The sequence below is a fragment of the Mustela putorius genome, unplaced genomic scaffold, assembly GCF_011764305.1.
Source record: "Mustela putorius furo isolate JIRA1106 unplaced genomic scaffold, ASM1176430v1.1 tig00000275_pilon_pilon_pilon, whole genome shotgun sequence".
In the NCBI taxonomy this organism is placed as follows: Eukaryota; Metazoa; Chordata; class Mammalia; order Carnivora; family Mustelidae; genus Mustela; species Mustela putorius.
The window spans coordinates 8,349,490-8,493,668 of NW_025421341.1; the positions used below are offsets into that span (position 1 = coordinate 8,349,490).

At 38.3% G+C, this 144,179-nt stretch overlaps 3 protein-coding genes across 7 annotated transcripts in view; 2 read left to right on the forward strand and 1 right to left on the reverse strand.

Annotated features, from left to right (window-relative positions):
- The first annotated feature begins 827 nt into the window (after positions 1-827).
- On the forward strand, positions 828-72,200 carry FAM117B (family with sequence similarity 117 member B). Its single transcript, XM_045078581.1, has 8 exons — positions 828-1,773; positions 38,546-38,697; positions 46,072-46,164; positions 47,638-47,751; positions 58,059-58,202; positions 59,692-59,917; positions 62,203-62,323; positions 68,266-72,200. Exons 1-8 carry the CDS (start codon positions 1,176-1,178, stop codon positions 68,582-68,584), a joined length of 1,767 nt encoding a protein of 588 aa, XP_044934516.1. The 5' UTR covers positions 828-1,175; the 3' UTR covers positions 68,585-72,200.
- Positions 72,201-84,386: 12,186 nt separating this feature from the next.
- ICA1L (islet cell autoantigen 1 like) overlaps positions 84,387-144,179 on the reverse strand; it is a 64,309-nt gene continuing 4,516 nt past the window's right edge. For 4 of the 5 annotated variants that reach the window (XM_045078582.1, XM_004764181.3, XM_004764182.3 and 1 more), the window contains exons 2-14: positions 140,623-140,773; positions 124,603-124,771; positions 121,422-121,494; positions 120,041-120,164; positions 118,671-118,869; positions 116,793-116,918; positions 114,903-115,001; positions 113,434-113,516; positions 111,142-111,185; positions 101,213-101,287; positions 95,374-95,628; positions 92,437-92,526; positions 84,387-87,466 (exon numbers count right to left, since the gene is read on the reverse strand). In XM_045078582.1, coding sequence (XP_044934517.1) covers positions 87,351-87,466; positions 92,437-92,526; positions 95,374-95,628; positions 101,213-101,287; positions 111,142-111,185; positions 113,434-113,516; positions 114,903-115,001; positions 116,793-116,918; positions 118,671-118,869; positions 120,041-120,164; positions 121,422-121,494; positions 124,603-124,771; positions 140,623-140,648 — 1,479 coding nt within the window. In that variant the 5' untranslated portion in view covers positions 140,649-140,773 and the 3' untranslated portion in view covers positions 84,387-87,350. The remainder of the gene's footprint in view (positions 87,467-92,436; positions 92,527-95,373; positions 95,629-101,212; positions 101,288-111,141; positions 111,186-113,433; positions 113,517-114,902; positions 115,002-116,792; positions 116,919-118,670; positions 118,870-120,040; positions 120,165-121,421; positions 121,495-124,602; positions 124,772-140,622; positions 140,774-144,179) is intronic. The other variant, XM_045078583.1, reaches the window with a different exon arrangement.
- LOC123391674 (translation initiation factor IF-2-like) overlaps positions 143,786-144,179 on the forward strand; it is an 8,392-nt gene continuing 7,998 nt past the window's right edge. Inside the window, exon 1 of the mRNA XM_045078932.1 lies at positions 143,786-143,795. Within this exon, the coding sequence (XP_044934867.1) occupies positions 143,786-143,795 (10 nt within the window). The remainder of the gene's footprint in view (positions 143,796-144,179) is intronic.

Below are 144,179 nucleotides of genomic sequence, written 5' to 3' on the forward strand. Positions count from 1 at the left end.
CTGACTTTCCTTTTTTGGGGGCGTGGGGGTCTTGATAAGGAGCTCCTAAGATTATTTTAGATTAGTGTTATTGCGTGTCTCCCTAAGTTTCTGCCCATACTACAAACACGTTTCCTTCATCATACAAAAATATGAATTTATAGGAGCGCCGTTCTGTCCGAAATAACAATGTAGCAAATAAATCCCTTTGCAAACTATGGCACTTCACAAACTGGTAAGGTAGCACACATCTTTCCAAAGTCTCGCGGAACTGGGAAGTAGCTGATGAAAATAAATTCTTGATGGCTGGAGATACAGGAAGGGAGCGACAGGGCTTGGTAACTGGACTTCGTAGCCACCATCTAAAACCACATTCTAACCAGCAGTTCTCATCTTTCTGAGATCTGCCTCTTTTAAACAAACAAACAAAAAGGGGTCGAGGTGTAAAATGCCAATAAAATCAATGAAATCTCTCCTCTGGGCTCTGTCCAAACGTTGACGGAATTAGGACAGAACAAAAAGGGATGCACTTCCACACCCTCTGAGCTCTAAAACCGAGGTAGGAAATTAGTTATGGGGAAAAGACAGCCTTGGGACCGCTCCGCGTCGGGACATTCCCTTTGGCAATATTCCAGAGTCCGAGTCCCCAGGGCTCCCCCCAGTGGGAAGGGAAAGGCGCGCGTGGCCAGGCGCGCGTACGCGTACCTTCACGTGTACACACACATACACACGCGCGCGCGCGCGCACACATTACACATACACACGGCCTGCTTCCTCCGCTCCCCTTACCCCGGGGGGCGGGGTCTCTTTCTCTTTAAAGAGCAGACGGTCTCGGCGCAAACCCAGGCTCTCTAAGGCCCCGGGGGCCCGAGACCCGAGCTGCTAGCAGCCAATGGGCGCGGTGCAGCGGCTCGAGCGCGGCTGACGCTCCACCAATGGGCGTTCGCGGGGGGCGGGGGCAGCGGAGGAGACACTATTGTTGATGAGCAGGAGCGGCGGCGGCGGCGTTGGCGGCGGCTGCACCACCTCGTTGCTGCCGGCCGCGGCCCGGGCGCCCCCTGCTCCCCGGATTCCGGCTTCGTCACCCCGTCGCGGGGACCTTCCCTCCGGCCTCGAGAATCCAACCCCTGCAACCCAACAACAACAATCGTCCCCCCCTCCCCCGTCTCGCCCAGTCACCGGGAAGGGGGGGGACCATGTCCCAGCGGGTGAGGCGCAATGGGTCCCCCACGCCGGCCGGCTCCCTCGGGGGCGGTGCGGTCGCCACGGCCGGGGGAGCCGGGAGCCGCCTGCAACCCATGAGGGCGACGGTTCCGTTCCAGCTGAAGCAGCAGCAGCAACATGGCAGCCCCACGCGGAGCAACGGCGGCGGCGGCGGCAACAACGGCGGCTGCTGCGGTGGCGCCTCAGGCCCCTCGGGCGGCGGCAGCGGCGGCGGCGGGGGCCCGCGCACCGCCTCGCGCAGCACGAGCCCCACGCGCGGCGGCGGGAATGCGGCCGCGCGCACTAGCCCCACAGTGGCCACGCAGACGGGCGCGTCCGCGACGTCCACGCGAGGCACCAGCCCCACGCGCGGCACCGCGCCCGGGGCTCGCGGGAGCCCCCCACGGCCACCGCCCCCGCCGCCGCTGCTGGGCACCGTGTCGTCGCCTTGCTCGTCGCCCACCCACCTGTGGACTGGCGAGGTGAGCGCGGCCCCACCCCCAGCCCGCGTCCGGCACCGCAGAAGGTCCCCGGAGCAGAGCCGTAGTTCCCCGGAGAGGAGGAGCCCAAGCGCCCCGGTTTGCAAAGCAGGTACGTGCTGGGGACCGCGCGGCGAGGGGAAGGCGGCGGGAAGGGGTCCTGGGCGCGCGCTGCTTTCGCGCGGGGACTGCGGCGCTACCGCGGAGCGGGGCGGCCGGGGGCGGGGCTGGGGGCGGGGCCCGGGTGGTGCGGGGCCGCCTTCCCGGGGCGAGCCCGGCGCGGTCTGCACCGCTCCCGGTCCGTCTGGTTCCCGGCTCTGCCGACCTTGCGCGGGTCCGGGATGGTGCAGGTGGGGCCGCTAACCCTGTGGCTGCGCTGAGACGCGTTAATGATAAACCTGGGCTTCTGGCCGCCGACGGGTTACTGCTCGCCCTCCCGTGGGGGTGAGGCTGGGAGTGGTTTGTCACTTGGTTTAGGTGATAATGGTTCCTGTTAGTATAGCACATGTCTGTGCGAAGTATTTCTCTTTCGCAAAACAGTTTCAGATTGTAAAGCTCGAATTCATTAGCATAGCAGATTTGGATCCCTGAAGACGGGAGGCTGGGAGCGTTGTGGGCATTTCCTAAGACCTGATAAGTGGGTAGCAAGGAACAAGTTAAGGAATATTCCTTTGGAAGGATTATGGGCTTTATCGTAGAGTCCGGGTGTATCTCTGAAACACTGATACTGTTTAGATGTAAAACCATTTATTTGTTTTATTTAAAAAATAAAAAAGCCACCGTTTGTCTTCCTTGTTATTATTTTAGGGACCAAAAAACCCTGTTGTCTTTCTGTGTACTTGGGAGCTTTCTTGGAAAAGGTTCAGAATGGAGCTGTTTGGTTCCGCTGGCGTCATTCATGAAGAGTAACTAAAAAAGAAATTCAAATTGTGAAAGTGGAGAAATACTTGTCATCTGATTACCTCCGTTATAGAATCTGCTGGAAAAAAAAAAAAAAGAAATGGGTGGTTTTTAGCTTATGCAGTTATATTATAGACATGTAGCTTTGTTTTTCCCATGCCAAGAGAATGTCTTAAGTATCTTTGAGGCAAAATTACTGGAAATTTCAGGAATTTTAGTAGTACAGTACTTCCCAACCAAATAAAAGAGATTATGAAGTGGTTTCAAGGCTCCCTTCAAAAATGCAGGGAGCAGGGTAAATCTTTCTTATTGTTATTTTATCAAAGAGTTTAGACAGTGGATACGTTTTTCAGAGAGAGTGCCCGGGAAAGTGATCAGTAGTGTTTCCTAATTAGAAAAAGACTGTTTTAAACTTTTTGAAAATGCAGGTTTTTTCAACGTCAATTGTTAGAAGTACTAGAATCTTCCTCCCCCTCAAATAATAGTTATCACTTTACTGAGCTCCTGCTGTATGGTGATTTACCTCATTTTAACTCTCAGGGTAGGTTTCAGAGATGAAGTAACAAGTGGTAAAGTTGATACTTGAGTTCTGCTGGGTGATACTCCAAAACCATGTCTTTTACATCAAGAGGGTAGCTTCATGTTGTGTAAGATAGAACCTGGGTATATATAACACAACAAAATTACACGTGCCTAGGTTTTGAAGCATCTCTTAGGTGTACCTGGTGAACACGATTACTTCAGTTTGCCTTCAGCCCGCATAGTATGGAAAGTGGAAGGGAGAAGGAGGTGGTGACCCCAGTCTGATAACAAAATGTGGCTACCTGCTCAGCTGTGTGCCCCTTGAAGCAGAGCAGCAACCTGAGGAGAGCCTGGTTAAATTAAGTATTAGCAAAGAGTGGAGGAAGGTGTTCTTTTTTTCTGCTCTTTAGGACTCTTCTGGAATCTCAGTCTCCTCATGTACTCCCTCTTCATGTTTCCCAAAGCTCCCTTGTCCCAGATCTGTCATTCCATTCATGCTGTAAAATTAACCCTTCTCAGAAGCTTCCCGTCTCCCCACCAAAACCAAAAAACACAAGCCAGAAAATAAAAACTTCCTCTTCTAGCGCAGCACGCTGAACTAACTAGATGTGAAAGGAGTAGTGTCTGTCATTAAGTTACACTGAAGTGAATGTCTGATAGCTTCCTTCCCAGGAATGCCTTGTTTCACTCTAGTGGGTTTTTAATGCAGAGTACAACTTTCAGATTTCAAGTCTGCATAACACAAACTAGATAATTTGCTGTTTTCTTCAGACTCCATCTGAAAGGAGAGAAGAGGGAAAAAGAATCTTTTTAATCGCCGAGACTTCCTTTTTTATTAAAGGAGACTTATGGGGCGCCTAGGTGGCTCAGTGGGTTAAAGCCTCTGCCTTCGGCTCAGGTCATGATCTCAGAGTCCTGGGATTGAGCCCCGCATCGCATCGGGCTCTCTGCTCAGCAGGGAGCCTGCCCCCCCCCCCCCCGCCTGCCTCTCTGCCTACTTGTAATCTCTGCCTGTCAAATAAATAAATAAGTAAAATCTTAAAAAAAAGAAAAAAAGTAAAGGAGAATTATCACCAGTTTCCAGCCTCAGTGAAATGTACAAATCCTTACAGGTAGTGGGAAAGGGACTATAGTTTTATAAACCTCATATGACTCAAATTCCAGGGACCTTCTAGTTAAGGCTCCAACTTCAAGGTGTCTCTGATGCCCTGACCTTTTAGGGAATCCAGTATCTGAAAACCTCTGAGTTGAAGGTGTCAGAGTCTTTAGAGGGGCATCCCCATTCTTCCACATTCCTGCCCGGCTGCTTTATTCTTCTCCCAGCGTTAAAGATAATCATTTATTAATCCAGAACTTTCTTCTCTTGACTACTATAAAGTAATCCAAGTACCTATTCCTGACATATTTTAAACTTCTCACCTTCAGTGCCTGCCATCTCCATGGCAAACTGGTTTGCCATTAGGAACTGAGAAATGCTTAGAGAGGGTAACTAGGCAACAGTGTTAACTACAGATAAAATGAGGAAGAAAAAAAAAATGAGGAAGAAGGTGAGGTTTGTTTTTGTGCTTTCCTTCCTTTTATCTTAATAAAATGTCAAATAGGCACATTACAAGTGGAGAGGTGGCATATTAGAATAGGCTTTGGATAGACAGTCTGGGTTTAATATCAATTTTCCACAACTTAGAAGCCATATGATATGGGGAAGTGAATAACATTCTAACCCTTGACTTTCTTATCTGTAAAATAGGTGATGATGGAGGATATCTACTTCATATGGTGGTAAGGATTAAATGAAAGGAAATTGAAAAATACTCAGCACAGTACCTAGGTATAAAAGTTAGATATTGTGTATCCTATTAGTTTTGCTTCTAGTTTTAGCGGATGTAGCATAAAGTTGCCAGTGTAGGCTTAGTTTTCATGGTCGTGTGCAATTTCAGATTGGAGAGAATATTGCCTGTGAGCCTCCAGAACTGTAGTTCAAGTGTGGTCTGTGCTTCATCTGTATCAGAATTACTTAGGGTCCTTGCTACAAATGCAGACTTTGAAAGTCCCCCACCGCAGGCTCCTGTGATTTTTGTTATGGGCCAAATTAGAAAAGCAGGCCCTAGAAGCCCAAAGGAAAATAGTTTGAAAACTCATTGCAGAAAAGAACACTAGTGCAGTGTGTAAAAATTATTTTTTCAGTGTGGCTGATATGTACATAGCAATATGTGTTTTTACTAATTTTCTGCTTACTTGTATACATTATGTATGAATTTGGTAGTTTATTGGGGTAAGGGTAGTTTACTGGGGCAAGAGCAGCAACAAGAGATGGACTTCTCTGGACTAATAATCAGGAGATCGGTTGGCAGGATTTCATATCTGTGGCATCTTAGACTTCTGCTTTCTAGTACTTTGTGAAATATGCAGCTTTAGGAATTCAGTGTTTCTCTAACTTTTGGAGGATCGATGCTAACTTCATACTGTCACAGGAATCCTTTTGGTTTGTTATGTCTGTATTTTACAGTTTGAAGATGAGGCAAAGTGGAACCTTACTATTCAACATCTTGGCTAGCAGAATTTACATTTGATTCAGTTCTGTAAGGGCGCCTGGGTCACTCAGTCGGTTAAATGTCTGCCTTCAGCTCAGGTCACGATCGCAGGGTTGAGATTGAGCCCTATGTTGGGCTCCGCTCTGGGCGTGGAGCCTGCTTAAGATTCTTTCTCTCCCTTTCCCTCTGCTCCTCCCAACCCTCCTGTCTCTTAAAAAAAGGGGAGGGGGGAGGATACTAGTAGAGTTTAGAGTAGAGGATTGTTAGAAGGATAAAATCCTTTTAAAATCTGTGTGGTTCTAGAAATCTCTCAATATTGGCTGTTTTCATTTCATCTTTATCATCCTCATCATCCAGAGGTTTAGACATTTGGGGTAATTTGTTAGTGGTAGTAGTATTTACTTTTTTTTTTTTTTTTTAGTGTTTACCTTCTTAAGGTGTGTAGCATTTATAATTACTTAGGATGAGTCGAACATGAATTTGAGACGGGAAAGACTATAGGATAGTAACTAAGGCATCGAGCACGTGAATTTAAGTGCTAAAGAAGTGGGAATGGCAGGGATAAAAGAGGGTGAGGAGACTTTGATTTGGTAACCTGTTGGACAGAGGGATTGAGAAAGAGGCAGTTGAGGATAATTGGTTGGTTGATGGTACTAATTGTGATAATACAGGAGGGAGTCCACGCTTGTGAAAAGAAAATGAACAAAGTGTAGTTTAAATGTTTAGTTTTTCTTCTCAGGAAATCCAGGCAAATGCCTAGATTGTGGCAAATACGGTTTTAGAACTCAGGAGTGCAGTTTGAATTGGGGCAAAAAGTTGGGACTCATTGATTTCTGTTTAGTAAACAGTCATTTAACATGTACTTCGGGCAAGGCATTTGCATGTGGGCAGTGCTTGAAATGATGAGAATGGGTCCGATGATGGGAGAAGGCTCAGGATAGAACTCTGGGAGAAAACAAGCATTTTAAGGGTAGAAAGAAAAGCCAGTGAGAAGCATGAGATGAGAATGGGAGGAGAAATGGTAGAATAGTGTTGAGAAAGCCAAAAGAAAGATTGGATTTCAAGGAGGGGATGATAAAGATTTTTCAAATTCTGTGAAGGGAACAAGTAGGGTGGCCCTGGAGAATAGGCTTTTGAATTTGATGATTCAGATGATCATCAGTGGATGGCTGAGAGAAAGTAGTTTGTGGGGGACAGAAATTGGATTAAAGTGGTAGGTGAGGGTTATTAAGTAAGGGTAATGAGGGGAGCCTGGGTGGCTCAGTGGGTTAGAGACTCAGGTCATGATCCCAGGATTCTCTGCTTGGTGGGGGTCCTGCTTCCCCCTCTCTTTGCCTGCCTCTCTGCCTACTTGTGATCTCTGTCTGTCAAATAAATGAATAAAATATTTAAAAGAAAAGAAGTAAGGGTAATGATTAAAAATTACTCTTAAGGAGTACAAATTTCTCTTATGTCACTGAAAGGAAGGAAAGTGACAAAACAGGATGAAGAGTTGAGCTAAGGTTCATTTGTTTGTTTATAGAGTGGGGAAATTTTATGCATGTTTTTTAGGTGTGGGGAAAGGATTCAGGGGAGAATGAGACTGCTAGTGTAAGAGAAAATGAAAATAGTAGATGGACCAGGGTCATGGATAATGTGAGCGGCAGTGGGATCTAGCCCACCCAGTTTGAAAATCTCAGACATGACTAAGGACACTTCTTTCTCTGAGAATAAGAAGGTGGTGAGGGTGGGTTAAAATGACCACTTGAGCAAGAGAAGGGAAGGAAGCAGTAGAAGGGAAGGAAGTTGAGAAAGTCAGCTACTTGCGTGTCCAAACTCCTTGAAGAAATGAAATTGGCATAATTGTCGAATACTATATTTTTAAATGTAAATTTTGTTTTTATCAAAGTACATTTATATAATTAAAAATATCAAATAGCACTGGGGTCCCTGGCTGGCTCAGTCGGTAGAGCATGTGATTTTTGATCTTGGGGTTGTGAGTTCAAGCCCCATATTGGGTGTAGAGATTACTTAAGCCTTAAAAAAAAAATCAAATAACACTGAACTTACAATCAAATAAGATGTTTTCTGGTCACATCTCTCTCTACTCCTCCCTCCTGCCCTTAGAGACCGTCCATTTCAACTCTTAGTACTCTTTGTTTCTGGGGAAACTTTTTAAATCACTTCTCCTTTCTGTTGTCTGTTGTATCTTTTTGGAACTCCTGCTATGTGGGACCCCTTGGATTGAACTACTACTACTTTTCTTATTTCTGTCCTAGTTTATCTTTTTCTTCTTTTTTTCTAGCGGCTTTATTTTATCTTCTGTCCTTTAAATTGATTTTTAAATCTTGGTCATCATATTTTCGTTTTTCAAGAGAATTTACCTTGATGTGTGATTGTCAGGGTCTACTAAAAATGTTTATACAAGGTGTAAATACCCTCACAGTTGCCCTCTGCATTATCTTCAGAGTTCTTTTTGTCTTGAACTTTTCTTCTGTCATGTTGAAAAGTAGTTTTCTATTAATATTTAAATAAGACCCGAAAACGCTGATTAGGTGTTCTGTCTGGCTAGGTCAGGATGGTGGGCTTGGGGATCTTACAAGAGAATGAAGACAAAAGAACTCTCTAGTGTAACTTTTTTTCCTGCCAGGTTTCCCAGGGAAGGGTTCTACAGTATCGTGCCTGAGGTTAAGTCCAGGGTTTGCCTAGTTAATCTCACTAAAGCAGTTTTTCCCAGTCTTTTTGCTTGGGGGATAATTTCTGTTGCTCAAGGAACTCCTGCTTTGATGGTCACTAAGCTGAGATATAATGGTATGGTGGTAATTAATACACTGAGTACAGACTGATCTCTCTGTGGATCTATTTGACCAACGTATTATAAGTTTATTCATTTTGTATAATTTTCCCCGCTACCTTTTCTTGGGGAAAAACAGTTTAGCTCACCTTTCTTGAGATCAGTCTTCCTTCTTTTCTCTTTCTCACCCCTCTTTCTTCACTCCTTCCTTTCTTTCCTTCCATTCTTTCCTCTCTTTTCTCCTCTCTCCCCTCATCTTTTCCTCCCCTCTCCCCCTCTCTTTCAAGCTCCATGCCCGCCATGGGGGCATGACCCAAAAATCGAGAGTTGTGTGCTCCACTGACTGAGCCAGCCAGGCACCCCAATCTCTTTCCCTTTCATAGATTTTTTAAAATCCCTAATACATTTTGCTTAAATGGCTTAAACCAAATGGGATTCAATTTTTCTAAAGATAAATTTAGTAGTGAAGTTAGTAAAGTTGGTTTTTACAATATGAAAATTTATTGACAAAGGTATATAATAAAGCTATGGAAACCATAACCCAAGATAATATGAAAAAAACAGCCTGAGACACAATTTATATAATAGTTTGAAATAATTCTTTCCAAGTAATGCGATCTGTCTCAAATATAAGTTATGCAGAATTGTACACATCTTTTTGTTCCTTGATCTCCTTTTTATACACTAAAAGTGATGTTTCAGAAATAAAAACAAAATTTATCTCTTTAAGGCAATACATGTACAGTTTTGCTGTACAAATCCTCAATTCTGGGTTGAACTTGAAGTGAGCACACCCACATTTCATTTTCAAATGAAATGAAACATTTCTGTCCTTGCTCTTGATGCTTGTTAAGCAAGATAAAGTTTGTTTATTCATATAAGAAGTTGAAAATGCAGCAAATTATTCATTGCTTTACTGTGAGTGGCAAGGCACTTTTCTTTGCACTGAAATCTAGAATTTCTGTTGGACAGTTCAGGAAGTTTTGGGTTGAGTTAAAATCAGATTGCAGCTAATTTATCACTTAATATGTCTGCTTTCAAAACTTGGTTGAAACATCTTTGCTGATGTCTTTTTTCCTGTCTGTTGTCCTTGGGGGCTATACCTTTCTATTCCTTCTGTATTATAGGAGTATAATAGAAGAGTTTTCTGTTAAAGGCTTGCATATAGTTTAGGTGAAATTACCTATAGTTTATTCCCAGAAAACCTACATGAAATTTTTAGTTGACCATTCTTCTTTATGAGCTAGTGTAAAATTCTTCTGGGAGTAAACTTAAGTATTTTGGGGGGATTCTTGCTCTTAAAGAGCTGATTTTGTAGTTTTATGTTACAGTCTACCTACCAGCATATTTTCCTTCCCCCGCTTTCCTTTCTTTCTCTGCAGATAATATGTGCACGTGGTGAAAAAAATTGTAAATGGTAAAAGAAAATAGTCTTCTCCAGACTTGTCTTTAAGTTCATTATTTTCAGAGAAATTCAGTTAGCTGTTTCTTGTATTATTCCAGAGTTATTCTGTGGCATATACAGGTATGAATATGTGTGCCTGTGTTTACAGGGTTATTTACCATTCATTATTTCATCAGGCTTTTAAAAAAATGTATTTATTTTTAAAGATTTTATTTATTTGAGAGAGAAAGATCACAAGTAGGCAGAGAGGCAGGCAGGGGTAGGGGGGAAGCAGGCCCCCGCTGAGCAGAGAGCCCCATGTGGGGCTCGATCCCAGGACCCTGGGATCATGACCTGAGCCGAAGGCAGAGGCTTTAACCCACTGAGCCACCCAGGTGCCCCAGATGCACTTTTTTTGAACATTTAGATCATTTCCAGTTCTTCTGCTGTTCAGTGGCACATTATGTTAAATATTCTTATTTATACTTCTTTGTGTACTTAAGAGTTTATCTGTAGGATGAATGCTTAGAAATGAAATATCTTGGCCGGAGATACACATTTTTCTTTCTTTTGTCAAGGATATGTCAGGACTTGGTATCAGTTCATACTTCACTTCCAGGAGCCTGTTTTTTCCCCCCTGTCTCCCTTTGTATTACTATTTTTTTTTAGATTGCATTTTATCTCCACTATTAGTTATTAGTTATATCTCATCTTACTGGTTTTTTTTTAAGATTTTTAAAAAAAATTTATTTATTTAACAGACAGAGATCACAAGTAGGCAGAGAAGCAGGCAGAGAGAGAGGAGGAAGCAGACTCCCAGCTGAGCAGAGAGCCCAATGCGGGCCTCGATCCCAGGACCCTGGGATCATGACCTGAGCCGAAGGCAGAGGCTTTATTTAACCCACTGAACCACGCAGGCACCCTCATCTTACTGTTTTGTTAGTGGTTGTGCTCGAGCAGGACTGTCCAAGAGAACTTCTACAGTGATGGCTATGTTCTGTATCTGTGTTGTCTAATATTTCATGTTATAATTTTCTGTTAATACACTTCCATTTCCTGCCTCCTATATATTCTGCTTCTCTGTTATAAATCCTATAATACATTGTTACTGTTTTTACTTTAGATGAATATCTTTTTTTTTTTTTTTAAAGATTTTATTTATTTATTTGACAGAGAGAAATCACAAGTAGACAGAGAGGCAGGCGGAGAGAGAGAGAGGGAAGCAGGCTCCCTGCTGAGCAGAGAGCCCGATGCGGGACTCGATCCCAGCACTCTGAGATCATGACCTGAGCCGAAGGCAGTGGCTTAACCCACTGAGCCACCCAGGCGCCCCAAGATGAATATCTTTTATAAGCAATTAAAAATAAGAAAAAATCTTTTATATTTACTCATTTTTATGTCTTCAGTACTCTCAAATTGTGTGAAAAAGTGGTTGTGGTGTGAATGAAAAAGGGCTTATTTGAAAAGCAAATAATTGATAGGACTTGTTAACTGATTACATTTGAGGGATGAGGGAAATGAGAGAGCATAATGAAGGCTGAGATTTTTGTCCTAATTGGGTGATTAAGTTAATAATGTTAATGACAACTGGTTTCATAAATGCTGCTATATTCTACAGGCGTACAGAGTAGATCGTACACTTTTGGAGCATGGTGCATTGACACTTTTAATAATAACATGGATATTTTGGAAGATAAAAAATTTTTTTACACTTCTAATTTAGCACTCTTTTTTTTTTTTTAAGATTTTATTTATTTACTTGAGAGACAGAGATCAGAATTAGGCAGAGAGGTAGGCAGAGAGAGAGAGAGAGAGAGAGAGAGAGAGGAGGAAGCCGGCTCCCTGCTGAGCGGAGAGCCCGATGTGGGGCTTGATTCCAGGATTTTTTAACCCACTGAGCTACCCAGGTGCCCCTAATTTAGCATTTTTGAAAATTATATTACTTGGTGTTTTACTGTGATTTTCTAAGTTCTGGTAGTTTCTGGAAAACCATTTCACATCATTTATGTTTTCCTATTGTGCATGTACTGGTATGTCTAAAGATAAGGATGAGTAATGTCTCTTTATATTATTTTAGGACTTAAGCTCACTCTGTGCAGAGTAGCTTAAAAGATATTAAGAAGACATCCCTGGCCTTACTGACTTTAGAATTAGAGAGGCAGTATAGAATTTTGCAATAGTCAAGGGCTAATATTGACTTGTTCCATATAAACAAGAAAATACATAACATTACTAAGAAGAGTAACATTGAATGTTAATCAGGCAAAAGCCTGATAATGGCCATATGGGACACTGTGATGAGTCAGAGTGCTTTATGTAGAGATACGGATTGCTGAGTGATTTGCAGGTAGATGTTCTTCACTTTCCTAGAAAGGAGTTTCATTAATGATATCGCTAAGATTTCTTGAAATGTCTGCTCCTGGAAATTGATTTAATGCCATACGAATGCACCTGATCTACTTCAGAAATGTTATGTTTCATGTATAAGAAAGGCTTGGAACCCGTATCTTTGGACAGTCTCCCTACCAATGAATTTTTTTTTTAAATATCGTGTGGCCCACCCATTACTTCTGTTAGAATTAATCTGTTCTTTTCTCCCTTCTGTTGGGGGAATCGAGGCAGGGAGAGCTTTTAAGATTTAAATGAGACCCAGTAATATTTTGTTTGAATGAATGGATGGATTCCTGTCTTTAAAAAATACTTGTTAAGACCCATGCCCCATCCTTGATTTTTTGGTCTGTTTTTTCCCTATTTGTTTGGAAGCCTTGGGTACAGTGGATTTCGCCTGAATACTTGAGTACTTGCTTGAGTACTATTTTTTTGCCTTATAAATGAACTTTGTGTATGAAAATTATACCGCTAGCTCACTATTGAGTATATTATCTCCAAAAATCCTTGGCGTCCTCCTTTGGAGATTCCTTTAATACTGGAAGGTTGTATGTTTCTAGTAACAGTTTATTAGATGATTCTGGTCCATCTACACACTCTTGACTAATACTGTATATTTATTTATTTTTTACAGTTTTATTTATTTGACAGAAAGAGAGCGAGACAGGGAACATAAGGCTTCCTGCTGCACAGGGAGCCTGATGTGGGGCTCAGTCCCAGGACCCTGGGATCTTGATCTGAGTTGAAGGCAGATGCTTAACGACTGAGCCACCCAGGCACCCCTTGACTGATGCTTTTTAAGTTAATAGTATACTTTTAATTGCTAACTGGTTTTAAAGCTAAGTATGGTAAGAGATTATAGAACAGTTTCCCCCTTTTAAAGCTTTGAAAAATGTAATGATAAGCTTTTTTTTTTTTTCTTCTTAGAGTGTGTTGGGGTGTAAAGGGCAGAGCGAGAGGGAAAGAGAGAGTCCTAAGCAGGCTCTATGTCCAGCGCAGAGCCTGATGCAGGGCTTGGTCTCATGACCCTGAGTTCATGACCCGACCTGAAGTCAAAAGAGTTCTACACTTAGCTGACTGAGCCACCCAGGCACCCTATGTAGTGTTAAGTTTTTAAAGTAAAGCCAAAAAAACCCCACAACACTCTATGGGTGTCAGACTTGTGTGTGTGGGGGCACCTGGGTGGCTTAGTGGGTTAAGCCTCTGCCTTTGGCTCAGGTCATGATCTCAGGGTCCTGGGATCGAGCCCCGAATAGGACTCTCTGCTCAGCAGGGAGCCTGCTTCCTCCTCTCTCTCTCTCTGCCTACTTGTGATCTCTCTCTGTCAAATAAATAAATAAAATCTTTTAAAAAAAATGTATGAAGTGACGTAAATTTTTTAATGAGTCTGAACCTTCAAATAAGAGGTAAGAAAGTGTGCTATGCTATTTGTATTATAAGGTTGAAATCTCTACCAAGTTTATAAATTTTGGCTTAAGCATTCTGTTTAGTGGACTTTTGTTTCTATTTTCCTCCTTATAAATTACTTCAATAAAAATCTTTGTAATGTATTTCGGGGGCAGTATGAATATACATTTATATATGTCCTCTTTAGAAAAAGGTTCCAGGATTGAAATTATTGAGTGAAGTTTTAAATAATGTGATTTTTTTTTTCGTAGCATTGCTTTCCGAAAAAGGATTGAATCACTTTACCCTGTCAACAGAAAGCAGTATATCTACCTGTTGCTGTGAAGTCTTGCCAGAATTAGACTTGATGCCGTTTCTTTAGTTTTTACCACTTCAGTGTGTACAATAGTCTACATCATGGTTTTCATTTGTATTTCCTTACATATTTCCATAGTGAGTATTTGAGACAATATTTTAATCATTCTCAGGTAGTAGCTACTTAATACCATTTAGTAAGAAATAATGCTGTTACTAATAACAGGGCTGAATATTCTTTTAGAATGTTTATTCACTGTTCATGTGGAGTCTTAACTTTGTATTTATTGAATGATGCTTTATTCACTGAGGATGTTTCATTTTTAGCTATTCCTATTTTTATTTTTTTTAAAGTTTTTACTTATTTATTTGAGAGAGAGAGTGAGAGAGATTGAGAGAACAAGTTGGGGGAGAGGCAGAGAGAGAAACAGACTCCCCATGGTGCAGGGAGCTCGATGGGCTGCTCGATTTCAGGACCCCAGGATCGTGACCTGAACTGAAGACAGATGTAACCGACTGAGCCATCCAGGCATCCGCTATTTCTGTTTGGCAGGTGTGTGGTGTATAAGCTTTATTGAGGTATAATTTACATACACCAAAATTCATCCTTTTTTAATACACTGCTGTGTGGATTTTGATAAATAACACAGTCCTGTAGCCACAAACATGATCAATGTATAGAATATTTCTGTTACCCGTAAATGTTTCTCACACCTGTTTAAGCCAAAAGCCACTCCTTTTACCTCTAGGCCAGGTGCAGCAACCACTGATACATTTTTTTAACATCATATAAATGAGTTATATAGTACTTTGTTTCTTGAGTCTGGCTCCATTTTCTTAGCATAATGCATTTGAGATTCTTTAATGTGGGGCTCCTGAGTGACTCAGTTAGTTGAGAGTCTGACTCTTGATTTCGGCTCAGGTCATGATCCTCAGGGTTGGAGATCTGATACTGTGTTGGGCCCCGCATTGGGCTCTGCACTTAACAGTCTGCTTTCTCTCTCTCTCTCTCTCTGTCCCTCACTGCTTTCTCTCTCTCAAATACATTAAAAGAAAAAAAAATTCATTAATGTTATTGCACATATCAGTAGTTCATTCCTTTTTATATCTAATATTCCGTTATATAAATGTACCCCAGTTTGTTTATTCATTCACCAGTTGAAGGATATTTGGGGGTTCTCATTCCTGATACTAGAAATGTGTGCCTTCTCTCTCTCTTTTTTATAGACAGTCTTAGGTTTATCATTTTTTTAGATCTTGTCAAAGAACCAGTTTTTGGTTTCATTTACATTGTTATTTTTCTGTTTCATTGATTTCTGTTCCTGTCTTTATTATTTTTCTCTGTTCTACTTGATTTAGGTTGAATTTTCTTTTTCTGGTTGCTTCTCTGATGGAAGCTTAAATTACTGATTTGAGACTTTCTTTTCTAATACAAGCATTTGATGTTGTACATTTTTCTCTGAGCAGTTTACCTGCATCCCACAAAATTTGATTTTAAAAAAAATTTGATTTTAATTTTTTTAGTACTTAATGCTGTGAAACAACACTGTATAGAAATTATCTTCTTTCATGAAGATAGAAGTGTTTTCAAATGTATGTGTGGAAGCATTAGGCAAGTGCCATTTTCTTCACTTTGTGTACCAACACTGCGTAGAGAGCATTTTTAAAAAAAATTTTAAATTTAATTTTACTTAATTTTTTCAATTAGATTTTAAATTTTAACATACTGTGCAAGTTTGGTATTTTGCATTTTCATTTTAATTCAGTTCAAAATATTTTCTAGTTTCCCTGAGACTTCTTTTTTGGCTCATGAGTTATTTATAAACATTTTGTTTGAGGGTTTTTCTAGATTGCTTTCTTTTATTGATTTTTAAAGAGAACATACTTTTTTTTTTTTTTTTAAGATTTTATTTATTTATTTGACAGAGACATAGCGAGAGGGAACACAAGCAGGGGTTGTGGGAAAGGGAGAAAAAGGCTTCCTGCTGAGCAAGGAGCCCAGTGAGGGGCTCTATCCCAGGACCGTGGGATCATGACCTGAGCCAAAGGCAGATGCTTAATAACTGAGCTACCCAGGCGCTCTGAGAATATACTTTCTATAATTTTATTTCTTCTAAATATTTTAGGGTTTGTTTTATGTCCCTGGATATGATCTGCCTTGCCAAATGATTCATCTGCCTTGACAAATGTGCCCTTATGCATTGTGCTATTGTTGAATGGAGTGTTCTGTAAATTTAAATTAGGTAAAATTGACAGTTTTCAGGTCTTCTATATTCTTGCAGATTTTCAGGCTACTTATTTTATCAGTTCCTGAGAGAGAAGTTGAATTCTCCAAATATAATAGTGGATTTTTCTTTTATTTCTGTTTGCTTTGGCTTTGTGTATTTTGACACTTATTTTTTAATCTGCAGAAACGTCTAGAATCATTATGTCTTTTTGGGATTGACCTTTTTAATCATTATGCATTTTTTTCTTTATCTCTCTGGTAATTTTCTTTGTTCTGAAACCTACTTTGATTAATGTTTGTGTGTGGTCTGTTTTTTCTGTCCTTTCTATATTATTCTATATTTCCATTTTATCTGCATTGTATTTGGTGTGTTTGTCTTATAGACTGCATATAGTTGGGTTGTGGGGATTTTTTCTTTTTATTTGTTTGTTTGTTTTTTTTAAGTAGGCTTTATGCCCCGTGTGGGACTTGAATTCATGACCCTGAAATAAAGGGTTGCATGCTTTACTGACTGAGCCAGACAGATGAGGTCTGTTTTTTGTTTGTTTGTTTTTGTTTTAATTTAACCTGATGATCTCTGTTTTTAATGTGTTTACATCATTTACATTTAGAGCAATTATTATATTTTGCTATAGACCTGCTTTTTTATTGTTGTTTTCCCTTCTGTTTTTTTGTGTTATCCTCTTACCTGTCTTTGGATTACTTGACAATTTTTTAATAATCCATTTTAAGGTAAATACTGGCTTTTTTGCTTTCTCTTTGTATAGATTTTTTGTTGTTGATAGCTATGGGAATTACAATAGAGATAACTAACTTTTTACATCCTTCTAGTAAAAGGTAGAAATTCTTTAATTGGTTGTGTCTCTTTAGACTCTTTCTTTTATGTTATAGTCTATATATTACATCTTTATATGTTGAAAGCCTTATGCAGATCATATATGATTGTATGTATGGACCTGTACACTTTGCCCTTATAAAATTTGACATAATAATTGTTTTAGAAGAAAACTCAATGATAAAGGTTCTAGCTGATTAAAATTTGATATAGTCAAAGGTAGATTGGGTCTTTATTGTAAGCTTTTTATTGAAAACAATTGAAATGGAAGAAAATCATTTTAGCAAAATAAGCGTGAAGTTGGAAAAAATAATTTATGCTTCTCAATAAATTAACCAAACACTAAGCTGGCTCAGTAGAGTTTGCACTGGAGAGTACTTTGTAAAAAACTTGTTACAAACACACATATACGTACTCATAGCTTTGGGTGAAGATGTAGGGACTAAAGACTTGAAGAGTTAGAGAAGCTCTAACTGGGGCATCTGGGTTTTTTGTTTGTTTGTTTTTTCCTGAGTGTGTACATAAGTACATTTATGTTCTAAAAAGTGTCAGGTATTTTTATGTGCTCCCTGGGTTTCCACTGATCGGATGGGGAAATACAGTACAGATAACTTTTTCTTTCTTTCTTTCTTTCTTTTTTAACTTTTACTTTCTACTTGAACAGTTCTGTTTTTTGAATACTTTTAAATAGAATGTTTTGGGGCTCCTGGGTGGCTCAGTGGGTTAAGCCTCTGTCTTTGGCTCAGGTCATGCTCTCAGGGTCCTGGGATCGAGCTCTGTATCAGGCTCTCTGCTCAGCTGGTAGCCTGCTTCCCTCCCTCTCTCTCTGCCTGCCTCTTTGCCTACTTGTGATATCTGTCAAATAAATAAGTAAAATCTTTAAAAAAAAATAGAATGTTTCATTTCTGTAATAAAATGGCTAATAAAATATCTGTTTGGTGGGTGCCTGGGTGACTCAATTGGTTAAGCATATGACTCTTGATTTTGGCTCAGCTCGTGATCGAGCCCCGTGAGGGGCTCTGTGCTGTGTGTAGAACATCCTTAAGATTCTTTCTTTCCCTCTCCCCCCAATCCCTGTGCATAAACCTGCTTGCTCTTACTTTTAAAACAAAACCAAAAAAACCGAAACTATTTGTATCAAAGCAGTGATTTATAATGGAGTTAAACGTTAAAAAAAGAAAGATTAAAAATACAGCATTAGTGTTAGTTCCACTTTTTCCAGGCCTCTGTTTAGACTGTTGGTAAATTTTTCTCTTTGAGCTGGCTTCTTCTATATATGCATTCTCTGTTTTCGTAGAAATGATGTTCTGTTCTTAAATCCACTGAAGAAAATAATTACATCTAGAGGAACAGCTTTGTCATGGTGCCCTTGGTTGGTACTTTTACTATGTTTTAGACCAATCTCAAGATGAACCTTAGCCATTGGGCCCCACTATGACATTTAGGGGTCTAAGTTAAAGTAAATAACTTACACTGGATTATTCTAGTTGAAGAGGTGTGCTGACTGTGTTTATTTCTGCTAGGTTTCCATCTTTTGAAGCCCTTTGGATAGTGGCAGTTTAGGATAGGGAAGTGATCATCTGGCATGGCTGAACCACCAAAAAGAGTAGTGGATGAGGTCATGGAATAGTACAGAGGATAGCGGTAGAGTTAGAAGTAAAATCTCTATCAAATCAGTGTACATACGACTGGTCAAAATAACTAGGTCGTAAAGATTTTACTGAGAGATACCTGTCAGATCAATGGGCAGAACTACCCTACATACATTAAACTTAGTTTATCTAGAATATCTAAACATTTAGGAAATATAATTTTTAAAATATTCTGTTTTATAGTTTTAAAGAGATATCAGTACTAATCCTCAGCTGACATAAGGATTTATTTAAAAGCGGCATTATTCAGAGTGTAGAACAGAACATTGGATTTAGAGTGCAGTTTTCTTTATTTTCTGTATGACCAAAGAGGAAAGGAAGCATGTTTGAATTTATGCCTCTTTGCATGCCTCCAGATTAGGCTATACTTAGTCCCATTTCATAGATGAGAATTCTTGGGACCCAAAGAGTTAAGTCTTGTAGTATTTCTGAGAGTTAATAAATGTGGGATTTTGACTCCTACTTCATTTCGAGACCTGTTTTGTTTTTTTCCCCCTGAAGATTTTATTTATTTATTAGAGAGAGTGAGCATGAGCCAGGAGTTGGGGGCGGGGCGGGGGGGGTGGCGGGAATGACAGCGGGAAAGGGAGAAGCGGGACCCTGGGATCATCACCTGAGTTGAAGGCAGATACTTAACTGACTGAACCACCCAGGCACCCCATGGCCTATATTTTTAAATTTTGACACAATATAATTTGACATAATTGAGCCAGCATTGGATAATTTTTACAAATAGATATCATACTAGGCTGGGTGGTTTGAAAGAAGACAAAAATAAAGCGTTGCGCATACCAGAAGTTACTTCCCTCTTCCTTCTAGTTGGAGGAGTATCTAGTAGTGAGTGCCTCTAAGATTGTCTAATATAGGAGTAGTCTTAGGGGAAGCAGAGAATAAATACACTGATAAATCAGTGGATAGAATGATCTGGAAAAATTGGTTGAACAGGTTGTAAAATAGGGCATTTCAAGTAGAAATGTTTTTGAGTGTTTTAAAATTACATCAGTATTTGGTAAACACAAATATTATAGTGTAATGTTAGAAATTTCGTAACCGACATGATTTCAAAAATAAAGCAGCAGTGATTCAAGGAGAGAAAATTTTAATTGAAAAAGAAAAGTATGTTTTTGTTTTTTTTAACAGTAGTTCTGATGTAACGTCAGTGTGTTTACTTGCCAACAGGTTTGTCAGTCACACATAGTGTAGAAATCAGTGAGGTTTTTTTTACTTATGGAAATCTTTGTTTTTATTGCCGGAAGTGCAATAAAAAATACCAACTTTGCAAAATTAATAATCAGGAGAGGAAAAAGTTTGCTTATTTTGGAAAGCAGGGGGAGGGGAGATGAGCCGGAAGATATTTTCTGCTGAAATTATTCAGATCGTTGTTGTTGTTGTTGTTGTATTTTAAATCTGTGAACTGAGTCAAGCTTAAATTATAACAATGATTCTTGGAGATATTTTGGCCAAGAGGGAACATAACTAAGAGATGTTCCTCACACTGTTTCAGCTGGAACTTTCAGGCATGTCATTGTAAAAGTATTTCCTTAAGTCATCCTTCAGAAGAAACAGTAGCCGACTGTTGCTTTTTTTTTCCTTTGGAATCCTATCTTTCAGTGTTTTATTAGGTCAGAGATGAAGAAATGTTAAAAGCACCAATTTGCTTTATCCATCTTTCTTTCTTTTTTTTTTTTTATTTTTCCTTTGCTTCATGTAGTATTTTTCTAGACTCTTGGTTGTAAATAACAACCCAACTTCTGAGTAGAATGGCAATAGAATACATAAAATTCTGAATAACCAAGAACTTGGATAGATGGGTCCATAAGGATAAAATGTTTTCAGGATACTTTGTAATAATCCCTTAATCTTTCACCTGTGTCTGTTAACTTCACTCTGTTCTGCTGTCTCAAATGAACATTTATTGAGTATCTACTATGTGCAAGACACAATTTTAGTTGCTGGAGAAACAATCGAAATAAACAAATGAAATAAAACAGTAAGTTTGTCTCCTCAAGGATCATACTTTCTAGTGTAGGAACTTTCTCTCCATAGCTGCGAACAAGGCCACAAACTATTCCAGACTCATATTTCTTCTGTAAAACCCATGAGGCAAGTGGGCTTCCTCTCTACCAACTCCAGCTAAAAAAAATTCCAGGGAAGGACTTAGGTTTTGTGCCCATTCCAGAACCAGTAACTACACCCAATAGGATGAGGTTCTATTTCTAACCAAGTCTGGGTCATTGGTTAAATGACCATGACTCTGGGTCATGCTGTTCAAAGACCAGAGTCTGTTACCAAAAGAAGGAGAGAGGTCAGAAAAGAGTATATACTACACAGGCAGATGGTAGCTCTTCCCTGATGTTTACATTTTGAAGTTTGAGTTCTTGTACTCAGAGTTTCAAATGAACTTACTAAATATGCCAACACTTTTCTAGCTTTGAAAGCTTGAAGGTGTTGGTCTCTCTCCTATTTTCTAAATCAAGGGTAATTGTAGTCTTCAGTTTGATACCCAAAGAGCCAGACAGATAATTTAAATGATTCAGTATATTGTTTCCCATATTATTTGCCACATTGACAGGAGTGTTGTCTTGTATAAAGACCTAGTTTTAGATGTTCATGTTACATGGTGTTTTGAGGTTTCTAGGTGCCTCAACATTTCTTTAATTTTAATGGTGATCTCTAAGACCTGTAAATTGTATTTTTCCACCTTAATTGTATATTGAGCATGTATAGCTAACCAGTATTTCCTTTATTGATGGATACATCAGAAACAGTAAAAGTAAGGGCAGTTAGTTTTCACAAAACTTAAGATTCATTAGTTTATCTTCTAGCAAAGAAATGCAGTGGAATATCTTTCTCTTTGAATAAAGTTTTGGCACTGTTTAGTGTAAAAGTTTTCGAAAAGGTTTTTCCAGGGGCACCTGGGTGGCTCAGTTGGTTAAGCAACTCTTGATTTTGGCTTAGGTCATGATCTCAGGGTCATGAGATCCTGCCCCGTGTAGGCTCCCTACACCCCTTAGCTGAGGGAGTCTGCTTCTCTTCCTTGGCCCCTCCCCTTGCTTTTGCTCTCTCTCCCACTCTATAAATAAATAAAATCTTAAAAAAAAAATAAAGGTTTTTTCCAGTGGCTAATTTATCTACATAATAAAAAGTACAGTTTCATACAAAAACTTTAATAATTTTCATGGGTTCCAGTATGTTCTCCAATCTAAAAAATTTCTTAATAAAGTTTATTTTAGTTTATTATAGGGGGTTTAGATAAAAGGCCTATGCTTAACATTTTCAGGCACACAATGCTGAGGAAGTGAACACCTCACCTGTGCCAGTATACACGAAAATCCTCCTCAGTTTAAGTTGAAAAATGATTGCAGGAAAATATCTGGTAGAGGAGAACATTTGAATATGAGGCCTCAGCTCAGTTTCTTTCTGATGACTTCAACATTAGATCTTATTTTTAAATGAAACATGTTCTCTTCAAAATAGAAAGTATCTATAATTATGTTAAGAAAATATAAACTGCGAGGGCGCCTGGGTTGTTGGTTGGTTAAGTACTGACACTTGATTCCACCTAAGGTCTTGATCTCAGGGCTGTGAGTTCGAGCCCAACTTTGGTCTCCTTGCTGGGGGTGGGGCTTACTTTAAAAAAAAGTACGAATTGTCAGAATTTTAGTAGAATTTTGGTTTCTGTAGGAGGCTATAGTTAAGAAAACAATAGGTATTTGCTTTATATTCCAAATAAATTATCATATCAAGTGTACATTATTGCTCTGGAAATTGATATTCCTTAGCCTACTCAATTTTCAATTGAGAAGACTATGAAGAAAGCTCAGGGTCCTTATGCCAGATATTAGGCTAACCAGGAGTAGGTAAAACTTTTCTGGAAAGGGCCAGACACTACGTATTTTGAACTTGTATGCCATATACTTTCTGTCACAACAGTCATCTCTGACATTGTAGCAAGAAATCAGCCATAGATAACATGTAAATAAACGAGTATGGTTGTGTTTTAATACAGTTTTATTTACAGACACTGATATTTGCATTTCACGTAATTTTTACACGACACAAAATACTCTTGGTGTTTTTTCCAACCTTCTAGAAAGTAAATACCCATTCTTAGCTACGTGGCCCATGGTCATAGTTTGCTGATCCCTGCTGTATTCTATAATTGATCAAAGTGACAAGGAATACCTTCAGGGATCTTATAGCCTAGTGTGAGAGACAGACTGTTGAGTTCAGTAGACTGTGTGGCAAGCACTCAAATATATATTTAGTGCTGATAGGAACACAGAAGAAATGTATTTGGCCTAGAAAGTTAGGGAAAGTTTCTTGGATATGATTCTTTTTTATTTTATTATTATTATTTTTTTAATCTACTTGACAGAGAAATCACAAGTAGGCAGAAGTAGACAGAGAGGCAGGCAGAGAGAGAGGGAGAAGCAGGCTCCCTGCTGAGCAGAGAGCCCGATGTGGGGCTCAGTCCCAGGACCCTGAGATCATGACCTGAGACAAAGGCAGAGGCTTAACCCACTGAGCCACCCAGGCGCCCCTGGATATAATTCTTGAACTGGGTCTTAAGTAAGAGTGGGTGGGCTTTCATCAGGTTAAGAAGAAAGGAAGTTAGCCAGCCATACTCTGTCTCTGTGGCCTTGCCATGTTGACTGTATTTTGATTTCTTGAGCAAAATACTCTCTTCTGCCTTATGTCCATTGCACTTTCTTTATTCTTCGCTTGAAGAATTCTTCCTGTCTATCTAACTCATGCTAATTCTTCAGGTCTCAGCGTGATGATACCTCTGTTTCACAAGCTTCCAGAGCAGTCTGTTCTTCTCCCTTCTTAAGAGTCATTAGGTTTGGGGCCCCTGGGTGGCTCAGTGGGTTAAGTCTCTGCCTTCGGTTCAGGTCATGATCCCAGGGTCCTGAGATCGAGCCCCGCATTGGGCTCTCTGCTCAGCAGGGAGCCTGCTTCCCCCTCTCTCTCTGCCTGCCTCTCTGCCTACTTGTGCTCTGTCAAACAGATAAATAGAATCTTAAAAAAAAAGAGAGAGCTTTATTTAAAAAAGGGGGGGTCATTAGGTTTCTGATTGCCTGTTTAGAACTTGCCTATCCCAACAGATGTAAATGAGCATAATGCTTGGCAATATGTTGGTTTCAAATATTTTTAATTTTTAAAAAAATAATATGTGTACATGACTGAAAGAAACTTATGCCTCATGGAAGGATTTAAAATGGAAAGTAAATATTCTTCTCGATGGCCCCTTATTAACAGTTTTTTTGGATATTCTTAAAGAATTTTTGTATATGATATACTCCTGCACACATACCCCTATGCATCCTATATTTTATTTTTTATTCATTTATATTTAAGATTTGATTTATTTATTTGTTAGAGAAGGAGAGAGAGAGAACACATGTGTACAGCCAGAGGGAGTGGCAGGCAGAGGCAGAAGCAGACTCCCTGTGGAGTAAGGAGCCGGATGTGGGACTCGATCTCAGGACCCTGGGATAGTGACCTGAGTCCAAGGCAGAAGCTTAATTGACTGAGCCACCCAGGTGTTCCTTCATACATATGTTCTATAAATTTTAGGCAAATTTAGTAGAATGGTATCATACTGTATACAGAGTTACCTGTTTTTATTGTTGAACTTGGAGTGTTTTCTATACATAGAGCCATTTCTCTTTTATTTTTAGGTATAAATAATTTATATAGAGTAGAACTCACTCATTTTATTGAGGTTGTATTTTATATGTAGATATACATGATCTAATAAATTTAATTGAATACATAAACTAGGAGGTCATAGGTATATCTAGATTAATACTTGAAATTTTTTATTTTTTATAAAATCTGTATGATGTACCAGGGATGGTTCTAAATGCTCTGCATAGATTTTTTTTTTTTAAACAGTCTTCATAGGAGATCTTAAGCAGAGTATTATAATTATCCCCTTTTTACAGATGGGGAAACTGAAAGTACAGAGATGTAAATAATGTGCAAAATAATATATTTGGTAAATGATAGACCAGGGTTTTTAATCCACACAGTGTGGTGGACAGAGCCTCTGTTTTAACCACTGTATTTTATTGACTCTTTCTTGGAGCAATAGAAAAATTTGGAAATACAGGCTGGGCACATTTTGAGAAGTATTTAAATGCAGGTTAAGATTATAGATTTTATTCAGTGTGTACTGTGGAATCATTGGAAACTTCTGAGGGGATGAGTAACCTGACCAGAGGGTAGCGGAGCGTAGGACGGAGGGAGTGGGGAGAAACCGGAGGCGGACGAGTGTGGTGTAGTAGTTCAAGAAGTGATGGAAAGCCGAAATTAGGACCATAGTAATTGGTGTGGGAAGGAAGGAATGGCTGGAAATATATTGTCTTGGTAAATCTTAGTTTTTGTTGGGAGGGTGGAGAGGAGAGGGTCGTGTTTTCGGGAGGCTAAGAGTGCTTCTGCCTCCGGGCATTTTCACATTGTTCTCTCCAGCATCGCTCCTCAGATGCCCTTGTCTCTCTCCTGTGTCTGTTCCTAAGGTCTTTATTCACATGTCACCTTACCAGAAAGGCTTTCCCTAACTTCTGTATAAAATGGCAACCCCCCAGGGGTGCTTGGGTGGTGCAGTCTGTTAAGCATCTGACTCTTGGTTTCACCTGAGGGCCCTGACCTCAAGGTCCTGATCTCAGGATCGAGAGACCCAGCTCACTTGGGGCTCTGCATAGAGTGTGCTTAAGACTCTGCCTCTCCTTCTGGCCCCTGCACACTGTTGTTTCTCTCTCTAAAACAAATAAGTCTTTAAAAAAAAAAATGGCGACCCCTTGCAGCATGTTCCCTAACTCCTTCACCCCACTTTGTTTTTCTCTGTCGTTAGTATCTAACATATTTGTTGACTTAATGGTCTACTTCCCCTGTTAGAGTATGTTTTCCAAAAGCAGGGACCTTTCTCTTTTCTTCATTCCTGTATCTGTAATAGATGCTTAGTAAATGTTTATGGAATGAATGCTGTTGAAGGTAGGCAAAATAGTATGACTAGAGAAGGCAATAGAAATGATAGGTTCAGAATTGCTTGTGTGTTGCTCTAAACATATATGGTAGGCAGTTCTAAATTTATGTCTCATGCAAAGGAGAGAGAGAACTAATGGTATGGATGTTAATAAGTACAACATATGTTTACTGATTGATATTAAAATTCTAAAGTACAGGGGCACCTGGATGGCTCAGTGGGTTAAAGCCTCTGCCTTTGGCTCAGGTCATGATCCTGGGGTCCTGGGATTGAGCCCCGCATCGGGCTCTCTGCTCAGCGGGGAGCCTGCTTCGTCCTCTCTCTCTGCCTGCCTCTCTGCCTACTCGTGATCTCTGTCTGTCAAATAAATAAATAAAGTCTTTTTTTAAAAAAAATTCTAAAGTAACTTTTGAAATAGGAAGCTTAAGTTCTTTTTACTTTTTGTATTTTGTTCCTTTATTGTCACTCTTTGAAGACTGCTGTTAGCAAGTGTTTATTAGTTGCAGATGGATTTGTTTATTTCAGTTTGTTTTTTTTGTTTGTTTTCAAGAAAAGTGAAAGACTACAATGGGAGCCCAGAAAGGAGCTATGGCATATTTATGAACTGAAGTAGCATAAAATTTGTTTACAGTTGGCTGGTGTTGTATATGCAATAGGGCTAAGTGCTTGTTTCACCACAAAGCATTTCCTCTTACTGCTTGTTTTGGACTTGATTTTGGTATTAAAAAAAGTTGCTAGTGCCAGCTTCAGAGTGATGAATTAAAGGCCAGTCATTCCTTCGTAAAGTTTTTACTTTATTTCTTTCCCTTCTTAAGAACTTTTATTAAAGGATCATGTCTAACTTTTTGCTTTCTATTCATGCCTCAGACTATCCAGTGTGATTTCTGCCTGTTGGCTTTATTGAAATGGCTTTTGACTTTTGAAGGGAATGCAGTATCCTTACATGCTAGGAATTTTATGCATTTTTTTCTTCTTAATCCTCACAGCGATCCAGAGGCAGTATCTTTCTCAAACTTCTCTTTCTTTGCAGGACCCTGGAATATTCCTGTTTCTAGGGTTTCAGTCAGTCCTCGTTTTTCTTATGCGTCATCAGCTGTTTGTTTACCAATAGCTTTTTACACAGATTACTTCCAAATTTGTCCTTCTGGCATAGAATTCCAGACACACTCTGTAGACCCATTAATGTGTAAAACATTCTATACCTATATGAAACTTAGTGGGGGTGAAATTGAACTAATTAAATTCTGGTTGCCCAAACCTGAAACTTTTGGAAGTCATAATAATGGTAGATGCTGTTCACTGTGCATAAGCTTTGTCATTTAGTCCTCACAACAACCCTGTTTCTTTTACAGATCCATTAAGAGAGGTTCAGAACAGTTAAGTAACTTAACCAGGTGACAATATAGCTGATGGAGTTGGATTTGAATAAGGTCTGGATAGTTTCAGATGACATATTTTTTCGAATCCACTGCACTTCTGTTCCGCTCCTTTCATCATGAACATAGTGCACATAGACTCCCCTATGAGGACTCAGTACTATGGTCTCTTGAATTGCTCAGGAATATTTCATGTCTTGATTCTACTTGCCTTGCTCACTTGGATCATTTTAATAGCCACTTGATATATTTTCCTGACTTAGTTTATTCTCCATCCATACTGCTGCATAAAAATTTCTTCTAAAATACAAATCTGATTATGTCATTTACCTCACAAAATTCAAAATCTGGGGTGCCTAGGTGGCTCAGTTGGTTAAGCTCCCAACTCTTGATTTTGGCTCAGGTCATGGTCTCAGGGTTGTGAGCCCAGGCCCTGGGTTGGGCCCTGCCCTGGGTGTGGAGCTGTTTAAGATTCTTTCTCTGGGATGCCTGTTAAGCATCTACCTTTGGCTCAGGTCATAATCCCAGGGTCCTGGAATCGAGTCATACATCGGGTTCCTTGCTCAGCCAGGAGCCTGCCTTTCCCTCTGCCTCCTGTTCTCTCTGCTTGTGCTGTCTCTCTCTGACAAATAAATAAATAAAATCTTAAAAAAAAAAAAAAAGATTCTTTCTCTCTCTCTCCCTTTGTGACCCCTCCCTTCCCCCCACCCCTGTGTGCATCTCTCTTAAAAAAAAAAAAAATTCAAGGTCAAGTGGCTTTCGCAATAATCCAAGTGAGAAAGGCAAGACCTTTTCTAGCCAATTCATGGTCATATTGCATCATTCTTTTGTTTCAGCCATTATAAAGTACATGTAGTTCTTAGAGCTATATTTCACTTTTTTTTTTCTTTTGTCATGTCCTTTTCTATTGGCATGACTTTGGAACCAGGCAGTGAATGCAGGTTGTAAAACTTTTGTTGATCATGATAGAGAAGTTTCTTTGAGCAGACTATAAATTTGGGCTTTGAAGAATGTCCAAGTGAGGGCTCAAAAGGAAATGAAAAATGTATTGTTGAAGGAAGAGGGTTTCTTGTTCTGCTGAGGCAGAAATCTTAGCAACACTCTTGCCTTCAGTAGGATGGAGAGTAGGAAGTGTGCCTAATGAACTGGGTGATTTATGGATCTGTGGAGATTTCTAAGCAAAATGTTGAAGGACTTTTAAGCAAAAATGTGGAAAAGATTTCTTCTTGCTGCTTTTAGTAAAATGTGAGGTCTCTTTGAGTCTTCCTCTTAACACTGTGGACATAACCACTCTTCTAGTATTTGTCATACTATGTCATATGTCCTTAATTACCTGTATTTCTTAAGTAGGCTGTGAGTCCTGTGACAGATCTTTTAATATAGTCATTTAGATCTTGCTCAGAGTCCAGTTTTAAAGAGATTTACACTCAAATCTTGGCTCTATATATTACTTTGTAACGGTGACAAGTTATTTAATTTTTCTAAACCTCTATTTCCTCATCTGGAGAATGGGATTAATGGTAATAAACTCTTAAAGATTATGCATTTTGACTTTCATACTCACCACTATGTCACCAGTACCTAGAAGAGTCTAGTAATAGGTGTTTAATAAAGATTTATTGAATTAATGAACTGAGTAATCTCTGCCTCAGAGTGTTAAAATGAGGTAATGCATAGAATGCAATTAGCACAATGCCTGATATGTATTAATTGCTCAATCAGTGTTAGCTGTATTTAGGTATTTTTTTCTCATTATTTTTATTTTCATCTTTATCCTCATTATATATATAGTTCCATGTGCATCAAAACTATTCTGTGAATAAAATAACTCACTAAGCAAAAGATTTGTTTATAGTTCTGGATAATAGCTCAGGAATAACTTGATTATTTGCACATGAAGAGATTTCTGCTTCTGGCCCTGAGAAGAAATCATCTCTGAACTTAACTTCCTATGGTAAACAGTGAGAAAATTGGGCAAAAGACATCATACAGCTGTTTTTAGATATTGGACAACAAGCAGTGTGGGAATGTGATTCGTGAGAAAAGGGGAACAAGTAAGATGAGTGCTATTAATTTCCCTGGATTTCTGCTAGAAGACACATTTCAGAGCGTAGTACAGGCAGGGGAAGTCTTGTCAGTCCATTATGTCTGGTTGAATTGATGAGATAGAGATTGTAGTTCAGAGAGTTTGAAGTGGCTGAAAATTGCTAGACACAACTTCGGAGAGAAGAGGGAATCATGTAGCAAAAGAGTTCTAGAGATCTGCAGAGGGGCTTCCTTTAGCTGTTGTTAAAGGACTATATAGAATGTGTGTATGTACAGTAAAACTCCATGAGCCTGGACAAGGATTGACTGGGGAGCTGTAAGTTGAATAATTCCCAGAGCTGAGGAACTGCTCATGCCCTTAGCAGATAGATTTGTGAGACCTTCCCCCGCGACCCCCTTCCCCTACCGCCTTTTATCACCCAGGATGTTCAGTAGAGATCCCAAAAGGACCATGCCTTAGTAGTAAGGCTAACCTAGATGAGAATAAAATCTACCCTCAGTCTGTTCTAAAACTTAAAAGCAATCTTCAAAGATGAAGCTGATCCACAGGTAACTTAATTGACTTTCGGAACAAAGCCTAACGACTTTAAAGGAAGATAACAAAATCCAGACACTTAAAAGTAGGTCATTGTGTATAGCATTCAATAAAAAAAATTACTCGAATCAGGAAAACATGAACTCCTGGAGAAGACTTAAAGACTAAGATAACAAAAACAATAGAATTAGCAGACAAAAACTGTAGAGCTTTCACATGAAACACATGGGCTTTCAGCTAGTCATCTTTTGCTGGTGGAGAGTTTTGCTGTGATGTTAATAGCTGCTGACTACCAGGGTGGTGGTTGCTGAAAGTTGGGGTGGCTATGGAAATTTCTTAAAGTAAGGCAACAATGAAATTTGCCACATAAATTTGCCTTATAAATATGCTCAAAGATTTAAAGGAAAACAGTGTAATGAGAAGGAAAAGTAAATTTAAAAAAGAATGAATAGAATTTGTACAGATGAGAAATATTAAGTGAAATGAAAAAAATCACTGATTGGGATTAACAGCAGTTTTTTATCTGATGAAGGAAAGATTAGTGAACCTGAGGACAGCAGTAGAAACTATCCAAAAATTAAACAGAGAAAAGAAAGATATAAATAAATAAACAGAATTTTTGTGATCTGTGGTATATTATAGGTATAATTTTACTCCAGAAGTAACAGGGAGAGGGGAAATAGTTTAAAGAAATAGTGACTGAAATTTTCCCAACTTTATAGAGATTATAAACCTTCTGATCTGGGGGTTCAATTCCCAAGCAGAATAAACACAAAGACCATACTGAGGCACATCTAAATCAAATGGCTGAAAACTAGTGTTAGAGAAAAAGTTTAAAGCAGCTAGAGAAAAATGACATTTTGTGTACAGAGGGATAAAACATGACAAATTTATCCTTAGAAGTAATACATGACAACATAATGTAAGGACTTTTTTTTTTTTTTTTTAACTTGAACTTGAATTTGACATACCATGTTATGTTAGTTTCAGGTCTACAACATAGTGATTCAAGAATTCTAAAGAGTGCTCACCATGACTCCTATTCTCATTTTAAAATTTATTAACAATACATAACATTTAAGTTTTTACTATTACATTTAAAAATATATGAAACTACAAAGACCTGAAATTTATATTGAAATGCAAGTAGACAATATTAAAAATTGCCTCAAAAACATCATTAAGAAAATAAAAAGGCACACCTCAGACTAGGCAAAAATCTTCACCTACATATATGTGACAAAGGACTTGTGTCCAGAATGCAGGCATACCTCGGAGATACTGCAGGTTTGGTTCCAGACTGCCACCATAAAGTGAATGTTGCAATAAAATGAGTCAAATTAGTTTTTAAATTTCCCAGTGCATATAAAAGTTAACGCTCTACTACACTGTAGCATGTTAAGTGTGCAATAGCATTATGTCAAAAACAAAAACAAGGTATATACCTTAATTGGAACATGCTAACCATCACATGGGCTTTCAGCTAGTCATCTTTTGCTGGTGGAGGGTTTTGCTGTGATGTTAATAGCTGCTGACTACCAGGGTGGTGGTTGCTGACAGTTGGGGTGGCTATGGAAATTTCTTAAAGTAAGGCAACAGTGAAATTTGCCACATTGATTGACTTTTCCTTTCATGAATGATTTCTCTATAGCATGTGATGCTTTTTGATAGCAATTTTACCCAGAATAGAACTTTTTTCCAGAATTCAGGTTAAACCCTGCTGCTGCTTTACCAAGTTAATGTAAGATTCTAAATCTTTTGTCATCATTTCAGCAGTCTTCATACATAGCATCTTCACCAGAAATAGATTTCAAGAAACTACTTTCTTTGCTCATCTGTAAGAATCAACTCCTCATCTGTTCAAGTTTTATCATAAAACTGTAGCACCAATCTTCAGACTCCACTTCTAAGTTTTGCTGTTTCTGCCATATCTGTAGTTACTTCTGCCACTCAAGTCTTGAATCCCTCAGTCATCCATAAGGCTGGGGTCCATGTCTTCCAAACGCCCCTTTATGTTGATATTTGGACCTCTTCCCCCAAATCATAAATGTTCTTAGTGGTATCTAGAATGGTGAATCCTTACCAAAGGTTTTCAATTTTACTTTGCCCACATCCATCCAAGGAATCACCATCTAAGCATGTATGTTTTTAAAAGATTTTTATTTATTTGACAGAGATCACAAGTAAGCAGAGAGGCAGGCAGAGAGAGAGAGAAGCAGGCTCCCTGCTGAGCAGAGAGCCTGATGCAGGCCCCGATCCCAGGACCCTGAGATTGTGAGCTGAGCTGAAGGCAGAGGCTTCACCCACTGAGCCATCCAGGCGCCCATGAAATGTATTTCTTAAATAAGACAAGTCAAAATGACTCCTTGATCCATGGGCTGTGGAATGGATCTTGTGTTAGCAGGCACAAAAACATTGATCTGGCTGTATGTATACCTCCCATCAGAACTCTTGGGTTACCAGGTGCATTATCAGCGAGCAGTAATATTTGGAAAGGAATCTTTTTTTCCTGATCAGTAGGTTTCAACAGTGGGTTTAAAATATTCAGTAAACCATGTTGTAAACGGATATGCTGTCATCCAGGTTCTGTTCTTCCATTTATAAAGCGCAGGCAGAGTAGCTTTAGCATAATTCCTAAGGGCCCAAGAATTTTCAGAATGCTCGATGAGCAGTGGCTTTACCCTGGTTACCAGCTGTATTAATCCCTAACAGAACAGTTAGTCTCTCATTTGAAGACTTGAAGCCAGGCGTTGACTTCTCTCTAGCCATGAAAGTCCTAGGTGACATTTTTTTCCTATATCAGGCTGTTTCATCTACATCAAGAATCTGTTGTTTGGTATGGCAATCCTCTTTTAATTATTTTAGCTGGGTCTTCTGAATAACTTGGTATAGCTTCTACATCAGTACTTGCTGCTTCATCTTGTACTTATGTTATAGAGATGGTTTTTTCTTTTTTTTTCCTAAACATTATTTTTATTTATTTTTTAAAAGCAGGCTCCGGGGCGCCTGGGTGGCTCAGTGGGTTAAAGCTGCTGCCTTTGGCTCGGGTCATCATCCCAGGGTCCTGGATCGAGCCCCACATTGGGCTCTCTGCTCGGCAGGCAGCCTGCTTTCTTCTCTCTCTCTCTCTCTCTGCCTGCCTCTCTGCCTACTTGTGATCTCTGTCTGTCAAATAAATAAATAAAATCTTTAAAAAAATAAAAATAAAAGCAGGCTCCGTGCCCAACATGGGGCTCAAACTCACAACCCTGAGTTCAAGAGTCACATGCTCTACTGACTGAGCCAGCCAGGGACCCCAAGGTGGCTTATTTTCTTAAACCTCATGAACCAACCTCTCCTACTTTCCAACTTTTCTTCTGCAGCTTCCTCACCTCTCTCAGTCTTCGTAGAATTGAAGAGAGTTAGGGCCTTGCTCTGGATTAGGCTTTGACTTAAGGGAATGTTGTGCCTGGTTCGATCTTCTATCCAGACCACTAAAACTTTGTCCATATCAGTATTAAGGCTGTTTGGCTTTCTTCCCATTCATATGTTCACTGGAGTGAAATTTTCTTTTTTTAGTATTTTATTTATTTATTTGACACAGAGAAAGAGATACTGAGGGGGAGAGAGAGAAAGTATGTGTGTGCAAGAAAGTGTACAAACAGGGGGAGCAGCCGGGAGAGGGAGAAACAGGCTCCCTTCCAGCTGGGGCTCAGTCAGGATCCTGGGATCAAGACCCCAGCCAAAGGAAGATACTTGACCAACTGAACCACCCAGGCACCCCTGGAGTAAACTTTTAATTTTCTTCAAGAACTTTTCCTTTGCATTCACAACTTGGATAACTGTTTAGTACAAGAGGGCTGGCTTTTGGCCTTTCATGGTTTTGGACACACCATCCTCACTAAGCTTAGTCATTTCTAGCTTTTGATTGAAAGTGAGGGATGTGTGATTCTTTTTTTCACTTGATCACACTGTAGGGTTATTAATTGGTCTAAGTGCAATATTGTTGTGTCCCAGGGAATAGGGAGGCTCAAGGAGAGGGAGAGAAAAGGGGGGACCTGCTGGTTAGTGGAGTGATCAGAACACACAGCATTTATCGGCTAAGTTTACCATCTTATATAGGTGTGGTTTGTGGTACCCCAAAGTGATTACAGTAATAATATCAAGAATCACTGATCACAGATACCATAACAAATATAATGATGAAAATTTGAAATACTGCAAGAATTATCAAAATGTGACGCAAAGACATGAAGTGAGCAAATGCTGTTCAAAAAATGGTACAGATAGATTTATTCAATTCAGGGTTGCCACAAACCCTTAATTTGTAGAAAATGCAGTATCTGTCAAGTGCATTAAAGTGAAGCACAAGAAAATTAGATATGCTGATATTTCTTTCCATAGACATTTTGAGGGATGTGGAGTATGCGTGTGTGTGTGTGTGTGTAGGAGGAAGTTTAGACAGTGGATGAAAAGGCATATACTTCATAGGAATTTAATCAGATTATGCATATTTAATATAAAGTTGACTATATTTTACTTGAAATTAATGAGAAAAGGAAGCTAAAATGAAACTGAAGCAACTCCTTTAATTTAAATATTTCTTCTGCAGAAGAAAAGATCTCTATAAAACTAAGAAAAGAGAGATCAGGAGTAATGCTTTTAAAGTACTGATAATGTATAAAAATATAAATTGCCAGTAAAATACAAATATTTTCTAACTCGATAATAATTGAAATGCAAATCAAATGGTATTTTTCATCTTTGATTGGCAGAAATTGATGAAGTACACTGCAGAATATGGGCAAATAAGTATTCTTAGGAGGGCAAAATACTTTCTGGTGGAAAGCATTTTGGCAGTACTTAACATTTTAACCTATGTATGTCCTTGGATATACAATTTGATGTCTAGAAATTTTTTTCACCGAGATAATTAAATGTAAAAAGATACATATTTGCCTCTAGAAATGTCCATCATTTATGGATTAAGTCAAAGTGTATCTATTCCGTAGGACCATGTACAGTTATTAAAAATGGTAATGTAGGGACGCCTGGGTGGCTCAGTTGGTTAAGTGGCTGCCTTTGGCTCAGGTCATGATCCCAGCATCTTGGAATCGAGTCCCACATCGGGCTCCTTGCTTGGCGGGGAGCCTGTTTCTCCCTCTGCCTCTGCTGCCACTCTGCCTGCCTGTGACCGCATGCGCACGTGCTCTCGCTCTCTCTCTCCCCCTCTCCCTCTCTGGCAAATAAATGAATAAATAAATAAATAATCATATTTAAAAAATGGTAACGTATTGTAGATTTATATTTATTGCAATGGAAATAGGTCCTCAACAAGCCCATTTTATTTCTCAGCAGTAAGTAATATCACACCTAATGGGGCCTCATTTACATAAAATTGTGTGAGTGAGTGGTAGACAAACTTCTGCAAGAAATACTCATTAAAATGGTTATCTCTGAGTGGTGGCCTTTTGGGATTACTTTTATTTGTACTGTTAGGTTTCTTTATGAGGCGTATTTATCATTTTTATACTTGAAAAAGGAGAGATTCTCCCCCACCCTTTCTGAGCAAATATGAATACACAGCCTTTTAAGCCAGTACCTGATTAAGTTCTACAAATACCTAAATTTAACAAGGGCTGTGGAATGTGTTAATTTAATACCTAGGGGCTGTGGTTTGGGACACTCTACTGTTGTCCTTTTGAAGTCACTCAGGAACCTGTAGAACTGGTCACAGATAGTTGGGGAGTTCTGAACTCCAGAGCCCAAGGCACTGCTGTTTTTCACCCTGCTGTGGTTAACTTCTTTAAAGACTTGATTGTTAAAAAAACAAAGTCAAGTTTGAAGCTTTGTTTTGTTTTGATTTACTCCCCCCCCCCCCAGCTTTATTGACATAAAATTGACAACGTGGTAAGATATTTAAAGTGTATACCTGATGATTTGATAAACCTGTACAGTGTGAAGGCTTCCTTCCTTCCTGGCTTCTGTTCAACTCATGTGTCCATCACCTCACATATGCCTCTTTCCATTCTGCCTCCGCAAAGTTTAATTGTGCAATGCAGTTTATCAGCCCCAACACCATGTTACCTGTGAGGTCTTCAGACCTTGTTTATGGTATGGCTGAAAGTTCGTACCCTTTCCTCAACCTCTCCCCATTTTCCAATGACCCGGCAATCGCTTTTCTAGGAGTTCCACTTTTTTTTCTTTTCTTTTCTTTTTGAAGCTTTGCATGTAATTAGTACCAGGCAGTATTTGATTCTGTTGCTTTACTTTGGATTAATATAAGAGTATTGTAGTTTATTTGGCACACTTGCCCTTGTTGATGAAGAACAGTAACATTAGAAGCCATTCTGTTCTCTGCATTTTCTCAGGTACTGTCTTAATCCTTGGTGTGGAGGGGAAGGGAGAGTTCCTGTCTGCAAAATCTCATTCTCTGTTGGAACATTCACGGGACTACTTCTGTGAACCATGCTGTGGCAACACACAGTAGGTCTTCTGACTTAGAAGTTGGTGTGTTTCTTGGGCTTGGGTAGATGTTCAAGGAAGATTTTCCAGAGGAGATCCCTGAACTGAGTTTTGAATTGCAGTTTAGACAGCCGAGCTGAAGTTGGAAAGGTTAAACATTGAATTAGCCAAACCAAAGAAAGGGATATCTAGGGAAATTTAAGTAGAGACAGAGGCGAGGAGGCGCGCAAGGACATGGCACTTGCTGGGAACTGCAGGTCATTCAGCACGTAGGGATTGAGTCGGTGCAGGCAGTGGAAGGAGGCTGGAGAGGCCTGATCCAGAAGGGTCTTGTCAGCTGTCAGAGAGGCTCTTTCGCAGAACTTCCCCGTAAATACAGCCTTTGTTCAGGTAGGATGGGGATCTTTGAGTCGTTTTGACTCTTGAGGTCCTTCCCCTCCCTTAAACTGCCATCATTAAGCACCAAAGTCTGTCGATTTCAGAAACTTAGATTGAAATGTAATAATGACAAGCTAAATGTAGACTGTGCTCTTTACAGCAGACTGTAACTTAGTCTTTTTAATTTCTAGGGCTTTGCACTGGCTCACAGACCTTTAGTAAATGTTCAAATGAATGGGTTACAGAAAGGGAGTTCCAAAGAGAAAATGTTTAGTATATTCACATGTGACCATGTATAATTTTTCTGATCTCCCATTTCATTATGGAAAATTTAATAATCTTGGGAGGCCTATTTGAAAAGTCAACCCTTGGATAATTAAAAATCTTCAAAATGGAATCAGACCCATGAGTAAGGACTGTTTGAGTAGGTGGGGAACTGAAGCAGCGTCGCAGGAGGGAAATAAGTACCAGACAGTCTGGCAATTTCATCTTGATGAATATACCCCAGTTTACAGAGTACATGTGTCTTTTTTTTCCCTCCCCCAGCTGAGAACAATCTTCTTGTGACCGTCCCAGTACAGACTAATTTTTTAGTTTAAGGAAAATTGTGAGCATGTACATTTATTGCTTTTTACTTGTCATAATGTAAGAACGTGCTTTCTTGAACTTATGGATCTGTACTCTATTTTCTGTTTATTATAAAAGAAGGACTACAGAGAGATGGTTAGCATTTGCAACAATTAGGCATTGTTTTAGTGAAATAATTGTGCCATTTGGAAGCAAATTATGTATCTGAGGCATATCTGTGAAGCAGCTTTATGATTATCAACAACACAGCTGCTGTAACTATTATGTTAGTGGAATTGAATCTTTTGTTATATGGGTCAGGGAACCAGCAGCTGAACTTTCATAGTTGTAACTATGCAAGATTCTTATTAAGACATAATGTATTACAAAGGGGGGTGGTCTCAAAGTGTTTTCATATATGGGCTCGAGAAGAGTAAGGTATTTGTTATATAGAACTAGAATGATAGCATTGTAATACAATCCTACTTATGCATATATTTATATGTAATATTTTTAAAGTCTTTTCTTTCTGTAATTAATATTTTGAACCTTTTCTTTTTCTTCCTTGCCTGCTTGCTGGCTTTTTCTTTTTCCTTCCTTTCTTCCTTCCTCTCTCTTTTTCTGTCTTTCGTAACGTTTAAAGCATAAATTAGCTAAGCCCATTTCCTTCCCCCATTTAAAAAAAAAGGAGATATACTTCCCATTACCTCTAATTTTTTTAGTTTTTATTTTTTGCTTACATCTAAATACATACCCTGTGTAGCTTGAAATGGAAAGACTTTTGCATATGGCTTCATGATAGCTCCTGTAGCCTGGTTGATATAGCTTCATTGTAACAAAATCTTCCTGAGATATGTGTCATATAGAGCTGATTAAAATGGAATTTTCCCACAACTTTATCTTAACTGCCTTGTATCATTTTGAGTATAGGTGGTGTAATGGTTAAGTATTTTGTGTGTTATACCTATTTAGTCTTAAAACCAAGATGAACATTTTTAAAATGGTTAGATATACATTTGTCTTATTTTCTGTTTTTCTGTAGAGATGATTACAGTTGTAACAAATAATACAACTTTTGTATACTTTGCCCTGTCTCCCTCAATGATAACATTTTGTAGAACTGTAGTACAGTATTATAGCCAGGATATGGATGTGTTGTACGATCTGTTCCTCTTAATTTGGATTTTTCGTTTGACTTGAACTCACTTGTGCATGTATATAATTCTTGCAGTGTTTAATCTTCTCTGTATGTTTGTCCATCTATCACTGCAGTCAAGCTGAAGAGCTCCTTATCACAAGGGTCTCTCTCGTTGACCTGTTACAAGGCCTGCTTCTCTTCTGCCGCTTCATTTTCCCTCTCTTATCTCTAACTTTGGCTGCTACTAATCTTTAGTCCATGTCTAAAACTTTTTTCATTTCAGTATTGGTATATAAATGAAATCATAGAGTATGTAACCATTAGAGAGTAACTGTTTTCACTCCATGTAATTCCTTGGAGATTCACCCAAGTTTGTGTGAATCAGTAGCTTATTCACTTGTTTTTTATATTTATTTCCACATTGTTTAAAACCTAGTTTGCACTTTGTTTCCTTCATAATCCATTTTTAAAATACATATATTTGTTTTAAATCTAGGTGACAAAACACGACCACCATCCTCAAGTCCCTCTAGTATTATCCGCCGGACTTCCTCTCTGGATACTCTGGCTGCGCCATACCTTGCAGGGCACTGGCCTCGTGATAGCCATGGGCAAGCTGCTCCTTGCATGAGGGACAAGGCTACACAGGTAGGTTTATTCAGATTCTTATCCTGAAATGTTTTAGCCTGAAACTGTTTCCCATAACATTATTTGTTTAATGCTGTGCTCAAATTCTTGAAACATTAGTGTGTATTAGAATAACCTGAGAAACTTATCAAAAGTGCAGATTCCCAGGCCTGATCTTTAGATACTTTGTAGTAGGCTTTGGTTGAGGCTTGGAAATGTGCATTTTGAAGAGTTCCCAAAGTAATTCCAATACATAAGGATAATTTATGGACACGCTTTTCACCCCATTTCCTCTTTATTGTTAGTTTAGAACATCAGAATATATTTAATATGTTGAATTTATAACAGTAAGAATTAATTTACTTTCCATCTAACCCTATATTTTGGTGCCAAAATTCGTTATGTGTTGGGAGATGGGGTTATATTATGTTGCAGATAGATTCTGTAAATGTAAACATCCTGACAAAAGAGAACCTGGGAGCAAAGTTTTATACTTTGAGATTTATGAGGTTTTTTTATAAGATTTTTTTTTTTTTTTTTAACTTGACAGACAGAGATCACAAGTAGGCAGAAAGGCAGGCAGGTAGAGAGGGCAGATCACAAGTAGGCAGAGAAGCAGGCTCCCTGCCAAGCAGAGAGCCCAAGGTGGGGCTCGATCCCAGGACTCTGAGATCAGGACCTGAGCCGAAGGCAGAAGCTTTAACCCATTGAGCCACCCAGGTGCCCTTTATGAGGTTTTTTAATTAAAAGAATCTTAGAGTATGTAACCCCTGGCTGGCTTAGTTGGCAGAGCATGCAACTCTTGATCTTTGGGGTTGTGAGTTCAGATCCCACATTGGGTATAGAGATTACTAAAAATAAATAAAGAAAAGGTTCTTATGAAATCATTTAGATCTACTTCCTGATTTTACAAATGAGGAAGCTGAGGTCCAAGATCCTAAAGCCAGGTGATGACTGCGTCTGTAGTTTCTTTCATAGCACTTACTATAATTAAAGTTAATTGGGCGGTTGTCTATTCATTTATTTAATGTTTCTTACACTCATTAGATGTTGAGCCCGTGGCCTGGCTCATCCATTTCTGTGTTTTCATCTCCAGGATTTAGTACTGTCCCTGAGAGAATAAGCCCTCCAGGGTCATTTGCAAAGGAATGAATGAGCAGAATGATTAAAGCTGTATTGCTAGTAAAGAATGAAAATCAGTTAAAGAGTTAAAAGTTTCTTTATATTGACTGTTGAAAATCAGCTAAGGTATATCTTGACTTAGACTTCAAATTTACATCACTTATGGTAGCTTGATCCCAGCACTTTGTGAAGACAATGTCCTTTTATAGAACCAAGTAAACATACTTTGTGGTGGTTTTGGATTTGCATTTTGGTTTCCACAATTCCACATGTTCTTGTTGGCCTTATTTTGTTTTCTGTTCTGATATTCTTGAAACTGAGTCCCACTGTTAGAGTAGATGGTTGGGATATGAGATTACCTTGAGGTTTATATTCCAGTGGCAAATACAGAAATGAAAACAGAGTCTGTGCTCCTCAAAATTAACAAATATTTTGAGAAACTGACTTTAACCAGAGTTGTAGAAGATTCTCCCTTTACTCAGAATCCCTAAGTTTGCTGAGATTAGGGCATATAGTATGGAAAATGAGCACTTCCTTCTTGCTTTCTACTTAATCCACGTGCCATGTTTAAATTACTCTGGGTATCAGAGTAGTTCAGTACTCGGTCATCCTTGAACATTTCTGCAACCCTTGATATCTCCTCTGCAGTTTCAGGTTCAGTGGGTTCAGATATTTTGTCTTATCAGTAAGAATAAACAATCCTAGAAGCCAGTGGGAGCCCACCTAGCTCTGACTACATTGAATTAAAATATAAAGCTCATACTTGCTTCACCTTTTTCTAAATGTCCCCCAAATTGGGAATGTTAAGGGTACAAATCTAAAGAAAACTTAGAATTATCATACTGTTTATCTTGCTTGTAAAGCTCACATTAGAATCTCCTAAGGTATAATGCAGCAGTAGCTGGGTGCTCTACTCTTCCATGTGCGTTAGTTCTCTGATTCCCTCTTGGTAGGTGTTGGATTCCCTAATGTATGTTTGCTAGTTTATTAAGTCAGTTTTTTTTTTTTTTAAAGATTTTATTTATTTGAGAGAGAGAGCACAAGCAAGGGGAGCAGCAGAGGAAGAGGGAGAAGCAGGCTCCCCACTGATCAGGGAGCCCAGTGCGGGACTTGATGGCAGGATCCTTAGATTATGACTGAGCCAAAGGCAGACGCTTAACTGACTGAGCCACCCAGGTGTCCCTTAAATCAGCTTTTTAAAATTTGGTAAAATATATATAACATAAAATTTGCAATTTTTAGGTAAAACAATTAAGTAACATTAATTACATTCATAACATTGTGCAACCATTGCCATTATGTTTCCAAAACTTTTCATCACCCTAAACAAGACTCTCTAACTCCTCTTTCTTTCTCCAGCCCCTGTAACCACTATTCAACTTTCTGTTTCTGTGATTTTGCTTGTTCTAGGTACTTATTATTTGTGGAAGCATACAATATTTGTAATTCTATATCTGGTTCATTTTGCTAAGCATTATGTTTTCAGGGTTTATCCATGTTGAACCATTTCTTTATCCTGGCTGAATAATATTCCATTGTATTGGTAAACATGTTTATCCATTTATCTGTGGACATTTGGGCTTTTTACAAATTTTGGCTATTCTGAACAATGCTGAAATGAACATTGCTTTATAGGTATCTGTTTGAATCTCCACTTTCAATTCCTTTTGGTACATATATAGGAGTGAAATTGCTGAGTCATATATTTAGCTTTTAGAGGAACTGCCATACTGTTTTCACAGCAGCTGCACCAGTTTGTGTTCCCTCCAGTAACGTATAAGGGCTCCCATTTCTCCATATCCTCACCAAGCCTTATTTTCCTGTTCTTTTTCAGTATAGCTATCCTAATAGGTATGAAATTGTATCTTACGGGTTTTATCTATATTTTCCTAATGATGAATGATGTTGAGCATCTTTTCATGTGCTTTTTGTGTATCTTCTTTGGAGTCAGTAACTTCTATGCCTTTGTTTCCTCTTTGTAAAATGGGAGAAGAATAGTACCTACCTTTTAAGATTATTATAAGGATTAAACAAAGACATAGTGTAAACCCTTAGAACAATGTGTGGCACATAGTAAGCATTTTGTAAATGCTTGCCATTAAAACTACTACCTTTGATTATTGTCAGAACAAGGATGGCATGTTGGTTTCCTGTCTTATGTGTTTTGTTGATTGCTATTAGCTTCCTGGAGCATTATGCTGAAAAGATTTGGGCTAACCGTTATTGGGCCTGACTGGCTATTTTTGCCCTTGATGAGAGGGCCCGGGCTCTTTTATCAGCCCTGGTCCATATAGTGCTAGAGTAGTAAGTATAATGGAAGTAATTTATTTTATATTATAGATGGGTACTTCCAGGGAGTTCCTCTAAGACTTTTGACAAAACATATCATGTCACCACTTTGAGCCCTGGTTCTTCATTTAAAAAAAAAATTACGTGTGAGTCTAAGGGATGAGTGGGAATGGAAAGAGGAGGTTCTGGAAAATACAGAGAAAGGCAGGGTTAAAATTTAGGAATATGGAGCAAGTTTTTAAGATGTTGATTGCCTATCCTCTGCTCCCCGCTCACCCCGTTATTTGTTTTGGGTCATGAGCATGCGTGTGTGATTAAAATTCTATTGTACATGATTATTTGTGTCCTTACTTGACACAAAGATAGCAAAAATATGGCATCATTCCTTTTTTTCTATATCTTTGGCACACTTTGGTCATTCCCTATGAACTCAAAGAGTCTGAGAGTCTCTCTAGCAGTACTGTAGCTCGCCGTTGCCAGTGGAGCAGGGCTGGTCTGCCACTTCTGCTTTAGAGTTTGATACACTGCTTAATACTACATTGTCCCCAACCTCTGCCTCCTGTCCCCCCACCTCCCGTGTTCTTTTAAAGATTCTTTTAAAAACTGACCATTTGGGAAGCCTGGGTTGAGCGTCTGCCTTCAGCTCAGGTCATGATCCCAGTGTCCTGGGATCAAGTCCTGCATTGGGCTCCATGCTTGGTGGGGAGCCGGTCTTTCCCTCTTTCTGCCCTTCTCCTTGCCTGTGCTCTGACTTTCCCTCTCTCTGTCAAATGCATAAATAAAATATTTTTTAAAAACCTAATAAAATTAAATACTTTGTAAATTAGAGACTAAAATGCGGAATTACTGAAGGTAGCAGTTCATAGAAATACTACACTATGTCTTAGTGTTATGAAATGAGAGTACTGAAGAGGTGGATCAGCTTTTTAAAAAAATTACTTTTTGACTAACTCATGCATTTTGTATAAAACCTTGGTCCACTGGTTAAAATTGGTAATATTAAGAAGGAAGGAACATGTTAAAATCTTTTTTTTCTTTTCGAGACCTAAATCTAATGACCTCTGTATAAACTCTTTGGTTGGCTTCTCAGTAGCTTTGCCTTTCTTATTGGTTAAGCCGAGGATTCTGAAATAATCTACATTTCTAGATGCTTTACCACTTCACTGGTGTTCCTGTCCTTTTTTCACATTTTTAGATCAGAAATTAGCAAAGCTTTCTATTGCTTTTCATGCTTACTTTTATTTTTCTTGCTTAATTCTCTTGCTCTCATTATCTTCAATTTGTTTTTAACAAATCTAGAGGAAACTTTTATATTCTTTTGCTTTTCCTTGAGTTAAATTTTATACTTAATATATTTAGATTGCCCTAATTTAAAAAATCTTTTTATTTTTTTTTTAATTTTTTTAATTTTTTTTTTTAAGATTTTATTTATTTATTTGAGAGAGATCACAAGCAGGCAGAGAGGCAGGCAGAGAGAGAGGAGGAAGCAGGCTCCCTGCTGAGCAGAGAGCCCGATGTGGGGCTCGATCCCAGGACTCCGAGTTCATGACCCGAGCCGAAGGCAGCGGCTTAACCTGCTGAGCCACCCAGGCGCCCCGTAAAAAATCTTTTTATTTTGAAAAAGTCTCACTTATAGAAAAATGTAAGAACAGTAGATTAAATACCAGTAGACTCTTCACCTTATTCACCAACAAACATTTTTTGGTTTTTTCTTTTTTAGTATAGGTAATAATTTCTGTTGTTACTATTTACTAATTATTAGTAAGTCACAGACACTCTGACTCTTTTCAAATACTTAAACATATATATGAAAAAGGACTTAAATAAAAATTACCAAAGTGATTACCAAATCCAGGAGATTTAACATTGATACGGTGCTTTTAAGTTTCCTCAGTTATATTCTCTGTAGTATTTTCTCCTGTAAGCCAGGATCCGGTCAAGAAGCAACACAGCATTTAGATGTTATGTTTTTTTAATATCTTTTAATCTGAAACAGTTCCTTAGCTTTTCTTTGTCTTTTCTGACCTGGTTTTTTTTTTAAGAGAATAAGCCAGTATTTTTGTTGAGTATTGTCAACTTGAGTGGTTTTGGTTTTTGTTTTTTTCCACAATTAATTCAAGTTACTACATTTTTGGCAGGAATACTATATATGTGATGTGTATATATTCTTTTACAACCTTGTTTTTTATTTAAGGACATTACTCTATCCATATAGAAAGATTCTCTCCTAAAAGGCCTGCCCTCCACTCCTATCCGCATATAGAGAGGTATTGTTTTGAACAGGCCATATATTCATCCTTACACTACAAAACAAAATTTAAGAGGTACAGAAGTATATACAGTGAAGGAAGGATCTTCCTCCCATGAGGCGGCCACTGTTAATGTTACTTATGTTACCATGTATATCCTTGCAGAGATATTTTACATAGTGTATATTCCTTCTAGTGGCACTGGTTAACGGAAGTTGCTATGCACACTGTGAGGAGCCTTGAGTTTTTCACTTAACAATCTCACAGAGATTATTGTGAATTTCCTTATTCATTTTTTATACCTGAATAAGTATTCTTTTGTTAAGACACACCATTATTTATTTAACAAATCCTTTGTTTACATTCTAATCTTTTACTTGTAAAAATAGTGGTACTGGGAATAATAGGCTATATCATTTTGTTCACAAAGATATATATTTTGTACATCTGCATGATAAATTACAAAAGAAGGTGAGTCAACAGTATATGCATTTGTAACATTGACAGCAGTTGCTTAGTCCTCCTTCTGTAAAGGCTGTACTAATTTGCAATTCACCAGCAATACAGGAAAATACTTATCAGATTGCCCAGTCTCAGCGGTTTTAACTTGGTTCTTACTGGTGAGACTGAGCATATTTTCACATAGTAAGAACTCATTTGTATTTTTTTTCTCCTAATACAATGTGTTTGAATTCTGGATTTTGTAGAACCACTAAGGATTTACCATTTGTGAGGCTATACTTTTGCAGATACCTAAATCAAGTCCAGACATTGTATAGATGTTAAGATTATGAACTCCAGAGTCTTAGATTTTTATCTTGGCTTTGCCACTTCTCAGCTGTGAGACATTAGGCAACTTACCAGACCTCCTTATCTGCAGAACCTGTAGAGCTTCTTATATATATTCAATCAGATAATAGGGGGAAGACCTTTCACTATACTTCTACGAAGCAAAGTGCCTAGCACATAATAAGATCACAGGAATGTTAGCTATTATTAGTATGCTCAACAAATGCTATACTTATGTAAAAATAATAACTAAGCATTTATTAATAATAGAAATGAAGGAAATAGGCAAAAATATTATAATTAAAATAAGTGCTGCTAGAAGAATTTTGGGTTATTGTGCTATTTTAAATAACCTAGTCCTTAATTTTCTTTAATGGGAATGCATTGTATAATAGAAAAGTGTATACTTTTTAAAGAAATGAAACGTTTTCAGGTTTATTGAGATAAAATTGACATACACAGCACTGTTTAAGTTTTTGTACAGTATGACTTGGAATACACATATTATGAAATGATTGTCACAGTGAGTTTAGTTAACATCCATTACCTCATATAGGTTGAAAAAAATTTTTTTTTTCTTCTGATGAGAACTTTTAGGATCTACTCTTCTGGCAGTTTTCAAGTATACCATATAGTGGTATGAAGTATATTCATCTTACTATACATTACATCTCCAGTACTTATTTATCTTATAACTGGAGGTTTGTACCTTGAGATCACCTTCATCCACCTCCCCCTTGTGCCTCTGATAAGCACAAATCTGATTCCTTTTTCTCTGAGTTTGTTTTTTAGATTCCACATGTAAGATCAAATGGTATTTGTCTTTCTCTGCCTGACTTATTTGATGGAACATAATGCCCTTCAGGTCCATCCATCCTGTTGCAAATATGGTATACATTTATTGTTAAATGGTTAACTTACCCCTTCCCTCTTTTTCCCATTATAGACAGAGAGTGCATGGGCCGAAGAATACTCTGAAAAGAAGAAAGGGTCTCACAAGCGATCAGCGTCGTGGGGCAGTACAGATCAACTTAAAGAGGTCAGGAAAATGGGTCCAAGAACTGGATGTGGAAGTTTGATCCCTTCCTTGGCTAGTTCCTTGAAGTTGTAGGCAATAAGGATTTGTCACTTTCCATTGTTTTGTTTTGTGTTGTTTTTGTTTTTATTTTTTTGGTTGTTTTGTTTACTTGAAAAATAATGAAAATAGTTATTACATTGATTGGATGAAGATTTGAATGAGGGAAGTGTACACATTACTTATCAGCTTATCTTTTTCTTTCTCCTTTTGTTTTATTAAACCAGAGTCCATACCTGTTTTGTTTTTGTTTTTAAGATTTTTAAAATTTATTTATTTGAGAGAGAGCATAAGTGGGGTGAGGGGCAGAGAGAGAAGCAGACTCCCCACCAAGCAGAGAGTCCAATGCAGGACTCGATCCCAGGAGCCTGGGATCATGAACTGAGCAGAAGACAGATGCTTAACCGACTGAGCCACCCAGGCACTCCCAGAGTCCGTACCTGTTAACATAACCTAAGCATCAGAGATGTAAAATTGTAATGATACAACAGATTCACATTTATTATTTCTGTATATAATGGTAGTATTTTCGAAATTCAGTAACCCAATACAACCAAGTTGATTGTGGCCCTATGCTGATTACCATTTTCTGTGCTTAAAATTATGATGTTTCTACTTTACATAATAGAGAACTAAAGATTTACTCAAGGAGTAATATAGAATATTGATTGAAATTATATTTGTTATGTAAAGATTGTGTCTGTGAATGCATTTCATGGCTTGAATTGATTTTTAAATACTGTTAAATTTTTGGAGCTATTGAAGACTAGGTGTTTAAAGAAATCTAAATAAAATCACTCATTTTTAGGACAGTGAGAATAATTTTCATTATTTTTAAATTCTTTCTGAAAGTTACAATGTTATTCTAAATGCTGAAAACTTCATTGGTTTAGTACTGGGAGGCTCGAAGGCTCTGAACAGTGTTGGAACATAATTTTTATTTCTCTTCAAAAGAAAGATACACATATATGCACACATAATGGGTGTGTATATGTATATATATAAATTTCATGCAGTAAATCAGATTTTGTGACAGGGTTTTATTTTTTCTATTTTGTGTGTGTGTGTGTGTGTGTGAGAGAGAGAGAGAGAGAGAGAGACAGGGTTTTATTTTTTTATTATTATTATTTTTAATGATTTTATTTATTTATTTGAGAGAGAGAGAGCATGAGAGGAGAGAGGTAAACGGGAGAAGGAGACTTCCTGGGAATTTCCCCTGAGCAAGGAGTCTGATGTGGGACTCGATCCCAGGACTCCAGGATCATGACCTGAGCCGAAGGCAGTCGCCACGCAGGCGCCCCGAGAGACAGGGTTTTAAAAGAAAAGATTTAATAAGGGATAATTTTACTGATTCTTATTAAGGAAGGATATGTTTTATGTAGCTTGGAAAACTCTGATGCACTTTTTAAATTTACTTTTTATTCTTCTCCTTTTCAGATTGCAAAATTACGCCAGCAGTTGCAGAGAAGTAAACACAGCAGTCGACATCATCGAGATAAAGAAAGACAGTCTCCATTCCATGGCAACCATGCAGCTATTAACCAGTGTCAGGTAAGAGCACAAATACTGCAAAATCCAAACAAGGGATTTGTTGTTTTCCTGCAGATATGTTATTTTATAGGTAACTCTTCTGGACAGAAATTTGAAACAGTGATTAAATACTGAATCAGCCTTAATAAAAAAAAAAAAACCTAGAATACTAAGTTGATAAGTGATACTTTCCTTTAGTGATCTGTGATTTGACTTTTAGAGGGCATAGCTAATCACATATTTTGATTACGTATTTGTGTCTTTATCAGTTCAGTATACTGAGGCAGACTAATAGAGAAAGAGAAGCATTGGCTATAGAATTGGACCCGGGATGAACAACCTGTTCTAAGTCTCAATTTCCTCATCTGAAGATTGAGGATAATAATGATACATCTCATAGAATCTTTTAGTAGGGGAAAACCTTTAACTGCTTTGATTCCTGTAGAGAACCTGATGAACGGCTTTTTTTTTTTTTTTAAAGATTTTATTTATTTGTCAGGGACAGAGGGAGAGAGAGAGAGCGAGCGAGCACAGGCAGACAGAGAGGCAGGCAGAGGCAGAGGGAGAAGCAGGCTCCCTGCTGAGCAAGGAGCCCGATGTGGGACTCGATCCCAGGACCCTGGGATCATGACCTGAGCCGAAGACAGCTGCTTAACCAACTGAGCCACCCAGGCATCCCTGAACGGCTCTTGATGGCTCATCCAGGGAGCATTTCTCTTTAACCGGATTGAAATCATATGGCATCCTTGTCAAAAAGAGCAAGAAAAAGTTTGCCCACCCTTTTTATAGGGTGATAGCTTCTGATAGCCAAGTATATGTGGTTTTTTTTTCAAGAGAAAGTAGAAGTGTATGTTTTTTTGAATTAATTTCGCCCCTAAATGTTGATACATGGGTCAAATTCAACTTCATAAATTTATAGTTTGGTTGTAGTTTCTAACAGCTTTTTTCCATTTATAAGGTATTTTAATTATTAAATGTGAGTACACAGTAATACATTTAAATACCTTAAAAAAACTGCATTTATGTTTGGAGAAGTAGAAAATACAAAATTGAAAAAATTAAAAAATGAAAAATTTGAATAGATTAATAACTGTCAAAATTGGAATACTAACTCAAAACCAAACTCTTACTTTCAAAAGGCTATAGACTCAGGTGGCTTTATAGGTGAATTTGCCAACCTTCTACTCCCTCTAATTTATCCATTAATAATTTGTATGTATTTCTGAGAGATAAGGCCACCTTTTATCTCCAAACTCATATTTTTATCCTCAGGTAGAATAAGAGTTACGATTGAACTTTATTGAATTACGTGATATGTTTTAGGAGTTAGTAAGTTTCTAAAGTGATTTTTTTTAAGTTGCATTAAAATTAGCAATTAAAGTAGTAAAATTAACCAAAATTTGTCTCTTCCCTCTTAAAAGTTGAATAACATTATTGGCATTTGCACAGATTTCATGTTTAACTCTGAAACATCTCTTCCCAGAGAAGGTAAGGACTAGAAAATAGAGTAACTTGAAAAGTAAATTTATGTAACTTGAGTTTTGTACACTTGACGCGGCAAACATCTTGAGTTTTTTGAGCACTCATCGCCAACCAGAGATGAGTACATGAGCTGTGCCGTGGTGGTTGTGTGTCATTGAAACTTTCAGACTGTGGAACATGATTCTGTGAAGTGAACAGCTTTGGTTTTTAGTTGGTTCTCTCTCTAGTGGAGAAAAGTACCACTTGGAGATTGTATACTTTTTGAGGTCATTCCTCCATCCGTGCAACATTTATTAAATATCTACGATATAGCTCATACTAGTACTCATTGGGGATGCAGTGATAAATTGCCACCCCCCACCAAAGTCTCAGATAGCTGAAAGTAAAAAATTACTACCCCGTGTCATGAATGTGTTGGTAGTGTTTGGGAGAGTTGACACTGTTACAGAAGGGGTATTAATTATCCTTGGACTGGCTCTGGAGCCATCTATAAAGGCTTTTCGGAGCAATTTGTGTCTAAGCAGATTCCTGCAAGCTGACTGAGCTAGTCTTCTAGAGGTGGAAGAAATCATGGCTCCAGGTAGGAGTACTAGTAAGAGATTAGGCTAGAGAGTTAAATAGCAGCCACACCTGAAAGCCTTAATGTCTCATTTATTAAGAAGTTTGGACTTCATCTTAGAGGCATCAAAAAACTACTTTTTTAAATGCGGCAGATTGATTTTAATAGTGGTTATTGTCAGTTCAGAGTAGAGAATAAATTTGGAGGAGGACAAGATTAGAGGCAGGAAAACCATTTATAGGTTTATAGGGGCACCTGGGTGGCTCAGTCAGTTAAGGGGTCTGCCTTCGGCTCAGGTCATGATCTTAGGGTCCTGGGATCGAGCCCCACATTGGGGCTCAGCAGGGAGCCCGATTCTTCTTCTCCCTCTACAGGTCCCCCTTGCTTGTGCTCGCTCTCTCTCTCTTTCTGACACACAAACATAAATAAATAAAATATTTTTTTTAAAAGAGAATAGGGTTTATAATCCAAGTACGAAATGACAGTGGCCTAAAATAAGCTAGGAGCTATGGTGCTAGAGAGAATGGCCAAATCTGAGTGGTATTTAGAAAGCAGTAATTAATAGTTGAAGTCTGTTAAGTGCTTACAATATGGCAAACACTACTCCGCTTTTGTATGTATTATTAGCGTTTAATCCTCATTTTTGGGGTGGGGCTTGTTACTGTCCTTGTCTTACAGACAAGGTAATTAAGGCCCAGAGAATTAAGGAATCTTGCTTTAGGTCATATGAGACAAAGCTCATATTCTAACCCAGGCATTTTGACTTCAGAATCTGAGTTTTTTAAATGTGTGTGAGGTGATGATCAGAGGAGAGTGGTGGAGAGATAGGAGTAAAAGGGTAATGCCAATTCTAGCCTTTAAACTACGAGTTAAGGGGCGCCTGGGTGGCTCAGTGGGTTAAGCCTCTGCCTTCTGCTCGAATCATGATCTCAGGGTCCTGGGATCGAGTCCCACATCAGGCTCTCTGCTCGGCAGAGAGAGCTTCCCCCTCTCTCTCTGCCTGCCTCTCTACCTATTTGTGATCTCTCTCTCTCTCTCTGTCAAATAAATAAAATCTTAAAAAAAAAAATACGAGTTAAGGGGTGCCTGGGTGGCTGGGTTGGTTAAGCAACTGCCTTCATCTCAGGTCATGATCCTGGAGTCCCAGGATCGAGTCCCGCATCGGGCTGCCTGCTCAGTGGGGAGTCTGCTTCTCCCTTTGACCCTCTCCCCTCTCATGCTCTCTCTCACTCTCATTCTCTCTCAAATAAATAAAATCTTTAAAAAATAAAATATGAGTTAAAAAAAAATACATCCATCTACCTCACACCGTGTACAAAAGTAACTTAAAATGGACCAAAGACCTAAATGTAAGAGCTGATACTAAAAGCTCTTGGATGAAAACATAGGCTCAAATGTGGGGTTGGATTAGGCTGTGGTTTGTTAGGCGTGACATCAAAAGTGCAAAACAAAGGAGATATATTGGATTTTATCAAAATTAAAAACTTTTGTGCTTCAAAAGACACTTTACCAAAAAAGTAAAAATATAACTGACAAAAGATATTTGCAGATCATGTTATTTGATAAAGCACTTGTATTTAGAATATATACAGAATTCTTGTGGCTAGTAATAAAAAGATAACCCAATTTTAAGATGAGCAAAGGATCTAAATAGGGAGTTCTCCAAAGAAGATACACAACTAGCCACTAAGCACCTGAAAAAGTGCCATCATTCCTTGTTCGGTAGTGAAATGCAATTAAGAATTCCAGTGGGGGGGATTGCCTGGGGGGCTCAGTCATTAAGCCTCTGCCTTGGGCTCAGGTCTTGATCCAAAAGGCCCAGGATCAAGTCCTGTATGAGGCTCCCCCTCAGCGGGGGGTCTGCTTCTCCCTCTTCCCCTCCTCCCAGCTTGTGTTCTCTCTCATTATCTCTCTCTCAAATAAATAAATAAAATCTTTAAAATAAACAGGGGCGCCTGGGTGGCTCAGTTGTTAAGTGTCTGTCTGGCTCTCTACTCGATGGGAGGCCTGCTTCTCCCTCTCTCACTCCCGCTGCTTGTGTTCCCTCTCTTGCTGTCTATCAAATGAATAAAATCTTGAAAAAAAAATAAATCTTAAAAAAAAAGACTTGTACACAAATGTTCATAACAGCAAGGCTCATAAAATTTGGAAACAACCCAGATATTTATCAACCAGTGAATGGATAAATAAAATATAGTGTATCCATCAATGGAATATTATCCAGTCATAAAAAGGGAGTACTGAGGCATGCAACAGCATGGGGGAACCTTGAGAACATTACACTAATTGAAAGAACTAGACACTAAAGAACACATATGATTCACCTTAAATGTCCAGAATAGGCAGATCTAAAGAGACACATTATAGATTGGTGATTGCCTGTTGCTGGGAGGCTCGGGTGGAAATGGAGTGACTGCTGATGGGTAAGGGATTTTTTTTTAGTGTGCTTCTAAAATTAATTATAATGGTTGCAAAATTCTTCAATAATCATTAAAACAGTTTTACACTTTAAATGGGTGAATGATATGGTATTGTGAGTTATATTTCAGTAAGCTCTTACCAAAAATATCTGCCAACCAGCATTAAAAACAAATACATAAAATGCAATATATTTGTCTAGAAATAATAGATGAGATGGTAGAAACCAAAAAATAAACTGGAGGGGCGCCTGGGTGGCTCAGTGGCTTAAAGCCTCTGCCTTCGGCTCAGGTCATGATCTCAGGGTCCTGAGATCAAGCCCCACATTGGGGCTCTTTGAGGTAGGACCTAATATAAAAGAAATAATGAACCAGTTGGGTTCTCACTAGGCTTTTCTACAAATTTCATATTGAACTTATTTTTTTTAAGCTTTTTTTTTTTTTAATTTTTGGGCCTTTTTTTTTGAAGTAATCTCTGAACCCAACATGGGGCTCGAACTCATAACCGCAAGAGTGGTATGTTCTACTCATGGGGTGCCTGGGTGGCTCAGTGGGTTAAAACCTCTGCCTTCGGCTCTGGTCATGATCCCAGGGTCCTAGGATTGAGCCCCGCATCAGGCTCTCTGCTCAGCGGTAAGCCTGTTTCTCTTCCTCTCTCTCTCTCTCTGCCTGCATCTCTGCCTACTTGTGATCTCTGTCTGTCAAATAAATAAGTAAAATCTTAAAAAAAAAAAAAAAAAGAGTTGTATGTTCTACTGATGGAACCAGCTGGACACCCCCAGCTTTTATTACTAAAAGTATTTATATGCTTATCACAGAAATTTTAGAAACAAAATATACCAAATAGAAAAATTTTATCTCAATAAAGTTATTTTTTAAAAAATCAAATAGAAAAAAACCATCCAGAGTCTCATCCTCTAAAGACATCATCTTTTTTCTTTGCATTTTTGTTGCGATCATACCATATTTTATTCTTTATATATTTTTTAACATTCTGTGGAGCATCTCCCAAATTTCGGCCATTTAGTTGGGGTCCAGTATCTCTGTGCTTAAAGCTTTTTCTGTATTTTACTTTTCTAGGGATAGATTTTCTATTATTTGGTTAAGAAATTTGAATATTTGGGGGAAGGGATCTTTGATTTTTCTCTTGATGGACTTTCCAGGTTATTAAAATGTTTTGTTTGTATTTCATGTTATGTGGATTACTTTTACTGAGGAAATTCCTTTAGTGTTCCTTAGTGTTTTGCAACAATCAAGGGTCAATATTGCTGTTCTCATAGTAGTATACTCTACAACCACTAGTTAACAAAACGTCTTTTTCTTGGGCTCATGATGGTTTTATTACAGTTAGAAAAGAATTCTCACATACTTTTTTGAGTGGTTCTTTCCTTGGAAATTCAGGGGGAAAATCATTTGTATGAGGAATAAATGCTGCCAGCTTCTTCGAAGAGAATCTTTCATATTTCATTGGTTTCCAAAATTGATGAAGCCTTCAGATGCTTAAAATGTCATATTTTTAGGGAGTATTTCAAGAAATACTCTCATTTAGAAAATACAGCCAACACATTTCAAAATTGTTTAGGGATTAGAATCAGATGTTAGTAACAGAGGAGTGTAGGCGCAAGCATCTTCACACCCCATAAACTAATGTAGAGGTGAGAATTAAATATCATGGAGGTGTTTTCTAGCCGTTTGTTAGAGCGTCAAGCAAGAAAGCCCTCCCATTGGATTTTCTTACTTCATACGGGCTGGGGACACTGTAGTTTTGCAGCAGCCTAGGTGGGTTTGAGGGCAAAGGGATAGTGAGGTAGAAAAGGAAAAAAAACGTATTGACACCTGAGGAATGAAGGGCATTGTACCTTCAATATGAAAATTGCTGCTCTGCACTGCTATTCTTCAATTCTTAAAGATTTTACCACTTAGAAATCAAAAGAGTAGGTACTTGGGATATGTCCTTTATTAAACAGTATAGCTGCAGCGTAGAAGAACAAAGCGGGGTGCCGGATGAGAACAGTGATTGCTGGAGGCCAGGACCAGAGTAAGGGGGACAGGGCAGGAGGGATCAGGGCCACACAGAAGACCCGGTTCAAAACCCATAAGATACGAAGGCTTTTTTTTTCCGATGTGTTCTGATTTTTTTTCTTCTTCTTTTACCACTCCAGACAGTTTTTCCCTCCCTTTTGTTATGTTGGGCTCAGATTTGGTACATTCTGGCACACATTTCTCTCCTAGATCTCTGCTGAATTGCTGACTAGATCTTTTTCTATACTACTTTCCTCTTAAAGCACATTTTTCTTCCTTCGAAAATTTAACTGTATTTCTTTTCCCTATTCAGCTACTGCTTCAGTGGATTTTCTTCCTATCTTTCTCTCTGTTATACACAGTCTTACCTCCACACTTTGAAACAGGTATTTAAGTTGTAGATTGATCTTAGAAGATTTGGGATTGGCCAAACCTTTTGGTGGTCTTTTCTTTCTTTGTTGGCTCTCAGCTTTTAGACAGAATTTGATCTTGTTCTGTTTTTCAAGATTTTATTTATTTATTAGAGCGAGAAAGAGAGAAAATGAGTTGGGGGGAGCAGAGGGAGAGGGACAAGCAGACTCCCCGCGGAGCAGGGATCCTGACATGGGGCCCCATCCCAGGACCCTGAAATCATGACCTGAGCCAAAGCAGATGCTTAAAACCCACTAAGCCAGCCAGCTGCCCCAGGCAGAATTTGATCTTTAAACTGTAATATATATAGACATATGGAGAACATAAGTAGAAAAATAAAACTTTAAATGGTGATTCATCTAATTTAAACCTTTAATTGATTGGAAGATACTCTGATTTGAAGAGAAAGAAACAAAAGTTGAGAAAATAGGAGATCCTTATTCTTGATGTTTCCAAAGGATAGATCTTAGGAAAGGAGAGATTTTACCTCAGTACAATGAAGAGCTTTTAATCTTTCAGTGCTGTCTGAAGATGATTTCTCAGTTAAAGATAACTCACTTATATTTGCATATACTGACTTATATTTAGAAATACAAATTTTATTACAGAAACCTATATAGATATGGGAAAAATAAATTACACACACATGCACATAAAATTCCCTAGGCATCCTTGAAATGAAGTGTGAAAGTTTAATAATTTTTTTTTAAGATAATTTAGAGTATGGTTTATGTGAGGAATGAAATCAGAGGCCTATTACCTTCTACTTCTGGAACAGTCATAGTGTGTTTAATGAAGAAAGTCTCTCCCAGGCAGCTTGAGTGGATTACTTGTCTTCAAATCATATAAGTAGTTAGAGTAATTACAGTTGAACCTTTGCTTCATTTACCTAAAATGCTGTGTTGACCTTAAGGAGGTGGCAGTTGTCTTTCTTTTCCTTCTTTTTTTTTTGCTTTGCTTTAAACAAACTAAACTGTTGATAAATACTTGCTGCTCTTTGGATTCTATTTGAGAAGAACTTCTTACCGGCTGTGTAGGGCGTGACTTCTCAGCTACCTTGACAAGCAGTAACCATGTGTACAGTCGGTTACGATACTGGCAATTTCTGTGTAGGTGCATTTCCCAACATAACAGCCAGAAAACTTGGGCTTCCTGTTACTAAGGTATTTATGATTCTAAAATCCAAGAAGGTCAGCATTTTGCAAAAGACCTTGTCAGAGCATCCTTCCCTTCTAGTCTCCTTTTTCATTTCTGTAACTTAGCAGTTATAAACCAAATGCATATCTGAAAATGCCATCCAGTGCAAGCTATTATTTTTGTGACATTGAGAAAAGAAAATTAAGCTTAGAGTTGAGTATCTTTCAGTTAAAAGGAAAAAAACCCCGTATTTATTAAATATGTACTAACTCCTGAGATCTTTGTCTCTGCCGGTGTTCTGCTCTGCCATTATTTCCGGACACAGGAAGAGCCCAGGCAGAGGGAGGATGAGTGCGTGACAGAAATGTTCGAATACGCGCTCCACTCCAGACGAGTGAGCTGTAGATTGCTTCTGACTGCTTTTTTAGTCTGACTCTGTTTCCTGTCACCTCAGTACTTCCTTTCTTATATTGGATCAAGTCCCCATTCTTCTGTAACCTTAATTGCTTCCGTACAGCCCCCACCTCCACTTTGAGGTTAGAGTATTTTTTTTTACTTTTAATTTTTTATTATTTATTTTTTATAAACATATATTTTTATCCCCAGGGGTACAGGTCTGTGAATCACCAGGTTTACACACTTCACAGCACTCACCAAAGCACATACCCTCCCCAATGTCCATAATCCCACCCCCTTCTCCCAAACCCCCTCCCCCCAGCAACCCTATGCTTAGCGAAATAAGTCAAGCAGAGGTTAGAGCATTTTAAAAGGGACGCAGACTTTCAGTTGATAGCACCAGCCTCGTTGAGTCAGCTCCGTGTCTGATCTAGACTCCTTTAGGCAGTGGCAACAAGGAGAGGCCTAAGAGGCAACACTGCTTAGTTTTCTTGGGCCCCTGGTCTGTCTCCCTTTCTCTGCATGTATCCTGGGGAACATTGCACGTCCTCCGAGACGGGGCTGCGAACGGAGGGAGAGGACCCGTGCTTCCGGCCCGGGGCGGATGGATGCTCTGTAAACAGTAGCTGCAACTCGGATTTTGTCTTTTCCCTCTTACGTATTTTATGTTTCCAATAATTTCTTGCCTTCTCACAATCTTTCTCTGGTACCATTTTCTCCTAGTAGCATCTTCTCGTTTTCCCCCTTTTTTAGTCTCTCTGTTCCCCAGTCTCCTCTACATACCCTCAAGCTTCTCCTGTTACCTGTTCTCTTATCACTTCCGTCTCTCCTTTCTGTCCGCTCCAGACAGAAGCTTCCTCTTGGCTTTTTTCTCGTAAATTTGCCAAGGATGGAAATTTGCCTTTCCTAAGGATTGTTGTTGTGTTAGGCTTATTTTTAAACATTCTTATTTATAAAGGTGAGCAGAAAAGAAGAGGAGAAATATAGGTTCAACAGGAAGTTCTGTATCAGGTAAAGGTTAGATCCGTTGAATGGAAACAAGTGATGATCAGAGGCCCTGTTGCCTTTGTCTCCTTGACCACCTTGCCCTAGAAGAGGTTTTTCAAAGAAACCACCCTGCAGGAAGAATGGGTTAATCCATTTCTTTACTAGGTAGCTGGACAGTAGGCGGGATGATCTTCTGGCTTGCTGTTGCTAGCCGCTTGAGCAGATACCTCTGTAATTCTAGTGTCATAGTCTACTTTGAGTATCTTGTGAGGAAAGAGTAATATCCTTTAATTATGTAATCAGTTATTTCTTTTCAAAAGTAATATGCCAGTGGAAAAAGGAGGAAAATGAATTATATCATTTTCTTTCCTTAGCAAAACATATTAAAATCATCACAGTGGAAGTATAAATAATTAAATTTCACAGGGAAGGTATTCTCGTGTCTCCAGTCCTGCTGCTATATGTGGACTTTGGGACCGATTTTGTTTTTTCCAACCAAAATATTTTTTTCTGATAAATCACCTTTTAAAAAATTTTTTCCCTGGAGGATAGATAGTTGTGGCACTAGAAGACAATTTTAAGTTATGTTCTAAAACCTGAACTCTGTTGCAGTCATAAAAGAAGTTTGAGATTGACTTTCTTTTAATATTTTCCTTTAATCCCCTTCTCCTTACAGTCCTCATAGAGCTGAGTAAACTTCTGAGATTCTACTTTGATTATCTGGAGTTCTGGCTTTAAATTCTATTTTGTGTATACCAGGGAACATGTTTGGTTACTCACGCTTTTGTGAGGCCTGTAAACTTGATTTTGATTTATTTTAGAGTTATGCATGTCAATGGGAAGTATGCTTCAAACTACAGAATTTAAATGAAACCTATTAAAGCTCTCTTCTCCCCCCTCCCCCGCTCTTTCTTCAGGCTCCTGTTCCAAAGAGTGCACTTATTCCCGTGATTCCCATCACCAAATCAACAGGCTCCCGGTTCCGGAATAGTGTGGAAGGATTGAATCAGGAGATTGAAATAATCATTAAAGAGACTGGGGAAAAGGAAGAACAACTTATAGTACGTAATCTTGTTTCTTAAAATTGTCCTTCCACATTAACTCTTCTAATTCTTTAAAAAGTTACGGTTTCAGTTTCCATATTTACTTACGTTTCTTCCTTTTCATTGAGAAAGAATGAAAATTTGTCTCTTTCGAGAAACTTCAACCTTAGAAAGTGAATGAAAAGTTTTAATTTGTTTGCATCTCATAGAGATAACTGATACGACTTAAATTTAGGTCCCTGAACAGAAACGACTTTTTGTTTATCTGTATTTAAAAATCACTAGACAGGTGTTACACTTCTCATCTGCTATAACTCCATGTAACAAAAGTTTAGATTACAAATTTGTTGGGGACGGAGGTATATGACTTCAAATACTTTCTAAGAAGGAATCTACCTGTTCCTTACTGTTTGGTTGACTTTATGATCATGAAGTGCAGTTCTTCTTACCTATAATATGATAAGACATGGAGAGCCTAGGTGGCTCAGTTGTTGAAGGATCTGCTTTTGGCTCAGGTCATGATCCCAGGGTGCAGCGATCGAGCCCCACCTCAGGCTCCGTGCTTAGCCGTGAGCCTGCGTCTCCCTTTCCCTCTACCCCTCTCTCTCTTCCTCTCTCTCAAATAAATAAAATCTTTTTAAAAATACATGTTAAGACATAAGAATGATTCCTCTGTAAGACACAGTTAGAAAATTCCTGTATATATTTAAGAGCGTGTCACAGTATAGTTAAGCTTACATTCTTCAGTGAAAGAGGAATTGGGGAGTTTGAAGTAGTATTTTATTGAAGCTTAAGATATCTGCTCTATGAAGATGAAAGGTTGGTTTAGCTTAGAAAGACATAGCTCCTCACACGCTGTTGCCCATACTGCATGATGAGTAACCCCCCCGATAGAAGAGAGGTACATGAACCAAAGGGCGCTGGTTTTCCTCCCAAGTGAGCCGCACAGGATTTCCTCTGAATGTTCTTGATCCCCCCCCTATAATTACTATTGCTACCATTAACCTTTCCCTTATTAAGGAAAGTTTCTTTGGAAAAACAGGGGGATGTATGTGGGCAGAGGATGAAAGTAACAGGACCTGTCATCAAATATCACTAGTTCACACAATGGCTAACCACCTCTTCTGATACGGAGCCTGGGGTTATACCTAGGTTTCTTTTCTCTTCTCTCTTTTACCATGGCAGTTCTTCACAAGTTTAAAAATACTTAGCCGTAACTGAATCACTGCATTTATCATTCAGCAAGCTTTGACCACCTGTTGTGGACCTACCCCTGGAGTACAGAGTCATCGCATATGCTGCGCATTGCTTAGTAGGGCAGCCTTACGAGACAGGGAGGTCACTTGGGGAGCAACACAAAGCCTTTTTTCTCGATAGGCCTTACAAAGGGGGCACTTCTGATCTCTGAGCCATCTGGAACAATAGGGGAGGGTTGATAAGGGGGTGCATTTCTGGTGAATTTTGAAATCAATGATAAAACACTTATGTTTTTGAAATTTTGTAACAGCCGCAAGATATTCCAGATGGGCATCGGGCACCGCCCCCCCTCGTGCAGAGAAGTAGCAGCACACGCAGCATCGACACGCAGACCCCCGGGGGGGCAGACAAGGGGAGCAACAACAGCAGCCGTTCTCAGTCCGTGTCCCCCACATCGTTCCTCACCATCTCCAACGAAGGTAGCGAAGAGAGCCCTTGTTCGGCGGATGACCTGCTTGTCGATCCCAGGGAGAAAGGTACAGTGCGGGAGGAGTTTGCCAGATCAGTGAGCTGCCCTGTCGTATCATTCGTTCCGTTCATTTTGTAGAACACACACATTTAAGGCTACTAAGGTAATTACTTTGACATACGTTCTTAACATAGATTTTAAAAACTTGGAAGTACAAACCAGTCAGGTTTTACTGTGGTGCCAAGTGATGGTCTCCCTGGGTGGGTTTATGGACTTTGGTTTGTATCTTTTTTTTTTCTTTTTCTTGTTAATACTAGTTCCGTATTAGTGGGAAACATCCTTTTTGGTATAAATGGACATTTTGTCTTGAAAGATTTTGTTTTCTTTCACCTTAGTTTTCTTGTTTTTACTACCTTACTATTTTCAGTTGAACTTGAAACTTCAAATTAATGTTTTTCAGAATATCTTTCTGTGACATTTCTAACATGAATTAAGCTGACTTATGTCAATGCAAGATGAGTATTGAAGGCCAGCCCGTAGTGAAAGGTTGGAAGGCTACTTACAGTCCAAAGTCTCTGTGCAACTCAGAAGATAACTTGGAGACTTAAGCTGTTTGCATATTACTTACTAATGTTCTTGCCTTTTAAAACAAACATGGCCTGTCATCTGTATCAGGGCGGTATTTTGTTAGCCTAACCCAAGTTACTCTGTGTACTTGAGAGCAATGATATGTTTGTAAATTCTGCAGCCCAGTTTAGAGCCTACTACTCCAAAGTTACAATTGGCCATCATTTGGTTGCCTAAATGACTGAGGCTGTAACAAGTGCAAAGAACATAAGATTTCCTGAGGAAGTCCGTTAAAGCTATGGGCAGTTGTAAATGTTATTATTTCGAGCCCCCCCCCTTTTTAAACCAGCTTAAGTTAAGTAAAATAGGGCTATTCCAGGCCAACACCCTCCACCAGTTAAATCACAAGCCCGGGGCGGGGGAGGGGGGGAGGTCCAATACAAGTACCAGTAGTTTCTTTTTCTTTTTTTTTTTTTTTAAAGATTTTATTTATTTATCTGTCAGAGAGAGAGAGTGAGCGAGAGCGAGCATAGGCAGACAGAATGGCAGGCAGAGTCAGAGGGAGAAGCAGGCTCCCTGCGGAGGGCAAGGAGCCCGATGTGGGACTCGATCCCAGGACCCTGGGATCATGACCTGAGCCGAAGGCAGCTGCTTAACCAACTGAGCCACCCAGGCGTCCCAGTACCAGTAGTTTCTAATGCTCCCAGGTGATTCCACTCTGTAGGAGGTCTGACACCTTTTACAGAATTCAGTCTTTTGCTTGGAATCTGCATAATTAACTACTACTTATACGTATTGTTAGGATTGAAAGGAACGGTAAATATAAACCATTTAGCACAGCTCCTGGTACTTAGTGCTCAATCAAATGTAACACTGCCCCCCACCCTTAAAAAAACGTGGCCATTAAACTCTGCCCCTTTTTTCCCCATACTTTCTACTTTCACTTCAGTAGCAAGTTGGACCTCCATGAATTATATGTAATGCTTTATTTGACCTTAGGAGAACTGGTGACTGGTTAGCTTCTCTGAGTTTCTTTTATAAGTAAACAAGGCCACAGTGCTACTGCCTGCAAAAAATTTATGGCTTAGTCGACACAGTCAGACTGAAAATTTAGGACACCTAGGTAATGTATTAGGAATTTTAAGTTAATGTAGTGGAAGCTGAGGATGTCAGCCCTGAACAGGAATGCCAGAGTTGAAGTTTTTGCTTCGATAGGGTTAATTTGGAAAGATTTCAAAACTTCGAGCTAGACTTTGAAGGAAGTTTTGGCAAATGACTAGAGATGAACCTGTTAGGTATGGGGAAGTTCACAGGCAGAACGGAAGCCTTTGGTGTACATTGCTTCTCACTGCCCGGAGCAGAGATCGTACTTACAGGAGCAGAGAAATTAAGAAATGCTGCAGGGCAGGCGGGGAGTGAATGACAAGCCACAGGGAAGAGCCGGCTCAGCTACCTGTGCTGGAAGAAAGGAACCGGCATTTGAGTCCTACTGCTGGTCCTGTAACAGAAGTAAGGGAGCAGGGTGTCGGGGTCAAGTGAGATAGGCCTAAGCTGTAGTAACTGTAAGTGGAAAAGAAATAAGCATGTTTTGTTTATGAGTTTATTTAACCAACATGAGTTATCCCCTCTTTAGCAGGTATTGTGTCTTACGAGGGGCGTGTCGATGAATAAAACACTGTTCTTAGCCTCAAGTAGTGTGGGGGGAGGCCATGTACACGTGAGTGTATTATGACTGCATTTATGTGGTAATAATGCCTTAGTAATCCAGCATGCCGTGTTTTGCAGAGAATGGGAACAACTCTCCTTTGCCCAAATATGCAACGTCACCAAAACCTAACAACAGTTACATGTTCAAAAGGGAACCTCCCGAGGGCTGTGAAAGGGTCAAAGTCTTTGAAGAATGCTCGTAAGTATCCCAATAACTTCTATTATGAGAATTTTCGAGTAAGTTGAAGAACAGCACAGTGATTGCCCGTATATCCGCAGCCCAGACTCCGTAGTTGACATTCTGTTGATGCGTGCTTCGTCTGCACATGGTGCTGGTAGTTTCTGCTAAAGTATGTGGAAATAAGTTACAGATAACATGACACTTCACTGTAACTACAATTTAATATTTGTCTCCTAAAAGTAACCATAGTACTCCCACATAACCAAAATATTATTATCACACCAAACAAAATTAACAACAGTGCTTAATATCAGCAAATACCCAGTTTCTTTCAAGGATTGAATTCCCTTCAGATTTTATGTACTTTTGGTCTCTAATTCTTTAAACGGTATTAGAAATATTTTGTCTATCTGTATAGGAAATAGAGTTCTACTACTTTGTAGAATCGGGTTACTGTGATGATGATATTGTAAGCAGCAGGATTTTTTTTTTTTAAGATTTTATTTATTTATTTGACAGAGATCACAAAGAGGCAGAGAGGCAGGCAGAGAGAGAGGAGGAAGCAGGATCCCCGCTGAGCAGAGAGCCCGATGTGGGGCTCGATCCCAGGACCCTGGGATCATGACCTGAGCCGAAGGCAGAGGCTTTAACCCACTGAGCCACCCAGGTGCCCCAAGCAGCAGGATTTTAAATCGTGTCCAGGACCGTTAATACATGATTTCCTGTGCTTATATTTCTGCTGACTGGTACTCCAGGGGAAGCACTATAATTTTAGACTCAAAATTTGCTCAGAATTAGCCTTAGTAATTTCAGTAGCCATGGCTCCTCGCTTTGTAAGTGATGGCTACAGCATTGTAAGTATGCGCGAGACCACAGATGCACGACTGGACGTTACTCGGGGGTGTGATGGTAGTACTGAGCTCTCGCTACCTATACCTAGTCTTGGTGTGGCTGCACGTCTTAGAGTCACCCTTCTGGGTTTTTCTCGCTTGTGAAACCTGAAGCACAATGTGAAGATTGTCTAGCCTTGTCTGACTCATGTCATCGATCTTTTCCCTCCTTTATGAACATCTTGGAATCCTTTTGAAATATGGCATCCTTTTGTTCATCTGTGTGCTCCGGTCAGTGCTTCCTTTCACCTAAATGCTGAATAATTTCGCCAAGCAAAGAGCATTGTTTTTGAATTCCCTCAGTTTCTTTCTTTTTTTTTTTTTAATTCCCTCAATTTCTATACTAGGAAATCCCAGCTGTCAGTGTCCTGTCTGCCTTTGTGACAGTAATTGAAAACTCCGTTTTAGCAGCTGCTCCCTGCCCCCACCCCCCTTGCCTGCTATGTTAGACTAAAAGCTTGACTGGTGCCAGCGAAAATTGAAGCAGAATTTCTCCAGACCTGCTCCATGGACTCCCTGAATCATCATCTTCTGGGGTATGAGTTGGAGCTGCAGATTCCCAAGCCTCATTCCAGGCCTAATGCATAAATATGGAGGCAGGACCAGGACTGTGCTTCTCTGACAAACACCCTATTTTTTTTTAAAGATTTTATTTATTTATTTGACAGAGAGAGATCACAAGTAGGCAGAGTGGCAGGCAGAGAGAGAGAGAGGAGGAAGCAGGCTCTCTGATTGCAGGGGACTCGATGGGGGACTCGATCGAGGGACCACAAGATCCTGACCTGAGCCGAAGACAGAGGCTTAACCCACTGAGGCACCCAGGCACCCAACACCTCATAATTTTTTATGCCCAAGTTGCAGATGCTAGCTTAGACTTTTCCAGAAGAGTTTTTAAGATGTAGAATCATTTTACTAAGTAAAAGTCACATGGGCCAAATGGACCTTTTTAGAGTTGAGCTCATTGATTTACTCATTGGTAGTTAAAATTGCCCAAATGCGGCGGTGCCTGGGTGGCTCAGTCACTTAAGCGCCCAACTCTTGATTTCGGCTTAGGTCATGATCTCTGGATCTTGGGGTTGAGCCCGCATGGGGCTTACACTCAGCATAGAGTCTGCTTGGAATTCTCTCCCTCCACTTCCCCCCGCTGTCATGCTCACATGCTCATTCTCTCTTTCTCTGAATAAATAAATAAAATCTTAAAAAAAAAAAAAGATTGTCTGAATGTAGAGAAATCGTTGATTGGTTCAAAAACAGTTTCAATTCCTTTTATAAATCACTGACTGAATAGTTCTTATTTAGGTTGGTGTCATGTGGTATCTGGCTTTAACCTTGAATTTGGAAAATTTCTCAGGACTTAGTATCTGAACTATGTATATGCTGTTACATTATTTGTATCTAAAGGGAGGGAAGAATGGATAGGGCTGTGTGTGTGTGGATGGATAGCTAGATCAGAGAAATAGAAGGTAAACTCTAACATCGTACATGTTCTATGGCACATCCATCTGTTATTGGTAGGTAAACTTGCTCTTTTTAAAATGTACAGAGTTTGTTATACATTATACTGATAGGAAGGATGTGTGGCATACAGAAACTTATTCTTTCTTAAACATTTTCATTACATTTCAAAAATAAATGAACAACAGTATCGTAACAATACTGTTATGATGATGATACGTTACAGATACGAACAACAGTATCGTAAGAATGGATTCCTTAGAGGTAATTTTTAAGTTTCTGTCAATAAAACAAATGACTCAAGGTCTAAAAAATTAGTCTCTTCCTACCTACCTCTGGCAAAATGAGAGCAAACCCACTGGACACACTAGCAACAAACAAACATAGATTATTGGTCCCAGTTAAACATTTTAGGGTTATTTAATCATTCCTTGAAGAATATTTTTAACTCTTAACTAATGTTTGAAAGGCAGTAACTCGGGGAGCCTGGGTGGCTCAGTTGTTAAGCGACTGCTTTTGGCTTGGGTTGTGATCCCAGGGTCCAGGATCGAGCCCCGCATCGGGCTCCCTGCTCCTTGTGGGAAGCCTGCTTCTCCCTCTTCCAGTCGCCCTGCTTGTGTTCCTTCTCTCACTGAGTCTCTCTCTGTCAAATAAATAGATAAAATTAAAAAAAAAAAAAGGGGGGCAGTAACTTTGACATGAACTGGGGATCGGAGTGGGGTGAGGGTTGTTTCTAGAACTGTATGTTGATTTACCTGAAAGAAAATGGGTGGTTGAATTTAGACCCAGAATTTAAACCACAGCTTGTACTTTCAGTCTTTCTGTTCTTTGTGATACAGCACATACCATAGCCGTATCGTCTGTACTTAGTCCTTTTTTAAAGAAAGTCACATGTGCTATTTCTTCCTCCAAACTAAAGAATTCCTTGGCCTTAGTTACCTTACATTCCTAGGTATTACGGCCTCTTTGCAGTATAGCGGTGTTATTAAAAATATAACATGACCCTCCTCTCTCTCTCCCTCCTTTCGATTATAAGTAACTTGGATCCACCATTTTCTTTGCTGCTAATTTATGCCTGCATTTAAAGATACATATACAAGCCTTTTAAAAAAGATAAGCAAGAATTCCTTGCATCAGAATAAGAATACCTAGAATTACTCTGCAGCCCATCCATCAGGTTTTCAGAAAGATAGCTCCAACAGTTATATCCACTTTGAGACACAATCCTTTTGGAATAATTTCTTAAGGAAAAATAAAAATGTAAAGTTCTGAGATTTTTTTTTCCCCCTCTATTTATGCTTACTGAGTTGAAGAAAGCTTTGAAGTAGTATTGGTACTTGGGGCTTCTGCTAGCGTAGGTATACACCGGTTTTCCACCCCGGTGTTGGATGAGTGGTTTGCTTCTAGACAGATGTTAGAGGTCAGGAGTGATTCCTCTGCGAGGTTGGGGTGGCCACTGGAAGAGGGGACAAAGGAAGGTTTTGGTGGGGGAATTTTGGTGCTATTTACTGTTAATGTTTTGTTTGATCTTGGCACTAGTTCTTACTGTTTATATTATTTTCTGTGAGCTCTGTTTTAATGAAAGCAGTAAGGAAATTAATTTTTAACAAGATAACCTCAAAAAAATTAATTAAGTAAAAACCTAGGCCTCACCTCATTTGGAGGATTGGCCTTTTTCCCTAAGAATGAAAGTTATTTCTAATAATTCCACCTTCAGAAGAAAATTTAAGCATTTTTAAATTATGGAAACCTAACCTCAACCTCCTGTTTTCTTTAAGGAATTGAAAACCACACTCTCATATATTAGAGGAGTGTGTTCCCTTCTTATCACTGATCTATCCAAATACACTTGTGGCCCTATAAGTACTTGACGTTTCCACTGTATATTGGAACAGTGCATAAGTAAATCACCAGTTAAATGATTTCTTTGTTCTTAAATTACTGTATTTGTCAAAGCTGTCCTTGGGTAGGATTCACTATTAATAAAATCTGCCCACCAAAAGCATTGTCTACTTGGAGCTTTTGGAGGGGTGGCACCATTCCCCAGGTCTATTGTTTATTAATCTTTAAAAAGATTTTAATTAATTAATTTATTTATGTTATAGAGAGAGCAGAAGCAGGAAGAGTGGCAGGCAGAGGGAGAACGCTCCCCACTGAGCAAGGAGCTTGATGCGGGACTCTATCTTAGGACCCTGGGATCATGACCCTGGGATCATATTAATCAATTAATAATTGATTAATCTATTTAATCGATTAATCAATCAATCAATTAGTCAATTGATTAATTGATAATAATCAATATTAATAATTGATTAATAACCAAGTGTCCCTGATTATTAATTTCTTACAACTCAGCTCAGATGTTACTTCCCTTGTCAGCCTTTTTTTTTTTTTTTTTTTAACCAAATTCTCCCTCTTCCTCTGTGCCACAGGTTATCCAGTCTCCCGTGCTACCTGTAAACCTTTTATAAGATATTTTTATCACATCTCTTGGACCCTTTACAGGAGTTCTTAACCTTTTTTGTTCTGTGGATACCATTGGCACTGTGGCAAAGATTAGGGATGCTTGAAGTAATTCATAACTTCCTGAATAATGTTTTAAATGCAGAAAACATGGAAGATTACAAATGGGATTAATTATGTTGAAATACAGTTCTATTCCCAGTACTTCCCCCCACACACACACACACAAAACTACATATTTAATCAGTCTCCTGTGGATTGTTTCATTTTGGGGGTCCCCAGAATCTAATGCAGAGTTGGCACACTTGAATTTAAATTTTTAAAATTTCATTAGGAGAGGTAAGAACCAATCATACTTTTATCGTATGATCATATTACCTTTTCCCACCTGAATTTTTATTTACTTAGGTTCTCCTACCTTAATTTCTTTTTAATTTTGTGGCACTTCATATTCAACAATTTAATTTTTTAGTCTCTTTTTTTTCATAGGACACCACTAATACTACCCGTTCCCAACCATCTGGTTCGTTTCGGGAGTACCTGGAGACAGGAAGGGACCGTGGTTAGTTTATTTCGAGTTCACATTTCCCTTCTGTTTCTCAGACAACCATCTGGGTTAACTCAGAAAGTTTGTTTGAGTCAAAGGGATTCTTAAGCACACTCGAAGAGAAAACTCCCACCTACCACAGTTTAGGCGCACAGTGGTGGGATTTAGCAAGAGAGGGATATGCTGTGTCATTAATTGACTTGCCTTCTCCCTTCAGAATAGAACAGGCTTTGGAAGAACCATAGTAGTGGAACATATTTTTGTCTTTAAACATCTAGAATTTCTTTTGCCTTAGGAAATTGTTTATTCCTAATGGCTGTCTTAGATCTTCATTGAGATGCAGAGGTCGTCGGCCTGGGTCCCCAGTATGGTGCACGGGATTCTTCAGGGAACTGAAAGCAGCAAAAATAAATGATGTCCTTTTGGCATTCTAAGTACATATTTTGAATTATGTGTCTAATTCCATTTTGGCCCATAGCATTTGAAGCTTTTGCTGTTTCTTGTATGTGTAAGTTACCTGTTTAGAAAAAAAAAAAAAATAGTGAAAGAACTTACTTCCCATGATCTGTGACTTAACAACAACCGGTTGTCTGTTCTGTGCCTAGGCCAAAACAACTCCATGAAATCCCAGCCTTTTACTGTCCCGACAAAAACAAAGTGAATTTCATTCCTAAAAGCGGCTCTGCCTTCTGCCTCGTCAGCATCCTCAAGCCACTCCTTCCCACACCAGATCTCACCCTCAAGGGCTCTGGTCACAGTCTGACAGTTAGCACAGGCATGACCACCGCGCTGCTGCAGCCCATCGCTGTGGCCTCCCTGTCTACAAACACAGAGCAAGACCGAGTCTCTCGAGGAACGAGTACAGTCATGCCCTCGGCCTCTCTGCTCCCACCACCAGAACCCATTGAGGAAGCCGAAGGATAGGTCACGGGGCCATGTGGCCGGTTTTCCGAGCAACTGAGAACCTCCTCAGATCATTTCTCTGTGATGGCATCGCGCGCGCCCGGTTGGCTGTGAAGTGTGCTCCAGCTCTAGGCGGGGACGAGTCACAGTGTGGCTTCTGGAAGAAGGCAGCGCCCTCTGATGGCTTTGCTCACTCGTGAAGGCGGATCCTCATTGCTTAGCCTGCTTTTTCTTAAAGCACTGGTTGAAACAAGAAAGGTCTCATTCTTTACTTTTGGAGGGCCGGTATCACATCATTTTTTTGTTTTCAAATCAAACTTCTTTAAACAAACAAACAACTGATCCCTGCAAACATAATTCCTGAAGGGAGACATGAATGATGCTGCAAGAACCATCTTTTATATGAAAATGACTATTTTATAATGCCAGTGTTACATTTTCTGAAACGTAGCAAACAGGATGTTCAGAGATTCTTTGGTGGCCTCTTGTTTCTTGTTTCCCTTTCTAGATGTGTGCTTTTCTCAGCTGTTTCTAGCTTTGGGACCAAAGGGATTGTTGACATTTTCCCAGCAATCTTAATCTCATGACTATGTTTTTCTCCCAAACAAGAATTGATAGGTAAATGCATTGAGCAAATATATAACAAGAGATAAAAAGCAATATTAAATATGAGTACATTATGTGATTTATGTTTTTTGATGTCAGAACTTTGTGCTTTGGGTGAAATACTTGTAAAACTACTGTTTTCTTCACTACACCTGTATACATTTCACCGTGTGGTCAGAAAAGTTATAGTCTGGAGACAAGTGCTTTAACATGTTCTCACCCATCATTGGAACTTGGTTGAAAAGTCAGTGAGCCAAAAGGAAACTACCCAGTGTTGATGACTAGCTAGGAGTAAGGAGCCCCTTTGGATTTCTACAAAATGCTTATCACACAATCTCTCTTTATCATCACTGTATCATAGTTCCAAGAGGTCCTAAAATGACTGTGCATGGATTTCCTCCTTTGCTTTTGTGATGTTGTTGTCTCGTGGAGTTGGTCAGGGTCAGTAGTTTGCCAGGAGTGTAATCCATTGAATAGCAATCCGTAGTCACAGAATCTTGCGACTGACATTTTCTTGACGGTGGCTGACACTGAGATAATGTTGCTTACAGATTTTGCTAGTTTTCCCTCCAGCATTCCACACAGTGGGGAAGACAGGCCAGGAGAGCTTCGGAGCATATAAACAACAGAGATCTTTGAAAAATCCATACAGTTTTGGATTTAGGCTCACCTTAATACAATCACTGCCAGTATCACGTGCCAACGGTATCATGTTTCGTGTACGTGGCAGTGAAAGTAAGGAGCAGCTCTTTTTAAAAATGAGTTTCGGCAAACAGTATTGATAAAAAGCATCCTTCTAAGATCTTCATATACTACCTATGATGCAATAATTTAATGTTCCTCTATATACTATAGGGAGAAAAAAATTTAAATACTTGTAAAAGGGAACAGTTTAGAAAGTTTAATATGTCAGTTTGTTCGGACATAAACCATCAGAGGAAACCTCGTGGTAGCAATAAATCTTCTGAAAGGACTTCTTATACTCATGCACCTTTAAAACATCTAAGTAATTAAAATTATGCCCTATGAAGTTTAAAATGGAGATGTATTTAGGCAAATTAGATAAATTCAAACATTTGTATAAGTCTGTCAGGTTTCAGTTGGTAGCACTGCTGAATTTCGGTACCTTCTCCATCCAAAACTACTTTACTTGGAATTAGTACACTGTGGCTTCTCAATCAGTAAAACTCAGTTCTTCAGGATCTAAATTTTCTGGTTTGTTGGTTTCTTGAGAACCTTGATTCTTTGCCTTATTTGTTACGTGTCTTGACTTTACCTTTTCGCCCCTGAGAACTGCTCTATCCAGAAGTACAGAAGAAAAGGTAATGAAACTCACCAGGTGAGTTGATCTGAATGGTAGGAGGAGGAAGTTCAAAACAAGTTTTAAAAACCCTCAGTTTTGGGATTACTTGAATTTATTAAATCTGTTCTATACCTTACACTTATTTTCTGTCCATTCCTGTAAATCACAGGGGTGTTTTATAAGTAAAATGCCACTTTATAAACAGTTTTTCCCTTTTGTGCATATATGTGTGATTCACTTCTTTCTGTAGAGTTTCAGATCTCCTGAATCTAAAGTAATTTAAAACCGGAATAGGAGAACAAGTTGGAGAGTTATTATTTACATAGTCTTATAAGTGGAATTTTGAATGTTTGGTTGTAAGGGGAATGTGAATTTGCAGGTAAATTAATTGTAGGGCAACCAAACATATCCCTTGGGTTTGGGAGAAATAGAGCCTGAGATTTGAAAGAAAGACAAAAAGGTACAAGGTCCAAACAGCTCTAACTGCCAGTGCCAAAGGGCTGATTTTTAAGCGTATGAGCTTTATTGCAGTCTTGAAAAATATTAACCCATAGGTCCATTCAGCTCTTTTGCTTAACCCTTAGTTCACAGATGGCTGATTTTTAAAAGAAATGGATCTCCTTTCAAAAGAATATTTTCTAAAATTATATTCCATAATTATCCTGTTATTCTGTAGAAAACTGTATAGAAGGTAAATTAGGATAGCTTCAATGGGAATATAATTTAAATTTTTTAAAGTTTTCAATAAATTTGCTTCCATTGCAGGAAACGAAATAGGTGGCATGTATGTTTTGGCAAAAGGAGCTATTCTCTAGTTATTTTCTTTGTCTTAAGTTTCTTAAGTTATTTTTTACTCTTGATGTCTTCCTTCTGATGATGAAAACATAAAAAGATTGTTGTTTCTGATCATGACTAAGTCTCTTCCTTGTCATGGCTTTTGTTAGCAGTTATATTTTTAAAATACCTGTTCTGCCTCTTTGGTTAATATGATGAGGATGGATGCCAAAATTATTTTTGAACTAGAGTCTTCATTTTGTTTAAAATATTTCTTACTTCTTATGACAAGCCAAATCAGCCTTTTAGAAGGTGCTATTGCTAACTGTGGAGTAACTGGCAGCAAGAAAGCCTTTTTTTTTTTTTTCCTTTTTAATGGTTGGCTTTTGCTGGAAAGAAGATATTTTTTAAAATGGCAGAATTTATAGCCTTCTCTCCAAGATTAGGATTGGGTTGTCAAGATTTTCTTCTGTTAAAGGAAATAAAAGAAAAATTGCCATTACTGAGTTCAGTTTACTGTTTTAAACTTAAGATTCGTTCCTTAATGCTTGGAATTGTGATGTCTCAAAACCGGACCAGCGGAAGTGCTGAATTTGCATTAAAAAAGCTAAGAATACTTCGCACTTTAAGGTTTAAGTTTTACTCTGCTTAAATTAATGATAAGCAGAGCAGCCCTGAACAATATTTTGTTTATACAATCCTGTTGAAGAATTTAATTTATGGTTTTCTTTTAAAAGTCTGTATCTTTCATCTCTGTTTAAGCTGTGTAAATCTTTTTAAAATGCAATTTTTAAAAATTTTGTTTTTCTAACAAAAATGTCCCAAAAAATAGCATTTCCAATGGTGATAAATATTGTTATTATGTACTTATGTATTCCCTGTATCTGACACTTACTGCTGCCTCACAAGAAAATAGAACTTTTATGTTAAAAATAAAGTCTGTTCTTCTTGAGAGTTTTTTTTCCTGTGTACTTTTATGAATGTTGTTACTTCAGTTCATATTTTTTTTTCAGACACTTCTAGCCTGAAATAACTTATAAATAGTACATTCTTTTTCACAAATATATATAGAAAAATGAGTGTGTCTAAGTAGCAGGAAATATAATATTGTCAGTTATTCCTTCTATTTCTTTACTTGCTCTGGAAATTAAAGTACCTGATCTTTGTGGTAAACTGTGATAAACTGAAAGACAGTACCTGTTTATAAGTAATTCATTACTTCATAGGTAGACATTTAGCTGGTACACTTAATTTTATCCTGAAGTACACACAGAGGATTTTTTCCTTTTGTTTGGTAAATCACTTTTTCTGAATCAGCCATATGTTTCCCTAAGTATGGTGGTTTATATATGCCAGGTCGGTGTTCAGGCTCGGGGGTTTAGTCCATATGCATAGAGCAGAACTAGTCAGAGATGCCCAATGAAGGCTGTGTTGTACGGTGTCTGTATAACACATAGAAAATAAAAAAGTCACCACAGCAGTCATAAAAAGTGGTCATAAAATTACATTGTAAAAAATTCTAAAAATTATTTGTGGGGGAAATCGCTGGAATTTGGAGATCGCTAAGGACTGCATCCTTACAATCTAATGTAACCTAGCATCAGGTGTAAAGATCACAGATTGGTTCCAAATCTTCAATTTTTTTTTCTCTTAGTCATTCCCCTCCAACTTTAAAGAGGTTGAGAGGAAAAAAACTATATATTTTTAAAAGAACAAGAGAGAGCAAACAAGCAGGGGGCGGGGTGGGGGGGGTAGGGGGCAGAGGCAGAAGGAGGAGAGAGCTCGTGACCCTGAGATCACGATCTGAAACCCAGTGGGTTGCTTAACCAACTGTGCTACCCAGGCACTCCAAGAGGAGAAAATTTAGATCTCAAGTTGGGTGTTCCTCTCTTCTATTTATTTGATTTTTTTTTCTTTGATTCATTAAAATATACCACACACACAAACAAAACTTTTTAGGTCTGTAATCTTTTCCCTTTCAATTGCTTGTAAGTGGTTGGATGTGAGATACAGGACCCTTTTCATAGCCGTTCCCTGCCAATGTGTCAGTATCAGCTTTTCTCCTTGCTAAGATAAGGTGTGCTTTTAAAATATCTTTATTTTAAACTTCTCCTAGAGCATGGTGTGGTATACAAATAGTCTTTGTATCTCTTTGGTTTAAGTGTTTTCCAAACTGGGTCTTGAAATGAATGTAATGGGTCTAACCAGTGTTTTGTTTTGTTTTTTAATGAAGCAGAATAGAAAAAATAAATATTCATACATAAGGAGAGTATTACTTGTGTGTAAAACTCTTGCTAGACGTAGATACACATTAGGTTGTAAAATAAAAGCAATTTCTCACTGTGAGTTGGAATCAAAATGGTTTGAAAAAGACTGCTCTAGATACAGCTTTTTGTGTGTATGCCTTTAGGTTGGTTTGGTATCTTAACAGGAGACTAGAGTCTTTAAGACATTGTCTCTAATTCCCTTTAATTAGTATCTCCAAATTGCTGGATTTGTAAAAATAAAATACTAGTCTTTTCTGCGTTCGCATCCTTTTCAAACTGAGAATTCACTTCTGTACTCCTTGTTGGATTGTGTATGCCTGTATGGATTAATCTTGCTAAATCATTATGTTTTAGAGATGATTGTCTTGGAGTCTTCTCCATGTTATTTTTCTCCAATTATTTTTGAGATTGTTGGGATAATGCAGAGGAGGTGCAGAGAAAGCCCTGTATTTAGGGCCACATTTGGTACCCGCTCTGGCTCAGCAGCTTAGAGGTCACGGGAGCTTGAGCAAAGAAGTCGCCTTGTTGAGCTTCACTTTTCTTCTTGATGAGATGAAGGGGATACATAGTGCTTGTCTGTTAAGTGGCTACTGAATGTGAAAATAGCTTAACTTAAAAAACTAGAAGCAAACACTTGTTATCTCCTCTATATTTTGGTAGATAAGTTTATTCAATCTTTAAGAAAGCCCAAAGTTTTCAATCTTAGGAAATGGTCCCATGTAGTTCATTTTAGCTTATAAAGTTGTAATACATTTAATCTTTGAACAACAGTTTGTTTGTTTTTTTCAATAAATACTGGAAAAATTTTTAAAGATTTTTGACAGTTTGAAAAAATAAATGAACTATATACCTTAGAATTATTTAAAAAAAAATGAATGAATGCACAAAATATGTGTGGCTAGTAGTCTATTTTATCATTTACTACCATAAAATACACACAAAATATCCCAAGTTAAAATTTATCAAAACTTGGTTGTACACATAGCCATATATGGTCCCATTTACAGTCAAGAACAGTATAAACAAATGTAAAGATGTACTATAAAATAACTGCATAAAATTTACTGTCGTGCATCCTATGTTACTGTAATAATTCTGTTTATCTGTTTCTATTGCAGTAAGTTCAGGTGTTACAAGTATCCTCTTAAAATGCTGTGTGACATTTAAAAAAAATTTTTTTTAAATGCTGTGTGACAATCATCATGAGCAGGTCATCTTTTCAGTAAGTTACTTAGGACAGTAAAAAGTGATCGTGCGGTTCTCATGTATTTTTCGTGTTTAGTGCAATACCATAAACCTTGACTAAACACCGTGGGACCCATACAAAGTGCCACTAGATATGCCAGAAGTTCTCTCAAGAAGCAGAGAAAAAAAGTAGAATTGTTTGATAATTTACCATAGCTTGAGGTCTGAAGCTGCAGTAGCAACACTTTTAAGATAAATTAGTATATGGACCGTTGTAAAAAAAAAAAAAAAGTGAAGGCACTGTAGCTACATCAGCAGGCATGAAAACCTTGCAAAACACCTTTTTATCTTACATTGAAAATGCAGCTTTCATGTGGGTGCAGAATCACTGTTAAGAAAGGCGTACCTGTAGACTAATGCAATATGAGAAAACCTGAAGTTACTATATGGCAAAACAAAAGGAAAAATGAAGGATTCAAAGCTAGAGAATTTAATGCCAGGAAGGAACGGTTTGTTAATTTTGGAAAGTGGTTTGGTTTCAAAAATGTCAAGATAACCGAATACCTTCTGATGACCAAGAGGCAGCAAATAAGTTCCCAGACATTGTAAAGACAAGCTTCATTAAGAAAATAAGATGAAAGAGGATCTCTACCAGAACAGGTTTTTATTTTATTTTTTTTTAAAGATTTTATTTATTTGACAGAGATTACAAGTAGGCAGAGAGGCAGGCTCCCCACCGAGCCGAGAGCCGGATGCGGGGGCTCGATCCCAGAACCCTGGGATCATGACCAGAGCTGAAGACAGAGGCTTTAACCCACTGAGCCACCCAGGCGCCCCACTGAACAGTTTTTAATGCAGATCAAAGTGCCTTATTCTTGGGGGGAAATGCCATTAAAGGACATTTAATAGGAAGAAAAGTGAGCACTAGAATTGGAGGTAGGAATAGATAAGCTAATTACACTTTTTTGTGCAAATGTAGTTGGGTTTATGATCAGACCGCTCTTCTCTATAAAGCTACTGATCCCCCAGTCAAGGGAAAAGATATCAGCAGCCAGTTTTCCACAACAAAAACGTTTGGACAAGGAGAACTCATTTCCTGGGTTGGTTCCACAGATGCTTTGTCCTTGAAGTCAGGAAGTACCTTGCCAATGAGGGACTGCCTTAAAAATTTTTTTTTGATATTGGACAATGCCCTGGTCACCCTAAGACCCCCGTAAGTTCACCAAAGACATCAAACTGGTCTACTTGTCCCCAAACACGGGGTCTCTAATTCAGCCTACAAGTCAGGGGTTCATAGGGACTTTTTTTTTTTTTTTAAGATTTCATTAATTTATTTGTCAGAGCACAGCAGGGGGAACAGCAGAGAGAGAGGGAGAAGCAGGCTCCCCACTGAGCAAGGAGCTTCATGCGGGACTCGATCCCACGACCCCAGGATCAAGACCTGAGCCGAAGGCAGACGCTTAACTGACTGAGCCCCCCAGAGGGTCCCAAGGGACTTTTAAGGCTCATTCCACACTGTACTGAATGGAAAATATTGTCAACACCATGGAAGAGAATCCCGCTAGAACATCATGAAAGGCTTGAAGGAAGGACTACACCACTGTTACAGAAAAAGCTCTGAAAGCCATGAAACCCAGAAGAAATTTCTACTGGAGAAAATGGCGTCCACATGTTCTGTATGATTTCACAGGACTTAGGACAGTCCGTCAAGGAAATCGTGAGAGATTGTGGATGTGGCAAAAACCACGTGTGTGTGAAGAACCTCAGACATAGGGTTCTTGGAGAAATTCAAGAGCTGACAGACACCACGCAAGAGGAATTAACAAAAAATGTGATGGAGGGGAGAGCTTCCCAGCCCGTGCCCGACCACGAGCACGAGGGTGTAGAAGCAGCGGCACCAGAAAGAGTGGACACGCGACAGTCTGACACAAGGTGTGCATATTCAAGACAACTTTCCACTTGTTTCGTAACATGGACCCTTCTGTGATGTGGGCGCTGAAACCAAAGCAAAGGGTAGACGGAGGCGTGATAGCAAATAGAATTACTTTTAGAGAAACAAGGAAGCAAAAAAAGCAGGTTTTGACACGACTGTGCATTTCCCTAAGGTTGACCCTGAGTGCACCTGCTCCTCCTGCCTTGTGTCGCCGCCGCCCTGGGGACCTAGTGAGGTCAGACGCCCCCCCCCGCCCCAGCCCTGCTGCCCTGTCAGCACGGAGGTGAGGATGGTGATCTTTAGGGGGCTCCCACTTAATGAATAGTAACTACTCACGATGCCATGCTGCTGAGAAACGCAACCGTTGTGTGTGTCGCACCTTCGCGTGGCGACCTGGAGACTGTATGGCGGGAACTGCGTGAGAAGTTTTTGTGTCGTCGTCGTACTGCCCGAGTGTTCATTGTGTAGAGCATCACGTGCAAGACTCCCAGTGGGTCGCCTGTCCTCACGCAGGCAGAAGGTGAGTGATGTTTAATATAAAATTCATGTGTTAGTTTGGTTTATAACCTTGTTGTTAAGGATTATGTTACCGTACGTTCTGCTTCTCATAACTGGAGCAGCTGTGTCAGCCTATCCTCACAGGTAAGTGGTATTTTTTTTTTAAGATTTTATTTATTTATTTACCAAAGAGATCATAAGTAGGCAGAGAGGCAGGCGGGGTGGGGGCAAGCAGACTCCCCACTGAGCAGAGAGCCCCGATGCGGGGCTCGATCCCAGGACCCTGAGATCATGACCTGAGCTGAAGGCAGAGGCTTAACCCACTGAGCCACCCAGGCGCCCCGGTAAGTGGTATTTTTTAAAAAGTACTGTTTCCAGTACCGTATTGTGGATGACACTCCTGCTGAAGGTGGGCCGTAAAAGCGTAAGGATCCGTTCGTTAGTGTATGGCCAGGCTGCTGGGAAGCTGTCAGGCTGATGCTGCTTCGCTATTGGGGCGTGAATTGTTCGCCTGTGAATAAGTATGAATTTCTTTTTCACATGATCTTCATTTTTGATGACTAGTGTTAGTAATTCATAGCATCTACAATCTTGTGGAAGCATTGATGTATGTGCTGAGAGATGATTAAGTTTGTAAACACATGATATCAAAAAATTACAGTACTATAGGGGTGCCTGGGTGGCTCAGTGGATTAAAGCCTCTGCCTTCGGCTCAGGTCATGATCCCGGGGTGCTGGGATTGAGCCCTGCATCGGGCTCTTGGGAGCCTGCTTCCTCCTGTCTCTCTGCCTGCCTCTCTGCCTACTTGTGATCTCTCTCTGTCAAATAAAAAATAATAATAATTAATAAAATTACAGTACTATAAATGTATCTTAACGATCTCAGTATTTTCATTTCTCTGACTTCATTGTGAGAATGCAGTATGTGACGTACAAAATGTGTTATTCGTAAGCCTTCTGATCAACAGAAGGCGACTAGTAGCCTTCAGTTTTGGAGGAGTCAGAAGTTACACACGGACTTTCAACTGTGCGTTGGGGGGCGGTTGGCTAACCATGCTGCGCTGCTTGAGGGCCAGCTGTACAGTCAAGGGTATGGAGCCGAAATCGTAATAAAAATAGGTAGCACTGCTGGTCGCTTACCAAGCACCAGACACCTTGTATGGTAACTGTTTCCCCTGATCTTTGCAATGACCCTGCAAAGCCAGGCACTGCTGTTTGTGCTGTCTTACAGATGACCAAATCCGAATTCGGTGACCTCTTCCGTGGTCATCGGGGAAATGTCAAAGTTTGGCTTTGAACCAGGTCTGACTACAGGACTCCAACGCCAAGCCTTACTGCCACTTCCTCCGTTATCAGTGACTGAAATTAGGTGTTCGGTGTCACTGCAGGTGACGCGCCATCGAGCCATTGTCTTGCTTTTCTTTGCCGCCCTCTTCGCTACTTCAGCTGCCGGCAGCTTGGCTCGGAGGACGAAGAGAAGGTGAGGCTCGTTGGGCACCAGTTCCCTACCAGAGAGGCTGCGGCCACCAGTCCTCGAGCGGTCGGTGTCACACTGCACAGCCGCAGAGATTCCAGAGACACATTTAAGCAGCGGAGCACAAGTTCTAGAGACGCAGAAGCTGACTTCGGCCACATATTGGTGGATTTCTTTTAACCCACCTTTTGAGGAAAAGACTGACTGACTTATTTTTTAATTTATTTCATCGTGATACATGCACTTCTCAATCCCCACGGCCTCGCTCCCCCATTCTCTCCACCGCCTTCCCTGTGGTAACCATCCGTTCTCTCCAAGACTGTTGCTTGGTTTGCCCTTTTTCCCCTTTGACCGTTTGATTCCTAAATTCCACATATAAGGGAGGTCATGGGGTACTTGTCTTTTTCTGACTTTCTTATTTCACTTAGAATTATGCTCCCTAGCTCCACCTGTTGCTGAACATGGCAAGATCTCCCGCCGATGGCCGAGGGGCGCCCCGCCCCGCCGTGCACCCGCACACCCGCACACCCGCACACCCGCACACCCGCACACCCGCCGGCGTCCATGCCGCGGCCGGGGCTGCTGCGGCGCTCGGGCTGTGGTGAGTAAGGCCGCCGGGAACACCAGGACGCCTGGAGCCCGTCGAAGTAGGGTTTTTGTATTTCTAGGGTAAACCCCCAGCAGTGCGGTTACTGGCTCGTGGGGTAGCTCCACGAGCGACGAGTTTCACCGGCGGCCCCCGCCAACCCTTGTTGTTTCTTGGGTTTGAGTCTCTCTCACAGGTGTGAAGGGATACCTCGCTGTGGCTTGGATTTGCATTTCCCTGATGAGGAGGGATGTTAAGGCTTTTATTCATGTGTCTGGTGGCCATCTGGGTGTCGTCTTTGGAGAAATGTCTGCTATGGGGCTCTTAGGGGGCTCAGTCAGTTTAGCATCTGCCTTCAGCTCGGACCGGGATCCCAGGGTCCTGGGGTCCAGGCCCACATCGGGCTCCCTCACCAGGGAGTCTCCCTACTCCCTGCTGGTGCTTTCTAATAAGTAAAATCTTTTTTTTTTTTTTTTAAGATTTTATTTATTTATTTGAGAGAGAGACAGGGAGAGAGAGCATGAGCGAGGAGAAGGTCAGAGGGAGAAGCAGACTCCCCATGGAGCTGGGAGCCCGATGCGGGACTCGATCCCGGGACTCCTGGACCGTGACCTGAGCCGAAGGCAGTCGTCCAACCCACTGAGCCACCCAGGCGCCCCTCTAATAAGTAAAATCTTAAGAAAAAAGAAATATTTGTTATGTCTTCTGCCCATTTTAAAAAATATATTTTATTTAAAAAATAAAAATAAAAAAATTTAAAAGATTTTATTTATTTACTTGACAGAGAAATCACAAGTAGGCAGAGAGGCAGGCAGAGAGAGAGGAGGATTTGCCCATTTTTAAACTGGATTATCTGTTTGGTGAGTATTGAATTAAGTTCTTTTCTATTGTGGATACTAACCCTTTATCAGGACATTTGCAAGTATCTTCTCCTGATACATTGCCTTTTTAATTTTGTTGACTGTGTCCTATGTTATGTAGAAACTTTCTGATATAGTCCCAAGTTTATTTTTTTTTAAATTTTATTTATTTATTTGACAGAGAGAGATCACAAGAAGGCAGAGAGGCAGACAGAGAGCGGAGGAAGCAGGCTCCCTGCCGAGCAGAGAGCCCGATGCGGGGCTCGATTCCAGGACCCTGGGATCATGACCTGAGCCGAAACCAGGCTTAACCCACTGAGCCACCCAGGTGCCCCCCAATAGTTTATTTTTGCTTTTATTTCTCTTGCCTCAGGAGACATCTAGAAAAATGTTGCTACAACCAATGTCATTGAAATTGCGGTTCTTTTTAAGTACTGTTAGGGCCTTCAGGTCTCACATTTAGGTTTTTATTCCATTTCCAGTTTATTTTTGTGTGTGGTGTAAGAAAGTAGTCCGGTTTCTCCCCCCCCCCCCCCCCCCGTGTTGATGCAGGTTTTCCCAAAACCATTTGTTGAAGAGACTTTTTCCCATTGTTAGCCATTCCTCCTTTGTCAAAGATTAACTGACCAAATAATTGTGGGTTTATTTCAGGGTTTTCTGTCCTATTGCATTGATCTGTTTTTCAGTGCTAGTACCATACTATTTTAATTACCACCACTTTGTAATGTAACTTGAAATTTGCAATTGTGATACCTCCAGTTTTTTTCTTTTTCAGAATTGCTTTGGCTGTTTATTCAAGGTCTTTCGTGGTTCCATACAAGTTATAGGATTATTTGTTCTTTGTAAAATGCTGTTGGCATTTTGATAGGGATTGCATTAAATCTGTAGATTGCTTTGGGTAGTGTAGACATTTTAACAATATTTGTTCTTCTTCCAACCCATGAAAATGGAATGTCTTTCATTGGTGTTTCCTAGTTTTCAGAGTACTGGTCATTTACGTCTTTCATTAAATACTTCATTGTTTTCAGTGCAGTTGTAAATAGGATCATTTTCTTAATTTCACGTCTTGTTGCTTAATTTTAGTGTGTAAGAATTGCAACAGATTTCTGTACAGTGATTTTGTATCCTCTGACTTTACCAAATTCATTTATCAGTTCTAGTATCACTGCAAATAGTGAGAAGTTTACTTCTTCCTTACCAGTTCGGGTGCCTTTTATTTCTTTTTGTTGTCTGATTGCTGTGGCTAGGATTGTGTTGTAGTTTGTCTCCCTCTCTGATCTCTTCCCAGTTTTCCCTCCCTTCCCCTCTGATCCTCTGGGCTGTTTCTTATATTCCGCATATGAGTGAAACCATATAATTATCTTCCTCTGATTGACTTATTTCCCTATTATTCCTATTATTGGTATTTGTCCTTGATGGCTGAGTAATAGTCCATTGTATATATGGACCCTGTCTTCTTTATCCATTCATCTGTCGGTGGACATCTAGGCTCTTCCCACAGTTTGGCCGTTGTGGACACTGCTGCTCTAAACACGGGGGTCGAATGCCCCTTTAGATCACTACATTTGTATCTTTATGTCTCTAGAATTTATCCATTTCTCTCAGGTTGTCCAATTTGTTGGAATATAGGTTTTCATAATATTCTGTTAAAATTGTTTGTATTTCTCTGGTATTGGTTGTTATTTCTCCGCTTTCATTAGTGGTTTTATCTGGGTCCTCTTTCTCTTTCAGTGGGTCCTGTTAGAGTTTATCAATTTTGTGATCTTTTCAAAGAAACAGCTCCTGGTTTCATTGATCTGTTCTACAGGGTTTCTTTCTTTGTTTTGTTTTTAAGATTTTATTTTTTTGAGAGGGTGTGTGTGTGCACAAACAGGGTGAGCAGCAGGCAGAGGGAAAGGGAGAAGCAGATTCCCCGCTGAGCAGGGAGCCTGGTGCGGGGCTTAATCCCAGGACCCTGGGATCATGACCCGAGTCAAAGGCAGATGCTTAGCAACTGAACCACCCAGTTGCTCTGTTTTGTTTTGTTTTTAGTTTTTATGTTATTTATTTCTGCTCTAATCTTTAGTATTTCCTTCCTTTTGCTGGGCTTGGGTTTTATTCCTATTTTTCTAGCTCCTTTAGAGGAGGGAGGTTAGGGCATTTTGAGATTTTTCTTGCTTCTTGAGGTAGGCCTGTATTGCTCTAAGCCTCCCTTTTAGAGCCAATTTTGCTGCATCCCAAAGATTTTTTGTTTTCATTTTCATTTGTTTCCATGGAATTTTTTTTTCTTTGACTTCCTGGTTGACTCGTGCATTGTTCTAGTAGCACGTTATTTAATATCCATGTGTTTGTGTTCTTGCCATATTTTTCTTGGGGTTGATTTCATAGCACATGGTCGGTCAGAAAAGATACATGGTAGGACTAATTTTTTTGAATTTGTTGAGACTTACTTTGTGGCCTAACGTGATCTGGAGAACGTTCCACTTGCACTTGAAAAGAATGTGTGCTCTTCTCTTCGGTATGAAATGTTCTGAATGTCTAAAATCCATCTGGTCTAGTGTGTCCGTTCAAAGCCACTGTTTACTCGTTGACTTTCTGTTTGGATGCTCCATCCATCCGTGGGAGTAGGCGCTGAAGCGTTACTACTGTATTGCTGCTATTGTATTACTGTCAGTTTGTTAACTGTTTTATGTATTTGTGTGCATAATATTGGGTGCATAAATATTTACAATTGTTCTATCTTTTTTTTTAAGATTTTATTTGAGAGAGAGAGAGCAGGAGAGAGTGCTTAAGCAGGGGGACAGGCAGAGGGAAAAGCAGACTCCCCTGCTGAGCAGCAGGGAGCCTGACGTGGGGCTCGATGCTAGGACCCTGAGACCATGACCTGAGCCAAAGGCAGATGCCTAACCGACTGAGCCACCCAAGCGCCCCTAAAATTGTTCTATCATCTTGTTGGATTCTCCCCTTTTTTATTATATAGTATCCTTCTTGGTCTGGTTACAGTCTTTGTTTGAAAGTATAGTTTGGGGGCGCCTCGGTGGCTCAGTGGGTTGAGGCCTCTGCCTTCGGCTCGGATTGTGGTCCTGGGGTCCTGGGGTCCTGGGATCAAGCCCCACATCGGGCTCTCTGCTTGGCGGGGAGCCTGCTTCCCCTTCTCTCTCTGTCTGCCTCTCTGCCTACTTGTGATCTCTGTCTGTCAAATAAATAAATTAAAAAAAAAAAAAAAGTATAGTTTGCCAGGGGGTTCCTGGCTGGCTTCGTCAGAAGAACAAGTGACTCTCGATCTTGGGGTCATAAGCTCAAGCCCCCCATGTTGGGTATAGAGATTATGTAAATAAATTAACTTGAAAAAAAAAAGTCTATATACAGTATTGCTACCCCAGCTTTCTTTTGACATTCATATGCATGATAAATGTTTCTCCATCCCCTCACTTTCAAAATGTAGGTGTCTTTCAGTCAGAAATGAGCCTCTTACAGGAGTATATAGATGGATCTGGTCAAAAGTAATTTTTTAATCTTAATTTGGCATGCTCATTTCAGACAGAAGACAGAATCACCTGGATCAATTTAATTTATATGTAAGGCCAAAGACACTCTGAATTAACAGTGTATAATGTTAATAGAGGTTATCCTGGATGGTAGGGTTGTGAATGATTTTTCTTAAATGAGAGGCTATTACCTTGATATGGGGAAATGGAAGCTCTTTTCCTTTGATGTAAAAACATGCACTTCAAAATCTTACCTATTAATACCACCTGGATCTCCTTTTTGTATTTATTCTTTGGACATTGATTGGTTCCTTATACCACTGAATGAAGAACCATGTTTAAACTTTAAATGCCAAGGACAGTTTTTAATTCGACTTTTTAAAAGTCTTTTTAAATGATACATAAAAAAGGAGATATTTTATGGTTGGCAAATTAATGTGACTCATCCTGTTCAATAGGTTTTTATTGCCATATTTAAATACCTTACCATTGTATGTTTTATGTGCATTACTTTCAATACTGCTGAATTAATATTTAAAGTTTGTATTTCCTTCCTAGCTTAATTTCAGTATCCCAAGATTCTGGGGCTGCTTCATTGCTCAAGGTAAGAAAACAGAGGGCCTGTCAATACTATGGAAGAAGATACAAACTATATTGATTCTGGCTTCCTTTTATTCCTGCCTTCAGCAATCAGTTAAATACTGTGCTTATATTTCATTGGTTATTGTTTCTAGGCTCAAAATTTTAATATTGATGGTTTGTATTTTGGTACTGATTATATTTAAACAAAGAGCACATTCTGTTATTTCTCATATCTTATAACATCCCTTCTGTATGAAGTAAGTTAAAAAGAATGAGTCTCACAAAGATATTCATTGCCTTGGTTTTATTTTCATTCTGTGTTATCTGTATCAATTCAAACTACCTTTTAAATACTATGGTCCTGAGGTAAAACCCGAATTTTCTAATAGGTTAACAATAATTGGATTTGTATTGAATACTTTAGGAAATCAACCTTTTTGTCTTATGCCATCTTGTAATCTTCATTAAAAGAGGCTCAGGAAAATAGAGCACAAACTTACTTTGTTCTTATGCTGTGAGACCTCTGCCTTCCCAGATGGTCTATAAAGATAGTTATGTGAAATAAATATCCATCGTTGAAATACAAACACTGAATTTCATTGTGCAAATACTGAAGCCTATTTTTTTTTTTTAAATACAGTTCGTTTCTAACCATATCAGAGCTATGTTTTACAAGTAATGAAAGGTTTCAAAAAATACAAAGTCACACCGATCTTGTCTTAATATGCCCTGGTAATCCCGACTCACTTGTAAAGTGGTCGTAAGAAAGATTAGACAAATTTTAGTTCTTCTGGGGCTTTTCTGAGCTTACATGCATTCTTAGTTTGGTAATAAAAAGGAGGAGATATTATTTTCCCCCATTTAATATAAAAACATCCATTTACTTTGAAAGAGTTCTCAGCCGACCTTCGGTTAAGGCTATTTCTTACTGAATGTTTGATCTAGATTTAAACAAATAGCAAGCGATCACCCTTCCACTCTCGTGTTTTTCCTTCACTCCCTACTGAATAGGTGGTTTGTTTCCTTTATATTAGTGGTCTAGGTATTATATAGCCAGATTTCTGTTTCTGGCCTCTACATGACTGAACTTCAAATAATTTATCTTAAAAAAATACAGTTACCTTCATTTTAACAACAGTTTTCAATGTGCTCTTCAAAAATGGGGTTGTTCGATTTGTTGAAATTATAACTGAACTTGCTCAGACAGTTAATGTTGCTTTTGGATCAAATAGGCAGCTATATACTCTGAGAGAAAAAAAAATGTTAAGAGAATCTAAACTGAATAATAAAAATCTATTGTGTATTTTTTTTTTTTTTTGAGGACTTTTTTCCTTTGGAAATTGAGTGCAGCGTGAATACACTGGTAGGGATTCTGGCTTGGAAAGTGGTTTTCCTCGGTGTTCAGGTGTCTTTGTTTATTTGAGATAACAGGGACTGCTTTGCATGCATGTGAAGGAGCTACACAAATATTTTTGAACTAATGTATTAGTGAAAGAAAAATGGCGCAAACTTGAGATCCAAAGTTAGCATTATGTTTGAAGTGTTCAAAGTTGACAGTACAGAGTCACCATAGGTACAGAATTTAGATTGTGATTGTGGTCACAGCCCTTGGTGATTGAATCTTCTGGAGAACTTCACTGAATAAAAAGGAAGAGGTAAAAATGCTTCTGACTGAAAGTATAACCAAATAAGGAAACAAGAGTAAGCATGAAAAGACTACATACCCTTTTCCTGAATCTGTGTTTCTGATCCTCAGATCAGGTCTTTCCAGCCTATGCGATGCTGCCCCACACACGTGACCTCCTGCAGGGCTCGGGCAGCTCCGGGGGTAGCTGGCCCAGAGCGCTGTGCTTGGAGGTGGACTGCACTTTCCCCTCTCTGCTGCATTTCCAAACAATGTTTATTTAGAGTGACTTAGACATTACAAGCCATTCTCTTGTATACAATAAATAAGCCTGTTTGTTTAAAACTAGGAACACATGGAAACTATTGTGAACACTTTCTTTAAAATGTTCCCTTCTGGAGATGTAATGGACTGGATGATAAAAAGACACCTGGAGAGTTGCCTCAAAGCTGAAGGCTGGGCAAGAAAAAAGAACAGGAAATGAAGTGATATGTATATCCGGTGGCTATGAGTTCACTGGCCTAGACTAACTTCCCTCCAGGAAGGATAACCATTTTTTCTCAGTAATCAAATAGAGCCTCAGAAGGCGTCCCCCACAGAAAGGGAAAAGTGGAAAAATAAGACCCTTTCTGATTGATCATGTAGAGCCTTCTGTGACTGCCAGAAAAGAAATCTGGATTAAATCATGTCAAGAAATAGGTAATAAGTATACAAATATGTACAAGAATAAGCTTAGAATTTCTCCCTCATTCAGACAGAAGTTTCTGGGTAATTACAGGAATACTATTGCCAGTTGCTTAGGGGTCGTCCTTTCCTTGCTTTCTTTTCAGAAAGAATGTGAGTACTTCACATTGTGGTAGCGACACGTGAGAAACCAGGCTGAAGACACCTGTACAATGTCTTGAAGATTACTGGCCATTCTTGGGGATCAGGAGATGGGTTTATGAGTTTCTGCAGAAGATAGATTTAGCAAACACATCATCCTGCTACTTTGCCTTGAAAATTCAGTAATGGAATTGAGGGGTGTCCATGATTTTCTATGAAGGAAAAAACTAAGTAATATTACATTTTAGCCTCCAAGTGGAGAAAAGCACCAAGTTTCTCTGATTTCATTAAAGCGAACTGAGTTCTCAAATCTTACTCCACTTTTCTAACTAAAGACAAAACTTGGTTCTAGTGCTATTTTCCACAACAGAAAACTCCCCCTGCTATGGTTTTATTTAAAAACCACCCCCAAATCACAACCCAATTTACATGCTGTCTTCATCCACATACAGAATTGTCACAGCCAGCAAGGTAACTTACACACATACGGCTTTCCAAATAAGCCCAATTCCTTATTTACAGAAGTACTCCTAGCTATTATTTTGACATAAATTTTGGTCTCTCTTTCAGACTCAATGGCTCATATTTTCCACATATTATCAACAGCTGCAAATCCAAGATATTAAAGAAATACTTAATCTATTCAAATGTAGTCCTTACCATCTCTTTAAAGTTGGCTGAAAACTGTTAGATTCACAAACACGATGCTTTTGTGTATGGGTTACAATATAAACTCCTTTCCACAAAGGCAATATGTTGAAAAATTGATGTCTCAAGGCCACTGAAGTGACAAGATAATTTCAGTCAGGCATTGAGAAGTTCATCATCTGAGTGTCCAATAGCATCAGGGTTTGCAAGTGGATCCAAGTCTGCAAATAGATTGAACCAAGCTGACATGTCTTGGTTACCATTGTTGGGAGCTATTAAAGAAGAAAAAACACATTTAAGAGTCTCAGGTGTTTAAAATCACATTACTATACCATTTACTTGATTTTACTTTATTTTTTTTAATGCCATATACTTCTACTTTGTTCTCTTAAGATGCTAGCTTTTATTTTTATTTATTTATGAGATTTTATTCATTGGAGAGCGAGCGAGCACAAGCGGGGGCAGGGGAGGGGCACCGGGAGAGGCGGCAGCGACTCCCTGGACTCGGGGATCATGACCTGAGCCCCAGGCTGACTCTACTGACTGAGCTGCCCAGGCGTCCCTCCTTGATAATTTTGAGAAGCTAATAATGCAGGTACCGTGTGGTTTGCTGAGTCCTTTCTATGTAAGTAATTTTATGTTGCTCTGAGAAATGATTAAAAATGAACAGGCAGGCAGTAATAGTTTTATAAACACAGATAATTCATAGAAGTCTCTCAGGTAAGGTTCAAAAGTAAAAGTAACCTTTGTTCCCACTTTGCAGGAACATTACATTTGTAAACTTGGTGTTTAAAGATTATAAAATATTAAACATAGGAGGAAGAAAATCCTATCACATTAACATACTCAACAATTCTCATTTTGGTTTACAGTTGTTTCCTTTGTCTTGCCCATGTGCATTTTACAGATTTTTGATACATTTTATGGAGTGGATTGTATCACAGATACAACCTCCTGTTAACCAATTCCCTGTCACCTCCCTGTGGAGACTGGAAAATCACTTATGTCAATAGTCTATAGGTTGGACTGTGGCAGAGATTTCAAGGATATACATTTAGGTAAAAGGCTGAAACTACTAAAAGAATGCACAGTGGCACAGACAGTCATCTCAGAAGGCTAGGCTGTTAAGAATTTCAATTTTTATTAAAATTCTCAGGCTTAATTTTATTAAATTGAAGCCTCAATGATTATAGACAAATAGCTTTCCCAGTACTTCTGTTTCCCAATAGTTCTTTCCCTATGTTCACTTACAAAATTTTACAGCCTCTATCTTAAATGATTAAACACAAATTTAGTTTTCGTGGGTTTTAGAAAAAAAAAAAGATAAATAGGCTGAATCCCAAAGGGATGGCTGTATTTTGATTCAGCTAGTGTCAGTCTCTGATTTGCTTGGAGTTGATGAATTTTCTGATTTATTCCAGTACACAAAGTACTGGAAAGACTAGAATTCCAAGAGTCTACAATGATACATATCAACAAATTAAAAAAAAAAAAATGAGGGGCAAGAAAAAGCCGTTCCATACAGTAGAATGTCAACTAATAAGTGCAGAAGGATTGAGGAAAGAGAAAAACCACCATTTGGCAATAACCATAGTAATAAATATTTCATGCGAAGAATGCTAAATTAGTGGGTGAAACTTGGATGGAAACAAGCCATTTACACAGTTTCAAAATATTTTTCCCACAAAATGTCACAAATGGAGAAATCTAATAGTAATTTTATAGTGTAGTCACCTGGGAGACACCGTCTGAATCAACTGACCAAAGTTACCATCACAAGCAACAGGACAGTTCAGACGTCATGTGCCTCCTGATACTACGGAGGCTTGGAGCACCTGGGTGGCTCAGTGGGGTAAGTCTCTGCCTTCTACTCAGGTCATGATCTCAGGGTCCTGGGATTGAGCCCTACATTAGGCTCTCTGCTTGAATCTGAATCTAACTACGAAAAAAAAAAATCAGATAAACCAAACTTGAAGAATATTCTACAAAATAAATGACCTCTATGCTCTAGAGAAGTCAGGACGAGGAAAGACAAAGAGTAAGGAACTATCCCAGATTAAAGGCAATTAAAGAGACTTGACACTAAATGCAGTGTCAGATCCTGGATTGGATCCTGCACAGGGTGGGCGAAACCTCTTTCTCTTTTGTTATAAAAAAGCACAGGGGCGCCTGCGTGGCTCAGTGGGTTAAATGCCTGCCTTTGACTCAAGTCATGATACGGGGGTCTCAGAATCAAGCCCTGTGTCTAGCTCCCTGCTCTGCAGGAAGTCTGCTTCTCCCTCTGTCCCGCAGCCCGCTCATGCTCTCTTGCAAATAAATGAATAAAATCTTTAAAGAAAACAAAACATTAGTGGGACAATTGGCAAATCTGAATAAGGTCTATAAATTAGATAACAGTATGACGTTAATTTCCTGATTTTGATAAATGAATTGCAATTATGTAAAAGAATATCCTTATTTTTAGGAAAAAGATAATGAAGTATTTAAGCTTTAAAGGACTATTATGTCTGGTACTTTCTAGTCTCTGAATAATTTCAGTTCAGAAGAAATTATATATATTATACACACACAGAATAAGACAAATATGATTCACATTTTGGAAAATCTTGGTGAAGTCACAGGAATATTTTTTATTATAATCACAAGCCTTTCTATAGTTTTGAAAATTTAAAAATATTGATACAATATCATAAACCACTAAAAAATATGAGTCCATATAGGGGCACCTGGGTGGCTCAGTTAGTTAAGTGTCTACCTTTGGCTCATATCATGATCCCAGGGTCCTGGAATCAATTCCCACAATGGGGTCCCTCTTCAGTGGGGAGCCTGCCTCTCCCTCTCCGTCTGCTGCTTCCCCTGCTTGTGCTCTGTCAAATCAATTCTTTTCAAAAAATGTTACTCCAGGGACGCCTGGGTGGCTCAGTTGGTTGGGCGGCTGCCTTCGGCTCAGGTCATGATCCCTGCGTCCTCGGATCGAGTCCCACATCGGGCTCCTTGCTCAGCGGGGAGCCTGCTTCTCCCTCTGCCTCTGCCTGCCAATCTCTCTGCCTGCGCTCACTCTGAGAAATAAATAAAATCTTAAAAAAAAAAAATGTTAGTCCACATGGGTAGTACATAAGTGGGGAAGGAGAGAGGCTGTTTGTAGCAGAGTGTTGAGGGCGGGCAGAAGCGGTGAACTGTATGGCAAGTGAATTATGTGTCAATAAGACTATTTAAAATTATGATCAAATAGCTAAGGTTTTAAAAAATTAATATATCCATATAAAGGAATATTAAACCTTAAAAGGGAGAAAATCCTGTCACATGCTACAACATGGGTGAACTGTGAGGACGTTAGACTAAATGAAATAAGCCAGTCCTGGGAAGACAAATCCTGGGTGAGGTGCCCAGGGCAGTCGCATTCATAGAAACAAACTCTGATGATGGTTAGCAACAGAGGAAAGGGGATTCGTTGTTCGGATCTAAAGTTTCAGATCCGCAAAATGAAAAAGCTCTGGAGATCGTTCCAGCACACTATGCACAGACTTAACATTACTGAACTGTTCACCTACAAATGGTTACGGTGGTTCTGTGTTTTCTACGATAATAAAAATGCAGAGGGAGTGCTGTGGTTAGAAAATCATCATGTTTTACCACCCGTCATAGTGAAGACTAAAAGCGATTGTGACGCCGAGCTGGACTTGGGCGCAGAGTGTCCCCTCACAGACCACTCCGTGACTGCAGAGAGGATAAAGCAGCATAAAGTGGGAAATACTTAGGAGGAAAACTGGACCACTCTTTGGACGGGCGCTCACCATTAGTCTCGCCGGGGAGGGAGAAACGGACAACATCAGCTTTCGGCTGTGCAGCCCTGAGAGGGGGCCGCCGCCGGGGCTGTCCTCCAGGCAAGAATGAAGAACCTGAACTTAACCGTGAAGAAAAGCTGTGGAAACGTTTCAGGTTCAAAGAGGCCAGAGAGACCGGACTAGTGGGCATCTGAACCTAGACTCACTTCCAGACAGAGCGCTGCAGGGGATGTGACTGTGGCAGCTCACCAAGCCGGAATACAGACGCGTGATGGGTTACAGGGAGAGTATCATGTTATTACTGTCCATTTCCTGACATTTGCAACCGTACTGTGGTTATGCGAGAGAACGTACCAGTTCTTAGGAAATGTGCACAGAAGTACTTTGGGGGTAAATAGTCATGATGCGTGTAACTCACCCTTGAGTGGTGCAGAATAAAATAACAGACACACGTCTACACCAGCAAAATACGAACAGCAGATGAACCTCATAAAGGGGACACAGGTATTCTCTGTGCTACTTTCGCTTATGCAACACATCTGTACGTTTGAAATTATTTCCAATTAAAGGTTTTAAAAATCAGCAGCAGTGACTAAGATTAGTATGTATCTACAATCCTGACAGAGTGTCTGTTTTCTCTGCAACCCCACACGGTAGTTACAGCACGGATCAGTTCTGCAGGTGCCGACCGTCCGGGTTCGCAATGAGTGGGAGCCAGGCCCTTGCTGAACGCCTGAATGCACTGTTTGTCAACAGGCATCTTGAACTCAAAGAACACCTTCTGCCTCCAATGCTATCTATCACCCCTTACCAACAAACCTCAACACAAAATACAAAAAATTAAACTACACGATTTAGTTTACTATGACAAGCCCACAGGTTCTATTCAATTTTTTCCATGATAAGGGATAGCCAGGTCTAACTTACATTTTATTTATTTAAATATTTTATTTATTTATTTATTATTTTTTAAGAAGATTTTATTTATTTATCTGTCAGAAAGAGAGCACAAGCAGGGGGAGTGGCAGGCAGAGGAGAAGAAGGTTCTCGGCTGAGCAAGGAGCCCAAAGCGGTGCTTGATCCCACTGGGATCATGACCTGAGCCAAAGGCAGATGCTTAACCGACTGAGCCACCCCGCCATGCCTATGTATTTAGTTGAGAGAGAGAGAGAGAACTTGTGTGCACAAGTAGGGGGAGGAGAAGGAGGAAGAGAGAGAACTGCGCAGACTCTGCAGTGGAGCCTCACAATCCTGAGATCACGACCTGAGCCAAAATCAAGAGTTGGGACGCTTAACCAACTGAGCCAACCAAATGCCCCTATAACTTTCATTTTATTATTAACAAAATATTTTTCTGGACACTATGAAGCAAACACTATAAAATGATACTTTTCTAAATTTATCTGCATTCAACCGATTGCTAATATAATGGCAAGGACTATAAATATATAACTTACACTTTGTTGATTTCTTTGGACTCTGTGAAGGCACTGGCTGGTTATCAGTGTGTGAAAGGGGAACTTCTAATCCCTCTTGAGAGGCCCAGCCTAGGGGAGGGAAGTAAGGAATTATCCGTTGTTAGTCAAGTAGGAAGCAGCATCAGAAAAAAATAAGAAAATGTAAAAATATCTACTGAGTCCTCAAATCTTTCTATCAGGGTGAGATTCTACAATGTAAGACACAGGAGACACTTAAAATGTATCTGCAATTATGTATTTTAGTCAAATCATCTAAGTTTAGTTCCAGCTAGAATTAGACTTCCTTATAGTTTTCTAAGTGGTTTTGAAATACAAGTTTTCTTTTTAAACAACTGCAAATAGATGAGGCACAGAAAGAATTTCTGAGGGGTTGGGAGAGAGGAAATACACCTGCCATTAGAATCTTGAAACTTTTAAGTATGTTTATATCCTTGGATTTAGTAATCCTAGTTCTAGAAATTTATCTTGAGTAAATAATTTAAGTGAAGGGAAAAAAGCACACATATGGTTATGTTTATTGTGGCATTATCTATAAAATGAAAAAGTTGTAACAGTAAGGAAGGAATTATGGGAGATAAAGGCGACAAGATATTATGCAGTCATTAAAAAGTATCATTACGAATACCCATTACTAAAACAGTGAAATGTTTGCCATAACGTGAGAAATGATTTAGGCTATAATTAAAATGCAGCACTGGAAACGAACCTAGATTACCCTGCCTACTACCCTCCTTGAACAGAAGAGATCACGGAAAGCCCAAGTTTGTTCTTAGAGTTCCTAGAACAGAGATCTTTTAACTCAGGGTAGCTCACTTTCCTGGTTTACACTGCAGTAGAGTAAGAAGTCATAAAGAAAAGGCTGGTGAAGTAGGAGCGGCCTGCAGTAGGAGGCAGAAGACCAGATTTTGGTTTCCTCTTAATTTTTACTGCCTGGGGATCTTAAGCAAGACACCGTTTCAACAGAGTATCAGTTGCCTGGGCCATTGCTTGGGAACATCCTGTCAGCCTACAGGCAGGGACCAGAACAGAGGCTCTGAGTGGTGAAAAAATACCGCTGATAATGTACAGCCAGAAAAGAAGAAAAGATCCAGTGCTGCTAGCGATGCGCAAGTCAGGGAGAGAGCGGTGGGACTGCACGTGGGGAAGGAGTCTGTTTGTAGATGGAGGTAACTATTAGGCCACTGACCAGGCATATAAGAGTAACTTTTTTTCTAAAATTTTATAGTAAAACATTTGAATTATCCTCAGAGTACCTCTTTATCAAATGAAACTGTACTTTTAGGCTATTTAACAAATTCTTACTGAGTGATTACTGAACTGCTCTTTTATTTGTTGAGCTAACTTTATGCTGCAGTCTTGGAAAGCACGAAGATAAATCACCCCACAGATTGTGCCCTTGAGGTGCTTACGGATTGGATGACATGGGATGGTCTTGCAGATACAGGATGAACATAAGTATTTTATTTATTTTTTAACTTTTAAAAATTTTGTATTTGACAGAAAGAGAGACCACAAGCCGAGGGAGCAGAGCAGCAGGCAGAGGGAGAGGGAGAAGCAAGTTCCCCACTGAGCAGGGAGCACAACACAGGACTCGATCCCAGGACCCTGGGATCATGACCCGAGCCAAAGGCAGCGCTTAACCAACTGAGCCACCCAGGAGCCCCTAAACATAAGTCTTTTCATAAAAAGTACAATGCATTAAGATCCTGTTAGGTGTTGGGAACCATTTCCTACTCGGGGATGGAAGACAGGGACAAAAGGCAAGAGGAACTATGATGACAGCCATGAAAACAGGGCGCTGTGGGAGGCCAGAGGCGGGAGAAAGCACACACCGGGCAGCACGGAAGAAATACTCAGTTATTGGCGGCCACGGAGAAAACACTGGACTGGGAATCCAACACAGGCTCAAGCCTGTGCTCCATTACTGAACACCATAAACGAACGCAGCAACACAAGAAATGATGTTTCAGAGAGATCTGAAAATTAGTCAATATAGTTAGAAAGTGGCTAAGTATTTTGATGTAAGCTACGAGAGAGGAGTGGACACAGAGGCACAAGTTTTATCCTGGAGCCCTTGTTTCTTCATTTTTTAAAAAAATGTAAGCAGAGTGCGGACATCAGTGTCTGCCTCTTAGAGAATGAACCGTGGGGAAGCCTGGTCCGCGACCTGGGATTTGGGCGGCCGGGTAGGAGACTCCAGCAGCAGCCCAGGAAGCCAAATAAGGCTCTAAATGCCTCTGGTAACAGAAATGGAGAGAAGGAATGTGAAACTGGAGACATGTTTTCGAAACAGAACTGGCAGTACTTAGCAACCAGTACGGCAGTGGGGAGCAAGAAGACTCTGAAGGTGCTGGGTTGGACACAGGCTGGTAGGACAGTAGGTCAGTCGAGGGAGCGCCTGACGTAGAGACAAAGCAGGTGACCCTTAGGAAAACACCCTGCCCCGCTTTCTGCCACCATCTTCCAGTCCTGTTCCCTGGCCCAGGCAGCTGCCGTGGAACTACCCTTGTCTGCTCTGAACCCAAGGGGAGAGAACACACCGAGATTTGTTAGAGGGAAGAAACGGTATCACCTGCCCTAGGCAAGAGTAGCTTAGCAGGTCAAGGGTTCAAAATAAGACCCGGATTTTCTATGTAGAGAAGACTGGAGAAAGTCAATGTATAAAGTGGGTTTGACAGAGGCGGCAGGAAAGCAGCCCTCGTTTTGCCCTTGTCGATCTACTCCGGTCATGGTAGTGACCGGACTACTGGTGGTAGTATTTGTCACTTTTGCATTTGATAGGTGAGACACAGATTTTGCCTAGTAGTACCGAAGTTAAATCGATATCCTTGTTGATTTTAGCATCTACATACACACAGTTTTGCTTCACAAAGATAAATTAAGTTATGACTGTCTAAATGTTTCGTAGGCACTTACTGTTAAAAGCTCCAGCAGCATGAAGGCCAAGGTCAAAAAGCTGTGAAGGAAGGAATCGTGAGGAATGAGCAAGAGGCTCTGACCCCACAGCAGGCTCCCGTGACGTGAAGCTGGCCCCAGGGCTCCCGAAGGCAGTCTGGCATTCTGGGGTAAATTCACCAGTACTTGAAGAACCAGGACTTAGGACGTTGTTGAGAAATGAGAATTCCTTCTCAAAATCATCTTCCAGTGAATCTATCGGGAGATCTTTTACAACTGTTGAATGAACATAAAAACAGAAGGCTTCTTTTCAAGAAAATGAGAGTAGAACATAGGGCAGATCAAATTTGTTTCATTGTTCTCATACATTAATATAATTTTTGAAAGTTTTTTTTTTAATGATTTTATTTATTTATTTGACAGAGAGAGATCACAAGTAGGCAGAGGCAGGCAGAGAAAGAGAGAGGAGGAAGCAGGCTCCCTGCTGAACAGAGAGCCCGATGCGGGACTCGATCCCAGGACCCCGAGATCACGACCCGAGCCGAAGGCAGCGGCTTAACCCACTGAGCCACCCAGGTGCCCAATTTTTGAAAGTTTTTTTTAACATAATTTATAATGAACAATTAAACTGATTGGAAGCTTATGAGAAATTATTTCTAATTGGATAGTCTAGTCTCTAGAAATTGTTCCAAGGACACACATGAGGAAACATTTCTTGAAGACAATCTATTAGAAATCTTGGACTAAGACTTCTAATGGTATTTGAACTAAGAATCATTTCCTTCCTACCCTCCTTCCAATTCAGCACAATGGAAATTCTACTCTACACCTGTGTGGCCAAACACACAAGGCTCCCTTCTCCCCCTAGTTATGTTCTTAGGAGAGGGAGGATGTCAGCATTTCATATCCTGTTCTCAGTTACTTGGCTAAGTCTGGGCAGTACAGTCAAGAGGTGGAAGCTCCCATTTGCCACCCAGATAAAAAGACCACAGTCATAAGATGAAACTCTGATTTGAGTCACAAAACGATGGGGCGGTTTGGGGAAAAATGGATAATCATCCCCAAATTTCTTGAAAACATTAATGTACTCATTCATCAAGCTTAATAAAACCCATGCAGAATCAATATAAAGAGATCTATATCTAGATACATCATGGGCAAATCACTGAAAGTCAAAGATAAAGAAAAAATCCCCCCATTCATAAATGGGAAGAATCAATATTGTCCAGCTGGCCATTGACACCAAATGAATTCAACATAATTCATATTCAACATAATTCATCATTCATTCATGTAGGAATTCAACATAATTCCTATCAAAATCCCAGTAGGCTCTTTTGGATAGAGATTGACAAGATGATTGTAAAATTTTTATGGAAATGCAAAGGAGTTAGAATAGCCAAAACAGTTTTGAGAAAAGAACAATGCTGTGGGACTACTACCACCAAATTTCAAAAATTTCCTATAAAACCACAATAATCAAGACAATATGGTTCTGGTCAAGGACAGATATGCAGACTAGTGGAACAGAAAATAGAATCCAGAAACACAAACTTTTTTTTCTTTGGTCACTGGATTTTAACAAAAATGCCAAGAAAATTCCATGGAGTAAGAAATGTCCTTGCAGTAAATGGTCCAGGAACAACTGGATGTGCATATGCAATAAACAAAAAACAAAAATTAAAAGACATACCTCACACCATAAACACCAATTAACTCAAATTGATCACAGTCCTACATATAAGAGCTAAAATTATAAAACTTCAAGAAGAATACATAAGAGAAAATCTTTGTAACTTTGGGTATGAAGAGTTTCTAGACCGGATACCAAAAGAACACATAAGAAAGAAAGTAAGTTGAAGTTTGTAAAATTTTTAAAATTTTGTGTTTTAAGAGGCAAGTTTTTTTTTTCTTAAAGATTTATTATTTATTTATTTGACAGAGATCACAAGTAGGCAGAGATGGGGGAAACAGGCTCCCCACTGAGCAGGGAGCCTGATATGGGACTTGATCCCAGGACCCTGAGATCATGACCCGAGCTGAAGGCAGAGGTTTAACCCACTGAGCGACCCAGGCACCCCATTAAGAGGCAAAGTTCAGAAAATAAGATGACTAGGATAAAATATTTACAAGTTATATGTCTGACAAAGAATTTGCATCAAGAATAAGGAAATCTTGCAACTTAATAATAAGGTAAATAACCCAATAGGCAAATAGCCCTGGGGCTAATAATATATTATATGTTAATCAAAAAAATTAAAATAGGCAAATAGGTCTTCATAGATTTGTCAACAAAGATATATGAATGGCCAATAAACACAGGAAAAGATACTCAACATCATAAATCACTGGAGAAATGCAAATTAAAGCCACAAATTGAAAGTACTAAAATGTACATTTTAAAGAGACAACACGCATGTTGACAAAGAAATGGAAAAACCAGACACCTCATTCTTTGCTAGTGGGAATGAAATGGTAGTAGAGCCATTTTTAAAAAACAATTTGACAGCTCCCTAAAAAGATATACTCAACTTACCACACAACCTAGCAATTCCATTCCTAGGAATCTAACAAAGAAAAATGAAAGCTTATGTCCATACTCAGAGAAGTATTTGAATGATCATAGCAACAATATTATAATAGCCAAAAAACATAAATAATCAAATGTTCATCAACTGGTAAATGGATAAACATAATGTGGTATATCCATACAATGGAATATAATCATGAATAAAAAGTAAGGAATCTTGGGGCGCCTGGGTGGCTCAGTGGGTTAAGCCTCTGTCATTGGCTCAGGTCATGATCTCAGGGTCCTAGGATGGAGCCCCACATTGGGCTCTCTGCTCAGCAGGGAGCCTGCTTCCCCCCTCTCTGCCTGCTGCTCTGCCTACTTGTGATCTCTCTCTGTCCAATAAAAAAATAAATCTTTTTTTTTTTTAAATTAAGGAATCAGAGTTAGCAAAATGCAGCATATACATATAATGGAATATTCAGTCTTGTAAATGAAGGAAATTCTGCAATACACCACTGTATGGATGAACCTTGAGGACGTTATGCTAAGTGAAATAAACTAGTCAGAAAAAGACAAGTACTGTATGATTCCAAATACATGACATACTTGGATGTCAAAATCAGAGAGACAGAAAGGAGAATGTTGGGTGTCGGGCTGGGCAAAGGTGGGGGGGATGGGGAATTATCATTGAATGGATACAGCCTTTCAGTTTTATAATGAAAGGAGTTATAGAGCTGAATGTTGGTGATGCTTGCATAATATTATGTATGTAATATCACTGAATTGTACACTTAAAACAGGATGGTAAATTTTATGTGTATTTTATAATTTAAAAATTAAGAAAAAAAAGTAAATGAACTACTGCTGTATGCAACATGGATGAATCTAGAAAAACATTAGGCTTAATGGAATACATCTAAAGCCAAACACAAAAGACTACCTTTTGTACAATTTTAGTCTAATATTCAGTGTGGTTATAGATGCACAACTCTATAAATTTACTAAAAATTGCTGAATTTTGCATTTAGAACTGGTAATTTTTTAAGACTTATTATCTCCATAAAGCTGTTAAATAATCAAGAGATTTTATACAAGTCTATGCAAACAAATCTGACAATCTAGACAAAATGAGTTATTTGAGAAAAATAAAACTTATTAAAATTGATCCCCGTACATAAGAAAAGGTTAAACAGACCAATTTCCATAGAGAAGAAAACACAAAAAGGTACCAGGCCTAAATGTTTTCACAGGGAAATCAACAGCAATGTACAAATAGTAAATAAAATATCAGCAAATTAATGCACAATGACAAAGCTGGACTTATAACTGAAATGCAAGGATGATATAATATCAGGAAACCTATTAATACAGTTCATCATATTAACACATTGAGGAAGAAAAATAATTGCTGGCATAGATACTGAGAAAGCTGTTGTCAAAATTCAATAACGATTCCTCATAAGAACTCTTAAGAAATTAGAAATGTATGGATACTTCTTTAACGTCATAAAACATACACCACATATCAAAAGCCAACATCCTAATTAATTCAGAAACATTACAGGAACTCCCATTAAAATCGGGAAATGCTCACCACTATTTAACATCATTCTGGAGGTAGTAACCAGGCAATGAAACCAAAGAAATCAATTATAATAAAAAGAATTGGTAAAGAGAGAAGAGGATTATCTCTGTTTGCAAACGACATGTTGGTATACCTAGAAAATCCTAGACAATCAATGATAAAACTAACCCAAACTAAAAAAATTCAGCACGGTAGCAGCATATAGTATTAACATACAAAAAATCAATAGCATTTATGTGCACAAAACAATAACCAGTTAAAAATATAATGGAAAAGGGGCACCTGTCTGGCTCAGTTGGTACACAGCATGCAACTCTTGATCTCATGGTCGTGAGTTAGAGCCCCATATTGGGCATAAAGATTACTTAAAATAGATATATATTACACATGTATATGTATTTGTATGTAAAACACACACATATATATATACACATATATATGTATATGAAAGGTATAAATATACATATGAAAAGGAAACCTCATTTATAATGGCAACAAAAAATATAATACTTAGAATAATAAGAACTGCTCAAATCCTATATGAAAAAAACCTATAAAAGATACACAAGGAAATTTTAACAAATAGAAAAATCTCCCTTGTTTCTAGGTAGGATGTCTAAGCACTATCAAACTGTCAGTTTTCCACATTTAATGTGACCACAATAAAAGGAACAATGAGCCTTTTTATGGAGCTAGACAATACAATATAAAGCTTATGTTGAAAAATAAACAAGAAAGAATCACTAAGAAAATAATGAAAATGATACTAGCCCTATCAGATGTAAAAACACAAAAGAAAATTTCTGTAATTAAAACAGTGTGGCACTGGTACAGGCACACATCAAGGAAAAATAAAGAGAGTCCAGAAACAGACCCAAGTACATACAGAAATCTAGTATATGAGTGGAAGTTATCTCAAATTCCTATGGCAAAGACAGCATTTCAAAAAAATGATAAAGGGAGGCGCCTGGGTGGCTCAGTGGGTTAAGCCGCTGCCTTCGGCTCAGGTCATGATCTCAGGGTCCTGGGATCGAGTCCCACATCTGGCTCTCTACTCAGCAGGGGGCCTGCTTCCCTTCCTCTCTCTGTGATCTCTTCCCTTCCTCTCTCCTACTGTGATCTCTCTCTGTCAAATAAATAAATAAAATCTTTAAAAAAAAAAATGATAAAGGATGGCTGCCTGCAAAACAATCACATTTAAGCCATCGCTAGTACCATATGGCTAAAAAAAACTCCAAGTGAGAGATATAAATGTAAAAAATAAAAGTATACAAATACTAGAAGACAGCATAAATAAACTCTAACTTGGGTTTTACATATGACAAAAATCAAGATCTAAGAAAAGATTAATAAATTTGACTACATAAAATTATTTTTTTAATTTTCATGGCAAGAAACAACTACATGAAAAGACAAAAGACAGGTAACATAGTGGGAAAAAAATATTTGCAACATAAAGATATTCAAAGTAGTATTTAGAGTGTCTACAACTGCTGGATGACAGAGGGACAGCAGAGAGTGAGACACACTCTGTCCTTCCAGTCCTCACAGTTACACAGATCCATTTGGACAAGAGCTCAGACATATATAACAAATAATGACTTAATTTCCATTGATATGTGCTATAAAATAGAAGTAAAGGGTTGCATCCCTGTGTAGAGGCCTATACAGGTTTTAATGTTAAGGAAATAATTATTAAATTAAAACTGAAGAATTTTAAATAATAAACTATCCATATATATAATGAAATTACCATTTCTTACCATTTTCAGAATGAGAAAACTGAGGTGCTTCAAACTCTCTTATTTGAAAATGCTTTTCCTTGTAACCTTCGGCTACTGAAACAAAATGATATAAAAGATAAGCTGAATAAGTAGAAATTTAGCATGCTTATTTACTATAATATTTTATAATAATCTGGCCTAAGTGTGCAATTGACCACATCAGTTTATAATATGTATAAAATGGAGATGTAAAAATTTAAAGAACTATATATAAAAATCACATTTGTGTGTATGAGTATATATATGTGTGCATACATGTATATTTGTGTGCATAGATGGTTCCTGACTTACAATTTTTTGATTCATAATGATACAAAGGAGATAATCAGTAGAAACTGTACTTCAGATTTTGAATTTGACATTTTCCCAGGCTAGTGAGACATAATACAGTATTCTCTTGTGATGCCGGGCAGAAGCAACGAGCTGCGGCTCCCAGTCAGCCATGTGATCACGGGATAAACAAATGATACACTTAACAATCTTCGGTACCCATAAGACCATCCTGTTTTCAGTTTCAGTATTTGATAAATTATATGAGATACTCAATACTTAATTATGAATTAGGCTTTGTGGTAGATCATTTTGCCTACCCGCAGGCTAACAGAAGTGTTCTGAGCCAGGATAAGCTATGATGTTCTTATGTTAAATATATTAAATGCATTTTGACTTATGATATTTGCCTTTTTTAGGTATAGAAAGTAAATATCTTATGATATTTTTAATTTTAATTCCAGTATAATTAAAATACAGTGTTACATTAGTTTGAGGTGTTCGACTTACATTTTCAACTTACGATAGGTTTATCAGAACATAACCCCATCTAAAGTTGAAAAAGATCTGTAATACAATATGTATAATTCACACACAAAAAAACTTTATAATACCCGTAAGTATGCAGGTCCTTTGTTACATCTCTGTCCCCTTGAAACTTGAAAGTTTTCACATTCCAGGTAAACTGGTACATCTGCTATGAAAAACAGTATAGAGGTTCTCCCCAAAATTAAAAATAGAACTACCAAATGATTCAGCAGTGCCACTTCTGGGTATTTTATATGAAAAAAAAAAAAAAGAACCCCAAATCCACTACCTCAAAAATATATATGTACCCCCATGTTCACTGTGGTATTATTTACAATAACCAAGACATGGAAACAAACCAAGTGTCCATCAGTGGACAAATGGGTAAAGAAAATGTAGTGTGTGTGTGTGTAAAATATTAATCAGCCATTAAAAAATGAGATCTTGCTATTTTCAACAACATGGATGGACTTATAAACATTATGCCATGTAAAATAGGTAAGACAGAGAAAGACAAATACTGCATGATCTTGCTTGTATGTAGAATTTAAAAAACAAAAAGACAAAAACCAAGCTCACAGACAGACCAGATTTGGTAGTTGCTGGAGGCAGGGGATGGGGGAAGTAGGCAAAATAGGTAAAGAGGGTCAAAAGGTATAAACTTTTGGTTATAAAATAAATAAAAGATATGTAATATAACATGGTGATGGTGACTAGTTAATAATACTGTATTGCATACTTGAAAGTTGCTGAATGAGTAAATCTTAAAAGTTCTCATCACAAGAAAAAAATTTTCTAACTGTATGGTGATGGGTGTTAACTAGACTTATTCTTTCACACTGTAAGAGTGAATCACACTGTAACAGTGTGATTCTTTCACACTGTATACAAATATCAAATCATTATGTTATAAATCTGAAACTAGTATGTCATTTATACCTCAATTAAAGAAAAGTTTTCACATTCCGAAGCCTAGCCCTTTCCGTGTGTCTAATTCTGTAATCTCTGAAAGTCCATTTTATATTTTGTTCTGCTTGTTCTCCATGTCTCTGGACAACAGATATTTATTTTACGTGCATAGTTGTAAACAACTTCTCCGCATTCCTCACCTCCACCAAAGTGAGACTAGTAGTAATTTCATATGAAGGCAAAGATCAAAAAAAATGTGCTAAAAGACAGCATACCCCCAAAGCTCTCCAGGCAAAAAGTTGTTTATAAAAAAAGATCTTCAAGTTTGGGGTATATACTGAGACAAGTTATGCCCTATCATTAATCTGGGATCCAGTTTCCCACATAATTCATCTGTACCTCATCTGCAACCCAATATAAACACAGGCCAGGAAGAAAAAAAGAAAGAAAGAAAGAAAAGCCAAAAATGCCCAAGATTTTGACATCTTCAACTATATCAAGGACACCTTTTAAAAAGATCATGAAACCAAAATGTCTCCTACATAAAACATGAATAGTGTTGCTGCTGTACAGTGAGCTTAGAAGGTGTAATACATTTAAGGACAAGGTAGTAATATCTCTACTACATTCTTCTTAAAAGTTGGTGCTCAGTTTAGATACTACAAAAGAAAATGGAAAAAGTTAAACCAAACAAAGTAGTCAAAAGAAAAACAAAATCAAAAGAAAGGTATAAGGAATTCAGTGTTATTTAGCTTTAAGATAAGGAAGCAAAGGATAAATTAGGTTCTAAGTTCAAATAGTATAAAGATGGTTTAAAACTACAGAAGATAAAAAAACAGACTATCAATAAAGATTTCAGTTGAACTCTAGAAAAATCTGGGAATGAGAAAGAGATTCTGGAGGTGGCCAGAGAAGGGAATGAAGAAGAGAGTAAGAGTTTGAGGGCAGGGAAAGAATAGGTGACTCAGTCACACACCATGGAAATTTTGGTAAGCTACAGAAACAGAGTTTGGGGAATGGAAAATTAGTGAAAAACAGACCTGAAGAACTTACCTAGACCCGAAGAAAAGAAGGAAAAGAGATGGAAAATATGAAAGAGAGGACAAAAGATATGAAAGACGAATGAAAAGGTCCAACATAAGCTTACTGAGGTTCCAGAGGAGAAAACAGAGAAAATGGAGGAGCAATATTTTAAAAGATAATGGTGGATGTATACATATTTATCATATATAAAAAAAAGATAATAATGGCTGTGCATTTTCCAGAACTAATAAAAGACACAGTTACAGGAAATATAACTTATACTATGAAAGATGAAAAAATTTTAAAAACCTGCACATTTGGACACATGGTACTGAAACAGCAAGAACACCAAAATGAACAGCATATCCTTAAAGCAGCCAGAAAGAAAAACCAAATTCACTAAATAATTAGACTAACAGAAGATTTCTCAACAGCCCAGGGAAAACAGAAAACAATACAACAATATTTACAAAGTGGTAAAAGAAAATACCAACCAACCTAAAATTATTTACTAAGCAAAACTGTCTTTCAAAAATAAGAAATAACAATTATTTACAAACATAAGCCATTCCATCATGGAATCTTTAATAACTTCCAAAACTAAAAGCTATAGTAACAGAAAAGGAAAATGAGGTCACAATGAAGATCTGAAATATATGAAGAAATAATAACAAAGAAAAAATACTAGTAAAATACAAATAACATTTCTTCATAAAACAAAAATATTTTTTATTGCTATGTGGGAACTCACAAAAAGAGAAATAAAACATTGAAGAATAATAGTTGGTGAAGTGAGATGGAAGTGACTGGATTTAGTTTAAGATCTTTGTAATGTTTTGGGAATACTGAGATAGTCATAAACCTAGCCTTTATTTCAAGTACGAATGATATGGACACCCGGGTGGCTCAGTTGGTTAAAGTATGCATGATAAAACTCAAGGGAAACCACCAAAAACAAATAAAATGTGTAACTTCCAAACTAGTACATGGGGGGGAAAAAGGACTAAGAAATCTTCAAAAACAAGTAATAAAATCTTAATCAATCCAAAGTAAGCCCAAACAGGGACAAGAGAATGGGGTAGAACAAAACAAAGAGAAAACAGAAAGTACAAGTCCAAATATAAACCATGGCAATAAATGTAAATGGACTAAATTCATCAAAAAAAAAAAAAAGAATGACAAACTGATATATGGGGCCTTTAAAAAAAATCCAGCTTAATTTTATTTATAAGAGACATAACCTAAGATATAAGAACATGGGAAAGTTGAAATTAAAAGTGCATAAAGGGGTATACAAAGCAAATACTAACAAAAATAAAACTACTTAAGCTAAGCTAATGTCATATAGAGGGAACTATAAGCCAAGAAGTAATATTAGGGACAGAAGGGGTCATCATATTATTAACAGATTAATTTGCTAAACAGATTAATTTGGGTAGAATTCTAAACTGGGGTGCCTGGGTGGCTCAGTCAGTTGAGTGTCCAACTCTTGGTTTCAGCTGGTCATGTTCTCAGGGTTATGAGATTGGGCCCTGGGTCAGGCTCTCTGCTCAGCATGGAGTGTGCTTGAGATTCTCTCCCTCTTCCCCTGCCCCCATTTGTGCTCATTCCCTCTCTACAATAAATAAGGGGTTCCTGGGTGGCTCAGTCAGTTAGGTGGCTGCTTTTGGCTCAAGTCATGATCTAAGGGCCCTGGTAGTGAGTTCAGCATTGGGTCCCTGCTCAGCAGGAGGTGGGCTTCTCCTCCCTCTGCTGCTGTCCCTTCTTGTGCTCTTTTGCTCCCAAGCTCTCTTTCTCTCTCTCAAATAAATAAAATCTTTAAAAAGAGATTTTAAACTTCTATGCAACCATCACTCCAAAATCCTAAGTATATAAAGTGAAAAAGTGCAGGAAGAATGAAAACCGACTACAGTAGCAGAGATTTCAAAGTACATTTCTCAATTACTGATATATTAAGTAAATAAAAAATTAGTAAAGCTATAAAAGACTTAAAGCAGCACAAATAATTAGCTTGATGTAACAGATATGTAGGCTCCTGCACTCAATGATTAGAGAACACATCAAGCCCATGGAATATTTAGAAAATTTGTCCACTTCTTAGTCCACAGACAGTGTCCCAATAATTCAAAGAATCAGTATGACAAGTACAGCAATTTCATCTCTGACCATGATGAAATTAAGTTAAAAAGTCAATGACAAAAAGGTTAATTTCAGTATTCCCTTAATTTGCTGATTTTAGAAACACAATTTAAAATCACTCATGGCCACAGATGACAAAAGATATAATGAAAAGCTAAAAACAATTTAAATCAGATTATAATGAAAATACTATATATCAAAGTTTCTGGAATCCATACAATGGATTAAGCAATATAAAGGAAGTACCAACACAAACTGTGTCATGGATGAAGCTCAAAGTGTTACATGAAGTGAAAAAAGATACAAGGACACCACACATGGCATGATTCTAGCTACATGAAATGTCCAGAAAAGGCCTAGGAGTGGGAATGGGGATTACAGCAAGCAGGCGTGAAGGATCTTACTGCTGAGGGGATAAAAAGGTTCTAAATCTGACTTCTACAGATAGTTGCAATGCTCTGTCGTAACTAAAAATTACTCATTTATACAACAGAATGAGTTTTAGGATAAAATATACCTCAATAAAGCCTTTTTTAAAAAAAACTTGTGGGATATAGAAAAAGAGAAATTTTAGCTTAAAAAAAAACAAAAATAATAGAGGAAGAAAATAATAAAGATAAGAAATACAATTAATGAAACAGAAACAAAGATTCAATAGAAAACCAAAAGCTGATTTGTTGAAAGAATAAACCCTTAGCAAAATTCATTAAGAAAAAAAGAGAGAAGGAACAAATAAATATCTGGAATTAGAGAGTAGACATAATGGGACACCTGGGTGGCTCAGTTGGTTGAGCATCTGACTCTTGATTTTGGCTCAGGTCATGATCTCAGTGCTGTAAGACTGAGCTCTGCATTAGGCTCCAAGATCAGCAAGTCTGCTTGGATTCTCTCTCTCCCTCTCCCTCTGCCCCTCCTCCCACTTGTGTTATTTCTCTCACTAAAATAAATAAGCTCTTTAAAAAAAAAAAAAAAAAAGTAGGGCGCCTGGGTGGCTCAGTGGGTTAAAGCCTCTGCCTTTGGCTCGGGTCATGATCTCAGGGTCCTGGGATCGAGTCCTGCATCAGGCTCTCTGCTCGGCAGGGAGCCTGCTTCCTCCTCTCTCTCTCTGCCTGCCTCTCTGCCTACTTGTGATCTCTGTCTGTCAAATAAATAAATAAAATAAAATAAAATATGATCTGTATCTATGTGTACACTTAAAAATGCCTCTTGCATTAAACTGTACACCTATCATGTGCCATGTAGTTTATAAATATCTCTAGTCTTAATATCTCTGTAAGGTAGGCGTATATGACTCATATTTCAGATGAGAAAAATGGGAAAGGTAAATATGACTTGTTTTTAAAAGCTGGCATTCAAACCCTGGTTTTTCTGACTCCAAAGCTGCACTGATTGAATATATACTGATTGTATACATAATCTGTATTTATAAAAAAATAAAAAAAGAACGTGTATTGAAGTGTGAGGAGAAGCTTGAAACTTATTCATACCACCCTGAAATAAATGTCTACATTAAAAGCCCTCATCTTGGAGAAAAATCAAAATTCCCTCAGGAAAATAATTAGACCTTCTAATGAGGTGCTGCTAGAAACCTAACTCATTGCTGAGTACAGCCTCCAGGCCCATGTGACCAGGAAGCCTGGACTGAGACCCTGGGAAGTTACAAAGCACATCCTACCACCCACCCAGAAAGAGAAACAAGTCAGCAGCCCCACCAGAGTATGAAGCCTAATCTCCTGCCCTGCTCACTGGGAAGCCCTAACAGTGACCGTGGGGGGCTCCAGAGCCCAGCGTACAGTGCTGCCCTGCAGCCAGCTCCTGTCTATAGCACTGCCTGGCATGGAGGCCACGCAGATGGCCGTGTTAGCTGCTGAGCACAGCCTGCCGTCTCAAGTGAGCAGGGAGCCCAGGCAGTGATCCTACTCAGTTGTAAAACACAGCCTCATGCCCTGCCCAGTCATGCAGTAAAGCATGAGGCCCACTCAGCTAGGAAGTATGGCCAGCAATCTTGCCCAACAGCCACCGCCCTGCCTGATGTAGAACCCAGCCTCTGCAGTCTCAATTGCAAAGCACTGGGTGAGCCCATATCAGACCATTAAGCCCTGCCTGTGACCCTGCCTGAAAAAATTGGCTCGGCAGTGGCATCCTTTGATCAGAGATGACCGTGAAGCCCAGCTAGTGACCCTGCCTGACCTCAGAGCACAGCCCTTTCACCAGGGATCCCAGCTAACAGCACCACTTAAACACAAAATACAGCCAATGGGTCTTTTCCAACCTCAGAGCATGAGCAGCGCCTTTGTCCAGTCAGATACAACAACACACTGTAATCACACTGTCAAAAGTCAAAGACTGAATTTTTAAAGCAGCAAGAGAAAAGTACTTCTCACATATGAGGGAGCCACTATAAGACTGTAAGATTTCACAGGAGAAATTTTGCAGGCCAGGAGACAGCAGTATGATGTACTCTAAATACTGAAAGAAAAAACCTCAATGAAGAATATTATACCCAGCAAAGCTGTCCTTCAGAAATGAGAGATAAAGCCCTTCTCAAACAAATGAAAGTTGAGATAGTTCATCGACCATAGACCTCCCTTACAGGAAGGCTAAAGGACATTCTACAAGACGAAATGAACGGATGTTAAATAACCTTATAAAACCACATGAATGTGTACAGTGCATAGGTAAAGGTAAATATATAGTCAAAGATTATATAATATTGGAAGAGTTTTGTATAAATCACTTTAAACTCCAGTTTAAAAAGCAAGCATTAAAAATAACTCTAACTACAATAATTAGTTATTGGATACACAATGAAAAAGGTGTAAACTAAAATGTGAGGGGGAGACAACTGTGGAGTTTCTGTATAGTAATGAAGTTCTTATTAGCTTAAAATAGGATGTTATAGTTCATGATTGCATATAGAATGGAATTACTCAACCATTAAAAAGAATTAAATCTTGCCATTTGTGACAACATGACAGACCTAGAAGATACTAAGAAGTTACTATGCTATGTGAAACAAGTCAGACAGAGAAGGACAAATACCTTATGATTCCCCTTATATCAGGACTAAAAAAAAAATCAAAACCAAAATGGAGCAAAACAAAACAAACAACATCATAGAGAACTACCCTTTGAATATATATATATATATATAGATATAGAGAAATAGTGGTTGCCAGAGGAGAGTGGGGTGGAGACATAAACAACATACATAATGGAGATTATGAGGTACAAACTTCCAGTCATGAAACAGATAAGTCACGAGAATGGAAAGTACAGCACAGGGTATACAAATGACAATATTGTAATAACTTTGCAAGATGACTACATTTATTATGGTGAACATTTCATAATGTCCATAACTGTCAAATCCCTGTGTTTTGTACCTGAAACTATTATAGAATTTGTTTATTTATTTGACAGAGAGGGAGAGAGAGAACAAGTGGGGGTCAGGACGGTGGCAGGCAGAGAGAGCAGGAGAAACAGGCTCCCCACTGAGCAGGGAGCCTGATGTGGGGCTTTCTCCCAGGACCCTGAGATCATGACCCAAGCTGAAGGCAGATGGTTAACTGACTGAGCCACTAGGTGCCCGCAGTACCGGGAACTAATATATGTCAACTATACTTCAATTAAAAAAAAAACAACACCTGGGAAAAGACTCTTTGACGTTGGTGTTGGCAATGATTTTTTTGCATTGGACACCAAAAACACAAGAAACAAAGGCAACAATAAAGAAGATTACATGAAACTAAAAATCCTCGGCACAGCAAAAAAAATAACAATCAACAATCAAAAACCCAACCACATTTGCCTACGGAATGAGTAAAATATTTGCAAACCATCTGTATGATAAGGGGTTCCTATCCAAAATATGTAAGGAACTCATAACTTAATCGCAAAAACAAAATAACCTGATTAAAAAAGGGCAAAAGAACCTAGACACATTTTTCCAACTGCAGAAGACATGTACACAGCCAACACATACAGGAAAAGGTGCTCAACAAAACACGACTCATCAGGGAAACAGAAATCAAAACCACAGTGAGCTATCACCTCACGCTTGTTAGAACGCTAGTATCAAAAAGAGAAGAGATAGCAAGTGTGGGACAGGCTATGGAGAAAAGGGAACCTTTGTACATTGTTGGTGGGAATGTAAATTGGGGCAGCCATTATGAAAAGTAGTATGGAGGTTCCTCAAAATATTAAAAACAGAACTAGCATATGTTCCAGCACTTCCACTTCTGGGTATATATCCAAGGGAAATAAAATTATTATCTTGAAGAGCTATCTGCATCCCCATGTTCTTTGCAGTATTATTTACAATAGCCAAAACATGGAAACAACTGAAGTGTCCATCACAGATAAATGGATAAAGAAAATGTCATGTATATAGATATGTATAATAGAATCAAATTGAATATTATTTACTCATAAAATAACATGGATGAATCTGGAGGATATTATGCTAGGTGAAATAAGTTAAAGAAAGATAAATACTATGGGATCTCACTTAAAGTTTAGATCTTAAAAAGCCAAACTCAGAAACAAAGAGTAGATTGGTGGTTATTGGGGTCTAGGAGAGGAGAAATGGTGAAATTTGGTCAAAGGGTATAAACTTCCACGTAAAGATGATAAAGTTCTGGGGATCTAATGTATATCGTGACAACAGTTAACAATACCATATTACATACTTGACATTTGCTAAGAGAATAAGTTTTAAATGTTCTTGCTACCAAAAGGTATATAGTACCTATGTGAGGGGATAGATGTGTTAGCTACGTATATAGTGCTAATCATTTAGCAATACGTACTATATTAAATCATCACATGGTATACCTTAATCCTACACAGTGTTATATGTCAACTATAACTCAATAAAGCTGGGGGGAAAAGAAAGCTAACTCAAAAGTGTTTATATAGAAGAGATTTATAAATGGATTTAACATGTTTTTTTAAATGAATGGATATTAATACAATCTGTTTTAAAAGGTTGTGACAAACTGTTTTGACATTTCAAATGTGATCATTTCACATCTTACCTGGTTCATTTCCCAAGCTCACTTCCTCATCTGACAAAACTAACCTAAAGTAAAAACCAAAAAATGCAAAGATTTTGGTTAAAATATACTCAGGACTCATATCCTATAATTGTATATGGTTAAAAAAAATTTTTTTTTAACTGAGATGACATATAAAATAGTTGTCTTGTAGATAGCTCTAAAATCTGAGACAAATGCCACTTCTTCTCTAGATCTACATAGACTATGAAAATAATCCTTCATCCCTTATTCTTTCAACAACAGTTACCGAGTACCGAGGAAGCAACAGGCACCATGTTTGGTATTACAGGCACCGTGCTAAGTGCTACATATAGTGAACATCTGTCACCAAAGTCCTGGAGTATGAGGTTTCATTTTCAAGCACGGAAGCAATTTACTCAAGAATACTTGGGATCTAAATAGAGGGAATGAAGAATCACAGAAAAAATGGAGCACTCTATTTTGAACAAAGTGATGTTTGCACAAGAAGACACATTTGCCTAAAATATTCTCAGTCAATACTAATTTTGGATATTTGTATCATCCATCTGCAGTAAAAAAATCAGACAAAGAAATTGAACATAGATTAAGGCATTATTCCTGGAGTTTAACCTCATAACTCCAGTATTAGAGGCTGTCTTTAATAAATCTTTAAAGATACATAACAAGCAATACAGGTACCGCCTGCTTTTCAAAAGTTTGCATTATGCTTCTACAGAAGACCTACGTTAGTACCCACCTTTGCTAACTGAAAGAAGTCCAAAGAGGATTTTCACTTTTATAAAAAAAGCAAAAAGCAAAATACAGTGTTGTTTTACAAGGAGCCCTTTTAGAGGCGGTGTGACCCTGAGCAGCGACAGCAGCGCCACCAGGCTCCTTCCCTGAGAACTACACTCAGCCTCTCAGCATTAAGCCACTAGAGTTCTGAATGGTATCTGTGCACAGCTGTGCTCTATCTAGATTTATTTTGTGCATATGCTAGCAAGATGTGTGCTAGGGTGTCAGGAAAGCCTGAGAGAGGTTATTTTTTGGGTCTATGAATACTCAAAAAATTTTCCACAAAAATTAATGGTAATTGCTTCTTTGCCTTACACTGTATACTGGCTTATGAAATGTTTCGTCGGAATACTCCACTTTCGGATAGCAGGGGAAACCTACACGGTATTTATTTGCAAAAAACACAAAAATAAACCTACAGAGAAAGTAGATACTAATGAGTTGGAATGAAATTTCCAATAACAGCATATATACATGGGTTTTTAAACAACTTGGATGGAAGAAAAAATAAAATGCTTTGTACTTTGTTAGTTAACTGAAAAGGTAGTTATCATAATGCCAAAGATGCATGAGAGGATTTTGAATAAAACTTTCATGAAATGTGATAGTGGAAAAATTTTACTAAATGAATATATTTCATGTAACATAAGATATTAAATGTTAATGTATAAGTTTCAGTTATAACTATACATTTGATTAATCTACATCCTAAATTGTTTGTATAGTCAAGTTAGCCATAATATTTGTTTGGATTTCCCCACAGAGAAAAGAGGGACCTGCTGATATCCTGGATCACGTTTCACTCAGCAGTACATGGTCTGTCACAGTTTGGGTCTTGTTTCTGGGTGTGTTACTACACTGAGTGCAACCTACTTAAAATGAGAAGTGGAAGCTCTGAAAGGAAAACAAGAGTACGATAAAAAGGGAAACAGGCAACGTACAAGATGTGCATGGCAAGAAGCCCCATTTTCAGGCAACCAGTCCCAGTCCTATTGGTGTTGCTCTGGAGATAGATGTTCAATAGCTTCTGTTTCATAGCTGCTGGCACCTGTCCCTTCCTCTTGCAAGCTGGCCCTTCTGGGATTCTAGGTAGAGACTCTTAATACAAAGCTCAGTCTCCCAAACTACAGAATTTGGAGTTATCGCCTCAATCTGTTCTGTACTGTTACCATCAACTTTGCTTGCCATGTCTAAAATAGGGGGGGAAATCAGGCTTCAAAACAAATGTTTAATATTAACTGGTAAAATGGGGCACCTGGCTGGCTAGTCAGTTGAGCACCTGATTCTTGATCTCTGGGTCGTGAGTTCAAGTCCCCTGCTGGGTATAGAACTCACTTAAAAAAAAAAAAAAATCTCTTAAAGATATTAACTGGAAAAATGACATAGAAATAAATATTCAGTAAGTCAGAAAAGAAACAATTCTTTCCATATATATCCTTATCAGTAGCCACAGTTTCCAAATACATCATATTATCATGTATCAGTATCCATAATACCATACTTCTGCCTGCTTACTTATTGAGGTTTTCAGTGAGAGAACTGTTCTCTGTTTGTTCTTTGTGGTCTTCAGTAAACTTGCTTGGAGTGTCCTGTAGTTGCTAAGGACAAGAAATTCAATGTTAAGTAGATGGAGTGTTTCTCTCTTTGTGCAAACAAAATGAGAATAAAAATTCTAAAAAACAACATAAAATGGGGATAATTTTGAAGTAGACTAGAGAGTGGGAAAGATGGGATGTAATGTAAATTGTAATGTAAATTGAACTAAGCCCTGTGTCTCTGTTTATCCTGGCTGCCTATGGCAACCATATGGCCTAGGACATAGGCTAGCCACAGGGTTTCTAAGTCTGTGATACGCCAAAGAAGACTCACGCAGTGTTTCTGACTTTGACTGCGATGTTCTAAATATGGCTGAAGATTTTCAACTTCATGTGAACAGAAATTAGATATTAAATTTGCCTAAAAACACAGTATGCTATCCAGTGAAACATTAATAGAGAAAAAAAAACATACGCACAACAAAAAACATAAAGACTAATACGAGGGTATCTATTTGACTGGAAGATGCTCTGTGAGAACATGACTTAAAAATCCATACCAAGCCCCAGGAATACACAGGTACAAGATAGGGATCTATCCCAGATACCACATCTAGCTTGAGTAATCTCAACAATAACATTTTCAAGCTCTATTTAAAACAAGACAATTCACAGACCTATACCCCTGGGGCAAATAATAAATTATATGTTAATAAAAATAATGAAAAAATAAAATAAAACAAGGCAGAGAGATAGGTTCAAAGGCATTGAAATCTAGCCTAACCAAAGTAAAGAAATGATTACCATGGTGTGACTCTGCTAGATAAGCCATATGCAAAGAAGACTGACAGGAAGATACTCAAATGTTAAAAACCTCAGAGTACCTTTTACTATGTAGGCATTACAGAAAGAGTTGATCTAATACAAGAGAGTAGTCTCTTAAGCTGTAATCACCCATAATTTTTGCATCATGAATCACATCTACATATGATTCTATTCTCTACAGAAGAAAACTATACTTTACAACATGAGTATAAAAGTAAAGCAAGGGAATTTTTAAGTTCTAAAATTGTCAGGTATGTACTCTGGTTGTTTTTGAAAAGCCAACGACCATTTTCCATTGCTTGTTCCTCTGAAGTTTTTCTTTTCCATAACTTTTTCTTATCTCATTTGCATTTTAATTTTCTTTTCTCTTGCTGGCTCTTTTACTCCCCGCCTCTAACCCCCACCCAATATCTTGAGCCCACCAGCAGTATTCTCACATATTTGTTTAGTGTTGCTGGTAGCGCTTGGAATTAGGGACGTACTGGAAAACAACTGACTAAAGGAGTGTAGGAAAATGTTTCCCAGTGTTTTGTGAATTGAAAGTTAGGCTTAGCGCAAAATACTTTTGGTGTTATCCAAATGAAGTATAATATATCTAACAAAAGAACATGGAAAGAAATGTACCTTGACAGCTACAAAATCATATGGATGGAAGCCAGTACAGGCCCCATGGATCTGGGACATCAATCGAGCTGTTTTCTCCCAGAATCCAAGCAGTGTCCTCTGCAGAGAAAGAAAGGTTGTCACTACAGATATGATTTTTTTTTCACTGCTGTTTTTCCTCACTAATGTAGGCAGATGAATGGTTGCTGAATAATAAGCAGTAGGAAGTAAAATCAGTTTCTGGGTTTGGGAACCACACAGCATAAGAACTGGCATCTTGGGGTACCTGGGTGGCTCAGTGGGTTAAGCCTCTGCCTTCGGCTCAGGTCATGATCTCAGGGTCCTGGGATCGAGCCCTGCTCCCCTCTCTGCTCAGTGGGGAGCCTGCTTCTTTCTCTCACTCTGCCTGCCTCTCTGCCTACTTGTGATCTCTCTCTGTCCAATAAATAAACAAATAAAAATCTTAAAAAAAAAAAAAAGAACTGGCATCTGTATTGGCATATATATGTTCCTATCTGTACACAGCAGTGGAATGTACACTGGAATCAGCTAGAGAGTAATACTAGTAGATTAGAACACTTTCTGAAGAGTCCAAAAGAGAAATGTTAAAAGCACAAAAATACTGCATTTATATTAGGGGTATATGTGTAAATCTCTATGTTGGCAAGCATATATAAACCCTTATTAATTGGAAAAAAATAGTATGTACCACTAAATTTAGTCTTTCATTTGGGCACAAGAAAGAAAAAAAAATGTGTTCTCAAGCCAACTCCAGTAACTGAACATTTTCCTTGGTGTTTCAAAGTTCCTAGTCAAAGTAAGGGGGCTGGCTGGAGAGAATAAGGAGAACCGAACTACAAGCTGTTGTGTTGCAGGCGTACGCCACATGGATTGCCGCACTTTTTTAAGTGTGTCCTTTCTTGACTCCTGAATTCCACAATACTGAATGGAAGGAGGCAGATTTCCTACAAGGCCCAGTGAATGGGCCTTGTTTATTATTTAGTTTATTATTTATTATTTAGTTTATTATCTTATGTAAATACAGTTTATTCTATTTTGCCATTCATGAATACATGTTAAAATCAGTCATTGCTGGGGCGCCTGGGTGGCTCAGTGGTTAAAGCCTCTGCCTTTGGCTTGGGTCGTGATCCCAGGGTCCTGGGATTGAGCCCTGCATCGGGCTCTCTGCTCAGCAGGGAGTCTGTTTCCCCTCTCTCTCTACCTGCCTCTCTGCCTACTTGTGATCTCTGTCTGTCGAAAAAATAAATAAAATCTTTTAAAAAATTAGTCACTGCTACTAATTAACATCTAACTTACTCGTTGCATGATATTTATGTGTGATTTGAGGTAATAGAAGTGCAGGTGAGACTCCTGAGGTTAAAGTGGTGGGAGATGGCGACTTGGCAGAATGAAAAGAACACAGGACCCAGCATGAGAACACTTGGGTTTTTAGCCCAAATTACCATGTACTTTAATTCTCCTACATTTCACTTTCCTCAACTATAAAATGACAGGAAAGTTTTAAACTACTGAGCCACAGCTAGTAAACTATTTTAATAGTTTAAAATAATTTTAAACTATTGGGCCAAACAACAGTTTCAAGTTTTAAACTACTGGGTTGAGGATGTGAAACCTGCCTCAACGCCCCCCACTCAAACCTAGATGGCCCCTAAGTCTCCCTCTCCTAGGACACCAAGAAGAATAACATGAAGATACAGGAGTAAGGAATCCCGAATGTCTTTTTCAGTCTAGAATTCTATGATTCTCTGTCATAACCTCGGTAAGGCAATTTTCAAAGTCAAAAGAATCTGATTATTTATGCAATTTTTTTATACCCTTTAGACAACTTTTAAAAAGGAATCTCACCACTCATCTTTACTGCAAGGACATGCTGACCATGGAGGTGGGTACCTGGTAGGTAGTGAGTGAGTGAGATAACATATTGCAGCGACTAGCTCCAAGTAAATCCACTTTCTGACAAACATCCATCTTTAACTTGTCAAAAGAAGCTTTGCTATTTCTCACTTGGATCTGTACCTGCAACCACAATAATATTTATTATTATTACTGATAATACAGACACAAATATACCATATAGGCTCATGATACATATTTTCAGGCACATGAAGTTGTAATAAACATGACTAATTCGGTTTCCTTATATTATTATTTCATGATTAATGGTAAAGATTTGGGCTATTTTTAGTAATTGTAGGAGATTCTTTCCAATGGCTATCTTTATGCTGAGAAAGTATGCAGTGATAAATGGAAAGTATATAGTTAAGAAGAAAAAAATCCCACAGAGTCCAAATAAAAAGAAACATCCAAAACTACTGATGGATAATATCTAGCTAACAGAAGAATGAATGGAAAGGGGACATAGTTAACGTGTTGAGAAGCATTAATCATAGTTCTGAATCATGGAGATACATTTATAAATTTAAATATAGGCCTATCATATTTCTTACACGTGAGGTAAGTCATATGTCACCAAGTGGCATGAATATTCAACTTTTAAATATACGTATTGATTCATTCAAGAAGTATTTATAAGGTATCTATTATGTGCCAGGCACTGGGATATTGTGGTGAACAAAACACTGTTCTTTCCCACCACCCCTGAGTGAGGAGGCACAGGAAAAAACAGTAGTAAATAAATATATAAGATCATCTCAAGTTGCAAAGATAACATATAAGTGAAAAGAAATTACTACTTTGGGTAAGATGATGAGGGAAGCCTTTGGTGAGCTCATGCAAGATGTTTGAACTGGGACAGAAAGAAGATGAACGAGCCATGCCAACATTCTGAGAAGAGCATTGTAGGCTCAGGGAAAAGCAAGGACAAAAGTTCTGGGCATGGGAGGTCGGTGAAGAGTTTAATATGTTTGCAGAACAATACGGAATAGGCTAGAACATATTCCTTCCTGGGGCATGAAAAGGGCTAGAGTATAGGGAGTGTAAGATGTGGCTGCCCAGGGGCCAGGAAACAGGCTGTGCAGGGCTACCTGGGTCCAGATAATTTTAGAATGCATTCTTTTTCAATTAAAATTTAGGTAAAATTCGGATAACATAAACTTAACCATTTAAAAAATATACAATTCAGTGACATTAGTGTATTCACAATATTGTCTAACAACTCCCTTGGATTATATTCTAATTGTCAAGGTTTACAAAGGGGAAAGAATACCAGGTTGCTTGGCCTATACGGTGGTTTGGGTAAAGGCTCCACCAATATTAAATACGATTTGTAGCATATGTACACTATTTATAAAATGAAGGAGTGAGTGAATTTTATTATTCATATATGGTAAATTTAGGGGATACAATTCATAAGTAGTCTATTTAGCAAAAACACAAGTCCATACATACTTTGAATGTCTGTGGCCAAACTAGGTATTGTAGCAGAAGAAGAATCTGATAATCTTCACTTTTTCTTATAATAATCAAGTTACCTAAATTTTTACTTAAATTGTTTATTTTTTCCTCACTAATAAACTATTTCCCTCCCTCAGATCCCAAAAGTCCAGAGAAGAAACATTTAAAGGGTGGTGACATCTACCGTGAGAGGGATAAAAAACAAACTAATAGAAAATGTTGATAGGGTGGGGATGTCACTCAAAGAGTAAAAAAGTGTGAACTTTTGTACTTCAAAGGTCTCTAAGCAACCAAGAATTTATAATATAATGTGTTTTAAAAATAGCCTGATATTTTATGATCTTGAATAAATTATTCTGTGTAAGTTCACTAGGTTTATGTATCAAGAAACTGACAGGGAAGGGCTTCTCATACTTTTCTGAACTTTTCCATTTGTTTTAGGGTATCTGGGTCCAGCTCTTGGGACACGTCCTTCATCCACAGCAGGGCTCCTCTGTATTCTGTGCGCGCCTGTTCCATCCGATTGATTGTCATCAAGGTATCAGATACCGCCCTTTGACTGAATGTTGCTACTTCTTGCTTAAGACGTGACAGAGGAGTATACAGGGCCAATCTAACGGCAGAGAGGTAAAAATCAGAGGGATGTACATCCCATAAACAAAATAAAAAACAAAGGTTTAAAACCATAAAGCATATCTGCTGTGAGGATGAGTCTATAAAACAGGAAATTATTAAGATGCCTAAGGAACTTTAGAAAGCAAATAAAGATCATATAGCCAACTCTGAATTGTTAATGATGATGTGTCTATATCTCCCCCTTCTCTTATTTTAAGACATATATTATTTTTGCAATATTTTTTATGTTAATCCACACATAAATAACCTGCCAATAATTCTGCCCTTTAGAAAAGTGTTCCATGGGTAAAAGAGATCCTGTATTCACAAAGCATAATCCTATAAATAGAAAGTCTTTCATGTGACAAATCTGAGGTAAAACCTGGGTATAGAGAAGCAGATAAAACACTAGAAGAACTAGTGAGTGTTGAGTTCTTAGCAGCTGAGGATGAGAACAAAAAAATCAAGAATTTAAGAAACACAAATCAAACCTAGCTCTTCTAGTCACCATTTTTTACTTAGTTACACTGAAGGGCCTTGTACTGAGTGTTCATTTGTTAGTTCCTTAACGATGGGCTTTTGCTCTGATGTGGTGTTTCAGAATAAAGCCACTCAAGTTATACATCGTCACTGCAGGTCTGATAAGACCTATTTCTATTTTTCTTCTGAAAATGCAAAGATTTTGACTGTATTTAGTAAATGTAGGAGAGTCTTTGCTGCAGGTATCTTTATGTTAAAAATGTATAAAGTGTAAAAAAAAAAATGTATAAAGTGATATATTTAAGAAGAAAAAATGCTCCCTGCTGAAAAAGAAGGAAAGTTCTAATGTACTCCTAGATAGTACAGTGTCCAAAAAAAGAAAGAAAATAATTAAAATACACATATTTTTATATGTATGTACCTGTTACATTAAACTACCTAAGAAATTTAAATACAGGCTTAAAGCCTATTTCTAGGAATTAAGCAACCTAAAATGTCCATTTTTAAGTAAAATTCTTTTACATACAAAATAAATAAGAGGCATCAAAACAATTATATGCTGTAATAGATCTCTCTTTTAACCCTTTACTGAAATGACCGGTAAACTTTACAGATATGCAAATTTAGAAACATAGGCCAAAACTATCATGTTGAGGACAGTTTTAAGGCTGATGTAAAAAATCGTAAACCTCTGCTTGGCTGAAGCACAGAGGGCCTTGCCGGCAGCATCCATCATTTTACCAGCGGGGGTCGGATCTCGTTCTGCTTGAGACTTTAAAAAGATTCCCAGCTCATTTTCTTCCTCTGATATAACTAGGAAAAAAATCACAATATAGTTAGCTGTTTCATCATTTGTTTAAAACACACAACAAAAATTCTCAATATGTAAGAATTACTTGGAGGAAGGAGAAGCTTATTTTAAAAATGCAAATTCCTGGGGCTACATTTACAGAGATTCTGATTTTATAGGTCTTAGGATCTGCTTCCCCCTACCCACAAGTACTCTGGATGGTTTTGATGTAAATTCTGTGAATTCTCAGAACTTGCATTTGGGAAAAACTGATCTTTAGTGAAGAAAAAAAAAAAAAGTTCCAAAATGACAAAACCACAATTGATGCACTAGCAATTGTGCAGACATGCATTTTAGGATCATTGCCTCTTAGTAAGTATTCGTATCCTATTTAAACTTAACTTAATCTTGACCCCCACCCTGGCTTCGGTGACACGTATTCAGTATCCCACGTGCACAGACATTCACAATTTTACTGCTGTAACTGTAAAAGTTGTCATGTAGTATACTAGTACTCAGAGTGTGGTCCACCGATTAATTCCAGTCCAGAACCACTTGTTACCAGCCTGTAACAGGTACCAAAACTAAGAAGCTGTTTAGAAACTTACTAATTTGAGTATTTTATATCTGTTGAACCTAATAATAATAAAGAAGTGTGCTTACATTATTCATGTCTTCTTTAATTTCCTTTTTCTAGAAATTAATTTTTATTGTATATTATAAAAGTGTCAGTTTACAACAGTTTGAAAGTAAAACATGAAACAAAAGTGGTCTTTGACCACAAAGTTTTAGAAGTCTGACCCACTAATCGCAATAAGACTAATAAGTGGGGGAGCCCATAAAGTGTTCAAATTATAAGCTTAAAGTGACAAATGACTAATGTCATGCCAATTGCACCCTGGTTCACTGCTGGAAAAGCTGAAGTTAAAAACTGAAAGAGGAAGAGGTGCCAGCTGACTTAGTCAGTAGAGCATGTGACTCTTGATTTTGGGGTCGTGAGTTCAAGCTCCACGCTAGGCATAGAGTCTACTAAAAAAAAACAAAAACGAAAAGACTGAAAGGGGAGTCCCTCAGTACGTCTAAGGCAGCAGCAGAACTCAAGCCCCTCACTTGCTAGCCCCCCATTCCCACCGCTCCTTGCTGTTACTTCGTCATCAGGAACCATTCACAAAATAGTTCAATAAACTATTGTTTTTGTATTAAATATTTAATTCACAAAAATGCAAGTGAATTATTTATTGTAAATGAGAATTATTGGATAGATATATAGGATTTCATACCATTGAGTCTTAGCTGATATTTCTCAACTATCTTCAGAAGTTCAGCGCATGTCTCTTGAATGGAGTGAAAAACCTTTGAAATACAAATTTTATTAGGACAATCTACAGAACCATAAGCAAATATAATATATATGTTATAAGCACTTTGAAAGCAGAACATTTCCTTTTAAGTGCTATGTCTGTTTTCCTCGACTTCGATGTACTTCACTATTGGTTTTATTTTATTTTATTTAAGATTTTTATTTATTTATTTATTTATTTATTTGTCAGAAAGAGAAAGAGAGAGAGAAAGAGAGAGAGCGAGCGAGCGCACAGGCAGACAGAGTGGCAGGCAGAGGCAGAGGGAGAAGCAGGCTCCCCGCCGAGCAAGGAGCCCGATGCGGGACTCGATCCCAGGATGCTGGGATCATGACCTGAGCCGAAGGCAGCTGCCCAACCAACTGAGCCACCCAGGCGTCCCTGGTTTTATTTTTGATATAGAAAATTGAGATTCCCCCAAAAGGGCTGGAAAAAATGGTGATAAATACATGGGAATTAATAAAAATTTGTAACTGTGGAGTCTGTCCTCCTCTCAGCTCCAAACTAGCTAAATAACAAAAATGTAAATCCAATATAAACTGGATCAAAGAGTGCCAATTACAGATGAAAAGAGTATAGATAACCTTAGAAAATGTTAACTCTCAATCTGGCTTTTCTGCAATATTATCTTTAGCATAACAGGTGAGTGAATTACCATAAAAATTAAGTAATATATTATAACATCAAAAATAAATTACTTCCAGATTGTTTTTGTTTGGGATTGTCCCTTCATTACCACTGTTACAAATAGCTAACAGAAAAATAAAACATCCAGTAGACACCCATTTCAAAGTAAGCACGTGAAAATTTGAGATTAGGACACATTATACACATGAGATGACTCTTCATACATATCTATAAATTAAGGTTTTCCCAGGAAGATGGGGTGGCATAGGTTTTAGGGTACAGCCTTCTTCCCACAAAGTGCTCTGCTGAAGAACTTTTACAAGACTTTAATTCAAAAAGACCTTGGCACTGTAGCATAGTATTAGGCACTAATAACCTTTTGAGTATCAAATAAATTTCCAATATCACCATTGAGCCTGTGTATTCCCTCTCTGAAACAGTTTTCTTATTATTTTGATATGTGATTAGACCCAAGGAAGATCAGTGATAGACACTAAAATCTAAATGGAGGAGCAACCATCAACTTTCCATATAAGGTTAGGTATGTTTGAAATGAATTTGGTAGATGGAATTGGCAACTTAAAAAGCTGTTTTAAAATCACATGGAAGACTAGAAAAAGATATAAAAATGATTGTTCTAGGGTGCCTGGGTGGCTCAGTGGGTTAAAGCCTCTGCCTTCTGCTCAGGTCATGATCCCAGGGTCCTGGGATCGAGGCCTGCATTGGGCTCTCTGCTCAGCTGGGAGCCTGCTTCCCCCTCTCTCTGCCTACTTGCGATCTCTGTCTGTCAAATAAGTAAAATCTTTTTTTTTAATTTAAAAACATTAAAAATGATTGTTCTACTATGATGAAATGATTATAGTTGTTTTTTCCCCCCATGGGTCTTTGAAAGATTTATATACAACTGCTTTTTATTTTTAGAATGAATTTTTTTTAATGTAAGGGGAAGTATAATTTGACAAAACTGTAATATATTTAAAGCATATAACATGATGATATAAGTATACATTCAATGAAAAATTTTCTCAATCTTAAAAAATAAAATAATGTGGGAGAAAGTATTTGGGTGATTTCAAGTATTTGTCTAATGGACAAGAAAATATGCCACACAGATTACCTAACAATGTAAAACAGGACAGGACAGTAAAATTTACTTATGTGGGAATATATGTGGAAACAGTAAAGAGTTCCTTTAGCCTCAAAATACTGATTACTTAGGGGCGCCTGGGTGGCTCAGTGGGCTAAGCTGCTGCCTTCGGCTCAGGTCATCATCTCGGGGTCCTGGGATTGAGTCCCACATCGGGCTCTCTGTTCAGCAGGGAGCCTGCTTCCCCCCCCCCCCCGCCTGCCTCTCTGCCTACTTGTGATCTCTGTTAAATAGATAAATAAAATCTTTTTTAAAAAAATACTGATTACTTATAATCAAGTCCCTTCATTTTTTTCAACACTTGTCATTGAATCATAAGAAGAATACTTTTCAAAACAGATAGTACAAGCTTGTTAATTTGTTATCTATTTCTACATTTGTTATGGCCATGACATAACTTTATGTTTTGTAGAATAAAAATACTTAGTAGATTATGACCTATTTAACGAGATCTGTACTTTTAAGGATTGCAACAAATGATTATATTCCAAGCATAATAGAACTCCTACTTGGAAATATTTTTAAAAAGTTATTTTCAATTAGTATACATACATGGAATTAGTAAACCTGCATTTAAAAACCCAGACCTTTTTGTATATATCGGAGACTTTTCTCCAATTAGTTTAATTACTTAAAAGTGTAAAACACTTACAGGTCTAAAGTAGTTTCATGGTAATTACTTATTTTATTTAAAATGAAAAACATAGCCAAAAAACACATTACAAAATACTTTAATAACTCTATCCCTTAATTATACAGAAACAAAGACTAACTTTAAAAATCCTCACTCAGGGGACACTAGCAGGCAGACTCAGTCAGTGGAGCATGTAACTCTTGATCTCAGGGCTGTGAGCCCCACAATGGGTGTAGAGATTATTTAAATAAAGAAATGAACTTTAAAAAATAATAAAAAAATAAAAAACCTCATTATTTGATTTCAGTTAATTTCAATGAGATATAAGACGACACATAAAAGTAGCACAAAAATTACAACATGATATATAATGAATATATGGTCTCAATTAAGAATATAATTAATTAATTAATATTTAGCTTAAAAACTAATACTTGCACCAGAGAAATTATTTAATTATTCTTTCTCTAATTTATGAGTACCAGTTCTGCCGATTCTCAACTTGTGAGAATTGTGACCTCCTATGCAGAAGATCTGATTGTGGGGGAATAGCTCAGTGGTAGAGAATTTGACTGCAGAAGATCTGTTTGACAGATGAATACAATTAAACATTCTATTATCAAATTTGCAAGCTCTTCAGTCATAGTCCCAAAGAATAACCACTTACATGCAACATAAAGAATCCTCAAATTTACCTCGAGTTTAGCATCCAGTTCAGCATCAGATGCCACCACGTGCTCATCCTCCTTTTTTCCTGTTGCTTTGATAAAGACTTGTTTAGTTTTCCAGTATTTCTTCTGCATTCTGCTAACTACTGACTGGTTATCTTCTGGTCTGGGTTGCCCAAAGGAATCCATGGAGTGACTACAAAGAAAAGACTAACATTTCTTAAATTTTTTTCAATAATATATATCTAATCAGCGAGTATTTAATCCGATTGAAAAAGTGAAAGATACTAAATGGAATATTAATGTTAATAACTTTACATAATATTTGGTCTGTATGGTCTAAACTTATGACACAACTTGCACAAGTAACGGGCAAAAAGATTAATGATGCTTACATTAATTTCAGTTAGGAGACAAAGGTGATAAAACTATTAAAATTTTGTAATAATGATTAGAAATAACTTTATTTTATTTAACCGTCTATTTATGGACATCTATTAGTTTCTAATATTTACCTTGTAATAATACTGCAAAATGAACTTATACACACATCTTTGCATGTTATTATCATTTCCTTTAAAAAGTCTGCTATAGTTACAACTGCTATGTCAGAATACACATTTAATAAATACTCGTAGCTATGCAAACACTCAGATACACACTCTTTTATAACTCAAAGAAATACTTTAGTATCCAATAAATAAACAAAAATAAAAATCTTAGGTGTAGGGGAGATATGTTAGCAATAAAAATGGGAGCAGCCTGGGTGGCTCAGAAAAGCATTCGACTCTTGATCCTAGGGTCACAAGTCTGAGTTATTTATAAAAATTATTAAAAAAAAAAAAGAAAGAAAGAAAGAAAGAAATTGCAACCTGTCAACTTGAAAATTAATGTCTAAGTAATTCCCCTGGGTAGCCATCTGGCCCTGGGTTCTTATTTGTTAGGAGACTTTTGATTATTGCTTCAATTTCCTTACTGGTTATGGGTCTGTTCAGGTTTTCTATTTCTTCCTGGTTCAATTTTGGTAGTTTATATGTCTCTAGGAATGAAGCCATTTCTTCCAGATTGTCTAATTTGCTGGTGTGTAGTTGCTTATAATATGTTCTTATAATTGTTTGTATTTCCTTGGTGTGGGTTGGATGCTCTTTAGCCTCCATGTATTTGAGTTCTTTCCAACTTTCCTCTTGTGGTTAAGTTCTAGTTTCAAAGCACTATGGTCCAAAAATATGCAGGGAATGATCTCAATATTTTGATACCAGTTGAGACCTGATGTGATCTCTTCTGGAGAGTGTTCCATGCACACTAGAGAAGAATGTGTATTCTGCTGCTTTGGGATGCTATGTTCTGAATGTATCTGTGAAGTCCATCTGGTCCAGTGTGTCATTTAAAGCCTTTATTTCCTTGTCAATTTTTTGCTTAAATCATCTGTCCATTTCAGTGAGGGAGGTGTTAAAGTCCACTACTATTATTGTATTATTGTTGATGTGTCTCTCTGATTTTGTTATTAATTGGCTTATATAATTAGCTGCTCCCATGTTAGGGACATAGATATTTAAAATTCTTAGGTCTTCTTGTTGGGTAGACCCTCTAAGTATTATATAATGTCCTTCCTCATTTCTTATTATAGTCTTCAGCTTAAAATCTAATTTGTCTGATATAAGGATTACCACTCCAGCTTTGTTTTGATGTCCATTAGCATGGTAAATGATTTTCCACCCCCTCCCTTTCATCCTGGAGTTGTCTTTGGGTCTAAAATGAGTTTCTTGCAGACAGTATATCGATGAGTCTTTTTTTTTTTAAAGATTTTATTTATTTATCAGAGGGAGAGGGGGAGAGAGCGAGCACAGGCAGACAGAATGGCAGGCAGAGGCAGAGAGAGAAGCAGGCTCCCTGCTGAGCAAGGAGCCCGATGTGGGACTCAATCCCAGGACGCTGGGATCATGACCTGAGCCGAAGGCAGCTGCTTAACCAACTGAGCCACCCAGGCGTCCCGAGTCTTGTTTTTTAAATCCAATCTGATACTCTGCGCTTTTTGATTGGGGCATTTAGCACATTTACATTCAGGGTAACTACTAAAAGATATGAATTTAGTGCTGCTGTATTGCCTGTAAGGTGACTATTACTGTATATTGTCTCCCTTCATTTCTGTTCTATGTTACTTTTAGACTTTCTCTTTGTTTAGAGGATCCCTTTCAATATTTCCTGTAGGGTTGGTTTGGTATTTGCAAATTGTTTTAGTTTTTGTTTCTCCCAGAAGCTTTTTATCTCTCCTTTTATTTTCAATGACAGCCTAGCTGAATATAGTTTTTTTGTTTTTTTGTTTGTATTCTTGGCTGCATACTTTTCTTATTCAGTGCTCTGAATATATCATGCCAGTCCTTTCTGGCTTGCCAGGTCTCTGTGGATAGGTCTGCTGCTAATCTAATGTTTCTACCACTGTTGGTTACCGACCTCTTGTTCTGAGCTGCTTTCAGGATATTCTCTTTGTCTCTGAGACTTGTAAGTTGTACTATTAGATGACAGGGTGTTGACTTATTTTTATTGTGCCTCCTGGATTTTGATGCCTGTGTCCTTCCCCAAATTAGGGAAGTTCTCTGTAATAATCTTCTCTGATTTACCTTCTGCCCCTCTCTCTCTTTCCTCTTCTTCTGGGATCCCAATTATTCTAATATTGGTTCATCTTATGGTATCACTTATCTCTTGAATTCTCTCCTCATGACCCAGTAGTTATTTATCTTTTTCTCAGCTTCTTTATTCTCCATCATTTGGTCTTCTATATTGCTAATTCTCTCTTCTGCCTCATTTATCCTAGTAGTTACAGCCTCCATTTCCAATTACACCTCATTAATAGCCTTTTTTATTTTGACTTGGTTAGATTTTAGTTCTTTTGTTTCTCCAGGAAGGGATTCTCTAGTGTCATCTATGCTTTTTTTCAAGCCCAGCTATTGTCTTTGTACTAGTAATTTTGAACTCTAGTTCTGACATCTTACTAATATCCATATTCATTAGGTCCCTGGCAGTTGGCACTGCCTCTTTTTCTTTGAGGTGAGTTTTTCTGTTTTGTCATTTTGTACAGAGAAGAATAGATGAATGAGAGAACAGAATGCTAGAAGGGTAACAACAACCCCAGAAAAATATATACTAAACAAATCAGAAAAGACTTGAAACTGGGGGGAAAGTAAGGGGTGGCGGGAGAAGAAGAAAATGATCAGGCTGGTGAATAGAACAGAGCCACACACGAGATTTTGGGTGTATTTTGGTCTGTTAGAAATACTTCCTCCCAAAATTTTAAAGAAAGAAAAACTTATATATATACAAAAATAAGGGTAAATACAATGAAGGGATGGAATAGGATTGTAAAGATGAAAATTTTAAAAGACTTTTAAAAAGGAATTGATAAAATGTTGGTTGAAAAAAGAAAGAAAATAAATAAAATTTTTTAAAAAGGGGAGAATGTGATCAGGTGGGAGACTAGAACAAAGCATATACTAGGTAAAGGCTATCTTTCAGTTTGTTAGAAGAAACTGTACCCAAAAAGTTTAAATAAATAAATGTGTGTGTGTGTGTGTGTGTGCGCGTGTGTGTGTGTGAAATAAGGTTAAATATAATGAAGGGATAGAATATGACTGTACAAATGAAAATTTAAAAAGATTTTTAGAAGGATTTGATAAGATGTTGGTTGAAAAGGAAAGAAGAAACATTCAAAAAATAGAAAAAGAAAAAAATAAAGAAATTTTTAACAATTAACTTGAAAGACTAAAGAATCATGGGGGAAAAGTCATGAATTGTATGTGCTGTATTCCCCTAACGCTGGAGTTTTGCAGTTCTCATTGATGGGTAAACTTGGTCTTGGCTGGATGTTCTTGCTTATCTTTAGGGAGAGGGGCCTGAATCAAAGCAATCAAATGTCTTTGCTGGAGGTGGAACTACACTGCCCTTGCCAGGGCCCAGGCTAAGTAATCTGGTTTGCTCTTGGTAGCTAAGTAGTCTAGGTTTGCTCTTGGTACCTTTTGTTCCCTGAAAGCTTTCTATACAGCTGTGGATGATGAGAATGAAAATGGCGGCCTCCTAATTTCTGGTCCCAGAGGAGCTGAGAACTTAGCGTCTGCCTCCTCAGTGCATCCTCAGAGAAAAGCAGTCAATCACTCCTGTCTTCTTGCTCTGGCCACACTCCATGCTCACCCAGCCTGTGACCAAGCATTTCTTTTTTTCTTTAAAGAATTCATTCATTCATTCATTCATTCATTCATTTATTTATTTGACAGAGATCACAAGTATGCAGAGAGGCAGGTGGGGGGGGGGGAAGCAGGCTCCCCGCCAAGCAGAGAACTGGATGCAGGGCTCAATCCCAGGACCCCAAGATCATGACCTGAGCCAAAGGCAGAGGCTTACCCCACTGAGCCACTCAGGTGCCCTTGACCAAGGATTTCTGTCTCTGGCACACAACCCCATTTGGCATCTCCAAACTCAGCAGATTTCTGTGGCATGCTCCTGCGCCACTCCTCCCAGGGGAGGAAGGGGAGTCTACCTGGATCTGCCTCGTGTTGGGTCCCTGCTCAAAGAGTAGTGGTCCAATTGTGTCATGGATCAGTTTATGGCATCCCCGAGCTGAGACAGGTAGTCAGTTTCTAGACATTCTCTGAATACTCTGCTTTGGATATCCTCCTGGATTCCTGGCAGTTCAGGTCTGTTAACATTTAAATTATATTATATATATAAATGCAGAACCTCTCATATGTGATGCTGGATAATATGGCTGGACATAAGTTGAGACAGAAAATAGAGAATTTAATCTCGGTACAAAATCAAATTGGATTTGATACAATCATTATACTGTTCCCACACATGAAGAATCTTGAGGGAAAACTTGCAGTTCATCTTTCCTGTCCAATTTCTGTCTGCTTTTGGTTGCTCTTGACTGCTTCCAATTAGTTTTCCTCCCAGACTATTATTAGCATGAGGGTCAGTCCAATTGTATGACAAACCGCTGATTTCTTCTACTAAGCTGAATGCAAGTTCAGGCCATATCAATTAAGAGAACAAAATTCCAGGGAGCATCAGAAGAGAACATCTCTTCCCTGCTCCTACTTCAACGCTGACAGAGCTCAAATAGTATATTCCTTGCCTCTCTCCACTCCCTCACTATGTCCTTCATGGAGAAGAAAATATAATTTACCAGACTAGACTTGAGAAAAATAAACTTAACCCTCCCTTTTCTCTCTGTAAAGAAGCTATCCTGACTGCAGAGAGCACACATTTCCTGGCAAGGGGAGGATAGTGGCTGAGGGGGTAAATCTGCAAAAGATGGGATTTGCACATTTGTGGTTTTTTACTAAGGGCACTGCTGAAACTGCTTGCCACTGGAGGTAGGTTGAACAGAAAGCAAAATCTTATAGGCTTGAGATATCAAGTTCAAGGCTGATGAACTACAGAAATTTAGGAAGGATATCCCAAAAGAGAGGGAGCAAAGGAGATGATCCCTAAAATCTGTATATAAAGTCCTCCCAAGACCTGTGCTGATTACTAAACTAATCATGAAGTGAGGGAAGGGACTCCAAGGATGCTGGCAGAAAAAACAAACAAACAAACAAACAAACAAACAAAAAACGGCTGGAAACTAAAGTAAGTAAAGATTCAAGCTACTACCGCTATAGAGGAGAATGTCTAGAGCTTGAGTTCAGCCTAGTTATCTGCCCTCTAGAAAAAAAGCTATTCTTCAGAAAAGCAAAACAGAATCCAGAGTCTCTAAAACTCATCATTTAAAATGCCAAGTAACTGGGGCACCTGGGTGGCTCAGTGGGTTAAGCCTCTGACTTTGGCTCTGGGTCCTGGGATTGAGCCTTGCATCGGGCTCTCTACTCAGCAGGGAGTTCGCTTCCTCCTCTCTCTCTGTCTGCCTGTCTACTTGTGATCTCTCTCTCTCTCTCTGTCAAATAAATAAATAAATAAATGGGGCGCCTGGGTGGCTCAGTGGGTTAAAGCCTCTGCCTTCAGCTCAGGTCATGATTCAGGGTCCTGAGATTGAGCCACACATCGGGCTCTCTGCTCAGTAGGGAGCCTGCTTCCCCCTCTGTCTCTGCCTGCCTCTCTCCCTACTTATGATTTCTGTCTGTCAAATAAATAAATAAATAAATCTTTTATTTTATTTTATTTTTTTAAGATTTTTTTTTTGACAGAGGGAGAGAGAGATCACAAGCAGGCAGAGAAAATTATGTTATGTACATATTATGTACAGGGCAAGAAAAAAGCAAATTACAGGCAGTTTCTCAATGAAAACAACAAAAACCAGACTACAGTGGAGGAATATATTTAGGGTACTGAATGAAAGAAAACAAACTATCAGCCCATAATCTGTATCTATCAAAACTATCCTTTAAAAATGAAAGTAAAATACATTTTCAGATAAAGAACCAAGAGAATCCATGGCTGGGGGACTTTCAGAAATGCTAACATTTTCTTCAGCTGAATGAAAATTTTAACAGTAATTTGGATCCACAGGAAATAATAAAGATAACTGGAATTAGTAAGGTTTTGGGGTAAATATGAGCTTTTCCTTTCTTAATTTCTTTAAAAGTTTGGGCACCTGAGTGTCTCGGTTGGTTAAGCAGCTGCCTTCAGTTCAGGGTCCTGGGATCAAGCCCCGCCTTGGAGTCCCTGCTCAACAGGGAGTCCGCTTCTTACTCTGCCCTGCCCAATCCCCTTGTGCTCTCTCTGCAAAATAAATAAAATCTTTTTTTAAAACTTCTTTAAAAGTCATAGTTCAACATATGCAGACAAAAATAAAATAGCTCAATTATCAACATTCTGCCATTTTAAAAGTAGACTTTTCATTTCTTTAAGGATTTATTCATCTTAGAGAGAGCAAGAGCGAAAGGGGCTGAGGAAGGAGAGAGAATCCCAAGCAGAGATCCCATACTGAGTGCATAATTGGGGGGATCTCAATCCCAGGACCCCGAGATTTATGACCTGAGCTGAGACCAAGAGTCAGACACTTAACTGACTGCACCACCCAGGTACCCCAATAATCTGCCATATTTGTATCATTCATACTTTCCTAATCCTACCACCTCATTCTATCCTCATCATCATTAATACATGGCTCTTTTTGGTAATATTTACATACACTGATGTGTATAATTTGGGGCTATATACTTTTGACAAATGGATATTATGGTATAGAATATTTCTAATGCCCCAGAAAATTCCCCTGTATCCTTTTTCAGGCAATGCCTAGCCTATAAGAAATAATAACAGTTTTTATTTTTTTTACCTCAGTTTCTCCTTCTCTAGTTAGGGCTTTTTTTAAATTGCTGAATAGTAATCCATTGTGTGAATGTAACAACAGGTCTTCATTTTTTACTACTGTAAGTAAAGCTGCTATGAACTACTTGTGATCTTTATTTCAAATAAATAAATAAAATCTTTTTTAAAAAATCTAGATGAACAATTTCCTGTATTTTCTTTCTTTTTTTTTTAAAGCTATTATTGACCCATGGAAGACTCATTTTCTTGTTTGTTCATTTACTTGTGTATTGATTCTTTAACTTCTTCCTCATTTCCATCTCTCCTTACAGTCATTCTGATGTGCTTGAATGCGTACTTTTTTTAATTCGAATGTAGTCTTGTAAAATGAGTTATATACACATTCTAATATATAAAAATGATACAGTGCTGCAGATTTTATTTCTGACTTTTTGGGTGTTTTTCACTCAGCCCTTGTTTTTAGGTTCTACATATGTTGCTATGTATGTATCTGTTCTGTTGTTTCCATTACACAACATTCTTTATTGTTTAATTCTTTGAGGATAGAATCCTCATGTCTTAGCGCATCTATTGCAGTCAATGAGAAGTCTGTTTTTCTGTACTGTTTTTTTTGGGGGGGGGGTTAAATTCCTCAGTACAATCTTTCAATTTAAGAATTCTCTTTTCAGTTTTGTATAGAGTTCACCCCAGCCTTTAAGATTTGTTTTTTAATATCCAGTGACTATTTCTTTCTTCTGTAATTTTCAAGATTTCTAATTGGTTCCTCATATTCCTCTTCTTGTCCTTTATAACGGTGACCATCCTATAATTTTTCACTTTGGCACCCTAAATATATAGAATTCTAAGACTCTTCTACAAAATTATTTTTTACCTGGAATGAATTCATGTTCCAAATGTTGATTTTGTTTAATTTTATTAGGCTCATTTTGAGTACAGAATCTTTAATTTTTTCCTTCTTCCCTCTGTGGTTATTTTATTTCTCCTTATTAGTGGCTATACAGTTGTTTTTCATTCACCTTCAGGGTTCCTACTTCCACAGAATCTTACACTGTTGTTTTAGGGCACCTGTCGTAGTGATATCTGAAATACCATTGATCTAATCAGGTTTGAAAGAATGGTGTATGGGAAACACTTAATTTCTACCAACCTGGAGAAACTGACCTCCTAGATACCAGAGACTATTTCTATATTGAGAGCTCAGCACATCTGTTTCAGCCCCATTTACTTCTTTATTTTTCCACTTTGTTTTGGTTTATGCTTACCTTATTATCTAGGCAAGATACATCTTTTTGGATTTGCTTCTAAATTTCTTTTCTAATTACCATGAGTTGAGAGCAAATGTTACTATGCCGTCTTAACTAGAAATCTACTTTATTTCCAGTAAGAGTACAATTTCTTTTTTTTTACTTGAACACAGTCACCATATAGAACATTTTATTCCTTTTTGCACCATATAATATTTAAATGTTTTAGCTATTTCTTGGATTTGGAGTACAAATCTTAAAATAGAACAAATCAATATTCTCTTTAGAGGTAGTTCTATACTCACTTTAACATCTCATTACTGTGACATCACTAAAAAGGAAGCAAAACAGACTGATTGTAATATGCAGACTGATGAAAGTACTAAAATCCCTTGAGAAAAATAATCTGTAAAGACTTTTGGCTAAATATAACATAATTGCTTGATGCAATTAAGAAAATACATTAGACAAGTTTGCTGTTTAATATTAATGAAAACTCCTGATTACTCTGGCTCCCAAGCCATAACTTTTATTACAAACACAATCAGCATTTCCTCAAAGAATCAGAGTTTGTTAATGATTTCAACTAATGATATGAAACAGTCCAAAATGTCAACTAATTTTTTCTCTACAGTGGGATAAAGAGTGATAATTTTCTGTAGTTTCCAAATTTACTACAATTAACATATAAAACTAGCTTTTGTGTAACTATTATTATTTTGAAAAATGTTTACTTGATTATCAAGCCCATTTCTATCTTTTTGGCTTTGTCTTTTTCACTTTTATTTATCATTATTATTAGGTAGTACTAGCAAGCCCTTATCCAAAGTGAGAGTCATTCCATTCATTCATTGTTAAAGTACACATTAAATAGTTATGCTTTTATACAATTTTATTTATGAGTTAGTAAGTGTATAAAAGAAGTCTAAGGGGGCCTGGGTGGCTCAGTGGGTTAAGCCTCTGCGTTCTGCTCAGGTCATGATCTCAGGGTCCTGGGATTGAGTCCCACATCAGGCTCTCTGCTCAGCAGGGAGCCTGCTTTCCACCCTCCTCTGCCTGCCTCTCTGCCTACTTGTGATCTCTGTCAAATAAATAAATAAAATCTTTAAAAAAATAAGTCTGAGGAGGTAAAAGTTATTACAAAGACTGTGTATTAATATCACATACACATTATTGACAAGGGAACTCCTATTCCCTTCTCCTGCCAACAATCTCACACCTATTAATAATAGAAAGAAGATTAGAATTCAGGTGTTCTAGGTCCACAAGTGAAATATTGAAGAAACACAGAGATCTTAACAGCATGAGACAAGAAAATGTCATTTCAAAAACAGGCTGAAGAAGGAAAATGTAGGTAGGTGATAGATTGTAAAGGTCTCTATATTTTATTTTTATTTTATTTTTTTTTAAGATTTTATTTATTTGACAGAGAGAGAGAGAGAGGTCACAAGTAGGCAGATTGAGAGGGGAAGCAGGCTCTCCGCTGAGAAGAGAGCCCGATGCGGGACTCGATCCCAGCACCCCGAGATCATGACCTGAGCTGAAGACAGAGGCTTAACCCACTGAGCCACCCAGGCACCCCACTATATTTTATTTAATAGGTATTGTGGGCCGATAAATGTTTTTGAGCAGCAGAAAGATCGTTCATAACAATCTTTCCACATTCCAGACATAATAAGAATCAGGACCAGGAATATTACCATAAGAACAGATGTGAAGGAAGAATCTACAGAATTTGGTTAGTAATGACTTAACAGTTTTGCCCCTGAACAATAAGGAGGTTTAGAAGAAATGGGAACATTATGCATCTGATGTGTGAAATTCTGAGTTTGAAATGGTAAGTGGCATCTGAGTTCACAGAAATATCTAAAAGCAATTACAACTGTAGTGATAAAGATTATTTCAAGCTTGGGTCTCTAGTCGGACTGCCTAGGTTTGAACCTAGTAACTCTACTACGTCTCGCTGTGGGACCTTGTGTGAGTTACATTAATCTCTCTGACCTTTATTTTCTCATCAGTAAAACAGGAATAATGAAGTAAATAGATTGGTGTAAGAATTAAATGTGAAAATACATGTAAAGCACTTAGAACAGATATTGTTGATATTTAAGAAGCATTATTGTATACTTTCTCATTTTAAATTTTATTGGTGCTCAGATTAGAAATGGTGATTTGGGGCACATGTGGGTGGCTCAGTCGGTTAAGTGTCTGATTCTTAATTTCGGCTTAGCTCATGATCTCAGGGTTATCTGACTGAGCCCCATGGCGGAGTCTGCACTGCACTGGACATGGAGCCTGCTTAAGATTCTCTCTCCCTCTCAGACAAACCACAAGACTCTTAATCTCAGGAAACAAACTGAGGGTTGCTGGAGGGGAGGGAATGGATGGAATGGGGTGGCTGGTGATGGACATCGGGGAGAGTGTGTGCTGTGAACTGTACCCCCGAAACAAATATTAACAAATATGTTAATAAATTTTAAAAAGCTTCTCTCTCTCCCTCTCACTCTGCCCCTTCCCCATCAAAAAAAAAAAAAAAAAGAAAGAAAGAAAAAGAATAGAAAAGAAAAAGAAAAAAAAATGGTGACTTGGGAATTAGCTAAAAAAAGACAGTTAAACAGTAAGAACTGATGGGACCTTCAAAAAAGAAAGCAGAAAGGTGGTAAAATTTAGAGAGGGTTCGAGGAAGGTGAATCAAATTCAGACCAGGTTCTTGGTATTGTGCTATGGATTCACCATGATATGAATGATACAGGTTAATGAGAAATGTGTTCTTTATATAATAGATATTTAAATCACATAACTAAAAGAAATTGAACTTCAGAGGTTATCTAGTTTAGCTATTTTGGTTCAAAAGGGATGGAGACGTCTATAAAATGAGAATAATAGAAGGCTTATAAAAACCTTTTCACAACTAAGAGTACAGAACAATTACATAAAGAAAACACATTCTATACAGAGTAGAGTGAAAAGCTGACATTAATTCTCTCAGCAGTGCTGTAAAGGGATTAGAGTATTTTTTATACTCATTTGTTACAAAATCATTCACCAGTATATTAGCAATACACTGTGCTTATTGAAATTTTCATTAGTAAGGTGACTGATCAATATGAACTTGGTAACATTAGACCATTTTTGACCTATAAAATGAGCAATTTCAGATGGTTCAACCTAATAAAAAGATCTCAAGTTCACCAATGTAATCTAGCTCATCTCTGAAGAATGTGGTTTGTGCACAAATGATCTGCTTACCCAAGAACACATCTCAACTCAAGTCAGGGATCTAGGCTGACTGCAAAACTGGTCTGCAGAGAAAAAATTAGTTCTGAGATGCTTTTTTGCTACAACAGCAGACATAAGTAGATCCACCAGATTGCATGGTCCACAAAGCTGTACTTACTGACTATATGGCCTTTTACCAAAAAAAAAAAAAAAAAAAAAAAAGTTTACAAACCCCTGACCTAGACCATGATTCTCAAAATTATAAGGAATCATAAGTCTCTTTAAGGTTTACTGTTTGTAATAAGACAATGCCTATCTTTGTTCATATGTATACACACATATATGTACACATACATTATATATATGTTTTATATATATATAAAATATATAATTTTTAAAGATACTACCTGACTAATCTTTCATCAACTGTCCATTAATTTGGGAATGGTTTTTAGTTTTGGCCAATGAGTAGATTAAGTTTATTTGCCCCCTTTCCTGGATGGAGATAAACTGAAGCCCATTAAAATTATTAGGGACTACAGGAACCTTGGGTGGCTCAGTTGGTTAAGCAACTGCCTTCGAATCAGGTCATGATCCTGGAGTCCCAGGATCAAGTCCCGCATCAGTCTCCGTGCTTGGTGGAGAATCTGCTTCTCCCTCTGACCCTCCCCGCCGTAATGATCTCTCTCTTTCTCATCCTCTCTCAAATAAATAAAATCTTTAAGAAAAAGATTAACAAGGACTACAGATATGAAAGACTATCAAGTCACAGATTGAGAATCTGCCCTGAAACTGCCCTAAATAATATATTCTATATAAAGCATCAGCTTCAGTATTTGACTAGAATTGCATAAAAGTTATAAACATGAATCTTTTCAAATACATAAATTAACTATTGTTTAGCCAAACATAGTTTGGTTACTGAGATACCAGAAGCATTACAGTACTAGAGTAATTGAAATTAATAAATACAAAAGGGACACCTGGGTGGCTTAGTCAGTTAAGCGTCTTCCTGGTCTTGGGTTCGAGCCCTACTTTGGTCTTTCAGGCTCTCTGCTCAGTGGGGAGTGTGCTTCTCCCTTGCCTCCTGCTCTCCCTCAATCCCCACATGTGATCTCTTTCTCAAATAAATAAAATCTTTTAAAAATAAGATTAATAAATACAATGGACACTAGAATTAGTGTAGAACTAAATTAGCTGAAATTTCTAAGTAGTCTCAATAAGGAAGTCAGTTTCGAATGTACATTAAATGCTGGCTTTGTTCTGGGGGCTACAACTTGGCACTCCAATCATAACATCAATAAGGCAATGACCTGAGAAAAGCAGTTAAAATAAATATAGAGCTGTGTTTATCTAAAATAGAAGACAATACTTACCATTCAATCACAGACAGAGAGATCCTGTACTAAGAAGGTAGGTTGCCCACAGAGAGGTTACCATCTTGACCAAATATTCTTATTTAAATACATTTTTGTTTTAAGATTTTATTTATTTATTTGACAAAGAAAGACACAGCAAAAGAGGGAAAACAAGTAGGGGGATTGAGAGAGGGAGAAACACGCTTCCCACCCAGCAGGGAGCCCAATGCAGGGCTTGATCCCAGGACCCTGGTTTCACGACACAACTTGAGCTGAAGGCAGACACTTAACAACTGAGCCACTCAGGTGCTCCGTAACCAAACAGTCTTATAAAATGACTAGAGTTTAATCATTTTTAAAAAGATTTTTACTTATTTACTTGAGAGAAAGAGAGAGGGAGAGCACAGAGGGAGAGGAAAAGCAGACCCTTTCTGAGTAGGGGGCCCAATGTGGGACTTGTCTCAGGACTCTGGGATCATGAGCTGAGCTGAAGGCAGATGCTCAACTGACTTGAGTCACCCACGTGCCCCTTTAATCTAGATTTTTTTAAAGATTATATTTATTTGAGTTTAATCATTTTTCTATAAGAATTCAAAATTATGCAGAAGGTAAAGTCTTAAGGGAGGCTTATGATACCTATATCTAGATGTTTCTGATAATCTTAGCATTACTACATACTAAAATAATAATTACACTTGTAGAACTCTTGACAATTTTTTAAATTGTCACACATTTCATCACCTTTGATCCTTATAATAACCCCAAAAGCTACAAATGTTAGATTTCATTATTCCAGTTTTATAGAGATCACTGAGGCTCTGTGAAATTGAGCGAAATTTCTCAAAAGAACATCTTGATATTTAACACATATCCAGGTCTTCTGACTCCACAAGCACAGTTCTTTTCCATTTTGAAGGCGGGAAAAATGTGATTCAAGATGTTTCCTACCTTATAGTGAGTTAAGTGAAATATATAATATCTAGTTCCTAATTTTCAGGTAACCCACTTCGAAAAACCTAGAGGTTTTCAGGAACTAGCTAGGTACATAAAAATTGGTGTTGCTTATAAGAATGAAGACGAGAGAGAGATATTAACAAAATTAACAAGTTCTGATTGCAAACTACATTTGAATTTCTAGTTACCATAAAATTTATTTTTATAGAAATAGTCTATAATTTCAGTAGTCAGTGTAATTTTAGTCTGTAAAGAAGTTAAAAAAAAACCAAAACAGATCAGAGCTCATTTTTTCCAAAAGTGATGCTTCAAGATTATCTACTTATCAGACTTTCTGCTTAAGAATTTACTATAGAGGGCGCCTGAGTGGCTCAGTGGGTTAAGCTGCTGCCTTCGGCTCAGGTCATGATCTCAGGGTCCTGGGATCGAGTCCCGCATCGGGCTCTCTGCTCAGCAGGGAGCCTGCTTCCCTCTCTCTCTCTCTCTCTGGCTGCCTCTCTGTCTACTTGTGATTTCTCTCTGTCAAATTAATAAATAAAATCTTAAAAAAAAAAAAGAATTTACTATAGAAATAATTTACTTATATCATTTTAATCATATCATTTCATAAAGAACAGAAAGAGCATTTAAAATAGATTATTGGAAAACAAAACTTGAAAAATATTAATGGAGTCAGTAAGACCATTCAAACCATAAACAGTATATTAAGAGGGGCTCTGGCTGGCTCAGTCAGTAGGGAGTGTGACTCTTGATCTCAGGGTCATGTGTTCAAGACCCATATTGGTTGTAGAGATTACTTAAATAAATATTTTTAATTAAAAAATAAGAAACAACAGTAACTAAAGGGGCACCTCGCTGGCCATCAGGGAAGCATATGACTTGATCTCAAAGTCATGAGTTCAAGCTCCACACTTGGTGTGGAAATTACTTTAAAAAAAATGTTTTTAATCTTAATAAGTTAAGGAAAAGGAAGTAAACTACAGAAGAAGTTTTATTTTTGAAAGAATCTTTTTAATAGTTTAAAGTATCAAAAATTAAATCTTTATGTTAAAAAGATATTAGAGCTAATCTCCAATGAAATTTAAGAATATTTCCAACTTCACTGCATATTTCCAGTCCTTTGCTATGCCCAATCTTCCCAAGTGCAGAGCCTCTCATGAGGACCCAATGGGATAACATATGCAAAATTGCTTTGAAAAATACAAAGTTGTGGGGTGCCTGGCTGGCTCATTTGGTAGAACATGCAACTCTTGATCTCAGGGTTGTGAGTTCAAGCCCCACATTAGGCACAGACTTTACTTTAAAAAATATAAATAAAGTTGAATGCAAGTATAAGACATTCTTTTAATTATTACATACAACCTATAAATATACTTGATCTTAGCCAAAAGGCTGAGAAGTTATTACATATAGCTTCTAAATAAACAAAAATACATAGGATATAAATTTTTAATTTTTTTAAAATTTCATTTATTTATTTGACAAAGAGAGAGAATAAAAGCAAGCAGAGTAGCAGGCAGAGGGGAAGGGAGAAGCAGGCTCCCATGGAGCCAGGAGTCTGATGTGGGGCTCCATCCCAGACCCTGGGATCATGACCTGAGCCGAAGGCAGACGCTTAACAGACTGAGCCACCCAGGTGCCCTGGATGTAAATTTTTAAAACATGAAACATGAAATTTATTTAACTGACTTAATTTTAAAGCTCAAGTTAAGAAATAACCTGGAAGAGGCTATTAAAAACAGAGTATTAAAAAACAGGGTACCCTGTTAAAAATGCAGATTGACCCCATGTACTTAACTGCTTTTCCTTCCCTAACCCACTAAAATAACAGTAAAAGAATAAAACAAAAATGTAAGCCATTAACTCATAAGTACAAAAAGAGTCAGTATAATGACAAGAGCAGATGAGAGACTTCAATACATTTTGGAGAGGAAGTTGTCCCCTAAGCTTTAACAGAGGAATGCTGATAAACAATAAGTTAATTACCTTAAGAATATCAAAAGACGTACCATTTGGAAGCAGAAGAAGGATTCATTGAAGTCTGTATACAGCTGGCTGGACCCCGAGGTCCCTTTCTAATCTGTGTCACTCAATGGGGGTTGAAGAATTGAACCAAGAACGTTCTGGACTTGGGCAAGACAACACAGCAGAAGATTCAACCTAAAAACAAAAGGATAAAGTGAAAGTCTACATACAGAACTGTTGAATATCAAGTGATTTTTCCATTCTTTGCTCACCAGTAGCAAAGCATCCCCTACCCCACACACAACCCTTTCCATTCCTTAGGAAAGACTGTAACATCTTTTCTCTGGAAAGAATTAAAAGCTCCAGAGTAAAGGATTATGTCATTTGGACATTATGAAAGGATGAATCTTTGCCTATTCGCTGTAGAGCAAAATATGCCACTAACAAGCTCAGTCATAAATACGAAGCTTCTGCTTAGTTTTACTAGTCTTCCTCTTAAATATAAATGAAAACCCAAAGATCAACAGATATCTGAGGGAAGTCTTCAATAAGAAAGACCTCTGACCCAAACCAACAAATAGAAAAAAGAAAAAAGCTGTGGGTAATTAAGAAAATATAGAAAGAAAACACAAATTAGTTACTTTGAGAGTAACTAGTACTCTCGAAGAGGAATAATAAAAGAATAAGAAAGGGTTCTCTGGGTGGCACAGTTGGTTGTCTCTGACTCTTGGTTTCAGCTCAGGTTATGATCTCAGGGTTGTGAGATTAAGCCCCATGTGGAGCTCTGAGCTCAGCATGGAATCTACTTGTGATTTCTCTCTGTCAAATAAATAAATAAAATCTTTAAAAAAATAAAAATTAAAATAAAAATAATTTAAAAATTTAACTTTTTTTCCTTTCAGATAGATTTTTTAAATTTCTTTTCAGCGTAACAGTATTCATTGTTTTTGCACCACACCCAGTGCTCCATGCAATCCGTGCCCTCTCCAATATAACAAATGGAACATAAGCAAATTTTGAAAAGAAATATCTAGGCAAGGTAATATAGAAATAAGAAAAAACTTTCTTTTTAAGATTTTATTTATTTACTTGAGAGAGCGAGCACAGAGGGAGAGGGAGAGGTAAACCCCCATTGAGCAGAGGGCCCAATGCAGGACCCAATCCCAGGACCCAGGTGGAAAGCAAATGCTTAGCCAACTGAGCCATCCAGGAGCCCCTTTATTTTTAAATTAGAGAACTCACTTTTCATAAGTGAAAAGACAAACACCATTTGAAAGATAAGGACAAAACAAGAATAGGCAATTCACAAAAGAACTTCAAAGATGCAATGAATACACAAAAATGTTATCTCTTGTAACTCAAGATGCACAAACGTAAGAAAAGTATGTTCATCTGTTAGATGAGCAAGGATTTAAAAGGTTAATAGCTTCTGGGAAATGCATGCATGTTTGCATAATTCCTTTTGCTGACAAAAACAGAACCAAAATTAGAGAAGGAAACCCCTGTGCAAAATAGCCACATCTCAACAGTATTGATTCCAACAAATAAATCTCAGCTATCAGGTTTTGCATCATATTTAAAGAGGATGTCCAAATCTGCGATGCATCTCCTCTAATCTCAAACAGATTCAGTTTTGGCAGATTGAGTGGGTCCTGAAGAACACTTCCCCATAATCAATCACTAACTTGAAAACATGAGTCCTTAAAGACATAACAGCCAGACTTATGGAGAAAGCGGACAGCATTCTACCTGGTACCTATCTCCCTATCACAGCCTGGCAGAGAAGACTACTAAAGAAGAGATCATGGTGTTTAAGGTGGGGATGTCTCTCTTCTTCTAGTTTCCGTGAGGACAGACTTTCCATAAATCTTCCTAGTGTCTTGCCCCTTTACCCCTTAAGTGAGAAACCTGACTGGTGAGTTCACCATTGGTCCGCATTTTTTGAGTGGGGAGAGCTAATTTATCAAAAGTCTTAGGTAAACATGTCTATTACAAAGATCCAAAGTATCCCTTGGGTGGGCTACTCCAAGTCTGGGCTGGGGACAGACATATGAGAAGACCACCTATACCATACATATCTTCCAACAGCTCTCTCAACAATGAAGTTGATATTTTATCTCCACCTGCCTAACTAAGCTCTTTCGACCACATCTGAATTGGTTCCAATCTGAGGAAGGAACAAAAGAGCCAAGAAGTGTCATGTACTGGGCTCCCTAAACTTAGAGTTGCCATGACATTTTTTATTTTCCTCATCAGGAGCCCAAGCATGGCTGTAGAGAAAAGAAACAGTAAGCTAGTGGCCAACCTGCACAGAAGAGTAAAGCAGATCAATCAGAGATATGTCAGAATTGCTCTGTGTCTGGCGTGAATGTTTAACATGTGTTATGGGAACCTGCTTACAGAAAGCATATGACAACTGTGTCACCAAGCAGCCAGTTTAAAGAAGAGAGATCACGACAATGTGTTCAGTCTCCTGTCTCAGCCTCTAAAACAGATTTCCAATGACTTATGCCATTTTTGGGCAAAGAGCAGGCCAGAACTTTTCAACAATAAATAACATAAAAATGTAAGACTGCATAAGAGGAGAAGGGATCATAATGTGGAAAAGAGGGGGAAAAAACCACACATTTGAAGATCTTCCTAAAATAGAATTTTAAAGAAGAACCACTTTGTAACAAATAAATAGAACATAAGTCCATAAAACAGATTTTTAAAAAGAGCTGAAACAAACAAAAGATGAAAAGAAAAAAAGAAAAAATGCCACAGTACTTGAAGTCATATTAGAAACAACTCCAAGTAGAAAAGATACTTCAGAAAGCCAAGTTAATAATAAGGATGACAAGCCAAGGAAAATCATTCAGAATCAATATGACAAAATAAAGGTGGTTAGACTCTAACAAAGTAGTCAGAACAAAGATGATAGATTTGTAAGATAAACAATTGAAATCTAACATAAGTAATATTCTTAGGGAGACAAACAATATGAAATAGCCAAAATATTCAAGGATATAGAAGTGAAAAACTGAAAGATCTTATTATGTATCAGGAAAAATTAACAAGAAATGATCAAGATTTAAGATATATTATGGAATGTTGCCAAATTTTAAGGATGGAAAAAGGATGCTTTTAGGATCTAGAAGAAACAGGGTCACCTACAAATTAAATAATTTATGCTGGCCTCATTCATCTCCTCAGCAACATTAGACAATGGATACAAGTGAGTACTGTGTACAATGTGGAGTGAAAAAGAATACAACTTGGGGGCACCTGGGTGGCTAAATCAGTTAAGCATCTGCCTTTGGCTCAGGTCATGATCCCAGAGTCCTGGGATCGAGTTCCCACTAGGGCTCCCAGTAGGACTCCCAGGGAGCCTGCTTTTCCTTCTCCCTCTGCTGTTCCCTCTGCTTGTGCTCTCGCTCTGTTAATACCTAAAATCTTAAAAAGGGAAGGAAGGAAGGAAAAGAAAAAGAATATGACATGGAATTTTCTACATAGGGGAATATAATTTTAATGGATATTTAACATTCCATTTAATGGATGTGTTATAATTTACTAAAATGGTACACTACTGATGGGTATTTAAAGATTGTTTCTGGAATAT

What these genes read in the sequence shown, in the direction of transcription:
- FAM117B (XM_045078581.1), top strand. Translation starts at nt 1,176, where the DNA reads ATGTCCCAGCGGGTGAGGCGCAATGGGTCCCCCACGCCGGCCGGCTCC. An exon ending in GTACAGATCAACTTAAAGAG is followed by an intron (nt 46,165 to 47,637) that starts GTCAGGAAAATG and finishes TCTCCTTTTCAG; the next exon opens with ATTGCAAAATTACGCCAGCA. An exon ending in CAGCTATTAACCAGTGTCAG is followed by an intron (nt 47,752 to 58,058) that starts GTAAGAGCACAA and finishes CTCTTTCTTCAG; the next exon opens with GCTCCTGTTCCAAAGAGTGC.